The sequence below is a fragment of the Kogia breviceps genome, chromosome 12 (genome assembly GCF_026419965.1).
Source record: "Kogia breviceps isolate mKogBre1 chromosome 12, mKogBre1 haplotype 1, whole genome shotgun sequence".
NCBI lineage: Eukaryota > Metazoa > Chordata > Mammalia > Artiodactyla > Physeteridae > Kogia > Kogia breviceps.
In genome coordinates, this window is record NC_081321.1 from 39,291,229 (window position 1) to 39,410,507 (window position 119,279).

Genomic DNA, 119,279 nt, shown 5'->3' on the forward strand with positions numbered 1-119,279 from the left:
TTGCTGGATCTTAGTTCCCCAACCAGGGATCCAACCTGGGCCCTGGCAGTGAAAGTGCCGAGTCCTAACCACTAGACTGCCAGGGAATTCCCATCCCTGTCAAAGATCTTTAACTGGGGCAGGGCCAGGGCCACGGCCACAAGAGGCAGCTGGAGTTAGTAATCTAGAAAGCTCCTTGAAAGAGCCTTGAGTCTTCAATATTGCCATCTTCAAGCCAAGAGAGGCAGAGTTGAACCTTCTTAACCAGAAAAGTCCCTTGTTGGCCCACTGAGTCCTGCCCGCCTCCCCTCAGCTGCTCTTCCCAGGGGCAGTTCTTAAAGGCAATAAGGAAATGACAGTGCCAAAGGGCCCAGTTTATCCTGAGATTTTTGGTCTCTCTCATCACTCCATACCTGCACCTAGCTCTCCTTGAGAATAACCCCCAGGCCTAGGGCAAGAAAGACCTCTTGAGCAATTCATGTGCAGCCCAGGAAGCAAATGGGAAGGAAAGACTTCTGTCGTGATCTTCTGAGACGCCGTGTGGAGTCCTTTGAGAGAACTAGAATGGTGCTGGCGTGGGGACCCAAGCTCATGGCCAATGAGGCAGGTAAGCATCTCTCTGTCTGATGTGGTACAGTAAATGAGGTCATTATTAATGTTTGGAAAGATAGCTGTTGGGCGGTTGGACACAGGAAGTGTGTACTCTGGCCCCTGCCCTTGGTGGGCAGATCTCCCTGAATCCAGATTAACCGTCCGGGCTTGCATCTTACTGGGCCTCGAGGGACATCAAGATTTTGTGGTAGGAGGAATGCACATCCAATGCCAACAGCCGGGGAGTATCTGAGTACCCCCCTAGCTGGTCCCAGGACAGGCTGGTGGGGGTCTTCTTTTCTACTGGGTGACTGGATGAGGCCACATCAGTCTTCCAGATGGCCTCCAGCTGGTTCCCCTGTCGGCTGGGGTGTGAAGGTTGGAGGTGTAAGAAGAGATGAGGAGGTAGACTTACAGAAAGGGAGAGACTGGGAAGCAACAAGCTCTGCAGGGTTTTCTTCCCTTCTCAAACAGTTGTCACTGCCTTCCTCGCCGCATCTCTTCCCTTCCCAACACTAAATCTCACCTCCTTGGGTCTCCTCTAGCTGAGGAGCTACTGGAAGAGGCTGCCGACACAGCCCCTGTTCCTCCAGGCACATGCCCTGGGCCTGAAGCCCTGAACTGGCCACACTAGGGGGCTGTGGATGTGTCTTTTCTTGGCTGCCCAGAGACTCGTGGTGTCTCTCCTTGAGCCCAGGGGTCACATGGTGGGAAGGATCAGGTTGATTTATATGGATGGACCAGTGGCAGGTGCCAGACCAATGCTCAGGTTAGAAATGGTTGTAAGTTCTCAGCTGTGGGTCCCAGGAGTCTTTCAGTTGCATAGTTTGAAACATACTTGGTCAGGCTGTGCCGTGAAGCCCACACACCACATACACACATACCCCCATCTGGGCCAATGGCCAGAGCTAGGCAGGCAGCTGAGAAGCTAGGTTCCCTGCAACTCATGGGGTGAGCTTTGCCTGTCTGTGCCTTCACTGAGCTGCCAGCCCCCCCGAGTCTGGTCACTCCTGCTCCCTGCCTCCCTCACCCACCTAGCCAGCTGCCCCCAGCTTCCGGGCACCTACTGGGCCATCCGCAGGGGCACACATTGCTGGTGCTTGGTCATAAAGAGCTCCAGGTGTCGCTTGCAGGAGGGGCTGCTGGAATGGATGTGCCACAGTAAGGATGGGGGAGGCTTGCTTTTCCTTGACTTTGGGGAGGTGACCACAGGGGTGTTCAGGTTAATGTTCCACTCCTGCTGGACCTAAGAGGAACCAGCAGAGAGGCATCAGGGAGAAAGGAATTCATCCTCTCTCTAGCGCCAGAGGAGGCATTGCCTGACTTGGGGCAGAGCAGAAAGGGTGAGGCCCAGGGAATGCCTCCAATTAGATATGCCTGGGACCTCAGGGTATTGCATTTCCCAGAAATTCCTTGAATTGTTCTTTGCTGGTTTAGTTCCTGTTTCCTCCTTTGTTGTGGAGAATCTGGACAATGGGCAAAACAGCAAAGAAAAAACTAAAGGAAGCCAGAGCAGCTGGAACTGTGAGAGACTCCTGTTACCGGGCCAGGTTGTGTCAGGAATGCTCTCCGTGTCTGTCATTCAGCCTCTGCCCTGGCCCTGGGGAAGGAGCTGGAGGAACCCTCACAGCCATATAAAGAATTATTATATATATGGTCCCTTTCCTTCTCAACCTCAAAACCAATTTAGCAAGTCAAGACACCTACAGGAGGTGATCAGGACTAATATAAGGTGACAGGAAACTGAATTGGGAGATATCCCCATGGCCAAGGCTCTTCCAACTGCCTTATGCCGGCACTTACACGGAATCCCTCAGGACACTGCTTCCCCCAGACTCTGGCCATGGCTGCTCAGGACTCAGTGGGGTAACCTCCTGGCCCAACCCTAGAGGAGATCTCAGCAGATTCTGAGTCACTGCTGTGGGATTCTCCAGTCCCTCCAAGCCATCAGCTAACCTCCTGTGGACGTCACACACGTCCACAGCACACAAGTGCTGTCCACGTCAGCACTTGCTGCTTTTCTGACCCTGGTAGCAGGGGAAAGAGTAGAGGAAACTGAAGGCAGACCTTAGAGAATAAAAATAGGTCAAACCCAATGGATTAAGATTCTGAATGACTTTGGACTCTCAACAGCAACACCAAAACCTAGAAGGCAATGAATGAGCAGTGCCTTCAAAATTGTGACAGAAAATGAATTCTAACCTAGACTTCTGTATCCAGGCAAACTGTCAATTAAGAGTCAAGGGTAGGGGGACTTCCCTGGTGGTGCAGTGGTTAAGAATCCGCCTGCCAATGCAGGACACACAGGTTCAAGCCCTGGTCTGGGAAGATCCCACATGCCATGGAGCAACTAAGCCCATGCACCACAACTACTGAAGCCCACGTGCCTAGAGCCTACGCTCCACAACAAGAGAAGCCACCACAATAAGAAGCTCACGCACTGCAATGAAGAGTAGCCCTTGCTTGCCACAACTAGAGAAAGCCCGCACATAGCAACGAAGACCCAATGCAGCCAAAAATAAAGAAATAAAATAAAAAATTTTTAAAAAGAGTTAAGGGTAGGGACTTCCCTGGTGGTGCAATGGTTAAGAATCTGGCTGCTGGGGACTTCCCTGGTGATCCAGTGGTTAAGACTTCACCTTCCAATGCAGAGGGTGCAGGTTCAGTCCCTGGTCAGAGAGCTAAGATCCCACATGCCTTGCGGCCAAAACAACCAAAACACAGAACAGAAGCAATATTGTAACAAATTTAATAAAGACTTTAAAAATCGTCCACATCAAAAAATCTGCCTGCCAGTGCAGGGGACACGGGTTCAATCCCTGGTCCAGGAAGATCCCACATGCTGCAGAGCAACTAAGCCTGTGCGCCACAACTACTGAGCCTGTGCTCTGGAGCCCATGAGCCACAACTACTGGACCCATGCCACAACTACTGAAGCCTGTGCGCCCTAGAGCCTGCGCACTGCAACTACTGAGCCCATGTGCCGTAACAACTGAAGCCCGCAGGCTCTAGGGACCGCATGCCACAATTACTGAGATCCCAACATGCCACAGAGCAACTAAGCCCGTGTACCACAACTACTGAGCCTGCACTCTGGAACCCATAAGCCACAACTACTGAAGCCCATGCAACCTAGAGCCCATGCACCGCAACTACTGAGCCCGTGTGCTGCAACTACCGAAAACCGTGCACCTAGAGCCCATGCTCGTCAACGAGAAGCCACCGCAATGAGAAGCCTGCACACCACAACGAAAAGTAGCCCCTGCTCACCGTGACTAGAGAAAGCCCACATGCAGCAATGAAGACCCAACACAGCCAAAAATAAAAAAATTTAAAAAGAAAAGAGTTAAGGGTAGATATTAAGTGAAGACATTTTCAGACAACCAGGGTCTCAATGATTTTACATGCCAGGAACCCTCTGTCAGGAAGTGACTGGAGGAGGTACTCCACTAAAATGAGGGAGACCTGGCATCTAGAAAGCAGGGGAGGGGCTTCCCTGGTGGCGCAGTGGTTAAGAATCTGCCTGCCAATGCAGGGGACACGGGTTTGAGCCCTGGTCCCAGAAGACCCCACATGCCGCAGAGCAGCAAAGCCCGTGCACAACTACTGAGCCTGCGCTCTAGAGCCCATGAGCTACAACTACTGAAGCCCGCGCACCTAGAGCCCGTGCTCCGCAACAAGAGAAGCCACCGCAATGAGAAGCCCACACACTGCAACGAAGAGCAGCCCCTGCTCGCTGCAACTAGAGAAAACCTGAGTGCACAGCAACGAAGACCCAATGCAGCCAAAAAAAAAAAGTTCTACTTCATAACAACAAAAAGAAAGCACATTAAAAAAAAGAGAGAGAGAGAGAGAGAGAGAAAGCAGGGGAGCTGTCCCCAGAGGGAAGCAAAGGGAGTCACCAGCACGAGGGTGAAGAAGATAGCTGCAACCAAGCCTGGAGAGCAACCAGATCAGACAAGAGCAGGACAGGGAGACCCACAGAGGAGGGAGGATCTGAGCACAGAGTCGGGATGGCAGGCTCCAACTACCTCCCCTCCAGAAGAAGCTTTCTTGTCCAGCTCCTTTAGAGGGTCCCTCCCTCTCTTGCTCTCCCCATATATGGAGATTGGAAAACTGGCCTTCCTTACACTCAGGCTGTCTCCTGCCTTCCCCTCTTCCTGGTTCAGAGGCTTTAATCTGCTCTCTTATTTCCCAACTGCTCCCCCGCGCCCAGGTACACCCTGCAGCCCCAAGGCTCTACCCTGGCCCCATCCCTGCTGGTTGTGCTGACTCCTGAGAAGGTCGCCGGGTGGGAGGCCCACCTTGGGGAACATGGTCACCATGCTGCTCAGGCGCTCTCGGCGCTTTTCCTCCAGGTCCTGCTTGTCTGTCCAGGCCTGCAGCTGGAGGTTCTGCAGGCGGTCAACGTTTTCCAGGAAGAGGTAGAGGTTCTGGGCCTTGTAGGCAGCCCCAGCTTCTCGCACAACTTGTACATGGTTGATCACTTCTTGTCTGGGAAGAGAGGGAAGTGATTTAGTGGGTGAAGGAGCCTCCTCCTGCCCCCAACTCTCTGCTAACCAGAGATGACTCTGTGTCTTTGAGAGCTGGGAAAACAGGGAGCAGAGAAGCAGGGCATGGTGTCAGGTGAGGAGGCTCAGGATGGGCTGGAAACAGGAATAGAAAGCAAGGCAAATGGGGGAGCGTGTTAGGCGGGTTATGGACAGGGCAGTAGAAAGACAGGAAGAAAGGCTTACAGGAAAGCTCACTAGAGGGAGAGCAGTGTGTAAGTGCTTGACCTCCCACACCTTCAGGGCTGCCCAAGGCTCCGAGGTCAGGTGTCCTTCGCAGGTACCCTCCCTCAGGGGAACCTTGTCCAGGCCTGGGGTGATTCTCCCCATCCCACTTGCCCCATGCTCCTCCTTTCTCACTGGATTCTGGCTCTGCCCATATATTGCAGTGGTGTGGGTGGGTGCCGGTGGGTGCCAGGGAGGACCTACCGGAGGCTCTGGAAATGTCTGTAGAGGATGTACTTATGGCACAGGCACCACAGCTTAAGCGTGTTCAGCTCCATGGCGGTGGTGGTGAGCTCCCGCACCTTGTTGCACAGGTAGTGGGGCAGCCCCAGCTGATCCTCCTCAGTCAGGAGCTGCAGGTTCTTCCTCTGGGCCTCCACGTCCACGTGGTATACCTTCCCCTTCAGAGTTACTGGGGATATATGCAAAGGGGGCTGGGTCACCTTTCGGAGGGATGTCCCCGTGACAGGAAGGGAGGCCGTCTTCTTGGGCTTCGTGGGAACACAGCGGGCCTGTGGGAACACAGCAGGCCCGTGGTTTCTGAGTAAACGTGGCTGAACTCATGGTCCTCTGGTTTCTGGGGGCAGGCTGCTGGGTCTTAGGGGACCTGGGCAAGAGTGGCCTCCTGCCTTGATGAGCAGATTGGGCCCGGCTTGGGGGAGGTGCCAGTGATGCCTCCTCCCAAGTCCCTCCATCGACTGGTGGGCATGAAGCCCGTTCTCTCCACGTCCTCTCCTGTCTGCTCTGGCCCCCTCATGGGCCCCCTTGCTCCTGGTCCAATCTCTGCTGCCTCCCCCTGCTCCCACCGCTGCCGCTTCTCCCGGTGCTCCCGCTCCAGCAGGGCCCACTTCTCTTGCCACTGCAGCCACATCTCCTCCCCCTCCAGCCACTGCTGCCTTCGCCTCTCCCAGCTGAGGTCCTCTTCCCAGTGCTCTGCCTTGCTCTCCAAGGCCACCTTCCTAGAGCTCTCTGGGGACAGCTGCTTCTGAAAATGGGACTTCATCTGGAGTCCTTCCTTCTCCTGGGTCACTTCCTGGAAGAAGTCCTTCTGGTCTTTGACTTTGTGGCCTGGGCTTTCTGCTGACTGTCTTTCCCATTTCTTAGGAAACTTGTGATCCATGGAGGATGGCAACACAGGCTGAAGATTTTCAGTGTCCTTGCTGCTGTACACATCTGCAATCCTTGAACGCATGGTCATGGTGGAAAGTGGTTGACGTGTGAAAGGCCTAGCACTACTATCCCAGGCCATGGCCAGGGGACTTGGGGAGAGTGGTGAAAACTGCTCCTCCTTCTTAGGTTCCTGTTGGGTTTCCTCTATGACTGTTTCTTTCTTTGGGAGGAACTCTTTCTTGGCCGGGGCTGGGGAGTCAACCAAGATCTTGGCTGAGTATTCTGCTTGACCTCTAGCAGACTGAGCCTTCTTCAGCTGGAACTCTAAGGCATGCTTCATCAGGAGGAGGTCATGGTACTTTCCCCCTAGAATTTCTACCTGCTTTAGTAGGGCATCTCTCTTACTCTTGAGGACTTGGAAGGACTTCTGGAAGTACAGCCTCTGGCTGCTGAGTTCTTTGGTCATCTCTATTTTCAGGTGCCTGTATTTGGCCTCCAGGCTTCTGCTCTCCTTGTGCTGGAGCATCAAGGCCTTTTTGAGGTTCTCGACCACAGCAGACATGTACCTGATGGCCCGAACCTCCCCCTGGTTGAACATCGTGGAGTCCAGGAGTTCCTGCAGCATGGACTTCACCTCGGAGACCCTTATGCAGGTAGCGTGCTTGTCCTGGAGCATCTGCTCTGGGCTCAGTGGCTGAGGGAAGGCAATCACTTTTTGTGTGCTTTGTTCCCGCCAGCCCTTCCAGAAGGTGCATTTGGACACTAGGAGAGGTGGAGAGAACAAAGGCAATAAACTCACATGGATCCAAGGATTATACTGATTCTCCATACCCTGCTTGGCCAAATTCCCATCCAGCCTTCTTAGGGCTTTGGCAATAAGGAGCTGGGGCATTATATGAGGCCAGGAGAGATATTGTCGGGAGAGATCTCTGCTGGGCTCAGAGCTTGCTCAGAGCTTACCTGTCAGGGTCAGTCAGCTCCACAGCACTGGCAGGACCCAGAGGGGTCTGGACTTATTCGAGCCAGTTCAACCCAATTCAACACACTCCTGATCCTCCATATTTCCCTGGAGTAGAGTGATTTTTCTAATCACACTACTTCCCAGTCTCAATATCTGTTTGGCTACCTATTGCCAACTATCTAAATTCTGGAAGCCCACCTGGCACTTAGACTCTAGATCACCTGGGAAGTTGTATTTCCCTTTCCTGTTACCACTGGACTGTGTCTGTAGAGAATTTATCACATGGTCCTGCAATGGTTTACATTCTTCTATAATGACTAATGTCTTTTTCCATTTTGGGGGTCATGAACTCTTTTGATACTTTGATGAAAGCAGGAAAATGTACAAAAACACTGATTGTGCACTTTGTGTTCAAACCCATTCATATGCAGACTTCAGCTCCTCAGGGATGGCCCATGGTCATAGTTGTATCCCCTTGGATCTACCATGTGTAGGGCTGCTGGAGTGATTATCTTGGAGCATCCATTCATTTCTCATTCAGTGAACATCACTGGCAGACAAAACACTGGCTAACTTTGGATGAGGAGCTAAAGGAAATATGGAAATTAAATGACACTGAAATCAAGCTAGCATTTAGCTAATACTGTCAGAGAGGCCATATGCTCTAACAGTTCAGAGCATGGATTCTAGAGTCAAATAACTCAGGCTTGAATCCCATCCTTACCACTTGCTTTAGGCAAGTTTCCTAACTTCTCAGCACCTCTATTTCTTTCTTTCTTTCTTTCTTTCTTTTTTTTTTTTTTTTTTTTTTTGCGGTACACAGGCCTCCCACTGCTGTGGCTTCTCCCGCTGCAGAGCACAGGCTCCGGATGCGCAGGCTCAGTGGCCATGGCTCATGGGCCCAGCCCCTCCGCGGCATGTGGGATCTTCCCGGACTGGGGCACAAACCTGTGTTCCCTGCATCGGCAGGCGGACTCTCAACCACTGCCCACCAGGGAAGCCCAGCACCTCTATTTCTGAAAAATGGGGATAATCATAGCATTTACTTCATGGGACATAAGTAGATTATGCATGTTTAGTATCAAGCACTGTACCAGGTACCTAGAAAGTGCTCAATAATTAATCCCTAAAAAAATGAAAAAGACACAGCCTTTGCCCTCCAGAAATTTATAACCTAGCAAGGAAATAAATCAAGTAAACAAATAACTATATTTCAAGACATAATATGACAAGGATAGTAGAAGAGATTGTCTCCTTCTCCTCCACCTTTCCTTGCTTCCTCCCTCCCCCAGCTATCAACCTTGCTTGACTGGTAAGGAACCTGACCATGAAAATCAATGGTAAAATGATAATGTTAGCTCTTGTTTATTAAGCTCTGAGTGTGTGTTCTAAGCATGGTGCCAGATGCCTCACACCACGTGGAACCCTGTAAGGTAGGCAATGCTCTCCTCACTTTGCATAGGAGGAAAGTGAGGTTCAGAGAGAAGTAACTTGCCCAAAGTCACACAGCTAGAAATTGGGATTCAAACTCAGGTTTGTCTGACTCCAAAGTCCATGCTCTTGAGTAAGATTAAGAAGCCAGAAAACCTATGCATGGGGCCTAGGTTTGCCACAGGCTTTCCTTGTGGATCCTTCTCTTCTCTGAGCTTCAATGTTCTCATCTACAAAATGTGGCAGTTAGATAATCTCGGGCCCCTTCTAGTGCTGAGAGGAGTAATATTTCAAGGTTGAGCCATGTTGTTGACTGGCTACTTCTGGAGTAGCCACAATCGAGAAGGTTCTAGAAGGGCCTCCAGCTGAGTCTCACCAGACTGCTTGGCTCTGCATCTGGGTTTGGTTTAAGGAAAGGATGTTCCTCTAGCTCTAGCTATAAACTCCACCCTTTCTGACCTTCCAGCCTAGTTCCCCAGAACCTGCACGAGGCTGCAGCTCCAGGGAGCACCAACGAGGACCTGTCTCCACATCACACCTTCCTTCAGCCCTGAGGGACAGCCCAGAACTGCTCACTTCTCAGCTTGGGTCCACCACCCCAACCTCTTACCACTGACTATCCATCTCAGCTAAAGCTTTTGTTATGGAGGAGAACCAGAAAGACTCTCATAGACCCTGGTGTGTGACTTCTTTCCTTGAGATGGCATCCACCCCACCCAGCTCCCCTGCCACGTGCTCCTGGAACCTACTTTGTGCCCCTTTCCTTTGTCCTTCAATGAGAGTGGAGCAGAGGGAAATAAGAGACTCGATGCCTCCTTTGGTGGTGATGAGGGAGAGAGGTAACGCCTTCTCCATCACCTCGATCCATTCATCCAGAGCTTCCTCTTCCTCCTCACTCTTCCTGTTCATGATCTCATAGGTCAGACTGTCACCTGGAGAGAGAGTGGGAGATGCAGGCTGAGAATAGTCTGTCCTCTAGGGAGCCCCAAATAGCCCTATAGCACAGGGGTTACACCAGAAGGCTTTGAGATTGGATGGGTTTAACCTCTTATTAGCTGTATGATGTTGAGCAAGTCACTTAATTCCCCTGAGCCTTAGTATTCTTGCCAAAAAAGGGTTGGGTATGGATTAAATGAGATAATACAAGTGAAATGATTAACATGAGACCTGCCATGTAGAAAATATGCATAGACATAAAACAGCACTGCTGTACTACAAGGCCAGGAATGTGCCTATCTCGTTATTGCTCCATCCTCATTGCCTAGTCCAATATCTGGACAATTAAATGAATTAACTGCAGTCAACAGCCCTGCTTAGTTCTTGGGGGCAGCTGAAGGACCACTGAACTGCGAGCTCCTCAGGGGCAGGGCAATGTGAGTAGGGGTAGGGCATATCCCTATACCATCTTCCTCCAACACTGCAGCATCCACCATACCTCACACCAGACTGAGGTCTCCTGATCTGATAACTCTGATCTTAACGGGGGTAGCATCTGGCTCCAGGGCTGCATACAGCTGGTCCACATCCAAATGGCTATACCAGTTGCTTACAGCTGGCATCAGTGCTGTTTGGCTCAGTATCCATTTAGTACTTTGAATATCACCCTTGAGTCCCTCTAAAAAATAGCTAGTGTGCTCCACAAAAAACAATTAGAACTAATAAACAAATTCAATAATGTTACAGGATCCAAAGTCAACATCACTAATCATCAGGGAAATGCAAATCAAAGCCACAACGAGATAGTACCTCAGACCTGTTAGGATGGCTATTATGTATAAAAGACGAGATAACAAGCAATGGTGAGGACCTGAAGAAAAGGGGACCCTTGTGCACTGTTGGTGGGAATGTAAATTGGTATAGCCATTTTGGAAACCAGTATGGAGGTTCCTAAAAATTTAAAATAGAATTACCATATAGTCCAGCAATACCACTTCTGGGTATATATCCATAGGAAACAAAATCACTGTCTCCAAGAGATTTCTGCATGACCATGTTCACTGAAGCATAATTTACAACAGTCAAGACATGAAAAAAACCTAAGTGTCAGTCAGTGGATGAATGGATAGAGAAAAAGTAGTATATATAATAAAATACAGATAGTCCCCAACTTACGATGGTTCAACTTATGATTTATTGACTTTACAATGATGCGAAAGTGATACACATTCAGTAGAAGTCATACTTCGAATTTTGAATTTTGATCTTTTCCCACGCTAGTGATATATGGTACAATACTCTCTCGTGATGCTAGGCAGTAACAGCAAGCTACAGCTCTAAGTGGCCACAAAATCACAGGGGTAAACAACGGATACACTTACAACCATCTGTATGCAAACAGCCATTCTGTTTTTCACTTTCAGTATAGTCTTTAATAAATTACATGAGATATTAAACACTTTATTATAAAATAGGCTTTGTGTTACATGATCTTGCCCAACTGTAGGCTAATGCAAATGTTCTGAACACATTTAAGGTAGGCTAGGCTAAGCTGTGATGTTTGGTAGGTTAGGTGTATTAAACACATTTTCAATTTATGGTATTTTCAACTTATGATAGGGTTATTGGGACATAACCCCATCATAAGCTAAGGAAGATCTATATTATTAAGTCATAACACAGAAGGAAATCCTGCCATTTGCAACAACATGAATCGACCTTGAGGGTATTACACTAAGTGAAATAAGTCAGACAGAGAAAGACAGACAAATACCGTACGATCTCACTTATATATGGAATCTAAAAAAAGTTGAACTCACAGAAACAGAGAGTAAATTGGTGGTTATCAGAGGCTGGGAGGTGAGACAAATGGGGAGATGTTGGTCAAAGGGTACAAACTTTCAATTATAAGATGAATAAGTTCTGGAGATCTAATGTACAGCATGGTGACTACAGTTAATAATACTGTATTGTATACAGGCATACCTCATTTTATTGCGCTTTGCTTTATTGTTGTTTGCAAATACTGCATTTTTTAAAAATTCGAAGTTTGTGCAAACCCTGCATTGTCAGATGATGGTTAGCACTTTTTAGCAATAAAGTATATTCAATGTACATTGTTGTCTTAGAGATAATGCTATTCCACACTTAATAGACTACAGTAGAGCATAAACATAATTTTTACATGTACTGGGAAGCCAAAAAATTCATATGATTCACTTTACTATGATATCCACTTTATTGTGGTGGTCTAGAACTGAACCTGCAATATCCAAGGTGTGCCTATATTTGACATTTGCTAAGAGAGTAGATCTTAAATATTTTTACCACATACACAACAAAGGGTGACTATATGAGGTGATAAGTTATTGTGATAATCATTTCACTATATACATATATGTTTATATATAAAATAATCACATGTACACTTTAAATTTACACAATGTTTGTCAATTATATCTGAATAAAGCTGGAAAAATAAAAAATAAAACAGCTAGTGTGAGTTTGCATTTAGGTTCTATCTTACTAAAAAATGAGATGTAATAATGAACCTGTGACTTAGGCTTCATCACATATGCACCTAATATCACAATCTATTATGTTTTGGACAATGACATGTTTGCCTCTCTAGGGAGTAGAGGTGATATGCTACGACATGAGTGGGACAATGTTTCACTGGAGAGGCGCTGCGATGTGTCTTTTGCGCCTTCTGCACCCACCACCCTGCACTCCCCTCCCAGCGAATGCTGACCTAGGGTAGGGGAAAGCAGGAGGCTGAGTGAGCTGGGACCAGCATCTTGCGGGGGAAGGCACCTGCGCTCAGGACTGCACCCAGCCTGCAAACTCACCCCAGTCACCTAGCCAGTGGAGAATTTCATACAAGTGCTTCTTTTTAGTCTTAGCATCATTGGAGAATGAGGTAATTTTCTCCAGCAAGATGAATCTGTTCTTGCCCTTTTTCTCTGTCTGGTGAGATTTTGCCTTTTTTTGGAAATCATATCTTAATTCTTCCTGGAAGCGGTTGATGACACAGTTGACATTGTCCAAGATGTCTGAGAGCTGGGAAGAAATATCCTGTATGGGAGGCAGCAGACTGTAGTGTCTTGGGGTGTGAACTCTGGTGCCAGATGCCATGTGCTAGTAGTGTGATCTTAGACAAGTCAGTTAATTTCTTGGGGCCTCAGTTTTCTTATTTGTAAAGTGGAGATAATTATAGTACCTATGTCACAGGGTTTTTGTAAAGATTAAATGAACCAGTATTTGTAAAGCACTTAGGACAGCGCCTGGCACATAAAATAAGTGTTAGCTCTGATTACTGTCATTTTGATTATTAAGACCAGCTCAGGGAGAGAATACTAAAAATCCACAGCGAACATTTCTTCAGAATTTCAGAATTTGCTGGGGACTTCTGGACATCTCTCCTCACAAGGACCCAGAGGCAACAGACTAGAAAAATGAGGCCCCAAGAAACCCTCAGGATCAGAGGCTCCCGTTAAAAAAATGCACCAGAGACTCACGTGCAGGGTGATTTGAATCTTTGGCCATTTCCCTGTGAGTTTCTAGGGCTCAGCCTGGGGCACTCTGACAGGTTGCCAAGAACAGACCCCAATCATGAACTCTGGGCCCCTCCTCCTGCCCTGGTAGGACCCACCACGATGTGTCTCAGGGCCAACCTAGGGCTTCCCTGTGGGCTGGCTGCTTCCTGGGCCCATCCCTGCCTCGGGGGGCAGTTTGATTCCAGCTCACCCTCCACTAATCTGTCCACAAACCCAGCTTGCTGAGGATTCCAGGACCCCTGAGGGCCCAGAGCTGGAATCTTACCCAAATCTGGGCTCAGTCCCCAGCCTCCACATCAGACCCCAACAGAAGGGTGACACCCTCATCTCAAGGGGTTACCTCCTGAGCCCGAGTTAGTTGGGCAGCGTCAATTCTTGAGATGATGGCTTTCACCGACACAGGGGTCACCAACAGAGGGGGTTCGTCTTTCTCCATTTGGGATCACTCTGTCAGTCACAAAGATGTCCTGTGTCTCTGGTACAAGGGCCTGGACACACAATCTTGGCTGCTTGGGGGTTAAGGATTCCAGGGCAGCTCCTGAGTACCCTCTTCCTAGCCACAGCTCCCTGTAACTGCCAGACATCATGTTCCAACTGACCTTTTCTCCAGTGACATCATCAGGTTGGTTGGAAGAATGACTCCCTGTCATCTTATCTGCTTGATTATCTAGCTTTTTAATCCATCACCTAATATATATTAACTTGACCTGTTGCTTTTTAAAAATCATTAAGTGTTATGCTCCCAAACTAAATATTAACAGCTAAAAGTAGGAAACAGCAATTAGAAAAAGTATTTTCCAAAGAACTTTTAATTTTAAAAAAATTACAGTCAATCAATAACTAATGGGAATATATTTCAATTTGCACCAGGGGTCAGGGCTTAACCAACACTGTCACTGAAGGTAATCATCAGTACCAGAGGCCTTTTTAAAACAAATGATTAAAATGGACATCATTGTATGCCCAGGACTAGAACTTTGCCTGGTATATAGTAGGCACTTAATAAACATTTGTTGAATTAATGAATATGTAAGTAAAAATATATATATGTGCAAATTATTCTTCCATGTTACTGAAACATTTAACAGATAAGGAATTAAACATTGTAAGTTCAGTTCTTAGCAGTGCCATAGCCACTTAACAACTTGTCACCTGACACCCACCTGTCTTTTACATAATATCATTCATTCACTTATTCAAAGTTAATTCTTTCATTGCCTCATTTACTCAGCAAACACTTATTGCTAACGTTCTATGTTCCAGGCATGGGACTAGATGCTAGAAATACAAAAAACAGTGAGACCTAGTTCTGTCTTTGAGGCAGTCACACCCTGGTTTATGGATACCTGTCTATCTATACATCTGGCACTGGATGGTCCTTTAATTCCTTATGATTTCAGAGCATGTTGTAGGTTACAAATAACTTATTTATCCTTACAAACATGTAGAGCCAGCTGAGGCTCAGAGTTATGAGACTCATCTAACGTTACAGAGCTGAGAAGTAGAGAGTCAGGACTTCAACCTGCTTTTCTGATTCCCAATCTGGGGTCCTTTCCCTTTTCTCCCTTTCTCTCCCTCCCCACTTCTTTCTTTTACACATAATCATACTGATAATTAGATCACAAATAGGTACTTCCCTGGTGGTCCAGTGGTTAAATCTGCCTTCCAATGCAGGGAATGTGGGTTCAATCCCTGGGCAGGGAACTAAGATGCCACATGCTACGGGACATCTAAGCTGGCGAGCTCTAGAGCCCACGTACCACAACTAGAGAGCCCGTGTACTGCAATTACTGAGACCGCGCACTCTGGAGCCTGTGTGCCACCACTAGAGAGAAGCCCGTGCACCACAACGAAGAGCCCGTGTGCCGCAACAAAAAGATCTCACATGCCGCAACTAAGACCCGATGCAGCCAAATAAATAAATTAATTTTTAAAAACCCATATTTATTTTAAAAATTAGATCACAAATAAATGATCTAAACAAGCCAATTAAAAGATAGATAAGATTCAATTAAGAAAAACCCAATACTCAACTATGTTCTGTCTACAAGAAACACACTTTAAATAAAAAGATACATATATGTTAAAAGATGGAAAGAAATAAACCATGCTAATACTAATCAAAAGAAAGCTACAGTGGCTATATTAATTTCAGATTTTAGAACAAGAAAGATTAGCAAAGATAAAAAGGGAGGGATATTCCATAATGATAAAGGTGTTAACTAATAAAGGTGACATAATCTTACATATATATATATATATATATATATATATATATAAACCTAATAACATAGCTTCAAAATACATGAAGTGAAAAACTTATAGAAGTGAAAGGAGAAATGGATAAATCCACAATTAGAGTTAGAGATTTCAACACTTTTCTTTCAGGAATTGGAAAAAGAAGAAATTTTAAAAAGTAAGGATATAGAGGTTTTGAAAAACACTATCAACCAGCTTGACTCAATTGACATTTATAGAACATCTCACCCAACAACAGCAGGATGCATTATTTCCAAATGCATATGGAATAATAATCTGGACCATAAAACAAATATCAATAAACTTAAGAAGATTAGAATCATATATGTTCTCCGATCACAATGGAATTAAACTATAAGTCAGTAATTGAGAGATATCTGGGAAAATTTCCACATATTTGTAAGTTAAACAACACACTTCTATATAATCCATGAATCAAAGCAGAAATGACAAGGAAAATTAAGAAATTTTGAACTGAGTGAAAATGAAAACATGACATATCAAGATTTGTAGGATGCTGCCAAAGCAGTGCTTAGAGGAAGAAACTAGATAAGGAAGAACAGAGAAACTCAAGCAGAAGGAAATAATATGGTTAAGAATAAAATAAATAAAACAGAAAATAAACAAAAATGGAGAAAATCAGTACAATTATCAAAACCTGGTTTTTTGAAAAGATTAGTAAATTGATAAAGCTCTAGCCAGCTTTTACCGGGGAAAAAAAGGAGAAGACACAATTTACAAACATCAGGAATAACAAGGGGACACCATTACAGACTCTACAGTGGGAATAATAAGAGAGTATTATGAAAAAACGTTATGCCAATAAACTTGTGAATTAGACAAATTCCTTTAATAGATACAATCTATTAAAGCTCAATAAAAAAGAAAACCTGAAAAGCCCTCAATCAACTAAAGATATTAAATTAATAATTAAAAACCTTTCCTTCAAGGAAAAGTCCAGCCCCAGACAGCTTTATTGGTAAATATTTTGCCAAACATTTAAGGAAAACACAATACAATTCTATATAAGCTCTTTGAGAAAACTGAACAGTATGGAACACTTCTCAAATCATTTTATTTGGTTAGCATTACCTTGCTACAAAAACCAGACAAAATATTACAAGAAAAACACAGACATAACATAGACATAAAAGAAAATAAAATGGAAGCTGCTGACAGGACAAAAAAATTATCTGCAAAACATGTATTTGATAAAGGACTTGTATCCAGAATATTTAAAGAACCACTATAACTCCATTACAAGAAGGAAAACAATCCAGTTTTTAAATGGGTAGAAGATTTGAACAGACACATCACTAAAGAAGATATTCAAATGGTAAATAAGCACATGAAAAGATTCTCAACATCATTAGGGAAACAAAACTACGACTTGTTAACCGCAGTAAAAAGTGTGAGGATACTAAGTGTTGAGGATGTTGGGAAAGTGAAACCCTTGTATATTACTGGTGAGAATGTAAAATGGTACAGCCACTTTAGAAAACTGTTTGGCAGTGTTTTAAAAGTTAAATATACATTATCACACAGTTCCCATTCCTAAGTATTTACCCAAGAGAAATGAAATTTACCCAAGAGAAATGAAAACATATGTCCACACACAGATCTATATGCACAAATATTTATGAACAGCTCTATTTGTTATAGGTCAAACCTACAAACCACCTAAATGTCCATCAACTGGTGAATGTATAAACAAATTGCAGTATGTCCATGCAATGAAATATACTACTTCACATTAAAAAACAATGAACTACTGATACATGCAACAACATGGATAATCTCAAAAGCTTTATACCAAGTGAGAGAAGGCAGACACAAACTACCACACACTGTATGACTCCATTCATATGAAATTCTAGAGATGCAAAACTATAGTGACAGAAAGCAGATCAGAAGATGACAGGAGCCAGATGAGGGAGAAGCGACTGACTGCAAAAGGGAACAAAGAACGTTTCTGAGGGAAGGCAATGTTTTATGTCATGATTATGGTGGTGTTTACATGACTGTACCATTTGTGAAAATTCACTGTACCCTACGCTTAAAACTGGTGAATTTTATTATGTGTAAACTATACCTCAATAAAGCTGATTTTTAAAAATGCAATGTTTTGTAATGCCCAAGACTGTGGAGGGATTGTGGGCAGACAGTGCAAGGGGCTGGAAGTTAGGAGGGTATAAGGAAATAACTCTTTCTCTTTTCTCAGGTGGCAAGTCTTCTCTTTTTTCCTTCCCTTTACCCTTGGGGTTGGGATGCTCCCTCCTCCAAGCCCCTCTCCCATGCAGTTCAGGCCAGTAGCAGCACCTTCACCACAGTTCAAGGGTCACACTAGTTGATCACTAGCCCAGAAGAGATGTTTCTAAACCTTTTTAATAAAAGCAGCTAATCCCCTTTTGCAAGCAAAGCCTTCTGTAGAACCTCACTATATAAGACAGATAAAAGCAACGTCTTATTAGAATACATTTGTAAGTTCAACTTCATGATATCTCTGTATTATAAAATCATTCAATGTCAACAAGCTTGTTTTGACAAACCCCAAAATTTGATACGTAGGACATTTGAGTGTATATATTTTTAAACTACTGTTTTAAAAATATTTAAAATATATTTAAAGTTTCTGGGCAAAAATGGTAGATTAAACACACGTATCTAATTTTGTTCTACTAAAAATATACTAAAACTATAGCAAAGGGATTTTTTTGAGGCATAATTGCACAAAGACAGGGAAACAGGAGAGGAGACGAGCAAAATACTTTAGTAAGCTGTTAAGCATATGGATGAGTGGTTGCTGACAGACTAGAGAAGGATGAATCCTAAGGCAGAAGTGGGGCAACCATACGGCAAATGGAATTAGTTGTGCCAGATTGCTGACCACACCAAGGAAGGCCTAAAGATGTGACATCAGAGGTTCCCTGCAGTGAAGCTCTTGGAGACAAGCCCCACCCATGTACCTCAGCCCACAGAGCACAAAGGCTTCTCACTGGGATTTTGGTAACCCATCCTTAAATGTGAGCAGACAACCAGGGGTTATAAGACCTTCAAGCAAAGAATCTAACATGAAAGAGATCAAAACCACAGAAAAAGAAATTTAGAGAAAACAGTGATTATGCAAGAGAAGAAAACTTAAAACATCATTAATAGTGTCAGAGATAAGCTATTGCAACTTTGAAACAAAATAAGATGCTATAAAAAGGAATAGCTGGAGAACAGAAATAAAGTGAGAGTAATAAAAGTCTTTAAAATATTGAAAAACTCAGAAGCATAGGAAGATAAAAGTTGAGGAAATCTCCCAAAGACAAAGTAAAAAAGATGAAAAGTAGGAGAGAAAAACAAGAAATGAGAAGCACCAGTCCAGCAGATCCATCATCTGAATTATGGAGTTCCAAAAAAGAAATAAGAAAGAAAATGGAAGTGAAGAAATCACTAATGGGATGATTCAAGATTATTTCCCAGCAGTTAGGGGCACTGAGTGCCCAGCACTACAAATAGATTCTCTAAGACATATCACTGCCATTTTAGAACACTGGAGACAAGGAGAGGTTCAGGGGGGAAAAGTCACTTACAAAGGATAAGAAGTTAAAAGACTTCAGACATCTCAAGAGCAATGACCAAAGCTAGAAGGTCACGTTGCAATGCCATCATAATTCCAAAGAAATTCAAGATCCAGCGAAACAATGGATCGTGTCAGAACAGAATAATGGTAATGTCAAACATGCAAAGTTTGAAAACAATTTACCTCCTCCTTTTTGAGGAAGCTTCTGGAAGATGGTCTCCTCCAAAAAGAGGGAATAAGTCAAGAAAGAAAAAGATACGGAAACTGGCAAATAAAAGATCCAGCAAAGGAGAAAGGCAAAGAAAATGCCTGGCGATGAGAAAGGAGAGAGTAAGTTGTCAGATGTGTGTGTGTGTGGGGGGGGTATAAACTCAGATTGGTGCTGGTCAGAAGTCTCCAGCAGAGATGTCCTCAAGAAGATGAAGTTGATAGAATATCTCCTGTGTCTGGATATTCTGAAAAGGGATTTAGGCAACTGGGGGAAGATTTTGAGATAAATACATAGAAAACTAAACAAATGAAAAAAAACAAGGTAATTATTAATTCCAGGAAAAATAAGTGCAGGAAAGGAAAAATAATCAAAGTTTTCTACATGGCTCAACTCTGAATAGCATATGCAGTCACAGTGTTGTGAGAACTGAAAATTGAACTAACAAAAAGGAGCAAATTAAATTTGGCAGATAGGAGATGAGAATAAGGTATAAGCACTGGGAAGAGAGGCAGGGAAAAGAGTTCAACCCACAAATATGCCCCTATTACTTGTGAGGGCTGGGGTAGACTACAGATGGAGACTCTCATACACTACTTATCTTAATGTTACAAATTAAGGTAACACACTGTTAAATAAAATACCGCTAAACTAACTTCACAAATATACTTTCATAAGCACCTACCTAAAAGGCCAGGTTCTAAATTAGAATTTTTGGACTCCTCAGAGTTCTACAGTAGAAAATAGCAGCCCCTAGCCCCTGGCTCTTGCCTGACCCCCTTCCTTTCTGCCCTTGCTTCTGTCCTGCAATGAGCGAGACTTACGCAGGGTCCTGTGGACACCCCAGCTTGTGCTCACTCCTCTTGCTGTGCATAGCTGCCCCTTGGCTACCCCTCAGGCCTAGGGATGCCCACACTATCATCAAGGTCTCCCTGGGAAGGAAAGATGCAAGGAAGAAGCTGGTGCAGGCCCAGGAAGCAAGCTGGGCAGGGAATTCCAGGGTCCCAGGTATTCAGAATATCATCTATAATGTGGTAAGTGGGCTTTGGATGGACATACCCCCTTGGACTCCTCACCCCGAGGGGAGAGACACAGCTGGATGAGGGCCAGAGATATGAAGGTAAATGCCAAAAGAAACAGTTGAAAAGAGCTGAATATGGCTGCCTCCCAGGAGGGAGAGAATGGAGGCAGGGCTCTTCTGTTTTTCTTAACATCTTATATAATTATTTGATTATTTAAAATAATTATATAAGATTTATATATAGACACACAGGTGTCTATGTGTTCTAAAAAATACCTCATTAAAAAAAAGAAAAAAGAAAAACTGGGCTTCCCTGGTGGCATGGTGGTTAAGAATCTGCCTGCCAATGCAGGGGATGTGGGTTTGAGCCCTGGTCCAGGATCCCACATGCTGTGAAGCAACTAAGCCTGTGAGCCACAACTACTGAGCCCACGTGCTGCAACTACTGAAGCCCGCGCGGCTAGAGCCCCTGCTCCACAAGAGAAGCCACCGCAATGAGAAGCCCGCGCGCTGCAACGAAGAGTAGCCCCTGCTCGCCACAACTAGAGAAGGCCCACGCACAGCAACAAAGACTCAACACAGGCAAAAATAAAAAGAATTTTTTTAAAAAACTGTAAAAATAAAATGTGACTGATAAAAGTTTATGGAACCTCTGAACCACTTCTGCTGTGCCTAGAGGTCTCAATAATAATGTTTGAAAACAACAGGACTAGGCCCTCATTTGAGGCCATTTAGGTATTACAAAGAAAACCAGATTAAGTTTGGGAATTCCCTGGTGGTCCAGCGGTTAGGACTCCAACCTTCCACTACAGGGGGCATGGTTTCCATCCCTGGTTGGGGAGCTAAGATTCCCCCCAAGTCACACGGCGCTGCCAAAAACAAAAACAAAACACCCACATGAAGTTTCTCTCTACGGTGGCCCCAAGAATGACTCTCTCTTCCTTTCCTTCCATTTGTCACCTTTAATTTAGGACTTCTACTTCATGTTGGTTGTTTTCCTACCTCTCCCCTGCTAGACTCTAAGCGCCTTGGAATTGGACCCAGGTGAGACTTTGCATCTTCAGGACCTAGCACAGTACCAAGCACGGAGCACAGGCTCAATTAAGTGTTGATAAATAAAGGAAAAAAGAAACAGTTTTACCCGGGCCTTGGACAGAAGGTGCTCGACCTTTCTGCACCCGTATGCCTGGAGCTCTGTAAGTTACTAGCCCTGAGACGTTAAGCAGTCATTAAACAGCTTTAGGTTATAATTCCCTTACCTGTACAACATAACATTTATCTCACATCTTTATTCCTAAAATAAATTGGGCCCCTCGCCTCACGATTTCACCACTTGGTGGGAACCAAGCCAAATCTCAAAAGAAGTAACTTTGGGGTCACGTAAGAAGCCCGTGTACGCCGCTCAAAGGCAGGAGTTTCCCGGGATCTGTCTGCTTTTTTTCCCCACTGCTATTTGCCCAGTGCCTGGAACACTTCCTGGCACATAACAGGTGCTCAGTAGTTGTTGAATGAGTGAATTAATTAAAGTGCTAAAAATACGCATCGAACCAAAAAAACGTTCTGTGAAATGCAAAGATATCCCTACATTCGGAATGAATACTTGGGTCCAGCCTCTGGTCCTGGGAGCGAGCGCGTGGGATCCAGCCGCTCCGCGCGCCCTTGCAGTCGAGCCGCGAAGGCGGAGAAGCGGCGGGCCGAGGTCTGGAGGCGGTCGGCGGGAAGAGTGTGAAGGGCGTGAAGGAAGGAGAGTTGCGGGCGCGCGAGGAGGGGTCGGGTTCCAAGCTCACGCCGCGAAACGCAGCCTGGCGTCGGCCCTCCGGCCGTCACTCAGAGCGCGGAGCTGGCGTGCCCCGCGCCCCGCCCCCCGGTAGGCGGACCCCGGACCAGGAGGCGCAGGGGCGGGGCCTTGTTCTCCGCGCCGGGGGCGGGGCCGGGCCGGGGCTCTCTGGGCCGGTGGAGGACCCGGCTGGTCGGCGGGAGCGACCGGAGCCCCGGCCACCAGGGCGTGCGACCCCCCACCGGCCCCGCCTTCCCGGCTGCGGCCGGCCAATCAGAGCGGCTTTTACTGGTGGGTGGGCCGAGCCGGCCCAGCTGCTCGGAGGCTCTGGCATGGTAACGTCCCCGCGCGGGTGTGGAGGGGCCCGGGTCGGTCCCACAGCGCCCCCGGCGGCCCGGGCCTGGCTTGGGGGGGCGGGGAGGCCGCCGGGGGTACCCGGGACCCCGGGGCAGAGCTACGGGAATGAGGGGTTAGGGAGAGAAGCCAGGGAGGGGGGAGGGGGCGGGGATTTGGGGGAGAAGGGGCGGGGGAGGCCATGATGGAGGATGGCGGAGGGTGGGGGTGTTGAGGGGAACTAGGGTTGCGGGACTGGGTGCGGAGGAGGAAGGGATGAAGCGAAGAGTGCGTTTGTGGAGAAAGGTCGAGAAAGAAGAGGGGGCGAGAGATGTGGGAACCGGTGGACTAGGAAAGCTGGGGGCCACAGTTTCCCCTCCTGGGATATTTGGCGTGCGACATGCCCCTTACCCAGACTCAGTGCTTGAACCTTTTGGAAGCCCTGGGTGCCCCATAAGACCTCTTGGAGACCCCCTCCTTCATTTCCCCGCATTGTCTCCTGAGGTGAGGAGGGGGCATTGTTTCCTGAGGAAAGAGAGGCTTCCAGCCCCCACGCAGTGCTGGACAGCCCAAGAAATGGGAGAGCAGAGGCCCCTTGGTCCCAATCCTGTCTCTGCCGTCAACAAACTCTGTAACAACTCTGTGTGACCTTGGGCAAGTCACTACCTTTCTTTGGGCCTCAGATTTCCTATCGATTAAAAAAAAAAAAAAAAAAAAGGAAGATGCATGGGAATGATATCCCAGATCTTTTTCTGCTCCAAAATGGGGTGGTTCTTGAGGAGAGAGTTTAGGAGAATGGGTTCTAGGACGTCGGGAAGCAAAGGAAAGAAGGACGAAGATGGAGGCTAGGCCTTCAGCTGGGGCTGCAGAAAATCCCCAGGGATGTGGGGGGATGGTAGGCACAAAGCAAGGCTGGGGCAGGCTAGCCAGCGCCTCTGGAATCCTGTTGGAGGGATGGGAGAACTCTAAGTAGAGGAGGGGTTGAGACCTAACCCAAGAAAGATAAAGATGAGAAGTAACATTCTGTTCATCAGGAGAGTGATGAGATGGCAGGATCAGAGAGAAGCAACGGAAGATATTTTCTAGTATCTTTGGGGAGCAGGAGGAATAATGAGGCTGGTACAGGGGAGTGGGGACTAGAATGGTTTCGAAAACAGGGAGGGAGAGGCTGGTGCTGTTTGGGGCAGCTGAAGAAGGGCAGCAGGTAGATATTAGAGCACAGGGTAATCAGCTGGTCTCTCAGTCTCCATGATACTTTTCTTTTTGATGACGGCTACCTCCTGAGAGGTGTGCCTCCCAGCCTTCATTTTCCAGCACAAATCCCTTCAGGGAGTGAGTCAGACCTGGCCAACCTTGGGATTCCCTGGCTGTCTGAGGATTTCATGATTGTGTGAGGATTGGGGTAAAAAAGAAAGGAGGGGAGTGAATTTGAATGTGGGAAATACCTGTGGCATTATCGTCCTTGTTGGGAGGCCGCTTTGTGGAGTAGTCGAAAGCACAGGCTTTGGGGTCAGACTGCTTGGATTCCAAACTTGCCTCTGCCATTTAATCTCTTGGAACCTTGGTCAAGTTACTTGATCTCTCTGAACCTCAGTTTCTTTATCTGTAAAATGGGGATAATAACCTCTAATATAGTTGCAAGGATTAAATGAGTGTTTGGCATGGTATCTGGCTCATAATAAGCACTCAGTAAATGTTATTTTTCCCTTTTTCCATTCTCTTCCTCCTGTCTCTCCAGTCTTCTCCTTTTCTCCTTTTGTTCTTTCTTCTGAATCTTCAGTTCTGAGATGCCCCTCAGATGTGGAGGCTGAGAAAAACTGATTGTATCTGTCGGGGCTGGGGGTGGGGGGTGGGGGCAAATCCTTCAACTGGCCCAGGTGAACACATGATGATCAGATGATCAGTTATCTCTTCACTGTCTGTCCCCAGCCTACAAATGTGTTTTTGTTCCAGGGAAGACACATGATCTGCTTCTTTTTCAGCCCCCTTTCCTATATCCCTGTCTCACACAAGTTACGTCTTCATATTCTCACACAGAAGTATAATAAGACCTGAAGTTGTATAGGCACTGCAGCAAGTGAGATAGGGGCCGGGGTGTTTCAGGAAAGAAAGCCTACATGTCGCACACGGGAGGCTCAGGGAAGGGAGGGCTTTGGAAGTTCCGTAGTAATTTATGTTCATTCCATTGCTGTGTCCTCTCTGGGGAACTGTCCAAAACAGGCTAGTGTCTGGATCCTGGCCAGGGGTCTCCATTCCAAGTTAAAGATGGTCATATACAGTTAGTTTTTAAAATTGTTTAGGTTTTCCCATGCCAGTATTTGGTTCTAGTTCACTTCCCCAGCCACACAGACCTCTGCCAAACTGCCTCTCTCTCACATCACAGTCAGCTTTTACCCAGAGAATTTATACAAATGTACCTGGGTACATGAGCACACACATACACATTTGTCTGTTTTAGGATATTCCAGTATGCAAAAATAAGTTTAGGGGTGAGTCTGCATCTTGTCACAGCACTTTGTGTGCAGGGCCCTGACTAGACACTTCAGAGGAGGCTTAAAAGGAGAAAATGCAATCCCTGAATGTAGGGAAATCCCCACCTGAGTAGTGAGACAGGCAGTCCCATGTGAAACACTCAGCAAGCATCCACAGAGTAGCATGTCACTCTGCAAAGTAGTGCAGCATTTATCCTGAGGGGACACAGGTAGGAGTGTGTGTATGTGTGGAGGATAGTCATAAAGGTAACCTGAAGGAGGTGACTATTGGATCATCTTGAACAAAATAAGAGACAAAGAATAAAAGAAACACATGGAGTAATCTAACAGTTTGTGCAAAGAGGAGGAGGGGAGCCATTGAGTCAGGGTGAGCCAAGAAGAGTGTGGGATGGGTCTTATTTAAAGGCTTTGAATGAGATGAGATGAGAGATTCTGTAGGGTGGGCAATAGGGACCCACCACTGGTTTTCAAGCAAGAAAATGTTGGAACCTTCCCCGTTTAACCACATGGGTCTCAGGGGATATGCTAGAGTGAAGAAAACAGACCTGCTTCCTGTGGTAAGGACTGTGCTTTTAAGGGAGTAGGGCTAGAGGGCAGATTGGATCCAGCCCTGGGACCAATTAGTCCCCCTTAGTTTTTAATCTGAAAAAAGAGGACTGCCTAGGGTGGTTGCCAGCGTCCTCTCCAGCTCTGACATTCTGTGTTCCCTTAATAACTGCTAGACCTTAAGATGGCTTTGTTTTGTGGGATTTGCCAAGACCATTCAGTCAGTAAGTCAAGAAATAATAGTACATACTGTGTGCCAATAGGGGGTAGTAAGGAAAATACAATGGGCATAGCATATTGGAGTCAGCAAAAACAGAGTCTCTGCCCCTTAGAGTTTTCAGCCTAGTGGAGGTGTCAGATATTTCATTGATTCTAAGACTCACATTTTAACATTTCTGAAGTCAAGATGCATCTTAAAATCAGTGGAGTATCATAATTTAATTGGCAGCATTTGTTTTTTATTAGTGCCACATAAAATAAGAATACAATCAGAATTGTACAAATAACTGTAAAATTCCAGTGGATAATTGCTGAAGGGGGAGGTAACATGGTGTCTGAGTGTGTAAAAGAGGGCTCTGACTAGTTTGCTGGGTTGGAGAAAGGCATTCCTGAAGAAATGATGACTGCCAGATGTGAAGGATATGTAGGCGAGTTGTGTGGCCTTGGAAGGAAGATTGCCCCAGGCGGAGGTGGATGTCTGAGGTGGGAGGATTGAGAGAAGGAGCTCAGCATGGGTGAAGTAGGCAAGGCAGTTGGGGAGCAAACATGCCACAGCCTCCCAGACCCATTAAAGAGTTTTAAACGGGGGAGTAACTTGCGTGGCCTGAGGTTGGAGTGGGTGTTGGGAGACCAGTCAAGAGGCCACTGAAGTAGGTCAGATGAAAAAAGGGGTGGTAGGGGTGGAGGAGGAAACGGAGAGAAATAGATGGATTCAAGAAATCTTTAGGAGGTAAAATTAACAGGACTCATTGATGTATTGACAAGAAAGAAGGAGGTGTGCTGAGTGACTCACAGATTTCTATCTTGGACAACTGTATGAATGGTGGCACCAGTCTGAGATGGGCAACCCTGGAGCCTGGGAGGACCCAAAGATGGTTACGTAGCGTCTGGGAGGTTAGAGAGGATCCTGAGGCAGCTTGGGTGGGAATGTGTGGCACAGAGAATTGGATTTCCTCCCATGTTGATTGGTTTCTGACTTCCACGCAGAAGAAAGTTTCAGGGGGCAGGAGCAGGTCTGAATACAGGGCTTAGAGTATGTGAACCCTGAGAAAAGGTGATCCATGTTGGAGTAGTTTGACTTACCCTTCCTTCTCTTCTTAGGACAAGATGGGTGGGAAGAGAGGAAGGACAGATATTGCTTAAAGTAGAGATTAGAAGCATTTTTTTGGTTTGTTTTTGTTTTGCGGTACCCGGGCCTCTCACTGTTGTGGCCTCTCCCGTTGCGGAGCACAGGCTCTGGTCGTGCAGGCTCAGTGGCCATGGCTCACAGGCCCAGCCGCTCTGTGGCATGTGGGATCTTCCCGGACCGGGGAACAAACCCGTGTCCCCTGCATCGGCAGGCGGACTCTCAACCACTGTGCCCCCAGGGAAGCCCTAGAAGCCTTTTTAAATGCTGAGCCTTCATACCATAGGGATAATTGGGAAAGTAGGGAAATTGGGCAGCAGTGAGCCAGCTTCCACCTTTCTATGGGACTCCTCCCTACCACCCCCCACCTTCCAAGCAAAGAGGAGGAAGGGCAGAGCCTTTAAGCTGCATCTCTGTGCCCTAGTTTACTTTAAAAGATTTTTCAAAAGGGTAAATATAGTCATATTCAAAGTTACAAAAGGGCAAACAATTCTCCTTTTCACCTATGTCCCCATTCTCATTTCTTGTGTCATCTTTTGTCTCCAATTTTTATACAAGTAATTAAACTTTGCTGCACTTTGCTTCCCCCCCCCTTGTTTATGTATCTTAGAGATTATTCCCTATCAAGACAATGAACGTCTTCATTCTTTTTTATGACTGCATAGTATTCCATTTTATGTTTGTGTAAAATTCCATAGTTCCTTGCTGATATTTAGGCTATTATAGTCTTCTGGTTTTACAAATAACGCTGATCTGAAAACCTTGTACACACATGTAGGGCTATATCTATAGGTTGAATTTTTTTTTTTTTTTTTTTTTTGCGGTACGCGGGCCTCTCACTGTTGTGGCCTCTCCCGTTGCGGAGCACAGGCTCCGGACGCGCAGGCCTAGCGGCCATGGCTCACAGGCTTAGTTGCTCCGCAGCATGTGGGATCTTCCCGGACCAGGGCACGAACCCGTGTCTCCTGCATCGGCAGGCGGACTCTCAACCACTGCGCCACCAGGGAAGCCCTATAGGTTGAATTTTTAGAATCGGAAGGTTCTATATAAAGAGGATTTGTTCCTTCATTTGTACTTTCATTCACTTAATATTTGTTGAGTACCCATTATGTGCCAGACACTGTGGCAGATACCAGGAATCCAGCTTTCAACAAGTCAGGTACAATCTCTGCCCTCATGGAATGTTATTATTCTCTGGTAAGGGGAAACATAACCAAGCAAACATAATAATTACGAAATTGTATACGTAAGGAAACTAAAAAGGGGATCAGAATAAATTGGAAGTGCTTTAAATAGAGTCAGGAAGGCTTTTTAGAGCAAGTGATATTTAGGCTGAGAACTAAATGGGGTGATGTGGCTAGCCATTAGGTGTAGGATAGGAAGACCTAGGCTGTTCAAAGCCTCATGCACTGGGACATGAGTTCAGAATCTGTAGGGGAGGTGATGGCCACTGAGTGTCGGGGCTGGGGAGTAAAGCTAAAGAGAAGAGGGAGGGAATGGGAATGGAAGATGTCAGAGTGGGTGAGTGACTAAAGATGAGGCCAGATAGGGGAGGGGGCTGGTAGTAAAGAGAGAAGAGTTAGGGTAACTAGTACTTAGGAAGGACTAGTGACTATGTTTAGAGACCTTTGGGTTGAGTCTCCGTACTGGGTGAATTCAGGTAGGCGAACAGGAAAAGAGGCCACTTCCTCCCTGAGTACTTTGGGGATGAGAGACCTCTGTTTGCCTGGTTTAAGGGAAGCACAGCCTTGCCCACAGGCAGGAGGGTGAAAAGCCTTGGGAAGAGCCCATCTGTGCCTGTAGTAGAGCCTCCTCCATCTTTTCTTGGCTTTGGCAAAGTGGAAACTTCCAAAATAAAGATGACATTGAAGGAGCTCAGCCAGCTGGCTCTGAGCTAGCAGAAGAGAGAGCAGAGCTACCCAGGGCTCAGAGCTGGGGGCGGGCAGGAAAATGGGCTTGGAGACCCTTCCTCTGAACTTTTGCTCCTTTTTCATCCTCACCCCTCTGCTTCCCTTCTGCAAAAGCCCATCTCTTTGCCCATCCTGGGTCCTATGACTTTTCTCTCCCTCAACAGTCGGTTCCCGATTCTGGTCCCCGGCCCCCAGCAGCGCCTGCCCCCTTCCCACCGGGGCCCCCCATGATGCCACCACCCTTCGTAAGTTTTATGTCTTTCCCTGGGCTTGGCTTTTCCAGCCTGCACCCCCAACTCCCTAGTCCCTAGCACTGCTGCATCGCCAGTATGGTTTTTGTGTAATGCCCCCTTCTGTTGCCCTTGGATGAGGGATGGTTTTGCCTGGGCATGGGGTGGGAGGAGCTGCTTTTAAGCTCTCAGTCCATAAAGTTGACAGTTCTCCCTTTGTCTTTTTGTCCTTGGGACACACAGGGGCTGGGCAAAGGAGAAGTGGATGGGAAAAGACCCCCTTAGTGTGAGGGCAGGGTGGGGCTGTCTTTCTCTTTCACTGCTCCTTGTCTATATTCTTTTTTTTTTTTTTTTTCCCGGCTGTGCCTCATGGCTTGCGGGATCTCAGTTCCCCGACCAGGGATTGAACCCGCACCCTCAGCAGTGAAAGTGCTGAGTCCTGACCACTGGATTGTCAGGGAATTCCCCTTGTCTGTATTCTTTATACAAAAACATCAGGCTGGAATAGCAACTGGTGGTCATCAAACTGGGGAAAAAGAGGTAGGAGGCAGGGGACTGGGGGATTTGGGACTGGACGCCTGCCTCTGGCCCTGCATCTGAAAGGCCTCTTTGGGGACAGTCATTGAAGCAGTGGAGCCTTCCAGTTGCAGTATGGTGGCAGTTCCACCTCCCTTTTCCCTCTCCCTTCCCTGCCTCAAGAAGCTGCGTGCTTGCCCGTTATACCCAGAGGGACCCCCTGTTATCAGTCTCAGTGGTGAGGAGGGAGGTGGTTTTATGCCTCTTAAACCGAAACCTTGGAATTGTCTCAGAGCCAGGGTGGAGGGTTGGGGTGGGAGCCGAGTGGCTCTTTCCTGACAGGTAAAAAGCAGTGTCTTCTCTGCTCAGGATCTCTTCCTTTCCTCATTTCCAGATGCCTCCTCCAGGAATCCCCCCACCTTTTCCTCCAATGGGGCTCCCCCCGATGAGTCAGAGACCACCAGCCATCCCCCCCATGCCACCTGGCATCATGCCCCCAATGCTTCCACCAATAGGGGCGCCACCACCACTCACACAGGTAATCCTCTCCCCTGTACCAGGGCCTCAGAAAACCCTTGTCATTTTAGCTGCGGGTAGAGGTGAGAGTGGATATCTGGACTTGAGAAGCTGGGGTGGGGAGGGAGGGAACGTGGGGCCAGGCCCAGGTGGATTTGTCTGCTGAATGGCTGGAGGACACTCTGAGGTTCAGCTAAGAGCCCAGAGCCTGGGGATTTCCTGCAGAGGTGCCCATGTGAGGGTCACATCCCTGACAGGATCTCTCAGGACCCTTCGCAGCCTGTGCTTACCTTCACCTCGATAGCTGGTTTTTGTCTTCTTTGTATCCCTAGATACCAGGAATGGTACCACCCATGATGCCAGGAATGCTGATGCCAGCGGTGCCCGTCACCGCAGCGGTAAGCACTGGAGGGACAGGAAGTAGGTTCTGCCCTGCAGCCCAGTGGGCCTAACTTGGAGAACAGGGACATGGCTTCCATTCTTTCCCTCTTCTCATCGCATCCACCCTCGGCCCAGCTGCACTCCCCACAATGAGTCCTCCTCTCCAGTCCAGCCATGTACTCAGCTCTTCTAGTATCTCACTCTTCCCCAAAGGCACATACATTCTCTCTTTTTACTCCCCCTGCTATGCCCAGCTCCCTTAAGGAAACACACTCATGCCAGACGCGGCTTACCCTCACAGAGTTGGCACCGTGGACACTTGAATACAATTTCCTCTTCATCTTCTGTGTCTCTGGAGGAATCAGCAGTACCTGGGGATCTCTCTGTATCTTCTTGTGCTGTTGTTCAGTGTAGTAGAGTCTGGGTAGGATGTGGCATTTGGTATTCACTGTGGAAAAGATGGACCATGGAGGTTTACTCAACAAAATACTCTCACTTGAAAACGAAGAAAGGAGCTGCTGTGCAATTTCCCTCTGGAGTCTTAGAGCCATGGCCCCAGAGGGCAGGGGAAGCCTGTTAGGGAGCAGAGATCCCTGGGAGCAGGATACTTGGATCCTGGCCTGGCCTGCTTCTTCATCCCCCATGGCCTGGGTCTTGGGGGCCGCTGGGCTTGGCCCCAACCCTTCCCCCTCCTCTTTCTTCGGCAGACGGCTCCAGGTGCGGACACCGCCAGCTGTGAGTCTTCTGGGGGTCTGTTCCCCCCAGGCTCGGAGGTTGGGGGGGAGAGGGGACCATGGACTAGAGCCCACCCCGGATCATGCCTGTTGGGATGCCAGGGATCCTGGGATGTTGATGGGACCAGGGGATATTTATTGGGGATGGAATAAGGGAGGAATAGATGGGGATCAGATGGGGGTTGGAGCAAGGACTTAATATATTTCCTTTGGCTTCTTTTCTAGCTGCTGTGGCTGGGATGGGCCCTCCGGTGAGTTCTTTCAGCTCAGGGGTCTCTGGGTAGAAAGGCTGAAAAGGGGTGCTAATCGTTAACTTTTTGGGGTGAGGAGAAGAAGCTTTGGGAAAGGGGCCTTGACCACCATTCTGTGCACCCTCCCCTCCCCCAGAGGGCCCTGTGGAGTGAGCATGTGGCCCCTGATGGGCGCATCTACTACTACAATGCTGACGACAAGCAGTCCGTGTGGGAGAAGCCCAGCGTGCTCAAGTCCAAGGCAGAGGTCCTGAGTGGGGCTTTCTGTCCCTTCCTTTCAGATGCCCTGACCCCTCCACGTCCTTGGCTTCCCCTGAGTCTCTAACCATACACATGGTTCCTCTGATCCCTGACCATTCCCCGACCTCCCTAGGATCTCAGGAAGTCCACCTTCCCCTATGTTGAGCCAGGCCAGGTGGTCGCTAAACACTCCTGTGTCCCCTACTCACTGGGTCCCCTTAGCTCCCCCAACTGGCTGGAAGGTATGCCCAGCCCACTGATGTTCCCTGGCCCATCCTCTTACAGCTCCTGCTATCCCAGTGTCCCTGGAAAGAGTACAAGTCAGACACAGGCAAACCTTACTACTATAACAACCAGAGTAAGGAGTCCCGCTGGACCCGGCCCAAGGACCTGGATGACCTGGAGGGTGAGGCGGGGGTGGGCCCAGGCAGGGGCTCTGGGTATGGCCCTTGCTACCCTATAACCATGTTATCCTTTCCTGTTGCAGCTCTAGTCAAACAAGAGGCTGCAGGGTGAGTGACTTGCCCACCTTGCCTACCTATCCACCTGTACCTGGGGCCACCTAAGGGGTGGGAGTGGCCTCTCCCCATGATCCCTACTCTGTGGGAGGAAGAGCCAGCTCTCAGTCTCCTTGTGGAGTGGTCTGCTCTGGCCCCAGTCCTTCACAGGATAGAAAGACCAGCCAGCCCCTGACCACCTCTATCCCTGCTCTACTGGACACTGCCCTTCCGGCTCACCTGCAGGAAACGGCAGCAGCCACGGACACTACAGCCTCAGCCTCAGCCACAGCCTGACCCCCCACCTGTGCCACCTGGCCCCACCTTGGTGCCCACAGGCCTCCTAGAACCTGAGCCAGGTGGGAGTGAAGACTGCGATGTGTCAGAGGCTGCCCAGCCCCTGGAGCAGGGGTTCCTGCAGCAGCTGGAGGAGGGCCCCAGCAGGTGAGGGCTGCTCCCCATGGCATTCCAGACACTGGCTTCAAGCTCCCAGCTGGGTTCAACCCTTGACCTCTGCCAGGTTTCTCGGGAAGGGTGTGAAGATGTGGGCATGACCTCTGAGGAGCAGAAAATGGCTTCCCTGGGGAGCAAGGGGGAGTGTCCTGATCACACAGGGCACTGAAAGCTATAGGGACTGGGGGACACTGTGGCTGAGTCCCCTTTGGCCCCCAGTTCTGCTGGACAGCATCAGCCACCACAGCAGGAGGAAGAGGAATCAAAGCCAGAACCGGAGAGGTCTGGCCTCAGTTGGAGCAATCGGGAGAAGGCAAAGCAGGCCTTCAAGGAGCTGCTGAGGGATAAGGTGCTGAGAGTGGGGCTCCCAGGGTAGGCCTGGAGGGGGCAAGAGATGGGCAGGCCCCATGACCCCCGCCTGCTCCATTCCAGGCTGTCCCCTCCAATGCTTCGTGGGAACAGGCCATGAAGATGGTGGTCACCGACCCCCGTTACAGGTAGGTCTGGGCAGGCTCTCCAGACCTTGTTCATGGGGGCAGCTGAGCCAGGGATTCCCCAGGAAACCCCAAGGGGGCCAGAGTGAGGAGAGTGATAGATGAGTGAGTGTGCTGGGAAAGAGAAGCTGGAGAGCCTCCTGGAGAAGGAGGGGAAAGGGATCTGACATGAGACATTCAATAAATGCTTGTTGAATTGAATTGATTTGAATTGAATTAATTGGGGAAACAGGGGGCTGGATAGGGCAGGGGCCTGACTGCAACTTGAGAACCCCAAAGCAAAAGGGCCCAGTGTTAGCAGTGTCTTAGAGCCCCGTCTTGTCCCCTCACTGCTTCTTGCCCCTCCCCACATCCCGGAGACCTACCTGTCTTGCCTCCCTGTGCCCTTCGAACCCCTGCAGCCTGCTGTGCCCATGCATGGACACCTGTTAGTTCTATGAGACCTGTCCCCAGTGTGCCATGACCCTGCTTTGTGGGCTGTGCAGCGTGGTTCAGGCTGACTCCTCTGTCCCCATCCCACTCCCACCCTGTCCACCCCAGTGCCTTGCCCAAACTGAGTGAGAAAAAGCAGGCATTCAATGCCTACAAGGCGCAGCGGGAGAAGGAGGAGAAGGAAGAGGCCCGGCTAAAAGCCAAGGAGGCCAAGCAGACCTTGCAGCATTTCTTGGAGCAGCATGAGCGCATGACCTCCACCACCCGCTACCGGTCAGGGGGCCGGGCTGGGGTGGGGCCTGGGAACCCTGAGAACCTGTGGGCTCAGTCTCTGTTCTCTGCCTGCCTACTCACAGCCCATATGCTCCACAGGCGGGCAGAACAGACCTTTGGGGAGCTGGAGGTCTGGGCTATGGTCCCCGAGAGGGATCGAAAAGAGGTTTATGATGATGTCCTTTTCTTCCTGGCCAAGAAGGAGAAGGTAACAGTCACTGGGCTGGATCCATCAGTCACAGTCTCATCTAAGACCTTCCATGTCTGCTTTCTTGTGGACCCAGCCATTCACTTCTTGCTGCCCCAGGGTCCCAGCTCCTTACTCAGAAGCTGGTGTGGCACCTACATATCCCCCATTTATGCTTTGTCCTACAGCTCTGGGTGTGGGAGAACAGGAAGGTCTCTGAGGGCTTGGTCTGTAACCTGTTTCCTTCCCCTTTCTGGGGACATGAAGGCCTCGAGTCTGGCCATCCCAGAGTCCCCAAGCTGCCTGCCTTTCCCCAGGTGTTCCTCTGCCTAAGCCCACTTGAGTAGCTCCGGACTGCCCTGCCTCACCCTGACCCTGTGGCTCCCTAGGAACAGGCCAAGCAGCTCCGGCGCCGCAACATCCAGGCCCTGAAGAGCATCCTGGATGGGATGAGTAGCGTCAACTTCCAAACCACATGGTCCCAGGCCCAGCAGTACCTCATGGATAACCCCAGCTTTGCTCAGGACCATCAGCTGCAGAGTAAGCCTGGGTCTCCACTTCTTCCTGTCCCTTCCCTTTTCCTCATTGACCCCTAGCACCAGCCTCAAACCGCTCCCCTGCACCTCCTGCCCTCCTGGATGTCTAGGAGTCCCCAGCACTTACTCAGTCCAGAAGCTCTCTGGACTCTGGAGATCCCAGAATGCTTCAGGACACCTCCTTTCTCCCTCCAGGGTCCACTGTTGACCTAGACAATGTGTGTCCTTGGGGGAAGAGCACTGGGGTAGGGATCAGAAGACTTGGAGATGATTTTTATAGCTCATGTGAATATGGTCTTAAATTGCTTGGTAGGGTGGGCCTTAAGTGGTCACACATGTTGCAATAAGCTGCTGTTGGCCTATCATCACAGGCAGTATCTTCAGATATTCACCTTCTGAAGTTATATCAAAGCCTGATTGATTCCCAGTCCCATAAAAAATGAAATCTCAGACCCTGAGATAACTGATTTTGTATGATGACTTCTAGTAACCAAATTCATAAGAGCTGAATACTTCTAATTTTTTCCCATATAATCAAGGAATCCTCCTCAAGAACCATCATTCCAATAGCCTCTCCTGCAGAGTCCTTTGCTCCCCTAACCCCACCACCCTGGGTGTCCCCAACACCTACAGGGGCAGCATCTTTGAAGCACTGGGGGTTCTGGGTCTGAGAGGGTGTCCTGCTGGTGCGGTGCCCACTGACCCTCCTTCCTGCGGTTAGACATGGACAAGGAAGATGCGCTGATCTGCTTTGAGGAGCACATCCGTGCTTTGGAGAGGGAGGAGGAGGAGGAGCGGGAGAGGGCCCGGCTTCGGGAGCGGCGCCAGCAGCGCAAGAACCGGGAGGCCTTTCAGGTATCTTTGCTGCCCTCTGGATCAGAGCTCAGCTCCGCCCCAGACCGTCACTTCTTCACCCATGCCCTGCCTCCTGTCGGCCAGTCCCACTGCTTTCTCTATGCCCAGCCCTGTCCCAGCTCCACAAGGCCTCTCTGTGCCTGCACTTTTGCTCCTGCTGTGTCCCTTCAACCTTGGGCTGTGCTTCTCTAGGGAGACTAGCCATATGCACCACCCAGAAACTGCCAGCAGAGAGCGCCAGCATGGCTCGCCAGCTAGGCCAAGTTTATTTCCCTTCACTGGGGAGCCAGACAGGCATAGCTAGCTTGTCCCCCAGCTTGGAGGTGGCATTGGTGTTGGTAGTGGTGGGGGTTACTTGGCTGTAACACATTTGGGAAGTTGAAACCAAGTCATGGGAAGAGAATGCTGCAGGCAAGTTTCTGCTTCTTTGTCTCCTGGTCCGGCTCATTTTCCTTTTAAGTCTGTCCCCTTCTGTTTTATCCTCTGTTTTCACATTGCTCTCTGCCTCCCCATCTGTATCTCTTCATCTCTGCCTCTTGCCTGCATTTCCTCAGTCTGGGTTGTCCCTGCCTCTCTCTGCCAGCTCTGTCTTCTTCCCCAGTCTTTGGCTCTGCCTCCCTCCCTTTCTCACTCTCCCTGTAACTGGCCTCTCCCTGCTTAGACCTTCCTGGATGAGCTGCACGAGACAGGGCAGCTGCACTCTATGTCCACCTGGATGGAGCTATACCCAGCAGTCAGCACTGATGTCCGCTTTGCCAACATGCTGGGCCAGCCGGGTAAGGCAGCTGGGCTCCCCCTCCTCTAGCCTAGCTTTCTGCCCTGCCAGCCTCTCTGCACTCCCACTCCCTGGTCCTGTCCTCAACCCCACCCTCAAGCCTTGGGAAGCTGCCGCCCGCCAGGCCCCCTTCCCTCCCTTCCCCGCAGGCTCCACCCCTCTGGACTTATTCAAGTTCTATGTGGAGGAGTTGAAGGCACGATTCCATGATGAGAAGAAGATCATTAAGGACATCCTTAAGGTGAGGGAAGCCTGGGCCTGTGGATGGAGGCAGGCTGGGTGCAGGGCAAGCTCCCAGGACAGAACTCCCCAGTAAGGCCTGTTTTGTGGGAGCATTGCAGCTCGGTTCAGGAGATGGCTACTGTGATCCTTTACTGTGCGCTGGGGACACACAAATGAATAAGATACAATTTCTGCCCATAAGGAGCTCATGGTCTAGTAGGAAGATAGACATGACAATGGCTACACAGAGGGGCAAGTGTTACTACAGAGAATCGAAAGAATTGCCATTTGAACTGCACCTCTAAGAACGAGTAGGTGGAGGAGGGTGGAGGTCCTGGGCATAGGGTACCACAGGAGCAAAGAGGAGCAAGAAGCACAGCTAATCATAAACTGGTAGCCCACAGATATGTTCCTTCTGCCTGTACAGCGTTTTAGAAAAATTTGAAATTTGATGCTAACATTTTAAAATCAAGAGATTACAATTAAAATCTGGATCTTCAGCATCTCTTGGAAATTTGGATTATCTAGCAGCACTAGGCTGGTTTTGTGAGGCATTCAGTGGACTTGAGCTGAGATGCCACTGCCTTTTAGAAGGGGCCTGTCCTCCTTATCTATCCTCATTCCTCCCTATCACCTCCGTGATGTGGGAGCGAATTCACCTGCCATTTCCTATCGCACATGCACGTTGGAGAATTCTCAATATCCATGTCTATCAAAGGGGGAAAAGTGAGTGATGGACTAAGAGAGCCCCATGTTTCAGAAAAAGGTAACAAAGAGAAGCATTTTTCTTTGTGGAAGTGAAGACCATTCTCATGAGTTTGAGAGGGCAGTGTGGGTAGTGGTTAGCAGCAGGACTGTGAAGGCAGACTGCAGGGGTAAAAGTCCAGCTTAACCACTTACAAATTGTGTGACCGTCAGCAGATTACTTAATCTTTCTGAGCATGTTTCCTCATCTGAAAAGTGGGGAGTCTTCCTTCAGACTTCACTTGATCACCAAGGGGAGTAACTTGGTACCTGAGGTGGAGAGGGTCTGAGAATAAAGCGAGGAATGTCCTACTGTACACACATTTCTTTAAAGTCCTGTGTTTTGCCTTAAGAATTCACGCAGGGGTTGCATTTTAATACAATAATACTTCTCTGTTAATATAAACTTAATATTTTAAAATTACTTACCATTAGGTAAGATGTATCATAATGTCCTGTGGCTTCCTCTGTTTCTCTGGAACCACATGCCCCAGTTGGGAAGGAGAGCCCTGCCTGTAAAATTCCTTGAATGCTAAAATAAGGAATTTGGATTTTTATCTTGTAAGTAATGGGGAGCTGGGAATGATGTGATTAGCTGATGTCTTGGAAAAGCCCAGGTGGTTGTGTAGAGCAGCACTTGCAGCCAGAGTGCTTATATGCTTAGGGATAGGCGTGGTAGGAGGACAGGACTTGAAACCTCAGGATACCAGAAGTGGTAGTGGCCAGTGATTAAGATAAATTCTGAGCTTGAGTCATCCTCTTCTGACCCACCCCCAGACCCTTTTCTGCTATTGGGGCCATTTGCTAGAAAAATCCGGGCAGCATGGACTCAAGGCAGGGTTCAAAGCATGGGGGGTGAGTAGGGAGACCAGGCAGGAGCTGCTGCAGTGATCTAGGTGGGAGTGAGCTTGGCGGGGGCAGTGGGGATGGCCAGTGAGCAGAGCTGTGATGTTCTAGTAGTTTCTGAAACTCCCTAGGTCTCCTCAGAGGAGCCTTGGGACAAGCCGGAGGGGGTGGGGGAGTGGGGGGGACTTTATGCTCCTTCCTCTTATTTTCAAGTATAACAGCTTGTTTCTCTTATACATCAAGGTTCTGCATAAGATTTTTATGGAAAAAAATACTTCTGCTGTTAAAAAAGAAAGAAAGAAAGTTTAAAACCAGTAGGCTAGAGTTACACAGAAGTAGAATTGACCAATTTTTTTGTGAAACTGAGGGAAGGAAGGAGTGAGTCGGAGATGTTAGGAGTGGATCGATGGCACCATTGGTAAGGATTAAGCAGGAAGAACAGGGCTGGAGAAAATAGGAATTCCACTTCTGGAATTATTCTCAAAAGCAACCTGGGGCAGGGAGGAATAAAGCATATACCAAATTTTAAATAGGATAATTATATAAAGTAGAAATATCTAATCCAAGGAGAGCTAAATTTTATTGGACTTTTTAACTTTTAGCCACAGAGCGGCCGGTACTGCTGACAGGCCTGTGGGAGTCCTATCCTTGCTGAGTCCTGTGTCTCCACACCTCCTGAGAAAGAATCTTCTTCAGATAGTTCCTCCTTCCTCTTCTCCCTTTTGGGCTCCTGCCTATGGAAGGCAGATGAACCCAGGGCTCCCTGAGACCATCTACCAGCCAGGCAGACTGTGATGGTACCTCGCATCCCATAGGGTAGTGCAGAGTCCTGGACTTGGAATAGCTGAAAGACAGAAGATCTGGGCCTGAGAGATCCATGGGAGTGGGGTGGGAGGCTCCCAGGAAATGAATTCTCTTGGGATCTGCTGAATTTGAAGTGTCTGCGAAATATCCAGTCTCGTATCGGTCTGAAAATCAGGAGAGAGATGGGGAATGAGATTGCGAGGGACAGTGTAGATTGAAAAGACTAACTGCATGTCTCAGGGGAACAAGCACAGGCAAGAGAGGTGGTAAAAGAGGTCAGAGACAGGAGGGGACCCTGGAGAGGGGAGCACTGAAGAAGTCAACAGAGGATGAGAAGAGTGGGGACCAAGGCATCCTTGGAGTTGACTCTTGGGACATGAGCAACCTCTAGGAGAGCAGTGTCTGTGAAGAGGGCAGAGTGAGTGCAGCACAGGCTTTAGAGTTGGGTAATTCCTGGCTGTTTATTGGTTGAGACCTCTGCAAGTTATATAATGTCTCTGAGCTTCAGTTTCCTAATCTGTAGAATGGGGATGATACATGTGCAAGGTCATGAAATTAAATAACGTTTGTAGTATCTTGCTTATAGTAGGCTTAATAAATGTTTTCCTTTGCACTGCATTTAAATTTTGAAACAAAGGGAAAGAAGCAGAGGTTGTTAGCTTGAGGAAGGTGAGAGCAGGGTGGAAAGGGTATTCCAGGTTAAGTGAGCTGTGTACTTGACGGAAGGAGCCAGTGAAGAGGTGAGACTGAAGCTTGCAGTTCCCTAAGCGAGAGAGATTGGTATGTTTGAGGAGAAGGGCTGGAGAGCATGGGTTGAGGAAGTCCTCTTGGAAGAAGCAAGAAGAGTGTGCCTCTGCCATCAGCAGGAACGCCGGGGCAAGTTCGAGCTTAGTGGAGGGAGAGGGAGGGAACCTGGGCCCGCGCCCCAGACCTCGCACACCAGTGGCTCCACTTTCCACTGAGTCATCTTGGGCCAAGTGAGAGAACTCTCCTAAGCCTCTGCTTCACTGGGGTGTTTTGAGGCTTAGGTGAGAAGCACAGCGCCAGGTCTGTGTGTGGTGTTTTTAATAGTGTTTTGGGAGGTGTACACCTGATGGCCTCTATTTCTCTCGTGGATGAAGTGATCTGTGTGTGTGTAGTGCTTAAAAGTAGTTGTTAGAAAGACCTGGGGTAGAATGCTCGTTCAGCCGTATATTAGCCCTGGAGACCTTGGGCAATTGCGCTAGTTCCTCCAAACCTTGGTTTCTTCTTCTGCATAAAATTAGGATACTAGGACTTGTGCTTAATTTCAGATATGTGAGGATTAAATGAGATAATGTGTGTGAAACACTCAGCATGGTACCTGGTACGTAGTAAGCACTCAATAAATATAGCCAGGGGGTGGGACCTGCAGATGCTGGAATGCAAGGAACTTACTGAGCAGCAGGAGGACCCAGCAGGGGCTCAAGCTTTAAGCCAAAGGGACAAAGAATTAATTGTGAGAAACATACACACACCCTGCACACCCGCCCCTGTGATCCAACCCCCGCCCCCAGTTCCCTGTGACAACCAAGCCAAGGGTGGGCATGGGAGTCTTAATCATCAGAGGGTGAGGACCTGGACGACTTGGTCTCCAAGTGCATCCCAGTCCTGTGGATCCCTTCCGGGGGAGGGGGCTACTTGAGCATCCTGTAGTCTGACCCTTGCCTGCCCTGGAGGCCAGCCAGCTTCAGGTTCGGGCCTGTGGTGCCCCCTGCTTCATGCGCTGCTGTGCCCACAGGACCGGGGCTTCTGCGTGGAGGTGAACACAGCCTTTGAGGACTTCGCCCACGTCATAAGCTTTGACAAGAGGGCTGCTGCGCTGGATGCAGGCAACATCAAGCTGACTTTCAATAGTGTGAGGGGCCACGTGGGGTGGGGCTGTAGCCAGGGCTCCGTTCTCGAACTCGTCCGTCGCTCCTGTTCCGTGCCTTCTCATTCACTGCCCCAGTGTGACTCTTCCCCCAGTTCACGGAATGATAGTAGGAGCCCAGGCTCCAACTTCCCACCTTTTAAGGTATGTCTGGGTGAGTCGGGGCGCCCACCCTCCTGGGTGACGCTCTTCTGTGTCCTGTCTGCCCTCAGCTGCTGGAGAAAGCAGAGGCGCGGGAGAGAGAGCGGGAGAAGGAGGAGGCACGAAGACTGCGGCGCAGAGAAGCTGCCTTTCGAAGCATGCTGAGGCAGGCTGTGCCTGCTGTGGAGCTGGGCACTGCCTGGGAAGAGGTCAGGACTGCAGACTGGCACCAAACACCACCCCCTCAGTCCTGAGGGCAGCGGTGCTTCTCCACCACCGGGGGCCCACCCCAGTCATAGCACAACTCGGGGCCAGCTTCGGCTCCCTTCCTTCCTCTGCCCCAGCCCTGCCCTGTGCTCATGGCGGCATCCATGCTGTGCTGGGGCTGGTCTGATCAGCAGTGCTCTCCTGTTCAAGGTCCGTGAGCGCTTTGTGTGCGACTCAGCCTTTGAGCAGATCACCCTGGAGTCGGAGCGGATCCGGCTCTTCCGGGAGTTCCTGCAGGTACTGGAGGTGAGGCAGAGCTTCTCGTCCTCTGCATCTGCCCCAGGCTCTTGAACACCTGAGGCTAGCTTAACAGAAGCTTCGGTAACCTCTTATCACCAGGGCTCTCCTTTCACGGACAACTAAGGAAGGGGAGGTCTTAGCATACCCTGGATAGATCTAAGGCCCTAGCCTCAGAAGAGGAGGCAAAACCGGATTGTAGAATGCAAGGTCCTTCCTGGGGCTAACCTTCCTCACCCCTCCCTCTGCCTCCACCAGACTGAATGCCAGCACCTCCACAGCAAAGGCCGGAAACACGGCAGAAAGGGCAAGAAGCACCATCGCAAGCGTTCCCACTCGCCCTCAGTGAGTTGGGTAGAAAGGATGTGGGGTGAGGCTGGATTGTCTAGGGGAAATAAGAGCCACTTTTCTTGCTTTTTCCCTACATCACCTCCCCTGGAGGAAGATATGAGGACTCCTTTGGTCCTGGATTCCCCTGTCCCCAGTTCCCATACTTGAGGGCCTCTGGAGCCCAGGTAACCTCTGTGCTGACACGTGTCTGCCGATCTCCCCAGGGCTCTGAGTCAGAAGATGAGGAGCTGCCTCCACCATCTCTCCGGCCCCCCAGGCGGAGGCGGCGGAACCCCTCAGAGTCAGGCTCTGAGCCCTCTTCCTCACTTGATTCTGTTGAAAGTGGGGGTGCTGCCCTTGGAGGACGGGGTTCCCCATCCTCCCGCCTTCTCCTTGGATCAGGTAAGCAGTTAGGAGCTGGAGAGGAGGCCTTCAGGGAGCCCCACCCTCTGAGGGTAGAGTGGATTGGGAGGGCTGCACCTGTCGGAGAGTAAGGAGAACTTCCCGTCCCTGCCCAGGCAGGAAACGGAGAGAAGGAAGGAAAACTGGACTGAGACTTCCTCAGACAGGTCCCTGTCTGAAGAATGAGCAAAGGATGAGGCCTCCCTTCTCCCATGGGACTTAGTGGGGATTTTTCTGTCTCCAGATCATGGCCTTCGGAAAGTCAAGAAACCAAAAAAGAGAACTAAGAAGAGAAGACACAAGTCGGTGCGTAGAGAAGGAACTTCCATCCAAGGCCCTGCTATTTTATGAGATGTCTTCACCCGCCTCCTGGGCTGTTCTCCACAAGAACTGAGGAGGCGGGCTCTGGGCTCTTACAGAACAGTCCTGAGAGCGAGACAGACCCTGAGGAGAAAGCTGGCAAGGAGAGTGATGAGAAAGAACCAGAGCAGGACAAGGACAGGGACCTCCGGCGGGCAGAGCTCCCTAACCGCTCCGCAGGCTTTGGAATCAAGAAGGAGAAGGTGAGAGGCAGGCACCTGGCCCCAGCCCAGTCAGCGCTGTGCCCAGGCCTCGGCAGCCCTCGGGGGGAAGCTGTGGGTGAGCTGTGCCTTTGCTCCACCAGACGGGCTGGGACACGTCGGAAAGTGAGCTGAGCGAGGGTGAGCTGGAAAGACGGCGGCGGACGCTCCTGCAGCAGCTGGATGACCACCAGTGACCTGATGAGGCACCGTGCCTCTGGTCGGTGTGAGGCTGTGGCCTAGTTTACCCTCGCTGTCTGCCCCAGACTTCTTCCTTAGTTGGGTCTGTGTCAGCTTTTCCTCAAGTAGCCCCAACCCCAACGCATCATCGCCAGCATCTCCCAGGGTTGCTCGTGGTGTTCAAGGGTCCTCCCAGCTTCCCGGACAGCTAGTGCGGTCCCTGCCCTCAGCCCCAGACCAGCGATTGGTGGTGAATGCCATGTGGGTGGGTGGTGCCAGTAGATAAAATGTGAGAAGGGGCCCCCAGGAAGAGTGACAGGCTGGTGGACACAGCTTGGGTGGCAGAGGGCGGGGTCCTTACCCTCTAGCATCAGTACCTGCTCCTGCCTGCCCGGGCCCTTGGGGCACCACCACTCCTTCCTGCAGCCCTGGGGCCCAGTGTATGTGTGTTTCGTTTTGGTTTTGTTTTTGTTTTTTAAATAACAATATTTATAACATGGCCAGTGGCTCTTTTGTCTTCTCCGTGTGCTTGCACTGGGGCCGGCTGGGGCTGGACAGGTGCCTGCATGGCCAGCAGGGGGCACTGGTACCTCAAGGCAGGCCTGCCTCCCTTTGTGTGGCCGGAGCCCATCTAGCCAGGTTCTCCTCCAGGCTTCCGCACTCACCTCCCCCAAGCGTGGCAGCTCTGACCAGCCTCCTTTCTATCCCCATGGCTCCGGTCAGCCTAAAGGGCCAGCTTAGCCCCGCACCCCGCTGCCACCAGTCAGAAAGAGGAGACAGAGTCAGGCTTGATATTTCAAGCCTTTGTTGAAAGGAAAGTCTGGAGTTTATGTACAAGAGAGAAGGAAGTGGTACATGTACAAAAAGGAGTGGGCCCCTGTATTCCCTCCCAGGGGCCAAGAAGAAACTGGCAGGGGATGGAGAAAATAGCTAAGACCGACATGACCCCGCCCCTGCCAACAAAACCTAGCTGGGGGAAGGTTAGGACGTTCTTGGCACACCCTTTCTCTAGGCAGAGAAAACTAGTCCTCTGCCCACCGCGGCAAGGATAGTCAGCCTAGAACGCAAAGGCCCAAGGGCAGGGAGCGTGGCGTCTCTCCTCTCCCCTTATCACTAGGGCACAGGGCCCAGGCTTAGAAGAGCCTTGCTCCTGGTAAAAGACGATCTGAGACTGACGGGGCCCCTCCCCAGGGCTCCCTAAAAGCTTGGACACTTCTAGATCGCAGCTGACCATCAGGTTGCAAAAAGTAAGGGGGGAAAAAAGAAGGAAAAATTGCTTTCTCCTCTCGTCCCTCTGGCTCTAGTGATGGTGGGCCTAGGTGCCCGTACATAGCCTAAAGCTGGAAATGGTTTTCTCCAGCCCTGAGCTGACCCTTGAGGAAATGCTGTTGAAGACCTTGGGAGCAAAGTGCAGTACTGGAGGCACCAGGGAAGTGCTAGGCCCTGAAAGACCTAGTGCCCACAGTGGCGGCAGGCAAGATGCAGCTTTGAGAGCTAGGGTGGACACAGGGTTGAGAGCAGCATAGCCCTCTGCTGGGCCCTTGGCCAATTCCAGGGCTTCAGGTCCACTGGTTGGACTTGAAGGACTCAGGGTTGAAGTGCTTCTGCCTCCAAGAAGGTCTCAGTGGGGGCCTGGAGCCCGAGGGGGACCAGCGGGTGGTGTGGCACTCCTGGCTTGGTGGCGAACGACAAGGGGCTGGTGGTAGAGGCCTGTAGGGGAAACAGAGGCCTGTGAACAGGCAGGGATGCTGGGCCAGACCCACCTTCTGAGGGCCCAGCTGCACAGGCAGGGCCAGCAAAGAGCCAGCCGTGAGGTCGATGAGGGAGAAGGTTAAAGAGAGACTGGAGGAGATGGTCAGGGAGATTTCTGGGGCGGGCTCTGCACATTCAGAACAGGTCGGGGTACTAGAGGCCACTGGGGAGTGACAGAAACAAGGTGGACTCAGCAAGATCTAGAAGCTGGGAAGAGACCCCAGGCAGATTGGATATCAGGAAACAGAGGTCAAGGGTCATCTGATGCCCCTGGGCAGAAGCCACTGCCAGAGCTCTTACGAGGAGGCAAGGACAAATGATACCTGGGCCCAGGACGAGAGACTCGAGAGACTTGGCCTCAGTCGTCAGCGGCGAGTGCCTGGTCCTGCCTGTTTTGGCAACTCCCTACCCCTTGGGTCTTAGTAGAAGCCACACAGCATTAGTGGGAGAGATAACCACTTCCCTGAGGGCACATGCAGGGGATAAGCCATGCTTCTCAGGGCATGGGGCATGCAAGGGAAGGAGTATTTGTCTCCATCACCACGGGGCTGCCAGAGGATGGTTCCAAGTCATGCAGGAGAGGAGGCGCCTGTGGGACCCAGCAGGAGTCCTGGGAGGTGGGCATGCAGAGAGGGCAGCTGTGGTGCCCAGTACCTGTCAAGGGCCCCAGCCTTGGGGGTTAACAGTTTGACTCATCATGATGGGCTGCATCGCAGAAGAAGCGTGAGCCCCGCTTGGCAGTACGGGCCGTGAAAGGGACACTCTTCAGCACTGTGGCCCAGGAGAGAGACACAGTGGTCAGGCCCCATGGGGGTGGGGTGGGAGGAGGAGGGCCCAAAGGGCTATGGTTGGGGTTTGGGAGCTGGGCCCAGTGGCCAGGCACCAGGGACGGAAAAGGGCCCCACCTGTGATGATGTCCTCAATGGTACCATCCTTCCCCTCGTAAACAGGCCGGTGCTCCTTGGCCTGGCGCCGCCTCAACTCTGCAATTAGCTCCTGCTGTTGCCACTTGTTCCGCTGGGATGGGGTCTAGAGCCGAGCATTTGAAGGGAAAGGGAGTCACCGCTAACGTACCACGGGGCTGGTTCCTGCCCCAAGATGCAGTCTGAGGACGCCCTTGGTTGTGCTCGCCAGCCCAGCCCCCATCATTGCCTAGGAATCCCCTCCCATAGCCCCCCTCTCCATCCCTCTGGACTCCATCATCAGGCCCTCTGGGTGGTCTGTGGGCTCCAATTCATCTCCTCTCCAGCTCTCTGCTCCACCCCCTCCTAATCCTTTGCCGTGTTTTCCAGGCCCCAGTTCTTGGTCCCACCCACCTTGGCATCCAGTTTCTTGGCTTCCTGAGCCAGCTGCTTCTCCCGCATTACCTCCTCCTGCTTCTTGCGGGCTTCGTTCTCTTGTTCTGCTTCCTAAGAACCATGGAAGATGGGGGCGGTGTGTGTGTGTGTGGTGTGTGGGTGTGTGTGTGTGTGTGTGTGTGGTGTGTGTGTGTGTGAGAAAGACACAGGCTGTGAGCTGTGAGGGGAGGGGCTGACACTGAGGGTGGAGAGTGGGTGTCAGTGGGACCAGCAACCCCAGGTGGCCACTCTCTGGAGGGGCACTTCCTGCCCCAAACAATGACAGGAAGGGCCTGGGCCCCCACCCTGCCCACCAGTTCACAGCTAAGAGGCCTGTGGCCAGCTTCCATCGCTCCCTTACAGGACTCAGAGGAGGAGACGGAAAAGGCCCAAGCTTGAAGCCCAGCCCTCTCTCCCCCTACCAGTTTTCTCTCAGCCAAACTCCTCTTTAAAAGCCTCTCTTCTGCTCACCTTGTAAGAACGAATGAATCGGACAAATACTGGGAAGAATACAGAAGGAGGCGTGGTCTTGGGACTCTCACCGAAGTAGCGCACAACAGCATTGTAGGCCTCCTGGTGGGGGGGGGGGGGGCGGGCAGAAGGGGTCAGCCCTGCGGGGAAGGAGAAGCCTGGCTCCCGGCAGGGGCAGGAGACCCACAGGAAGCCGCAGGCCCCCACAGCCCCCGTGGGAGGGCAAAGAACTAGGGGCTCGCCAAGCCCCCTGGAGTGCGTCTCCAGAGGCAGCTGCCTGCCACCCCCAGCGTCCCCTCTCCCCCACGATCAGCCAGCCAGCTGCTTGACAAAAGTTCTTTGACCCAAGAACCAGAACCAAGCCCGCCAGAGGCACATGGCACCTTGGCCCCAGCCTCTCCCACCCGCCTCCACCCTGTGCTCACCTCGGCTGTCTTGGCATCGCGCTGGAGCTTGTCCAGTTTGCCTTCGTTGGTGCTAAGGAAGTTGCGCAGGACACTGTTGTCATGTATGCTGCACTCCCGCCGAATCAGCTCCATGCCCCGACCCAGCTCCTTCACGTCTAGCAGCACGTTCTCCAGGGACACTGTTGTCACCAGAGCCCAGGCTGAGGACTACAGCAAGCTCCAGCCCTCCCGCTCAGCATGGGCTCACCCGGTTTCTCACGCCCCACTTCCAGAGCTACCAGCGTGGACAGAAAGGGGCAAACCAAGCTAGCCAAGCTCTCGCAGGGGCAAGGAAAAGGAAAAGGAAAAGAGGCCGTGGGCTCATGACCCCGAAGGTAGCAAGGGAAAGTAAGCCGCAGACTGCGGGGCTCCAAAACAGAGGTGCCCCAGGCCTGCCCCAGTTTCACAAGGGGGGCAAAAATAACAACAGCCACCCTATGTCTGTGGGGGGCTTTATGGGTTTTCTAAGCACTTCACATACATCACAGAGACACAGGCTCTGGGGCCAGCTTGGGGGAGTTGGCAGTGAAGAGCCACCACTGCCTTCCCCTTCCAGCTCCCACAGCACCCAAGTGGAAAGGGCTGGGTGGGGCCTGGTGCCTGTAGGAAGGCTCCCTGTGGGGTGGCCCCTGCCCATGGCCCCAGCGGAAAACTTTGAAGTGGTCAGAAAAAAGAAAACAAAAGCTAGCAAGAAAGGCACCCAAGTGCTCCTCCTCCTCATAGCTTCCAGGGATTGTCCTGAGCTGGACACGAGGCAGGCTTGCTGGGCCAGGCTCCCCTCACCTGCTGCAGCTTTCTCCACAAAGTGCAGCTCATGCCAGAAGTTAGCCAGGTCTGGGTATTTCTCCTTTACTGTCAGGGCGATGAAATGCAGCAGTGTCATCTTTCTGTCAGTGGACTTGGTGTCCAGCAGCTGGTAGAGGGGGACAGGGGTCAGTGCAAGAGGGCTGAACACCCTGGCGCCACGGCTGCTGCCCCCTCCAGCTTCCTGGCCACTTGCTGTCCCCACCATCTTACCAGATCCAGGCTCTGGAGCTTGAAGCCATACACAGCTCCCCGCTTGCTGCTGTTCATGTAGTTCCCCAGGGCAAGTATGATCTGTCCAAAAGAGGCACGGGAGGAACTCAGGGCAAGACCCGAGGGCTCCTTCCTCCTCTCTGTATAGCGCCAGGCCCCCACCCAGGACCTGGGAACCCCCGGCACCTCCATCCCCAACCTCTCCCCACCTCCAACATCTGCTTCAGCTTCTGTGAGGACTTGACGGAGGCAGAGGCTGCAATGATGGCGTTGAGTTGCTGGAAGGCAAGATGAATAGCTGAGTGACCCCATGCCGGGATGCGGCAAAGTCAGGGAGGAGTTGGCAGGGGAGGGGACCGGCAGGTAAAGGGCGGAGAGGCAGCCGCAGACAACCATGATACAGGTGGGGGCCGTACCGGCGTGAGCATCTGCAGGTTGTCCTGGAAGTTGCCCAGGAAGGCCATGCCAGCCATTCGCTGGGTCAGCCGCTCCACCTTGCTGAAGAGCAGCATGAAACGGTCCTCGGCCGCCAGCTCCTCCAGGGGCTGCCGCTCCCGCTCGTATTGCCGCAGCAGCTTCACCTCAGCCTCTGTGGGCAGGAAGCGCATCAGGCACTCCACGAAGTCCACGGGTAGTGTCTGGAGGTCAAACCTGTGTAGGAGGGAGGGACCACCTCAGGTCTTGCCTTTGCCCACATTACGTCATCCCTTCATTTTCCAGCTCCTACAAGGACGGAGGGTGGGGTCTTGAGCAGCACACAGCCAGAGGCAGAGGACTCACTGTCTCACCTCCAGTAACTCCAGGACTGGTGTTACTCAGCACCAGTAGCAATTCTAGGGTCACATTCCATGCCCTGTTTAAGAACCCTTCAATGTCTTCCCTCTGCAACTAGGGAGAAGTCTTAACACCTGGACGTGGCTTAGGAGGCCCAGCCTGCAAGACTTCTGCTCGCCTCTCTACTCTGTCTCTCCTACTCCCCTCCTTACACTAAAGCCAGAGTCAATTTTCAGTAGTCAGGGCACCATGCCTCTCCCTCCAGGCCCTGACCTGGAGTTCATATACATCCTTCAGGTCGCAAGTGAGACATCACCTCCTCCAGGAAGCCCTCCCTGATCACCAAGCTCAGCTACCTGGCCCTCCCTGTTCTCCCAAAGCTGCCTGTACCTCCACTACCTTGGTGTTGTCACCCAGTGTTACTGGACTATTCCTCTGTGCTTTAGACTGGGAGCTCCTTGAATGAAGGTCTGGGCTGACTCCCCAGCACCTCAAACTGTGCCTGGCACACAGCACAGATGCAGTAAGTTCTGGCTAAGCCACTGGATGACTGAGGGAGTTCTGTCAATGCCCTGGAATCCAAGGAAGGCTAGGATCCTAGGTGGAGATCCTAGGTGGGTTACCAACTAGCTGGGACCAGGGCAAGGTCAGCGGGAGCCTCACGTGTGGATGGCCCTGCAGATCTCCTCAGCTGAGCGGCCAGCCTTGCGGAGGGTGATGGCCAGGTTCTTGGCACGATTGGCTTCCAGCAGGGTCACCTTGCTGGCAGCCTTTTGTGCTGTCTTGTTCTTGGAGCAGATGAGGTCAAGGGCAGGGCCCTGGGCTTTTGTCTTGAACAGTTCTTCAAACTTGTCCAGATCCAGGTCCTGGCAGGAGTTGATGAGAAGGGGAAATGCTGTGGCCTCATCCTACAAGAGGACCCGCTGGCAGCATACCAGCATCAGCTCAGCTCTGGTACATGGAGGGCTGAGTCTGAGGGCTCTTCCAAAGCCAAGAGATCTACCTTAAAGGGCAACCTGGTCCCCAGCTCCCAACCCCAGCCTTGAGGGCCCCAGGCCCTGCTACCTCCAAGATCTTCTCATCATCAAGTTCGCTAAAGACAGTGCCGCTGATCTGGTTGGGTTTCAGTGCTGTCCAGTTGAAGACAGGCAGCCGGAACTTGGTCTTGATAGGTTTCTTAATGCGAATGGCTAATTTGGAAGGAGGATCAGTGAATGAGGCAGGAGCCAAGGACACACTCCCTCCGTCCCACTAGCCCTGCCCAGAGCCCTCGGGACACTCACCTGACAGGCCTACTGTCAACACCACAGAGGGAGCAGCGCCGGGGAGAGGTGGGGCTGGGGGACACTTGTCTGGGAAAAGAAGAAATAGCACTGTGACTCAGGGGCCAAGAGACTCCCCTCTGTCCGCCCTACCTGTCCTTAAAGACTATCAGGGAAGGAGGCTGCATGAACTCCCTGCCCAAGTGGCTCCCAGGGGTCCTAACTGACGGGGCAGGTCGTGCTGTCTCTGACCCACTCTCTCCTGCTTTGGTCTAAGCCCTCTCCTTGGATGTCTTCAGAGGACTCAGGAGCGGCATCTTTATGCTCCTTAAAACAGACCCACATCTGCTCCTAGACATCCCTTCCTTTGTAATCTGAGCCTCCCTCGGATTCTAACCCTCCCTCAGCCTCACCCACCTGACTTTATATCGGTCCAGCCACATCCCCAGTTTCTCCCTGTGGAGATGCTGCTGACTTGGCTTTTGGTCTGGCCCCACAATAAGGCTGCACCTCTTGCCTTTTACCAGGTAAGGGTCCTGCTTACCTGGTAATGGGGGAGGGGGAGGGGGCAAGGGAGGAGCTGGCGGCGGAGGCAGAGGTAGGGCCTCCTCGGGGGGCGGGGCCGGAGCCAGGAGGTCCAGGTCGGAGGGGGGCATGCCCTCATTCAGTTCCTCAGGGCCTACCCGGGCCAGGGCCTCGCTGCCCACTGACTCTAGGTCCCGGGCGGTGGGCTCCAAGTGGCATCGGCGCTGGAAGGCCTCCTCCTTCTCTTTAATGAGCCGCCGCAGGGTGTGTACCTGGTGGCTCGTGTTCTCGTAAGTCTCCTATTGGGCAGATAGCACCATTAAGAAAAGAGCACCTGAAGGTGCAGCAGGCGATGCTCCTGGGAGTGAGACTTCCTACCCAAGGGTCTCTGGGAGGGTACTCAGAGGCAGAGAGCAGCAGAAACCCAGGGAAAACTGGAATGCAGCAGGACAAAAGAGGGGGGGCGGAAGAGCTAGCCTGTTTGGCTGGCACCCTGCAGTGTCCTTCCTTACTGCTCCAGCCCAGTCTCACTGGTAGGCCCAGGTAGAAGGCTGCCCTTGTGAAACTCTCCTTGACCCACCAGCAGCCTGCTATGGCAGCTCTCAGCCCTCTGTGCCTCAGTCCTGCTCTCATTTCATTTGGTTTGTACAGTCGCTCAATTGGAAGCCCCCTACAGACAAGACCCCGCCTTAGCCACCTCTGTATCCTCCATACTCCCAATTCAGCGCTTCAGACTCTTAGCAAGGGCTTGGCAGATATGTACTGAGCTCAACAGAGCCAGCATAATTGTATTCCTGTGGAAGAAGAGATGGGTTGGGGCATTATTTTATAACTAACAAAAAGTTAGGTGAGGGACAGAGAAGACACTGACATGTGAGGAGGCCCTGCTCTCCAATTTGGGATACCTGGTGGATATCCTAATAAACAGCCCCAAGTACCTGGGCTATTCTGAGCCTGTTCATTACGCTGGGCTGGGGAAGCACGTGGAGGTGCGGGTGAGGGAGAAGCAAGGGGGTGGGCTGGCAGGAGGAGACAGGGGCTCCAGTGGTGCCCCACCTGCTCCCACCCTCCTGTGTGTGTGTGTCTGGCCCACTGGCTCCAGCTTCCCTCTCCAGCTAAAACATGAGGTGAAATCATCAGCCCACCCTCATTTGAGTGCCTCAGGGGTGAATTAACATCTGGATTCTCAAGGACTTGACAGGACTGACATGGAATGATAAGCAAGATCCCCAGGCCCCAGCACCCAGTACCAGTCAGGGGCTCCCTTCCCCACATAACCTGGTACCTTGATGCTCTCGAGTTCCTTCTCCCGCTGTAGCAGCTGCTTCTCTAGCTCTGCCACACGCATCATGTTCTCATTCTCTAGGTCCAGAAGCTTCTCTGTGAGCTGCAGGATGAGAAGGGCAGGTTTGGGGATGGCCCTAAAGTCTGGGCACTCAGCACAGTCTGAACCCCAGTCAGGACCCAGGCCCAACCCCTCCACCCAGGGCCCCAAAGGCAGCTTGGCCCAGTGGCTTCCTTATGTCACTCCTGTGAGCCCAGGGTCTGAGACCACATGAAATAGTACAAGGCAAATGGCCACATCTGCCTCTCTCAAGCCTGAGGCCACCTCACACCCAGTCCTGAGGTCAATGTGTGTTCCACCGCGGATGAACTAGTGCCTCAGCCAGAGCATGCGCTAGAGAGCCCCAGCGGATTCTGAGGCTTCCCTGAGGCTCAATCGGGAGGTAAGTAGGTTACCTCAGGATTCCAGGGACTCAGATGTCCCCACTCTCTCCCCCCCCTTCAACAGTGGTTCTGGCAGCAAAGGAGGACCACCTACATGGGACACATGCTCCTCCAGCTCTTCCACCTTCTCCAGGGCCACATTCTTGGTCTCGGCATCCTCCAGCAAACCCCCTACATCAAACACATTGTCCAGGTATGCCTGGATCTGCACCTGCAGCTTCTCACTCTCTGTGTGCCTTGACTTCTAGGGGAAAGCAGAGAGAGTAGTAGTTGGGGGAGCCTCCTCATCAGCCTCCATGACCCCTTCCCAGAGCCTAGGACCCAGGGAGCTCCTACTGTAGCCGTGTCAGATTCTCGCCCTGTGGAGCTGACTGACTGAGGAGCCCTCTGCGCAAAGGCCAGAGTCTCAGGTCACAGAAGACAGGCAGGGTGCCAGGAGCATCCATGACTAGGCTCTTTCTTGTAAAAGAAAACCTTGTGATACAGCTAAGCTTGTCCTCTTCCCGAAGCGCCTCATCCCGTGAGGACTCCAGCCCAGCTCACCTGCAGGAACTCCTCCAGCCCCAGCTTTGTAAACTCATACTGCAGGTGGACCCGGAAGTTCATATCCTCCACTGAGTGCACCACGATGTTGATAAACTGCATGCAGGCCACCTGGGGAAGGAACAGCCCAGAGGGGCAGAGAGAGCCGAGACATGGAGGGGAGGCGGCTGTTAGAGCCAACATCATCAGGTGGATAATCAAAAGGAGTAAAAAAGGTAAGTCTTTCAGGGAGCAATAAGAGAATTTTAACTTAAAAAACGTCAAACTTAATATTCATTTTATGAAAATAAGTAAATTACATGAGAAATAGGTGTAAATGAAGATTTGCCTGATTTCCTTTGCACACCAGCAGGCATTCCTTGAGACAACTCTACTAGCTGTATACCCTAGACTGAAGGGAAGTGAAGCTAGAGGAAAAGCTGGGGAAGAGGAAAGCAGCTCAGAAAGGATCCAAATCAGGGACAGTACGGCCACACAAAGGGGGAAAGGAGGTAGACCCAAGACAGAAATTGTCCTGGAGTTTCTAAAAGCTTTCTGGGGTGAGTGAATGAGTGGACAAGGAGCATTTAACTGAGTAGAGAACCACTCTAAGTCTTACACAGAACATCAAAGTACGCTGTCGGCCCAGCCCCCGTTCTCAAGGAGTAGGCGGCCCTGCTAGGCATGCACCTGACCCAGGACCAGCTCCTCACCATGAAGTCGATGTTGCTGTCCTCATTCCGGAAATACTCCATCAGCTTCTCAAAGCGGTGCAGCTCCTTGCATACCTGAACAAGCAAACTTTCTCAGTAACAGGATCTGTCCCATGCAGAACCCAAGCCCCTGAGTCCTGGTTCCCAGGAACATCCAGCAAAGGGACTGGTTCAGACCAAGTGTAACCACAATTCTTTCTATGTAACGGGTCACTTGGGACATGATAGAAGAAAGCCTGGGACCTGGCATCTGCTCTGGGTCCCTGAGGGAGCTCAGTAAAGCATGTGCCCTTGGTCTGGGCTCTGGGTGCCTCTGAGGGTAGGCCAAGAAGAAACACAGGGGTCTGGTGTTGCCGAGCTATTGAAGGAAAGAGGGAGGGTGGAGGAAGGTTGGAGGCCATGGCCGAGGCAGGAGGCTGAAGTCCTAGTGGGGATGCAGGAGAGAGGCCTGGGTGCAGGAAAGCCTCTGTGCTGAGAGGGGTCCAGAGACTCCTCTGAGCCTCTGGCTTCAAGGAGGAAAAGCCATTTCCTGGCTTGAACAATGGATGCTACTAGGGAAGAGTTCCAAAAAGGAGGAAGAGGTGGGACCAGCAGCTGCAGCTGTATGTCGAGGAATCCTATGTTCAAGCAGATGGGGGTTTCAAAGCCAGGCCCAGAGTCTGGGGAATTCTAAGTAGGAGCTCCCTCTCCCCTCACCAAGGACAGCCAACACCCCAGGAGGATCCCTGCTTGCCTTCTCCTCCCACTACAAATATAACTGCCTCAGGTTCTACCAATGGGTTCACTGCCTCAGAACGACCTGGGGAGCCTGCTAAAGCACAGAGATGGCCAGGCCTCCCAGGGGTCTGTGCATTTAACACAGGCTCTTCAGGTATTCTGCTGCACAGCAGGTTAGAACTGCTGGACTATAGCCCTCAAGTGAGGGCATCCTTCTCTTGCCAATCAGGAGCTTTCCCGACACAAGATCTAGTAAGACTGAAGTTTTGGTTTTGGTTTAAAAAAGCAGGGGGCAGACTACCTAGCTAAAAGCAATAGGCTGTTAAAATCCCTAGGATGTGTGAGATCACAGGAAACGGCGCTTACCTACCTGGCTCACACCTCCTCCCCGCCAAACACACACACACACACGCACGCACGCATGCACGCACGCACGCACATGGGTATAGGAAACTGACCTCTTTGAAATTGTCAAAGGCAGCAAGAATGATTTCGTGACCTCCCCGTACCAAACACACGGCGGCCAGGAGCTCTAAGACAAGTGCTTTGGTCCTAAGGGGTGGAGAATGAAAATTAACACCCTAGCCCCCGACCCTGGCCGCCACACAGCCCATTTCCACAACTGGGTGAGTCCTTTCAAGAGAGTAGAGACAGCCTCGGTGGTGAGGGAGAGGGTGGGTTTGGGAAAGAAGGCAGGGGAAGGCAGGCTTTCTCCCTCCCTAAGCTGTGCAGACCAGAGGAGAGCAGAACATTCCTCCTCCAGCAGAGGTGAGGGGCCAAACCAAGGCGCTGACCTAGGCCACAGGACCCGAGGCCAGGCAGGACTTCTTGGCAGGGACAAGTGCAGCCCAGTTCTCCAGAGTCCTGGGCAGAGTGGGGAGGAAAGGGGAGGGAAGGAACTCACCTTGGATTCTTGTTGTTGAGGCTGAGCGCAATCTCATTGACAGCGTGAGGGTGGGACATGACCAGGTTGAATCCATACTGTAGCAAGGGGAAAGGACAGAAGGAGGGGAGACCATGACGGTGGGGAAGACAGATCCCAGCTGGAGCTCCCTGACTGCAGACCCACCAGCAAACTTGTCTTTTACAAGCTGGTGCCTTCCTAGCTCTCCTGGTGTGGGAGATGAGGCAGAAGAGGCAGAGCACCCATGGCTAGTGCTGTCGCCTTACCTGATAGTTCATGATGGCTCTGAGACAAAGGATACAGACGTGGACGTCATCCTTCTGGCTCACCAGGCGGGAGTTCTTCAGCGCCCTGCGCCCAGGGAGAGTACTATACCTGGGGGAGAGGGGCTGCTGGTGAAGGGTCTAGAAGCACTTGCCATCACCCAGACAGCAGGCTGCCCCTCAGCAGCAGAAGAAAAGGGGGATGGAGGACCTTGCACCAGCAGCCCAGAGAAGATGCAGGGGGTGCAGGTGCAGGGGGCAGGGCGCTCCACTGTTTTCACCTCCCTGGAAAAGGTCTTTGTCAGTTAACTATCCAGGATCCCAGCATTACAACCAGTGCCCAAACCATCCTAAGCCCAGACATCCTCCAAAATACAACACAAGGTGTGTAGGTCTTCCTAGACCTCAAGATGGGTCCAGAAGACATTCATTTGAGCCATCCTTCCTCTTCCTTCTAGTCACTGCATCTTCAACACATTCCCTGGGGCAGGGGCATCTTAGCTCCCATCCCACATCTATGTCCTAGAAAAGACAGAGCAGACCCCAAAGGCTATAGAAGGGCTAGGGACTACATGTGACTTTGCCCCTAGTGATGTTTCATGGAAAAAAAAGGAAACACAAGTGGTATCTGCTCGTGCATGACTAGAATGGGCAAAACCCAAAGAAGACTAGGAGAAAAGCATGGCTGAGAGACAGAGGCCATGGAAAGGGCCATAGGACCCAAAGGAAAGCCTCCCTCTGTAGGAGGGGCTCTCAGAAATCATCCTGTCCGTCCACTTGCCTCCGGGCAGGATGGCTCTTCAGATACTACAGACAAATGAACACGCTGCAGCCTTGGAGGGAAAAAAAAGGCCTAAAGGAAGAAGTGAAGGGAAGGTGAGCAGCAGCAGGTTGGGTGGGAGCTGGTCTCCGGGCAGCGGATGGGGCTGCGTGCAGAGCAGAGGGAAACAGACATGAGGGCAGGTGCTGGACCAGCTGGTGAAGACTAAGGAGCTGGGTGAGGACAAGCCCTGCCCAGAGGCCTGGAGGAACGGCAGAGTGAGAATGATGAACAGAGGGGCCCCCAGAGACGGGGAGAGGAGAGGGGAGGGCTGGAACCCCAGATGGGGTGGGCACAGCCGAGGGTGATGTACTTACCCAGGACAGATCGCTGGGCAGAGTCAAGGAGACAGAGAGGACAGACCAGAGACAGACTGGCAGGCAGAGGGCAAGAGAGCTGAGCCTGAAAGCAAGAGTGAAGGGAGGAGCGTGAGCACTCACCGCTGTCACCCAAGACCGGGACGGGGACGAGGGTGGGAGGCAGGCGGGCAGAGCGAGAGCACACATACCGGAGCACAGACTGGCGCGCAGAGCGAGCGAGGCTGTTGGTGAAGGGGGCTGACAGGGCGCTGGGTGGCTGCAGGTCCTCAATGGACCTGCTCCAGGACCGGAGCTTGTCAAATGCACCATCGTCACCACTCTCCAGAGCCTCAAAGTCAAACCTGGAGCAGGAAAGGACACAAGCGCACACACAGGAGAAATTCAGTGCCAAGCCGCCTGGCGAGCCCACCCCGGCCCTTTAGACGTCTAGGGCAACAAGAAGCAAGGGAAGCAGAAGAGAAAGCGGAATTGGGCAGCAGAGACCCAACCCTGGTCAGGGCCGAGTAGGGCAGAGTAGTCACCGGCAGCAACCAGGAGGGGGATCCGAGGAGATGCGGGTGCTGACCAAGGCCAGCCGCTGCCCCCCACTGGCCTCCAGGAGTCACCTCCCCATGGGCCCGAAGGGATGCGGGGAGCTGGCAGCCCTTCTGCACTCCCAGCCACAGAGGGGACATCTCAGAGAAGCTGCCGCTCCCCTTGGAGAATCTGCCCTGCAGAGCAGTGGTGGGGAACAGGCCAACTGAAGGGATTACTAGGGGGCAAATGGCAGCAGCCAAAGGGGCCTCTCAGTGCCCTGAGGGTGGGGCCCAGGTAGTTCTGGACTAGGTGCACGAGGCCAGGTCTGAGTGGAAGGGAATGGGGGTCCCGAGAAACCCAGAGTGGGACAGGCCTCTGTGTTCAGGAAAAGCACCATGGTCTCATCCTAGCACTGGGTTTTAATGACCGGGTTTTCTTTCCATGGTTCTACTTGAGGCTTCTAGGTTTTTCTGGTTTAGAGGCTCCTTGGGCTTCAGCTTCCCTCGGGGAAGAAATCACAGGTCAAGGGTGTGAACCGGAGTCCACAGGAGTTGAGATGGTTTCTACATCACTTCCTGCTTCTGGGACCAGACATCTCCCACCATTAGCAGTTTGGGAGCATAGCCAGGGCAAGGAGGACAGCTCAAGATCACAAACCCACAAGGCCTTCTCCTTTACATATCCCCACATCGGGATCTACCCCCTCTGAGAAACAAGCCCCACTCCTCTTTCCTGTCCTCTTCCCCCAGTAGGTCACCCAGGACTGAGCAAGCATTTCCTACAGGCTCTTCCCCCAAGGCGCCTTCTGCTCAGACACACACAGCCCCAGGGTCAAAGGCACAGAGGCCGAGGCTTTCTGAAATAGGAAGCGGTATCTGCAAATGCCTGAGTGTTCCCAAGGAAGCAGGAGCAGACTTCAGGATCCTGACGATCAGATGCTTAACGGGGCTCTCAAGCAGACATCAGAGGAGTCTCCTGGACAGGGAAACCACTTGCCAGTGGTTTCCCTCTGTGAATAATAGTATTCCCCAGAGCTGGGATGTGCAGTTTACAAATAAGTGCCTTCACTCAAACTCTATCTGGCTTCGCTCTTTTCCCCTCAACCCTTCCCAAAACACACTCTCTTACTTCACCTGCTCCGAGTCTTTCTTTTCAAAACACAGTCAAAGGTACTGCTGTGGACACTACAATACTGAGGTTCCAGTGTATTTTGGTTTCAAGCAGCTGGAATTTGTTTGCTTTTGAAACAAGATATGCTTATTTGGAAAAATAATCTACATCTTTTGCTATAAAAGCTCTGAATTTAAAAAAAATCGCTTCAGCAAATGTTTTTCATTTCTTTCTATAAAAAGAGTGAGTTTCTTTTAAGGGATAGGAGGATCATGAGGCTTGACTTCTGTAGGGACGGGAATGGGAGTGGGCCACTCTTGGTTTTAACAGGGGATGACCTGCAAAAAATGACAAAGGCCAAATCTAGGAGAGGCATTAGTTCGAAACCCTAAGGAGATGAGGGTGAAAACCTGCTGAGGAAGGAGAACAGCCCAGGGGCAAGGACAGTAGCAAGAAAAGTGGAAGTCGAGGCTGGGGCTGAGTCCCAGAACTGAGGGAGTTCCCCAGGACGCGGGACTTTCAGCGCTAACACTCGGGAAAGTCACCGGCAAACCGGGGTGGTCAGTCACCCGAGGGCTGACGTAAGTCTTGGGTCTAAGTCTGAATGTGTTGGCCATGCCATGAATGATCAATATATATAATCTCTCTTTCCATATATTTAGGTAATTATGGTAGGGAACAACACCCTAAATAATAACAATTAACAAATAAAAGGCGGCTACCACAGTATAGACTATGTTCCAAATACTACAACTGCTTTACACACATTATCATCTAATCCTTATGGCAACCCTGGAATATGGATCTCCTCTTACGTAAGAGGCCCTCAGCAAACTTGCCTGAGGTCACACAGACAGTAAAGGACAGAAGAGACCCACACCCAGCTTTGGGCTTTGTCTTAACTCAAAAGTTCCTTCCACTACCCCACACTGCCTTCTCCTCTGCGCTAATTCACTTCCAGCTGCCTCCAAACCCCCCACCTGCTTGAAAAAGCCTCCTGAATGCTTCACTTTCAGTCTGCGTCAAAGGTCATGCTCACTGCTCCTGGGGTGACCTGGAGTAACCCTCTCACAACTGGAGACCCAAAGTTGCTTCTTGAAGACTTAGCTCTCCCAAAGCAAACAAATCCCCACAGGGCATCTCTCCCAGAAGCCAGGACATTTCCTTGGACGGCTCCCAGCATGGAGCCTGGATCCTCTGGGCTCAGATTCTGAGCTCCCTTTCCACATCTCTCCTCCTGCTCCCCAAAATGCACCTTCTACTCCAGCCACCTGGAGTAGATCTTCACTGATCTCAGACAGCCCCTTGGCCGCCTGTCCACTCCCACGCTGCTGCCTGGGCCCTCCCCTCCTGCCTGAGGTTCCCATTCCCATCTTCACTACTGCAAGCTCACCCTTTCTCGTCAAAGCAGAATGGGACCATGTCCTTCCTCACCGTTCCCCAACCCTAGTCCCAGGTAGTACTCACATGACGGAACATTGGGCAAATGACAGGTAATCCACCAGCACGTCCAGGCCTTTGTTTTCATCATTCAGAAACTCCCGCACCCACCTGCAGATAAAGGAAACACCGTGGAGGGGTCTGCTAAAGTGGATTGAGGGGGAGGAGGAAAAGGTGTCTCTGATAAAATGACACCCCCTCCTGGATCCTCTGGAACTCAGCACCAGGCTGGGAGAATTCTGAAGATCAAAGCCTGTGGCAGACCCAGCCATGGTCACGTCACCGGCCTGGACCGCCTCTAGACGGGAGAGCCAGGGATGAGGAAAGGTACAGGCCTTCCAACACCATGTTAGTCAAACCAGCTTTCAGGAGCCCCCTCCTCAAGGGCCAGGGCTCCACTCAATCATTTCCTAGGTCTCTGGTGTCCAGCACGTGGCTGGGCGCACCATCCTGATGCCACATTCCTGGGAGGAATTGAGGGTTAGACAGAGCATTTACTGTAGCCCTTGTGCAGAGCTGTTCCTGACAGAAGCCAGCAGGTCCCCGACTTGACCGAAGTCTCAGTTAAAAGACAGGCAGGGAGGGTCAAAGAGAGCCTGGAACAGAGGCATATTGGGCCAAAAGGCCCTCCACCAAGTTCAAGGAAAGGTATTTTGGGAGGTAGTGAGCAGAGGGGTACGTGGACTTCAGTGTTTTGTCAGGGTGAGTCTGGCAGAATAGGAAAAGGATGCGGGGACAGTCAGGAACTCAAGTAACCCCAGAATGGCTCTGGCCACTAAGAGGGTGAACCAGGGAGGCAGGAGGGAAGACAACTAGGCACCCTAAAGACAGTGGACCGGAGCATGTTCACCCTTCTGCCTTCAGGCCTTTTGAACTCAGACATCCCTGGGAGGAAAGTCAGGAGCTAGTCCCAGGACTGTTACAGGACAGGCTCATTCCTGTCCTATAGACATACAGGACCCAGAGAGACATAAAACTCTCAGGATGAACCCTGACTCTCCTGTGCTCTGTTCCCTCCGAGCGTCCAGGTGTCCTTCTAGGCCAGCTGCGCCAAACAGCCCTGGAAGGCCGCTTCTCCCCCACAGCTGGAACACCAGCGCCATGTTTGATGGCCACACCCCGGGCTACAGAGAGAGGCCGGGCCAGAGCACCAGGCCCGGCTAAGATCTGGCAGCAGGCTCTGGCTGAGGCTGACTGACACCGGAGCTGCCTGAAGTTAGCTTCCTCTCTGGGGGCCGACAGGCCTCCCGTTTCCTGTCTGTCTGCGCTCCAGCTCCCCACCCCCTTCTCATTTCCTGTCTGAGTCTACACTGCTATTTTCGGGATCTTGACACTTTGAGGAGAGGTTAAAGGGCACTTAGGCAAGGCCGCAAACCAATACAAACCAGGGAGAGGAGGAGCAGGAGAGGCTCTGGAATCCTACTTCCCAGCCCGCCCACTCCAGGCCCAAGTTCCCATCTTTGCAGGCCTGGGGCTGATCGGGCTGCTGCCGAAGCAAGATCCTCCTCTCCCTACCTTGCCCTGAGCTCCTGCTGCCCTGAAGCACCCACACCCCAGCCTGACAGCCTGACAAACTCTTCCTGCCCCAAAATCCGGGATGGATCCGGGCCCTCCCACATAACTCTCCCAGGGAAGTCATAGTCCGGATGACAGGAGCTCCTAAAATGCCAGACACTAAGCTGCTCCTGGGAACCAAGGACCAGGTCCAGACCTCTAGCTTGTATGCCAACTGCCAAGAGGCCTGGGCCTGGGAACCATGCTGCTCTGGCCCCAGCTCCTGGCCAATGGCCAGGGGCGATGGCACCAGGTAGAAGGGGCAGGCAGAGGGGACTGCCCTGCACTGCTCTGTGGCCTCTCCTGAGAAAAGCAGACCCCCATCCTCACGTAGCAGGACTTAATAAGGAAGAGAGGAGGGCCTCAGAGAGAAGGGAGTGGGGAGGGGTAAAGGCCCTGTGGAGCAATGCAGGGTGGTAGATGGCGTCTGGAGCTGCCATCTGTGTCACTCTTGCTCTCTCACGTGGGGTAGCTGATGAGGCTCTGCAGTTTTTCCTTCTGTGAGCTTCACCAAATAAAGGTGAAGGCTTAGTTACACATTTCCAAGCAGGTCAGTTCTCAATGTCTGCTTCACAGATGAGGTGTGAAAGCCAACTCTGGCCATCAAGCACAGCTACTGAGGCCAGGAACTGTCCCTTTCCTGTTCTTTCCTGTGCCATTTCCCCTACAACTGCTGCTGAGGCAGCTGGCTGCATACAGGTAGCCTCATAAGAACCCCAGGCAGCCTCAGCCTGGGGAGGGGACAGGAGGGGAAGGCACATGATGTCGTCTGCCTCTTTCTACCCCCTGCTCTCAGGAAGCCCAGGACCCTGGGGCTGGAACCTGCCCAGAAACCTCCATCCCGAACCCAGGCTCAACTCCTCACTTGTGTCAACTCTCAATGTTCGTGCCAGGCCCCTCAGTCAGACCTGTAGCCCTGCCTGCACTTCTCCATCAGGTGTCCCTCACTGTCCGTTGTGTATACACACACACACACACACACTCTCTCTCTCTCTCTCTCTCTCTCTCTCTCTCTCTCTCTCTCTCTCTCTCTCTCTCTCTCTCTCTCTCACTTTCACTATATTTACTCTGGCTGGTTACGGTTTTATAAAACTGAGACCATAGCCGTCTTTCACTGTATCTCACACATTAGCCCTCTGTCTGTTCAGCAGGTCCTGGTTCCTCACTTCTCTGGCAAAAAAGACTCATGTAGTTTCTAGGGGCCCCGTCAGTGGGTTGGCAGTACCCTGGTCAGTGAATACAGAAGATGTTCAGCTCCTGCCCCACTGCCTTAGATCTTTCCCGGTACTTCAGGAAACTGCTTCTGCTCATGAACTAAAATTGTCTTATAATCAAGCAACTAATCTTCTGGGCACCAAACAGTCCATGAACTAGGTAGGTCTCAGCTACCCAATGTAACACACTCCTCCATCCCCAGCCTTCTCTGGGCCTCCCTTGGCCCAGCCCCAGGCCACAGGCAGACTCCAGTCTCAGCTGCTATGGGAATGTCTTCCACTCAAAGCCACAGGCTGAGGACCCCAGGAGAGGCCCCAAGCTTGCCAGCAGCATCCAGTCAGCAGCTGGCAGAGCTGAGGGGGAGAAAAGCCAGAAAAGGAACAGTCTGAAGCTCTCTGGGGAAATAAAAGCCATTCAAGAGGCAGATCTGCCCCATGGCAGGGAGATGAAACAGGAAAACTATCCTCAGTGGACACCACCAGGTCCTAAGAGGCCAGGTGAAAAGGCTCTGATGGTCAAATCTGACTCACCCAATGTGGTTGGTACGAAGTGAGATCTCCAGCTCTCTCAGTACTTTGGTTGACTCCTGCACTCTTCTCCTGAACTTCTGTAAACATGGAATTTTCTGTCACTGATGGAGGTCCCCAAGCCAACTTTACAATACAAGCAAAAGGGGTAGTAAAGGAAAGGGAAGGCATACCAGAGGGCAGTTATAGTCCTTCCCTCTGTTACTAGCCAGCCACTCCAGGGCCATGGCCTCAGAACACAGAAACCCAACCCCCATTGCTCAGAAGCAGTCCCAACCCAAGTCAAACGGTTTGCCCCTAAACCCCACAGGACTGTAAAGGGCAGCAAAACGGGGCCTCCCTGCCTCGCACTTCACCTTCCGAGTTACGCTGGGGTCCAAGAAGCTCTGGAGTTTCTGGATGTAAGTGTGGGGAGGATTCTTCACCTGGAATCGTTCCTGTAAGGGAAACACGTGTGTGTACACAGACACCCAAGGTTCTGAGGGGAGTGTTGAGGAAGTAGGGCACTCACAATGTTTGATGTGAGGGGACTCCTAAAGTTATCACCTGGCCCTTAACATCACCCAAACCATAGGTTCCCCTTCTTGACTTATCCTCAGCTACTTCTCATCTGTTGCCATCTTCTCCTCCTTCAATTAGTACTCCCTAAGCCTAAAATATTTTTCTACATTAAAAATTATTTTAAGAGCCTGCTGCTTGCTAAGAAGATGCGGTGATTACATAGCTCTAAACAGCACCCAAAATAAAGACATGATTGGGAAATGTTGCTCACTTCCTAGCCAGCTAATGGACAGGGGTTAGGAAGGTGAAGGGGAGGGGAGCTAGGCCTTGTAGAAGCCAACTTTCTTAGCCCTGAGCCAGACTTGGGACTGGACTGGTTTTGCTGTGTTAACACAGCTCAGGAGTGCAAACACACTTTCTGCTCCTTGCCCAGGTCCCAGGCCCCAACAATCCAAGCAACCCCAAATGCTGCAGGCTGCTTTCAGCAAGATCACTGCTCCGTCCCCTTCCACACAGGGCACAGGCTCCCCATTGTGGCCCAACCCCCTCATCTGACCCAAGGGAAAACTCTTAAGCATTTTGGTCCTGTAAGGGCCTCCACAACTGAGATATCTGAAGAGTTAGGGGCTGGAGAGGGTCCAGGAGAATGATATAATGTTAGGAAACAGAACCTAAAAACAAATGAAAGAAAAAAAAGGAAAGGTTTGAGAAAGAGCTGACATTATGTGACCTAGAAAAGACTGAGAGATTATCAATTAAAGAAACTCAATACCAAAGGGCTACTGTTCTCCAAACCCCAAGTAGGATCTCACCATGCTCACCAACTCCTCTTAATGCAGAATTCAAGGAAATGGGCCTTCCCTGGATAAGAAGCAACCTGGACTAGGTTCTCTGAAGCATGATTCTACCTTAGGTCAAGCAGCATGACTTGGGAAGCAGAGAAGCACAGATGGAGTTGGCGGCCTGAGCCCTGGCTCCATCACCTACCAGTGAAAGGCAAGTTACTGAGCCTCAGGTTCTGCTTCCATAAAATGTAACAGTGCCTTCCTCAGAGTTTTTGTGAGGATTAAATATATATATATATACATATATAAAGTACATATATAATAAGTACTCAATAAATGTTAGCTATTGTGATTTTGTTCAGGGCTTGAAAAAAATTATGTTTATGACAAAACTCCATCAGAAAGTGCTGGGTAAACAGACTGCCTACACCCTGTGCCAGGTGCTTCCATACCTCCCAAGAGGTAAGGAACTAAAAGCCAACTCTCCCAGCAATGCAGACAGGCCTGTCTGAGTTCAGAAACTCATGACTTGTGATCTTCAAATGTGTGCAGGGGAAAGAGCAAGGCCACAGGCATTAGTTCTTGATTCTGAGCTAAGTGATAATCTCTATTTTCTCTTCTGGCTCTAAACACTTTCATGTAGGGACAGCTTCCAATCCTCACGTTCTGAGATTTGGGAACAGAAGACTAGAGGACTGGGGCTTCTCATTTCTAGAGGCCTGTAAATAATGGGGAGAATCCTACTATTTGCCAGGTCTGGAGCAGAGCGAGAGAAAAATGGTGCTTTGGATTTCCCAGCCAGGGACAGCCCTCACCCTGGGGAAAGGCAGAAACAAGCTCTGCTGGGAAAAACACCAAACTCCTCCATAGCACACCCTATACCTCAGACCTACACAAACCTCCTTGAGGTTGCTGCTCACTGGGAAGAAATCAAGACAGTGCTTTGTGGCGGCTAGAGGGGAACTTGGCCTCCCAGCCCTGTCTCTGTTAGGAGAGGCGTTTTGGAACAGGAAGTAAGCATGGACTGAGGCCACGCCCAGGCCAGGGTTCCTTAAGGAACCCCAGAGCTGCAGCCAATGCCCACGGTCCTGCTGCCTCGTCCAGCTCAAGACACACCCCCACTTCTGGGCCCACCGCAAACCCCGTACCTGGTCACAGATCAGATCCCACTTCTTCTCGTTGTCATACTGCCGCAGGAGCCGGGCTTTGTCAGGAGGCAGGTTCATGGAGCTCTGAGGAGAGAACCTGAGTCAACAGGGCTGACAGGCTCCCCTTAGGCCTCGTCCCTCAGGCTTCATCCTGACACTCTGTGGCTGATAAGGAAGGCTCAGAGAGGCATGACCATCCTCCTGCCTCCCCTTCATATTTGCTTCAGCTTGGTTGAGCAATGTTTTCCAAACCACAGGTTTTGGAATCCATTTAGTCAGTCAAGAGTAACTTTATTTTAAATGAAAATGAACAGACTGGTTATCAGGGGGTCGGGGGGGAGGGATAAACTGGGAGATTGGGACTGACATATACACACTACTATACATAAAATAGATAACTAGTAAGAACTGGCTGTATAGCACAGGGAACTCTACTCAATACTCTGTAATGGCCTATATGAGAAAATAATTTTTTTAAAAAAAAAAGTGGATATATGTGTATTTATAACTGATTCACTTTGCTGTACACCTGAAACTAACACGACATTGTAAATCAACTATACGCCATAAAAATTTTTTCTAAATAAAATTCAATTTTAAAAAAGAAAATGAACAGATTAAAATAGAATAGGATTGAAGATACCAGAATTCATTGCAAGTGATAAGTATAAATAATGTTTCACGGACTTCCCTGGTGGCACAGTGGTTAAGAATCCACCTGCCATTGGAGGGGACGCAGGTTCGATCCCTGGTCCAGGAAGATCCCACATGCCACGGAGCAACTAAGCCCATGCACCACAACTACTGAGCCTGTGCTCTAGAGCCTGTTAGGCACAACTACTGAGCCTGTGATCCACAACGACTGAGCCTGCGAGCCACAACTACTGAAGCCTGCGCGCTCTAGGGCCTGCGTACTGCAACTACTGAGCCCGAGTGCTGCAACTATTGAAGCTCACGCGCCTAGAAGCCCACGCTCCAAGAGAAGCCACCATAATGAGAGGCCCGCGCACTGCAACAAAGAGTAGCCCCCACTCACTGCAACTAGAGAAAAGTCCCACGTGCAGCAACGAAGACCCAACACAGCCAAAAATAGATAAATAAATAAAATAAAATTTAAAAAGGTTCAAGAAGTTTTGTTTCTTCTTATAAGTTGTGTACACACACGCACACACACACACACACACACGCACACACACACACACACACACACAGATCACGCTGTAAAATGTGTTTCTTAACATGGGACCGGGCAAAAAGGTTTGAAAGCTACCAGTCTAAAGTGGCAACCTTCAATCGATTTCCCACCACGGTCTGAGAGCTGAGCGGGCTTCCTGCACCACGTATGCCCACAGGTGAATCCTGAGCCACCCACAGCCTGTGCAGATGCCACAAATCTACCCCTTTCCCTCATATCAGGATACAAGTGAATGACTAGAACATTAACATAAAGGTAACTGCTCAAATTTTTAAGGAAATAATTTATAAAATTTCAGGACTTTAATTATTAGTATCAATTACTTATGACACAGCTCCCAATTATTTAAGACACAGTAAAGTGTCCCAACCCCTCATTGAGACACTCTAACCTAGAGTACAGGAAAGACCAGGAGTCATTTTATTTTGTTCACTACTGTTTGCTGAGTGAATAAATGAATACAAGTGTAAGTGAGTAAAAGCCAAGGCATCCATGGGTGAGCTCCACCCAGACCAGCAGCCCTACCTTCCCCTCCCTTTTTACCCCCATCCAGCCAAGGCCCTCCTTTAACCACTCCGGCGGCTGCCTTGGTGGCAGGTCACAGCCTTCGCCTCCAAAGGCAGATCACTCACCTGCACCCCACCCCCAACTCCTGAATCAGATATGATCTCCTACCTGAAGTATCAGAGCTGTCTGATGACCCACGTGACTACCCACAAATCTGGCCTCTTCCCCCAGCACATTCAGGCCACCTGGAAGGCCTTCCTCTCATCTTTCTCTCCTTTACCTACTGCTCCAAGTTCAGCTCTTAACTCCCGGGTAAACGAAGCATGACCACTTGGTTTACCTCTGCCCACTCCTTGACATCCTCATCCCTGGGAACATGAATCATGTGTGCCCGGGATCCCAAGGAGTCACACAGGCCCTGCATTATTCCAAAAGCAGCAGGAGTATCCTGGGAGTGAGGCCTCCATTTTCTAAGAAACTAAAAGAAAATCCTTAAACATCATTTATTTCTGTTACATGTATCTACTTATTATGCATTTATTTACATACATACTATTAAGCCAGTTGTATGCTCATCTAGCTCCTAAAGGAGTGTTATCTATTCATACGATCTCCAATCTCCAATAATGTCTAACCCCGTGACAGGCACTGAGTGGAGAGTAAGTTGATGGTAAATCTATGGTTAAGACGTCCCGATTCTGAGCTCTGGGCCCAGCTCCTTGCTGGAAACAGAGTCACTATGATGCAAAAAAGGAAGTAGCACTGGGATCTCTGCTCAGTGTTTAGAAGTAGAAGAATTTAGGAATACAGAAGAGGTTAAAAAGAAGAAAAGAAGGGGAAGAGACCACCACTTCACATGTCTCCCCATGGTTTCTGCTGCCCTGTTAATCTGCCTGAGCTTCCGCAGGCAAGAGGGGCTAACCGAATCCTCCCCACTGCCGATGTAGCAGGGATGGCTGGACGGGCAAATACAACCCCAGATGTTGTCTCTGGAATTATTTTGCTAACGGCCAATCTCAGCATGTCTCTGTGGATAACAGGACAGGAGCAGGAGGCCACAACAGAACAGGGACCCAAAGATCAAAGGTGGCCCAGAGCAAGTTCTCCCACCTAACTAGGGCCAGGCTGCTGCCAGCTGAGCCCAAGTGAGACCAGGCCTGGTTCTGGCTCTGTGTGCATCCTGAGATGACTTCACTGTCACCTGCTCCTTTCTCCCAAGCCTGTGCCATGAAGATAGAAAACGGTTGTCTCCCTTGGAAGAACGCGACCGGGTGGGGGCGGGAGCTTGTCGCTACTGTGGCAGACATCACATCCCATCTACACCAACTTCCTCCCTCAGCCAACCACTGACAGCTGCTGTGGCCTCACACTTCCCCACCAGGTGAAGTGGTGAGAAAACGTCCCCCCAGGGCTTCAAAGACCAAGCAGAGTCACCACCTTTGGGAACCCTAGCCTAAGAGCATGGAGGAGGAACCTCAGGGACCTGGCCAAACTTCAGATGCCCAGGAGAGAGGGACACCAGTGTATGGAAATGGGTGGCAGAAGCATGAATCAGCTCCGACCACAGGCCCACATCCTCCAGTCCAGAGTTCTGGGTGGCACTTTCTGGACAGTGATGGTGGTCTTCTCTGCTCCTTTGGGGCTGAAGTGTGATGGGGAAGGAGGTGGGTGGGGGAATTCCCCAGCCTCCAACACTCACAAGAAGTCCATCACTGACTGGGGGGTGGGAGCCACTGGCTAAGGGGCAGGACCAGGGCCTGGCAGTTCTCCCCCTGCCAGACTAGGGCATCGGGGCTTCTGCCTCCACCAGAAAACGTGTGTGAGGCCAGCAGGGCTCAACGTCCTGAGGAAGGGCAGCTTCCTGAGTTCCAGGGACAGCCAAGGAGCAAATCTGACATGGTTCCTTCTGGTCTCGGTCAGAGGTTTGCTTCCTTGACATTTTCCTGCCGTGGTTCCGCAGAGACCTCAGGCTCTCTTGAGGCAGAAGCTGGGCTGCGTTCTTGCCAACTCCTCACTGAGATCCTTGCTGAACAGAAAGGAGGTTCAGCTGTCTCGGAGCAGGGGGCACTGAAGGTGGAATCAGAGAGCCCAAGATCAACTTGGGGCTCTTCAGTCACAGAACCTCAGTGAGCTCATCCATAAAATGGAGATAATCTCATGACTTCACAGGGTTTTATGAGGATTAAATGATAAATACTTCGGGTCCGTATGTGTCTGGAACACACAGTTCCCTCCCCGCTCTTCCTAGAAACCCTGAGTAATGCTCTGACATCCCAAGGACCTGCCCTCTTGCTCCTGGATTGTCCCTCTATCTCTGCCTCTGTCCCTCCTCCGTCAGGACTGCTTCTCCACACTCTGGGGACAGAGCAATCCCTTACCCCTCCTTTGATCCCTCTCTGGTTTCCTCTAAGCCTAGGAGGCAATGAACTACCACCATCCTTGGGGAGGGAAGGGGAGACCCCAGGGAGATGGGAAGAGAAGGGGAAGAGGAATTCAGACTGAAATCAACTCCGGGACTGATTCCTAAATCAGAGGGAACCAGCCAGAAGTCTAATAATAAAAACCTACAACAGGAAGAAGCAGAAAGGGGTGGATCTGATGCTTCTCCAGCAAGGCCGCTCCGGTTTACTGCCAGTTTGCGGCCAGGCAGAGTGCCCTGCTCAGGGGCCAACCCCTTCCTGGGCTCTGAGGGAGCAAAAGGGCCCAGTCCCCCAGCGAGGCTTCCTTATTCCCCACTGGACCCCTGTTGGCCCCAGAGAAGCAGAGGAGGAGGGAGGTGGCTCTAGTCACAGAGGTTCCTTTCCCTTTCCTGCTCTGCACCCCCGGTCAGTTAGCCCCTCCTTGTTTCCTTCCCACTGCAGGGGAAGGGAAATGCCGGTAGGGTTGGAGTTTCCTTCAAAGCTGTGGCTCCTGTGCTGGGACTCACCCCTGCCTCTGTCAGTCTCCTTGGGCCAGGCCTGGGGAAAACCCAACAAACAGAAATAGGAACCACCCCAAATTCCCAGCTGCTTCTATTGGTTCCAGTCAATCATAATAAATCTCAGGAATAGAGACAAAAATGGCATAGCTCCTCTGAGGAGAGGGAGAGAGATGTCTGAAACTTTCCTGTGAAGGGGATTCTGGAGGCTTGAGGGAAGGCAGGCAACGGCTGTCTATTTTGAGCAAATACAGAATGTGAGCTGGTGGTTTTCTTGATGTCTTGCCTCTCAGAACCACCTCCCCACCAAGTCCCCTACAGCTGGCCACTTCTCCCCGGTGTGGCAGCCCCAGCCACCACGCTCAGCTGACAGGGGTGGGGAGCCCTGGGAAGCTGAGTCTAGAACTTCCCCAGAGATGAAATGAGGCACTGTCCCAGGCACTACATGCTGCTGAGCCCCAGCTCCGGGTCACAGCGGCCAGCAAAGCCTCTCAGGCATCCACAGATCAGCCCATTATACAGATGGCAGAGGAGAATGCGGTGAGGTCCCAGGTTTGGGAGTCCAGGAGACTGCTGTAGGAGCAGCTGGAGCCCTGCGTTCCCGCCCTGTGTTCCTGCCAGGATAGGATCCCCTCACATCTCATGCCCCCAAGTCAATGGCCAAACAGGCAACACTGGGCACAAAGGGCTATGCCCAGCCACCAAAAGGACAGAGTGTTAGGAGTGGCCCAACCTACTCTCCACGTGTCTCTCCTTGTGGGCAGTAGACGCAGCTGTGGCCAGCTGGGCACTGCTCCCAAAGGGCAAGAGCCCAAGGAGGTGGGAGGTACCGGCCCCTGCTGCCTCGGCCCCCTTGGCGGCCACAGCCAGACCTGCCAGCCCTGCGCAGTAGCAGCTCCCAGACAATGAGAGTTATTTTCAGCCAGCGCTTTAACACAAGCCAGCTGGCCAGTGTGCAGGGCGGGAGTCCTTCTCCACCCAGCCGGCCCAGACGGCAGGCCCAGCCCGTTGCTTACGCTGCTGCCGCCTCTGCGTCACTGTTTGTTTATCTCGTTGTTTCAGCACAGCTCCTCCTAACTGCCCCCCAGAAGTACAATCCTGGCAAAAGGAAACCAAAAAAATCAGAGAGTTTGGTCAAAGGTCCAAGAGCTAAAAGTAAGAAGGTCCAGACATGGGAAGCACAGCAGTCCCTGCAAACACCCACACCTTCCCCCAGCCCCATGACTGGCGGGAGTAGTGCAGGGGAGGAAGCAGACCAGGTCGGTGGCCAGGTCTCACTGCAGCTCCCACAGACCGAGCCCAAGCCTGGCTTTGCTGCCAACCTGGAAGACGAAGCTCAGGACGGCTCTCCTCGCCTTCCTCCCTCCCATCCTTCTTTTCAGAGCTCAGGTTTGGAGAAGATAACTTGAGACAGAGTCTGGAATAAGCCTGAGCCAACTGGGAAAGGCTCTGGGAGAACTGTATCCTGCAGCAGAAAGGAAATCACAAGAACAGTTCATGACACTTGGCTGGAGGAAGAGGTAGCCCTGCCCGTGATGGAGTGGGATGAACACTTCAAGAATAGGAAGCGGTGGACAGCAGCAGTCACCTCCCTGGACTCGAGGCTTCCTGCCCTGGTGCTACCAAACCCCACAGCCTCAGTGGTGCAGCTTCCCCTCCCTCCTCACCTCCCTCCATCTGCAGCCCATGCACAGGGGCTCATGGGTGTGACACAGCTCTAGCCACACACACGGTTTCCTCGAGGCCTAAGCTACCCTACTAGACTTATGGGAAGGTTGCTAGGGTACCTATGACAAAAGATATCAGAAAAGTGGGTTCTCCTTGACTTAAGTGTCTGTAATGGCTTAGGTCTGGCTTTCTGGTTTTGTTTACTCGAAGCTATCACTCTGGGGACAAGCTGCCAGGGAAAAGCCAGATTTCAGAGCCCTGTCTGGAGAACGTGCTTCTGTGGTCACTGATGACTCTATAACGAGAAATGACTTGTTGAGCAGTTACGGGCCAAGTCCCTGAGCAGCCTGGAGGAAAAAGAGATGGATTCGCCAGATGTCTCAGGCTGAGCTCTGCAACTCACACCAGGGAAGTCAGGTAAAGGAGAGGTCCTAGAAGGCCAGCATCAATCAAACAAAGAGGTGGCTTTATCCAAATACAACTATACCTCCCGAGGCCTCTCCTTCACCCTGGAACACTCCTGCGTCGGATCCTGAGCCGGCACAGGAAGTTGGCCATGTCCCCAGTGCCAGCAAAGGCCCCCAGCTCTACCCTCTGCCACACTGTCGGCCTCACACCTGACATCAGGTAACTCTGGCAGGTAACCTGGCCCTGGCTAAGGACACCTTTCTGGCCTACTCAGTCAAGAAGCACACAGCCTCGGATAGAAGGACTTTTGTTAGCTAGGGGCCCCAAGCCCCAGCTTAAAAAGTCACTGCCACAGCAACTTGATCTATCTGCTGGCTCCTCGGCCCCTCCTCGCGGTTAGCCAGACCCACACAGTCCCCAGTTACGCAGAATGGAAACTATTCTGCTGGGGGCAGCTGGCTTTCCAAAGCTAAGGAGTCTTGGGGCAGAGCCTCACATTATCCCGGTAGCCAACCAAGGTCGACCCTTCTCTTCATGACATTCTGCCCACCCGCCAGGGGAGACCTAATAGGCAGCGCTACCTCACAGAGGACACAACATTTCTAGGGTAACATCCTACGAAAGGCATCTTCTTCTCTCTCCTCAGACCACAACCCATTACCACTAGGACCCAGGGCGTGTCCTTCCCAGGGTCTCTCATCCATACCTTCCCTTCCCTTCCATTCCCACTGCCACCATCAGATAGGCCCTTGTTGTTCAATCCTTCTGGGATAACCTTCTAGCTGGCATCCCTACTTCCAACCTGCATGTGGATGAAATTTCTAAACTTCCTAGCACATAAGATAAATCATGTTTATTTTCAGTTCAGAAGTTTCTCTGACTCCTTACCATTTACACAAGAAAACCTAAACTCCTTGGCCTACTGTTCTTAGCATCTTAAATAAGAAAGAGCTTCACAGGTAAGATTCTCCCTGGGTTGGCCCCAGTATCTTTGACCAGCTCATTCTCTCCTGGACTCTCTCTTGGAACAGCCACTCTTGCCATAGTATTTGCTTGTAACTGACGTTTCCCCAATCTTCTGAATCCCTACCTATTACTACCTGACTCAAAATCCAACTCTGTGACTACCCAACATAGCTCAGTCCCTCTTCTGAGCTCCAAAGCATAATCATATGTGAAGAATGATATGGCAGAGACCTGCTTGTTATCCCCAACCTCTTCTCACCTTCCTTATTAATGAACCGCCAATGTTCAGCTGAGCAATTAGCAACCCAGAATTAATATATTTCTATAAGCAACAAGGTCCTACTGTATAGCACAGGGAACTATATTCAATATCCTGGGATAAACCATAATGGAAAATAATATAAAAAAGAATGTATATATGTGTATAAGTGAGTCACTTTGCTGTACAGCAGAAATTAACACAACATTGTAAATCAACTATACTTGAACTTAAAAAGTAAATTTAAAAAATTAAAAGAATTAATGTTTCTCATCTTCCCTAGCATTCAGGTGTGGCTATGTGACCATGTGGGATGCACGTAGAAGTAGTGTGTACAACTTCTGAGAAGTATCATTAAAGGGAGGGAGTATACCCTTCTTTTCTCCTTCCTCCTTCCAGCTGGTTGGAATGCAGAGGTAATGGCTGGAACTTCAGCAGCTATTCTGGACCATGAGGTGACCTTGGAAATGAAGTCCAGATGAGTGAAGCAAAGAGGAAAAAAATAGCTGGTCACTGATACCATGGATCTTAACACAAATTGAATGAAGTCATATAGTGTCTTTTCATGTGTGTATTTCCTTTATTACAACTAGAACATGAACTCCTGGAGGGTAGGGGTCATGCCTTATCCTTCTTTGAATCATGTGCAGGTGCTTAATAAATAACTGATTGATCCTGCTACTACCTCTCCCATCACCAACTCTCTGGTTCAGTCCCTGGTTATTTCTGGAGGAGATTATCCAAATTCTTACAATTGTCCTTGCTATTTCTGGTCCCTCTCCTATAATCTGCCTTATGTGCTACAGCCCAAATCATTTTCCTTAATGCTGCTTCTCCCTCAGCAAACTCCCACTTCTCATTCTGAGTTTCAACTCTGTCCTTCAGTTCACACCATAAATCTAAGACACTCCCCTGACTCATCTTCTAACCAGACTCATCTTCTTAAAGCCCACTAGCCCACAAGCTCCTGAGCACAGGGACCATCATCACCAGCTTGTTTATCACTGTAGTAGGTGCTCAATAAAGTTTGGGCAAATTGAATTTCCCCATACATATACTCTTCTTTTTCCTGCCCCTAAGATTTCTACCCTACATTATCCTCAGAGATCATCTCCTTCCCAATTGCCATCCATGCCCCTCATCCAATTCACAATGGGTGAAATCCCACCTTCTCTAGCAAATCTTTCATAAATGAGACTGGTAAGGTCTACATTTGCCCCCTAACAGCGTCTCCACACATTTACTAATGCCTTTAAAATATGTTCACGAAGTTGTAATTTATAGCTAATGTCTCTTCACCTTTTCTTGGGTGTTCAATAAATATCCTATCACAAATCTCACAGAATGGTTAAAGCACAGAATGAGGAGCCACACTGCCCTGGTATGAATCTTGGTTCCACCACTTACTAGTGTGGTCTTGGGAGACTTATTTAATCTCTATGAGCCTCAGTTTCCTCATCTATAAAATGGAGGTAGAAATAATACTTACTTCATAGGGTTGCTATGATGATTAAAGTTAATATATGTAAAGCATTTAAGTCAGAAGTAGGTAGTAAACATTACACATAAAGCTAGCTATGGTTTTTTTTGGCGGGGGTTGGATTTCTTACTCAACAATTAGCTGGAAAATAACAATATGCCAATCACTAAGCTAGGAGCTGGGGATATAAAAATAAATAGGACAGGATCCTTACATTCAGGAAGTTTATATCCAGAGGGCAAGGTAGACAAGCAAACCAGGGATGAGTGCATACAGCACAGCTGTGAAACAGGTGCACATGGCACTGCAGGATCCTGAGGACACAAAATCTAATAGAGGAGTCGAGTAAGACTTCCTGGAAGAAATGCTATAGGATTTAGTCTTAAAACATCAAGCAGGAGGAAGGCAGGAAAAGCAATGAAGCAGGGGAAGATGGTGATATGCTAGGCAAGGACATAGCAATTGCAAGTACACAGACACACAAAACACCATAAAAAGTCTGGGAGTCCCTGATTTACAATAATGGAATAAAAGTATGTATGAGGAAATTACAGCAGGCAGGGAACAGCCAGATGACACAAGGTCTAGGGAACTAAGGTAAGTAGGTGGGCATGAGTAGGATAATAATGATACTACAATTAAAATGATAAATTAATGACAAAAGCTAACATTTATTGACAAAACTTTGATAAGAACTCTATATGAGGGACATCCCTGGTGGTCCAGTGGTTAAGAATCCGTCTTGCAATGCAGGGGACGCTGGTTCGATCCCTGGTCAGGGAACTAAGATTCCACATGCTGCGGGGCTACTGAGCCCTCGTGCCACAACTAGAGAGCCCTCACACCACAACTAATGAGGCTGCGTGCCACAACCAGAGAGAAGCCCTTGCACTGCCATCAAGAGCCCACGCGCCATAACAAAATATCTGACATGCCACAACTAAGACCTGATGCAGCCCCAAAATAAATAAATATTTTTTAAAAAGAACTTTATATGATTATCTCATTTAATTCTCACAAGAACCCTATGAAGTTGGGACTAACATCATTCCTATTTTACAGGTGAAGAAACAAAAGGCTTCAAAAGGCAGGCCGTGGAACTTGCCCAGGGTCACACAGCCAGTACACAATAGAGCTGAGATTTGAATCCAGGTCTGACCCTGAGTTTGTATTCCCATACAATGCCTCTTCTGAGACAACCAATTGTTTTAGCCCTTCTCTGAACCTTTTCAAATTGCATGTATCCTTCAGGATCAATACGATCAACGTTCCTCATGAAGCCCCCTCCAAACAACCCAGACCTCTGCACACTCCTTCCCCTGAACTACTGTGGGGCTTCCTGCCCTTGCTTCCCATCCACAATTATATTCAATCATTCCTTCAATACTAAATACTAGTGTCTTCTAGGCATCATACACTGTGCCAACTGGAAGTCCTATTTTGCCTTGTGATAACTCTTGTATATTAACCAAAAAAGAGAAAACTATGGCTTATAAACATCTACTCTGGGCCAAGCACTATGCTAGATCTTTTAATTATAAGATTTCACAAAAAAAAATTCCTGCACTCTCATATTACTACTCACATTCTGTATTATTTCATGAACTAGACTGTAAGCTTTGAGAGGGCATGGACTTTCCTTGACCACACCTGTTCCTAGACAAGGATGTCTGACACACAGAAAAACCTTAATAGGTGCTGTGAGCTGCCTGTGTGGATGGCAGAGGCCGGCTGGGGGCAGCACTCCATCTCACCCAGTGTACCAGCTGGGGGCCCGGCTCGGGCTTTCTAGGAGTCTCATAAATCCAGGAGCTTATAATCAAAACATAAAACTTAATGAATCCCTTCCTACATCCAGACTACATGTGGGAGGGGTATGACTCCTGCTTTATGCCCCAGCAGGGGCTCGCATCTGTCACCAGTCATATCAGCTGCAGAGAGGCACTACAAGTCCTTCGTCTCTCCTTGCTTTTTCAGTTGCTCTCAAATGGAGGTCCATCTCAGTGCCTCAGTGCTCCTCTCCTCTTTGGGGAGGAATCATAAAGACCCCAGTCTGCTCTTGATCCACAAGCCACCCTCCCAACATTGTCCCTCCCCATGACTTTAAGGCCAGAGCTTGACACAGAGGTTAGGACTGCCCACACCCTACTCCATCTTTGAATGCCCCAGCTTTTTCACATCTCATTTGATTGTCCAGCTAGAAAAACACCTCTTTGGAAGTAGCCTTCTGAGAGTTCCCACCCCAGAGAGACCCTGAATCTTGTCTGCTTTTCTCAATGTCTGGTGTCCTAGGTGCCATATTCACTTGGGGCCACAGATGGGGAGGAAAACATTACTGATCGCCTCTTATATGCCAGGCACTTTTCTCACAAAATCTCACTTACTGTTCTTAATAACCAGTGGAGGTAAGTGGTATTATGCCTGTTTAACTGGTGAGAGAATTAAGAATCTGAGACCAACTGGCTCAAAGTCATACAGAAAGTAGCAGAACCCAGATTCAAACCCAGATATGTGGCCTCCAATAGCACTTTTGCCAGGACATGGCTTTTTCCACCATACCCTGCCATCTCCTTACAAAGAAATCAAATCTCCATTTCTAACTTGGGAAGGTCCACCTGTATTTGTCTGACTGGCTTTGGTTGATCATTAAAGGGTGCCTCCCTGTCCAGCAAGACTGGGTGAAACTAGCTGAACGAGGTTATGTGTGCCAAACACCTGAAGTTCAAGGCTTCTGTCTCAGAGTAAGGACACCATGCAGAGCAAAAAGACAAGGGAACTCCCCTCTTGGACACCGCAATGTGACAATTCCCTCATACCTGAATGGTATTTTAAACATTCAGAGAGCTATAAATAACAGCATGGGCTTTGGAACAGAGAGGACCTAGATTTGAATCCTGGTACTTTTCATGAGACAGTGGGAAAGTTACTAGCCTTCTCTGAATCTCAGTTTCTTCATCTATAAAATGTGAATCATAATCTCTACCTCCTATAAGAATTAAGTGAAGGGAGGAAAGAATGAAAAGGAGTTTGCATGGTGCCTGGCCCAGGAGAAGGGCTCTATAAATGGTAACTGGGATGAGCTACTCCAAGGAGTTGCAGGTGACTCAAAGATAGCTTCTAAGCACATATGTAAAATATAATTTCACAGTACTTTAAAATGCATAAAAGAGAGAGTATATACATGTAGCTGAAGAGTACAGGTTAAATATATTTATTTATACGCTTATTAATTCTCTAGGTTAGAGCAGTTGCACACACACCCCTCCAAAAGGTAAGACTGAAAACACCGACAGACACCCAGAGGATTCACAGGAAAGCTGGGACCAGAATTTGGGGGGACAGAATTGAGGCACTGACTAACTAAGGTGCTCTGCTGAGTGATCTGGGACAATTCCTCTAACCTTTGGGATGAGATTTTGCAAAGAAAGTTGTTTTTAGTGTTCCGCCTTATCTCAAGTCCCTCACCTCCCCGTTTCCCAACTTCTGCAGATTAAACCTGCCGTCTGCAAACCTGAGGTTTGATCTACCACAAATCTCTGTTTTCGGCCCCCTCAGCTAACTACTCTTCTCAACAACTGTTTCTCTCCTTGTGACCTTGCATAAGTCTCAGGAGTTGTCTCTCCCAGTCCCTGAAGGGCTGTGCTGTCTGTGGGAATATAGAGAGAGGCATGAGAATGTTTTGGCTCCAAATTTTATTTGACCAGTAGACACCAATGACTTTCAAATATGCATTTCTATCTCAACCTAAAAATCTGGGTATCATCCTGAATTCCTCCCTTTTCCCTTATCTCCACCTTTCCAATGTCAAATCTAATCCATCACTGAGTCTCCAAATTTAATCCTTTAAATGATTTATTGAGTCTGTCCTATCATCTCCGCCATGCAAACCAGCTCTGGTTCAGGCTCCCATCATCATCACCACCACACTATAAGGCCTCCCACTGGGCTGCCCACCTCCAATTCTGATTCCCCTCCCATGGCTGCCACACTGACCCACTCAAACCTCAAAATCTGACCATGACACTCTCCAACAAAAAGCATGAAGTATGGTCCATCCACATGGCATTCAAAGCCCTCCTTACTACTCTAGCCACCCCCTCCCTGCCACCACTGTCTGCCTTACACCTTACACTCCAAAAGCCCCAAGCAGCTGCGGGAGGATTCTCTGAATACATCACTCTGTCTCACCCTGTCGCCGCCACTCTACCTGCTTTCTCTTCCACACTTCTCTCCAACTCCTAATTACCCCTTTTAGCCAGCAGAGATTTCCTCCTACAGGTAGTATTCCCCAAGCCCCTCCCTGTGCTCCCCAGATGCTCCTGCATGTCTACACCATTGTGCTTCCCAAGCTGAAGACTGCAATTAGATGTTTAATGTGTTTGTCTTCCCCTCCAGACTGAACTCCTAGGGGCAGACACTGTCTCAGTCATCTTTATTTCTCTGGTACTTAACACAACCCTAAGTGCTCAATAAGTGCTTGCTGAGCGAATGACCACCGTGCTGCACTCGGGAGTCTCTGAGGGCTGGTACTGCATCCCTCTCCCTTCCTTGTCTCCAGGCGAGGAAGATGACACCTGCGCCATTCTCAGTTCGCAGCCTCCAGAGGCCCTCCAGAGTCCCGAGTAAATTTTCACCTCGCCATAGGATAAGGCTGGAATAACCTCTCTGCCCTCTCACCTCCAGGACAGTCAGAAGCAGCTAGTAGTGCTTTTACAACATTATGACACCATTTGACATTTCCCTACAGGCATCTGCAGGCAACAAGTACTAGATGGTTTCTTTACAATTCTTAGAGGGAATCAACTGAGAAGCCAAATACCACCCAATACTGTCTGGCTGGCTACCCTTCAATTCCTGAGGTTTTGTTCACAACTTTTTTTTTTTTTTTTTTTTTTTTTTTTTTGCGGTATGCGGGCCTCTCACTGTTGTGGCCTCTCCCGTTGCGGAGCACAGGCTCCGGACGCACAGGCTCAGCGGCCATGGCTCATGGGCTTAGTTGCTCCGCGGCATGTGGGATCTTCCCGGACTGGGGCACGAACCCGTGACCCCTGCATCAGCAGGCGGATTCTCAACCACTGCGCCACCAGGGAAGCCCTGCTCACAACTTTTAACAAGGGTATTTTGGGGAAATGACAGATAAACGCTTTGGGAGCTCACCAGGACCTGCTGCCCCGTAAAAGCATAAGAGATTCTTAATTCCTTACATACGATGCCAGAAGTAATTAGCCAAGCCTAAAGGGAGCAATTGATAGTTGCTATTGCACTATCAATCTGGAACTCATGCCAGATGCATCAGAAAATTATCTGTAGACGTGAGCACTTTACAAGGGATTCACCAAGTGTCCTGACTGCCAAGGGCCTGAGGATAATGAGTGTTTGTGTGATGCTGATTCTGCTGAGTGGCAAGTAAAAATAAAATAACCACAACCATTAGCAAGAAGTCTGTCCAAAGTAAGGGGCCCAAGCATACTGTGGACACAAAAGGTTCAAACTAAGATGCTCCTTGCCACTGAGCTATCTTTCGTCCATCAATTCTAGGACATTGTCTGGGCCTCACTCTGAGGCTGGTTTTGAGGGGAAGGGAGTCTGTGATCCCTTCAATCTGCAAATGAACCCCCACAACAGTGGCCACCACCACCCCAGAGTTCAATACAGTCCCAGGAGCAGAGGTCTGGACCTCGGTAGCCCTATGCTGGCTATTCTGGCCTTGGTAAGTTCCTCAGTCCAGAAGACTCTTAAAGGCCAATCCTTCCATGGCTGTACTAGAGATGAAATGTGCTAAAGGATAGGCCAAGGGCTACGTTAGTTCCTGGAGATCCTAAGGCCCGTGCAGAGGTCATGACAAGGCCAACATTGAGTAGGAAAGCAAGGTGACTAATATGTGGTGTGCAATTCAGTGATTTTACAACTTTGAGGTACACAGAACCAGTCTCTTACCCATCAATAATAATCCATATTTCTTAAATATTTTCGCTGGACTCCTTAATACCAGACCTCTGACTTTAAGAGGTTAGTGGTCTTAGAATATTTCAACTTAAAATTTATTGAGCACCCACTATGCCAGACTCTGCCCTGGATCCTTTATATATGTTATTTAATCCTCACCAAATCCCTAGAAGTATTCTTATCCTGATTATACAGATAAAGAAAAGGCTTGAGGAAGTTACAACACTGGCCCAAGGTCACAGAGCTAATAAATGGCAGAGCCAGGATTCAAATCCAAATCCACTGAGCCCCAAAGCCCCTGAAAAAGGCATGGTGAGCAGCAGTCACAGGCAGAAGGAACCCCTGCACTCCTTGCAGCTTCCCAGGCCAGAGTCTTAATCCTCCTCCAGCCAAGAACACACGGTGACTTCAGGAAATCTTGAGAGGATCAGGTTTGAGGAGCCCTGGAAAGGACAAGTATCTATTTACAGTTAATCAGCACCCTGCCCAGCCCTGCAGACAGTTCTGACAAGTGGAGCCAGGCTAGGAAGCAGCCAGGCCCCCCATGAGCATGGACCTAACCCTGCCCTTCTCAGGGAGCCCCTGTCCTGGGGCACTCTCGGGAGGTGGGGTCCAGAGTCCACAGAAAGTTGTCTTCACTATTTCACTTTTCTCCTGTACTTAAACCCCTCAAACTGCCACTTCATTAAAATAGTGCCCCTCTTACTCTCCACCCCTTTACCTTCTTTTTCTTCATGGCACTTATCCCTACTCAACATTCTGTGACAGACCTGTATATGTGTTTATTGTTGTCCCCAACAAAAATGTGAACTCTGTGGGGCAAGTCCCTTTGTCTCTTTTGTTTCACTATGGGATCCCTAATGTCTAAAATACAGAGTAAACACTCAATACATTTGTGTTGAATGAATAAATGAGTGATCACTCAAACATTTAAAAACTCTACTTCCCTCCAAGTGGGTTATATGAGAGGCAAGACTGAATAATGCCAACCTCCCAGGAAGCGCCATCAAACCTGTTGTTGGACCCTAACTTCCCTTCGAAAAATCTCCCTAAAGCTCACCCCCAGGCCCCCAAACCCTAACTCACTGCAGAGCAGGTACTCAAGGGAGAAAATGGAGCAGCGCTTAGGGAGGAGACACATTTCTCCTCCAGTTAAATATAGCCCAGGACCCCTGCAAATTAAAAGCTCCCTCTTTACTGAATCCACTCATCTTTAGTTATAGGTCACACTTTTTATTTTTGTAACCAGCCAACCCACCAAATTATAGGCTCAGACCATGGACAGGCACGCCAAACACTGGGGCCAGCCTAGCAGAGGCACTGCCCTTTCTGGCCTGAGGAGGGTGTAGGAAGGAGGGTTGAACACAAGTCAAACCTGAAAGAGCAGCGGGTACGATCACTCAGCTGGGCACAGTTGACTGAGGAGCCCGATCTCACTCAGGCCAACATGGTGCCCAGAGGGAAGCCAGATTCCAGGGCTCTCCACACGGCAGACACAGTGAACTCTTAACACTATAAAGCAGACCGGGTCACTCCCCAAACTCCTTATCAAGGCTGATAAGTTTCCATGACCTGAGCCCTGCTCACCTTTCTTCTGCCTTCCCCTACGTCTCTTTAGCATCCTTGTTGGCCAATCTAGCATTCCTTCAGTTCCTCGAATGTGCCAAGTTCTTTCCCATCCCAAGGTTTACTCTCTCTTCCTAGAAAACCTCTCACCCAGATCTTTACTCATGGCTATGAGGACGAACGGGGGGTGGGGGGCAGGAAGGTGGAGCTGGGTCTGCAAGACTGGAGTAGAGAGACAACTAAGGAGTGTACTACAATGGACCAGGCAAGAGATGAGGATCCTCTACCCCCGCAGGTGGGGCTCCTGGCTGCCCTTCATATATCTGGCTAATTCTTCCTCTTTAATCCCCTCCCACCCTGCTCTGGCCTTCAGTCTCCTCTCTCCTGATCCACACCTCTCCCCTATAAGACCTGACAAAGTCCATGTCTTCCTGAGAGCACGGCCTGATTAGCAATCCCATGCCACGTTAATCCTTCCCTAACCCTCTAAGTCCTTCTGTGCTTGGAGCTGCGTGGCACCTCATCACTTCATGATCTCACTTGATCTTCACAAAAACATGTGATTGGGCAAGACAAATATCCCCATGTTATGGATAAAATAACTGAGGCACAGAGAGAGCCTCACAGATAATCTGAGGACACGCACTTGTTTCAATTCTCTAGTTGTTCAAAGTACAGTTCTATTTCGTCTCTCCAACTTGCATTATCTTCTATTTCTTTGGTATTCTCCAAAGCACTCGAGAAAGTGCTGTATATATAGTAGGCACCTAAGACCTGTTTCCTTAATAAATCAAGAAAGGAAGGAAAATGAAATGAAAGTAGAAAGTCTCAGAGATTCCAAGGCTGCCTCTGGCCTTCATTTAGAGCGGAGTCTTGGTTATACTCTCTCGTAACAACCTGTTCTTTGTCTCCCGAGGACATATAACTTGTAGTTAAGTATTTATTTGTTTAATATCTGCATTCCCATAAACTCCATGAAGGCAGAGGTGATATTTGTTTTTCACCACTGTATACCCAGTGCTATCACTGGCCCACAGTAAATAAAAAGGGAGATACTTGTTGAATAGTGAAAGTCCTAGTGGGATAGCTGGGATTCAAACCCAAGTCTGGCTGACTCCAAAACCCAAATCTTCCCACCACACCTCTTAGCAAAGGAAGACTTGTTCTACTTTCCCTGTATTCTGCCGTAATGTACACAATCCCCACCAAAGCAGTACTGAAGGCAGGGGGGCGGGGGGGTGGCGGGTGGTGACCCTGGAAAGAGAAGGAGATCATGGTTAAGGATGTGGGTTTTGGAGTCAAACTGCTTGGATTCAAATTCTGACGTCACCACCTACTAGCTGTGATGCCAGGTGAGCTATTTAACCATCCTGGACCTCCATTTCCTCATCTACAAAATGGAGATAATTATAACTACTTCATAGTTATGGTGATTAAATGAGATAATGTGTATAAAGAGCTTTGCCAGATGCTTGGCATACCATTAGCATGCAATGAACATTAGCTGTGAAAATGATTAGCTATCCATATTTCTGAGAGACAAGAATCTAGAGAACATAGTTTCCTGGGGGGTTGGGGTTGCTGAACTGACTTGAGAAGCTTAGCTGCAGTGAGGCCCAGAGCTTGTTTATTCTCTTTGTTGACTTCACCTGCTAAACTGAGGCTGGAGCTGCAGCTTTCACTAGCCTAGAAATGAAACTGGCTAAAAATATACAACTTGGCTGTGTCTGGGAGACCAAGGTTGGGCCTACATTTAAGAATTTAAAATATAGCCTCAGGGCATAAGGGCATCTCTTCGGATTCTTTCTACTATGAAAACTAGTGCCAAGCTCAGTACAGGGCAGGGAATGACCTCACTGGTGTCCTTTCTCCCTGTTGCTCTCTTCTTTTGGGTCAGCACAGAGAGTAAGAGAGAGGAGCTTTCTTTTTTACAATAAAAGTTGAGTCCTTCTCCTCTATTTTTATTCCTCCTTTTCCCTTAAAGGAGGAACAAATACATGGGTAAAGATTGTTAAAAAAATTAATCAACTGAAAAGCTTATAGAATAAAAAAGGAGTCACTGTTCGGCCCCCAACCCTATCCATCCCCCTCCGTAGGTCACCACAGGGACTTACAGTTTGGTGTTGACTGTTCCAGGCCTTTTTTCTAAACATTTACATACAAACATGTGGCTTTATAAAGCATTATATATACTCTTCTTTTAATTCCCTTTTCAGACGATTATATTTATACACACACACACACACACACACACATCTTTGAGATTCCCATTAGCCGCAACCATTTACTGAGTGCCTAGCTGGTGCCAGGTATTTGGCTGGACAGTGATAAGCATACAGAAAGTCTCCACCCTCAGGGAGTCAATAGTCTGGGGAGATAGATAATAAGCAAGTAATTAAACAAATAATTTTAAAATGGAAAATAATACAAAAGAAGTTAATAGGATGCCAAGAGAATAATAAAGAAGAGAGGCCTCTCTGAGAGGTGGCATTATTAAAACTGAGCCCTGAAGCATAAACTAGATTGAGCCATTTGAAGATCCAGGGACAAGGCATTCCAGGAGAGGAAACAGCTTGTGCAAAGGCCCTGAGACAAGAAAGGAACTGTCCTGAACTAAAGGAAGGCTAATGTGGAGGTTGGCAATCAGGAGGGTGAGTAAGGTTAAAGAAGTCAGCAGGAGCCAAATAATGCAGTCTTAAGGGCCAAGGCCAGGAGTTTGCTTTTTTTTTTTTTAGTGCAAAAGGAAGCCATTAAAGGTTTCTAGGTAGGAAAATGATGCTACTTGACTTATATTTTAAATTTGGCTGTTTTGTGGAAAATGGCTGTGAGGATGGAGAAAGGAGCTGTAGAGGATATTGGGAGGCCAACTGTTTGGATGTAATACAAGCCAGAGTTGACACTGGCTTGGACTGAGGCAGTGGCAGTAGAGATAGAGAGAATGGGTAGATCTGAGACATATTTTGGAGATGGAATTGGCAGAGTAATAGACTGAGTATGGAGAAGGAAGAAGAAAAAATTAAGGATAACTCCCAGTATTTGCCTGGAGTAACCAGATGAATGGAAAAGAAACAGATATGGACAGGAAATGGACAATCAGGTTTTTCCCAGGTGTTTACTGTTAAACAATGCAGCCCTGAGGATCCTTTCCATGCACCTTCATGCCCATGTATAAACAGCTCTGTAGGACAGTTTCCTGGAAGTGAGATGACCAAGTTAAAGGGTATGCACATTTGAAACTGGTAGACCCTATAAAATGTCTTCTAAAATGTCTGTACCAAATTACACTACCACTAATGGTGTATTAATGTACCACTAATGACAACCATAGACATTGTCAATCTTTTAAAATTTGCCCAGATGATTAATATAAAAGTGCATCATTGAAATGTTCATTTCCTTGATTTCTAATGAGGTTAAGAATTTTTAATTTAACTTTAAATTATATAACTGACATATAAATACATTCTCCTTGTAAGAAATGCTAACATTATAGATAAAGCTAAATTCCCTTTGACTTTCCTGTTCCCTCTTATTATGATTCCCTCCCTACATTTCAAAGGTAATCATTGTTATTAGATTTACTTGTATTTTTCCAGAAATTTTTCTAGGCAGTTTAAAAAAAATATATATATATATATATATATATATATATATATATATATATATAAAATCAAGGATTAAGCATCTTTCAGAAGTTGTGGACTTCCCTGGTGGCACAGTGGTTAAGAATCCACCTGCCAATGCAGGGGACACGGGTTCGATCCCTGGTCCAGGAAGATCCCACGTGCCGTGGAGCAACTAAGCCTGCGAGCCACAACTACTGAGCCCACATGCCACAACTACTGAAGCCTGCGAGCTGCAACTACTGAAGCCCGCATGCCTAGAGCCCGTGCTCCGCAGTGAGAAGCCCACGCACTGCAACGAAGAGTAGCTCCCACTCGCCACAACTAGAGAAAGCCTGTACGTAGCAACGAAGACCCAACACAGCCAAAAAAAAAAAGTTGTACTTCTAGCAGTCTTTTTAGCATTAACAAAAAATCTAACCAAAAATTTTTACTTAAGGCCTCTCTAAGTGACATCTAAGCTGAGACCTTCTCAAGGTTACTTAACCCCTCTGAGCCCTGTTTTCATCACCTGTAAAACAGAAATTAAAAACATATTCAAAAAGATACATGCACCCCAATGTTCATTGCAGCACTATTTACAATAGCCAAGGCATGGAAACACCCTAAATGTCCATCAACGGAGGAATGGATAAAGAAGATGTGGTACTCAGCCATAGAAAAGAACAAAACAGTGCCATTTGCAGAGATGTGAATGGACCTAGAGACTGTCACACAGAGTAAGTCAGAAAGAGAAAAACAAATATTGTATATTAACGCATATATGTGGAATATAGAAAAATGGTACAGATGAACCAGTTTGCAATGCAGAAATAGAGACACAGATGTAGAGAACAAACGTATGGACACCAAGGGGGGAAGCTGGGTGGGGGGGGTGAACTGGGAGATTAGGATTAACATATATACACTAATATGTATAAAATAGATAACTAATAAGAACCTGCTGTATAAAAAATAAATTAAATTAATTTTTTTTAAGTTAAATTAAGATGTCCAAGGGCCAGAGTATCTCCCGCTGAATGGCAGTCAACCAAGTTTCAACAAACTCTCTTTTTTGGAACCACCAACAGAGGCATTATTTTATCTGAACTGATAGCCCTTTTGTAAGGGCTCCATTCCCCTTACAAAAATATTGAGTACTGTTTGTGTCAAGGAGCTCCTGCAGTGGTTTCTCCTCGCCCAGCTCTCCCTTCCCATTCCTCTAGGCTCAAAGCCAGGGATTCCCTAGCAGATCCAAGAACGGGTTTTAAACCCCCAAAGGACTGTATGTGTGCACAGAATTAGGGGTCACAAGTTTAATCAGATTTTCAAAAGAGTCTTTTACTCAAAAGATCCAGAAGCACTGTTCAAAAAGCACTCAAACATATTCCCAACATAAAAGAACGTTCACCCTGGCTTGAGGAGCTAATGGGGTTAGTAAAGGTCAGCAGTGAAGTGTGTACACCCCAAACTGCTCCTTGACAAGTTTTAGGGTAGAGCCCACAGTACAGAAGGAACCAGGGAATCAGTCCTTAAACCTACAGACAGAGGTAATAAAAAGATGGAGGTCCACCTCTTGCTTGAAGGTGTAATAGGAAATGGTAAAACCAAGAAAGCACCCAAAACTGTTGCTCTGCCTTTACTTTTACTGCTCTTAAAGCTTCATCCCCAACTGGGACACAAGACAACAGAGGTACAGAAGAAAATCCAGCCCGTGCGCCACAACTACTGAGCCTGCACTCTAGAGCCCGTGAGCCACAACTACTGAGCCTGCGTGCCACAACTACTGAAGCCCGCACACCTAGAGCCTGTGCTCCGCAACGAGAAGCCACTGCAATGAGAAGCCCGCGCACTGCAACGAAGAATAGCCCCCGCTCGCCCCAACTAGAGAAAGCCCGCACACAGCAACGAAGACCCAATGCAGCCAAAAATAAATAAATTTTTTAAAAAAACAGTTATCAAAAAAAAAAAAAAAGACAACAGAGGTACAGATTAGTAGAAGATAATTCTCAGCAGAAGCGCTATCAGCATTTTGAGTAAGATCATTCTTTACTGTGTGGGACTGACCCAAATGCTGTAGGATGGTTAACATCCTCAGCCCTCGGGCACTAAATGTCAGAAGCAACTCCTCCCTCCCCACTCCAAGTCAGTGTGATAACCAAAACATCCTCACTTGCCAAAAAGCTCCCTTCTGGGACAGTACCTCCCCCAGCTGAAAACCACTTTAACTGATCGGAATAGGGGTGGTATACAGTGGGTAATGTATATGCCACAAACATTTAATTGTAGAACCTTTATAGATTATAAACTATTTTCATTACGTTGTCTACTTTAAACATCTTCAAAACTCTGTAAAGTAGGTATTATCATTACCAATTTCATAAGGAGGAAATTGGCTCAGAAAAGTTATAGACTTTGCCTAAGGTCATCACCTGGGGGAAAAGAAAAAAAAAAAAAACGCTATCCAGCTGGACCAGAACCCAAGTCTTCTGATTCCAAAACTGATGTTTTTTCTTTCAAAACATCCTAAGCCTGCAAGAGTCTCAAACCAGCTATTTCCTTCCAGGACAGATTTTTTTTTTAAGGTTTCACGGGAAATACTGGGAAGATCTAGGGATTGGCTCTCCAGCTCCCTGCAAGGAAGCTGGTAAAAACTGAGCAGAAACTAACTCTGCTCTAAACCATAGCTAGTCCTTAAAACAAGATAACCATCTCCAAAAGTACCCAAACACAAGGCTCATGCCCAGCTCTTACTTAGAGATGGGATGAGCAATTGGAGGAGGGCTATGACACTCTCTAGTCCAGATCTGAGTAGAAATGAGCAAGCAGGGGAAGAAGAGAGTATATTCCTTCCCCGTTAATGTTTTTAGGGACCCAGAGGCAGGACCACTAGCCCATCCAGCTTTGTCAATAACCCGGATGAGGATGAGAAGGTGGTAAAAGAGATGGGGAGGGAACGAGGAAAGAGATGAGGACAAGAATTGAACCGTCGTGAGCATACAACAGCCTAAACCCTTCCTCTACTTGCAAAATTTGTCACATAAATAATTCTGATATCCCCTCGTGGTTCTGAACATTGTTTAGAACACCCTTCAAGTACCTCAAAGTACTTTATAAACTGAGAAGAGTATGCATATTAGTAAAGGGGGGGGGGAACTGCTCTGCCAAAACCCTATCCAGGTCCTCCCCTACCCACCACACAAACTTCCAACCCACAACTTCGTAGTAAAGTGATGGAAGACAGAAAGCATAAGAGAATTTGGAAAGAGGATTCTGAAAGGTGAAAACAGAAGATGTAGAGAGGAGTGTGGGAGGCACAGACAACCAGAGTATTTCAAGGACAGAGAGGCAGCCTAATACCTTTATATCTTTCTTGGGGGACTCATTCTCCCATGGAAGGAAAACAAGATAGAAAAATGTGGCTCTAATGAGGGAGGCAGAGAGACTGGAAATGGGAACTCAGGGATTCTAGCTGCCTAGTTGATCTCTATTCTGGAAGCCTCTTCTTCATGGATGACAATCTCAAAACCCGTCAGTTCCCATGTGGTGCTATTCAAAAAGAGGGGGCCCTAGAGTACCCAGCAAGGAGCAGGGGGTGGGGGCTGTGTAGAGACAGCACCCTCTCTTATCTTCAAAGAAAAAGGTCCTTCCTCTTCTCTGAAGTGCATTTCCGAACTGGAATGAACCCCCGGCCTTTCCCTGGCGCTGCTTCAGCTCAGCGCAGACTTAGGAGAAATATTCCCCAGAATGGTGGTGACCAGCCTGGCTGAGCAGATAACATGCTGACTTCAGGCCGCCAGCGCTGCTGTCCCCTGGGCCGACTACAGTCAGCTCTGGGGCAGATTCTTTGGTCTCAACCACGGAACTGGGGCCCTGGCTCCGACCAGCCTTCCCAGGCAACCCCAGGGGCAGGGGAGGATCTGTGGTCTCATTTCCTCTCCACCTTGGCTTCTTTTTTCACTTCATTGAAGATTAGCTATTTCCACCACCACCAGTTCCTGTTCTCACCAGCTGCAGCGGTTGTTTCCCCACAGACAGAGCTATGAAGCACTGGTGTGGCTGCCACCTGGACTGTCCCAGCTGCAGAAACAGACCCAATAAGTCCTGAGCTAAAGGGCTTTTTCATCCCAGATAAAATAGCAGGGAGAAGAAATTAAGGGGCAGGAAGCAATTCCAAGAACTCTCCAGTGGATACACTGTTATCCATTTCATTATTATTTTAATCTTACATAATAGTTACATATGCTCTTGCATATATGAAAAATATTTTATAATGAACAAGTGTGGAAACATATACATTTATTACATAGAAATATGTATGTATAATAAGTCCCCAGCAGAGAGCTAAGAACACATAAAAAAGATGGCCAAGTGCTCGCTTTGGCAGCACATATACTAAAATTGGAATGATACAGAGAAGATTAGCATGGCCCCTGCACAAGGATGATACGCAAATTCGTGATGTGTTCCATATTTTTAAAGATGTTAAAAAAAAAAGATTGCCAAAACACTTATGATGAAATGTTAAAAGAAATACAAATTAAAACAAAATACCATTGCTCACTAATTAAACTGGCAAAGGTGTTTAAAGTTAAACCATTCAGTAATTGTTAGCTTATGGAGAAAGGGAGACACACTATCAGTGGAAAAGACAACTGGTACAACTTTTTTAGAAGGCATACTTCTCAAAGGCCTTTAAAAGCAATTTATCCCAAGGAAATAATCAGAGATGCACACAAATATTTATGCACAGACAATTCATCACAGTGTTAATTACAGTAGCAAAAAGTGGAGACAGAGAAATATAAGGCAGTAATAAAATACTGTATTATGGAATACTTTACTAGCCATGAAATCATAAGACTGAAGAATATTTAGATAAATGAGAAAATGCTTCAAATAGTAAAATTAAAAATCAGTTTACAAAACAATATGCACAGTATGACTCTAATTGTTAAAATATGTATAAGTACATCAAAATGTTAATAGTAAATGGAGAGATTACAGGTGATTTTAATGCTCTTCTTTATACTTTTCCATATGTTTTATAGTTTTCACACTTTTAACTTCTAAATTTGCTTAATAAATATGTCTTATTTTCATAATCAGGAGAAAAGAAGCTATCGTCAATCCTGCAACCTCCCTTTAAGGACACTCATATGAATTATTCTCTTTTTTAAAAAACATGTGGAAATATGTATCTAGGACCTTAAAAACATTATATCCTACAATCTAGGAAGTTCAATTTGGGGTTTCTATCCCAAGGAAAACTCTAACTATTGAAAAGGTACCCCAAGATGTTCATCACAGCATTGTTTATGATGGCAAACAGAGGCAAACAACCTAAATGTCCAACAATAGGAGGAGAGTTAAGTAAACAATGGTACATTCACTTGATGGACCGTTGTACAAGAATTTTAAAGTGTTTACAGTGACTATCCTGGGAAAACTAATGAAATAACAAAACCAAAAAAAAAAAAAAAGCTATGTTGGATAAATATATGTGTGTGTGTATACACACACACACACACACACACACACACACACACACACTACTATCACAACATTGTACAAAACACTGTGCAGAGGGCTTCCCTGATGGCACAGTGGTTAAGAATCTGCCTGCGGGGCTTCCCTGGTGGCGCAGTGGTTAAGAATCCGCCTGCCAATGCAGGGGACATGGGTTCGAGCCCTGGCCCGGTAAGATCCCACATGCCGCAGAGCAACTAAGCCCGTGCACCACAACTACTGAAGCCCACGCGCCTAGATCCAGTGCTCTGCAACAACAGAAGCCACAGCAGTGAGAAGCCCGCGGACCGCAACAAAGAGTAGCCCCCGCTAACCGCAAACAGAGAAAGCCTCCGTGCAGCAACAAATACCAATGCAGCCAAAAATAAACATTAAAAAAATAATAATCTGCCTGCCAATGTAGGGGACGCAGCTTCGAGCCCTGGTCTGGGAAGATCCCATGTGCCGTGGAGCTACTAAGCCTGCACTCTAGAGCCCACAAGCCACAACTACTGAAGCCCGTGCGCCTACAGCTTGTGCTCTGCAACGCGAGAAGCCACCGCAATGAGAAGCCCACGCACTGCAACAAAGAGTAGCCCCTGCTCTCCGCAACTAGAGAAAGCCCGCCCAACGCAGCCAAAAATAAATAAATAAAATTAATTAATTTTTTTAAAAACCCTATGCAGAGACAAAAACATGAAAAGTTTTAAAACACACTGTCGGGCTTCCCTGGTGGCTCAGCGGTTAAGAGTCCGCCTGCCAATGCATGGAACACGGGTTCGAGCCCTGGTCCGGGAAGATCCCACGTGCCGCAGAGCAACTAAGCCTGTGTGCCACAACTACTGAGCCTGTGCTCTAGGGCCCACGAGCCACAACTACTGAGCCCGCGTGCCACAACTACTGAAGCCTGCACGCCTAGAGCCTGTGCTCTGTGACAAGAAAAGCCACCACAATGAGAAGCCCACACAGAGCAATGAAGAGTAGCCCCTACTTGCCACAACCAGAGAAAAGCCTTCACGCAGCAACGAAGACCCAATGCCACCAAAAATAAAACAATAAATTAAAAAAATAAAATAAAAATAAAATATTAAAAAAACAAAACACATTGTCTCCATTTGCTAAAGGAATGTAGAAAATATGGACTTTTTCCTTCAACCTAAATTTTCAATCTTTTCTTCTTTCTAAATTGCCCAAACTTGTTTTAGAGAATGAGTATTACTTTAAGAGAAAAAAGGAAAAAAGCTGAGTTTCCCTTTGAGCCATGAAAACATTCCCCAATCACAAGGAGTCCACTGCATCAGTTCCTTCTCCCTCCCACCTACCTCTACACCTCCCCAATCTAAAGCAGGGTCATATGGGAAAGTCAAGGAATGAGGTTTCTCTCTGTGCCCTAGGGTCTTCTCAGTGGGGTCTCTAAACGAGGGGGTTGCTCTGACAGCTGTCAAGGGCCCTTACCCTCCCCCAAGTCCTATCCCAGCCTGAACTAATTCACCACAATCCCCAGGGCTGGGAAAAACATTTCCACCATGGCGATTTGGAACTTGATATTTAGTCCAAGTTTTTCCCAGCCCCTTTCTATGTCAAAGGAGGCCTCGCAAAGCCTCTTGACAACTAGCACCCAGGCCAGCTTAGCTCCCACATCAATGCTACACTTATAGCAAAACCCCAAGTCATCAGTGTTCACCAGGGAAATGTGAAAGGAGGGGCCACGGCAGGGACAACCCATCACAGGGACAACCCGTCACACAGCCCCACCCTCATGCCCTGAGAGCCTCCTCTTGAGGGATATCCAGGGCTTTTTCTGGCATTAGAACCTTTAGACTTCGTTTCAAATCTGTAGTAAGCCAGTAAACAGAAAAATCAGGGTGCAAACACAGCAAAAGCAGACAGCTATCCTTTTAAAGCCATTAAAGCCCTCTGCCTCCCCTCTCTATCTAAGGAAAGGCCAGTACTGGCCAGCATACTAGCTTCTGAGCAACTAAGGTAGTAGACTAGCCGGGAGCAAAACACAGAGGTGGCTTTACTGGACCAGAGATCGGCTCTCATCCTGGTATTAATAAAGAGGAGCTCCAATAACTGACCATCCTAAACTTCTCAGTCCTTAACAGAATAGGGGCTGCTGCCAAGACAGGGGGTAACGAAGGATCCCAAGGAAACACTGTAACACAGCAGCTTCACAACCTTTTTAATATCAGGGCACACCTAGAAAATACTATTTGCACAGTACACAGGGTAAATGGTGGAAGCTGATCCAGCCAGACGGAACCAATCTGGGACCTGAGCTGCTGCCAGGGCTGAGGGGATCAGTATCCCAGCATACCAGTAGGAAAGCCCTGGATTAGGGCACTGGGCTGGGGTAGGACTATGTCCTGCACAAACCACCTCATGGCTTCAGACCTCGAGTTCTCCAACCTCGGCTGACAGGCTGTGGGTCAGATCATGTGTCTGCACCAGAAAGCTGGGAGCCTGTGGTCTTGACTCAGCAATGATACAACTTCCCCAGCCAGGGTGCTTTTCAGGGGGGGGTTTCCATAGATACATTGGGACTGGGGAAGCCCTGCATGTGACAGCAGCAGCATATCCTGAGTCTGGCTATACAGAATGGTTTCATCAGATTTCTGAGCTTAAAATACCGTTTTGGGAATACAAGTGATCTCAGATCTGAGTCACTGCTGAGTTACACATTTAAAAACTACCATTTACAAGCATATAGTAGATGCCAGACTCTGCTAACTAAGTACTTAACTTCTAGTTTCGTTAAATTCACACAATAACCTCATGTGGCAAATACTATTATTATCCTCATTTATAAGAGGAAACTGGGACTCAAAGAGATTAAGTAACTTGATTGAGGTCAAACAGTTTTATAACTGGAGACTGTGAGGAGCCAGTATTTGAGCCCACTTTGACTTGAAAATCCATATGCTTAACCAGGACACCAGTACATCACTTTAGCAAAACCAACAAATAGCTTGTCCATAAAACAAATCAATCTGGGGAAGAAAATGGTGTAAAAGGATCAACCTGTTTGACTCTTTTACACAATCAAGAAAAGAAACTAATCTATATTGAGTACCTACTGGGTGCCAAGTGCCTTAATATACACACCTCACTTAATTCTCAAAATCCCACCAGGATGGGAATCATTAGCCCCATTGTACAGATGAGCAAATCTAGGCTCAGAGAGGTTAAGATGATTGCTAAGACACAGCTCCTTCTTTTTCTACTGTACTATGCTTCTCCTGACTGTCAGGAAAAATACCTGAGCCTGTTCCAGGGTCAAACATCCAATAGCCAGTACTGTTCCCAAAGGATAGTGGAAAGGGCATGTTTTAGGAACAGAGGAAAGAGGGATCTTTAAGAGTCCCTAGCAAAGAACTCAAATCCCCAAGAAAGCATGATTTCCCTGTGTTATAAAACTGAGGTAAAATCTCCTCTCTTCCTAAGACAGCTAACTAGCCCTGGCCTGCCCTGTTCCAACTCCCCATTAGCAGCGGCTCAGGCACACAGTAACAAGACCAAAACAAAAGCCACGAGGAAACAGATCAAAACTTTATGCTGAAAGTTAGGCTTACAAGTGGGTGGTATGTTCCCCGGTTTGACCTAGGCTCTCTGGCTAGTAATCAGGATACCATAAGTATTTTGTAAATATTAAGCCATTAATCTGCCAACTAAACAAATGTGTCAACCAAACTCTAGTGAGGACATGACCAACTCTGGTTCTGAGCTCTCATAACAAACAGCCTGGTAGAGCCTACCTAAGGCAGCCCCCTACCCAGTCCACCTCTGAACATCCCTTTACATCCCTTTTTCTCCAATTTCTGTAGCTACCTTATGCCACTCCATGGGGGTTTTCACACCCCCACTGGAGGGCAGATTCCCTCCCACTCTTTTCCCCCAACAGTTGAGCTCTTGTTTGCAAGGGCACCAAGTCCCAGGCTCTCTTCAGCCTCTGAGATGACCACAGCACATTAGTAATCACTGACTCACCCCATCCCCCTGAGGATGCTGGGGGAAATGCAGAGGGCCACAATACATGTGGCCCAGATCCCTCTGGCCCTTCACAGAGCTGATGGGCAGATAGGTGCCAGCTTCCCCGTGGAACCCCGTGAACCCTCTCTGATCTGGCTATGGTGCCAGTGGGCTGATGTCAGGCTCTGCACCATCGGAGAGGCCAGGATCTCTAGACAGCTTCACTGGTGCCAAGAGATCTAATCTTCCTATTCCAAAGCAGATGAAATCCAATAAGGCTGCTAAGTCACAACTTAACCCTCCTCACAGGCAAAGGCAAAGTCAGCCCTTCAGGCCATAGTAACAATAACGGCAGCATTAACACTGACTTTTAGAGAGTTCTTTGAGGAACTGGGAACTATTTCCCCAAGTTTCTCTGAGATTTACCTCTGTTAGCAAATGTTCCTTCACCTAGCTCACTTTCTTTCTCCAAAACTTCATTCTTAGCTCCGACATATTCTCTGCCTCCATCTCAGGGATACCAGCTCAGATGCTCTCTGTCCACAGAGCCACCGACATCAATGTCCAGTTCCCACATCAAAGAAGAATCCCAAAGTCAGCTCTAAAAACTCATCCATACAGATCATTTAGGAACCTAAAGAAAGACTAAAAAGAACCACAGGGAAAAAACACAAACCAGCCACTAGGGCTTAACATAAAAGGGGTGGTGGGGGGGAGGCAGGATGGCTTGTGTATTGTTTCAATTGGAAAAATACACTAGTGAAACGGCTTATCCACATGTTCAGCTCTTTTAGGCAAACCCACTGTAACTTTGCAGGATGCCTGCAGGCCGTTCTGAAAATAAGTAGAATGGCATCACTCTTTATTCCACCCCCTGCACGAGCTGCCAGTCCCCCTCCATTCCCCCTCCTCTCCCCCAAACATCTGGTCTGAGCTAGGAGTAGGACCCACTCCCTGGAAAGCCTCCATGTTAACACGAGAGGCGGTCTCCCCAGTCAGAGAACCCGGACTGAAGCTGGGGAGTGGGTCGGCCCTGAGCTTCTGAATTCCCCCGCACCAGCCAGAGGTTTAGGAATGAGAATCCTAGGGACCTGCGGAGACTGTCAGGGAAGTGAGAAGTGCGAAGGGCGGCAGAAGGGGAAGGGAAGAGGAAGAAGTCTGGATCCTGGGGCGGTCCCGGGCTGGGGACCCCTCCTCCTAAGTGTCCACCGGTTGAGGCGTCGGTCGGGAGGTCCCCGACGGCGCTGCTCAGAGGTTCCTGGGAAGGCGCTGGGGGCCGAGACCCATCGGGGGCCCTGACTGAAGGGGTGGGCCGGACCAAGGAACCCACCCGGGGCGCTGGGAGCTGCGGGGCGGTAGGAGGGGGAAGGGACTAGGCTCAGCTCTCACCAGCACCAAGGCGAACCTCTCTTCCAGCTCACAGGGCTCAGGCATCGGCATTTTGCCGGGCGGCGGCAGCAGCGAGACAGAGGGAGGCTCGCCCTGGCCGCCCTCGGCGCTCTCCAGGTTGCCCATAGCGGCGGGGCCCCCTCGGGGGCCTCAGCCCCCCACCTCCACGCCCGGGGGTCTTTGGCGCGACCGTTCGGACCCGACTCCTTCCTCAGCGCCGGCTAGCCCAGTCCCGACTCCTCTGCCGGGTTGGGGGCTCCTCGGGGTCAGGCAGGAAGGGGCGCAGCGGACAGCGGCACTGAAGCGACAGGAACCACGGCCACGGCTCTAGCTCACAACCGCCGCCTCGCCGCTCTCTGCGCGCCGCCCCGGCGCTGCCCCTCCCCGCCCCCCGCGTTCTTTCCCTCCCCTCCCCACCTCGCTTCCTCCCACCCACTCCCGGCCGGGACTCCCGCTTCCCCCCCGAGCGCCTACTGCAACCGCGCACCTCGCGCCCCATTCATGCACGCCCCGCCTCTCGCCCACGGGCCTCTCAGGCGGCCCGCCCCGCCCTGCCCCCGCCTGCGCCCGATTGACTGCCGCCAACTGCCAATCACAGCGCTTCCAGCCCCCGGCTGCCTCGCGCCTGGCGCTTGGCGCGCCCTGGCGGCCCTGGTGTGTATCTAATCACCGCAGTTGCTGAGGGCGTGAGGGGTCCGCTTGGACGCGGGAAACGGCCCTTTCCCACAACAGCTCATAATGTGTACAGATAAGTAAGATATAGGGTACAGTGTGAAAAGATAACGACAAGAGAAGTAGAAACAACTAGGATGCTCAGAAGTGGGAGAGAGACCACATCTGTTAAAGAGTCATGGTAAGGGAGATCATATTTGAACCGGGCATTTAGGGACGGGGAATAACTTAACTGACAGAGACAGGTGAAAAGGCATTTAGGAGGAGAGGACCTTACCAACGTTAAGGGCTTGATCTAGTTGGAAGTGAAAATGGAGGGGCAGGAGAAGAATGCTGTTCTGGACTAGGTCTTCTGGGTGGGTCATCATTTATGATGTGATGGACATCTGTTGTTTCTGAAAGCCAAATCTACATCCCTCTTCTTCAAGTGATAGTACCCCATTTCCTTTTAGGGAACTACATTCCCCTGTTCTCAGTCTACATAGAGCTGAACTTCACCCCCATCCCAGGAAGCCCCATGACCCAGGCCTGGCCAGTCACAGCATTTTCTTGCTCTACCTTTAGAGACTGTTTTAGGGATTGACACTTGAACCAAGGCAGAATATAAAACTCATTTCTAAGGCTTTCACTGGAATAATCAGGAAAGAGGCACTCTCTTCCCATTAAGGCTGTTGAATTGTGAGAATGTAAATCTGGTGCTGCTGGTAGCCGTCATGCCATTACCCGTAACACCTCAAGCCTGTTGGAGAATGAAGTCAATGCAGAGAAAAGCGAAGAAGCTAAGAGATAGAGAGTTCTAATAGCATGCTGAGAACCTGACTCCAACCATTTTCATTCATTTATTCAACAAGTATTTACTGAAAAGTTCATTATAGGCAGATACTGTTTTTAGGCATTGGAGATACATCTGTGAACAAAAAAAGGCATACAGGTAATTCCCTGGAGGCCCAGTGGTTGGGACTCTGTGCTTCCACTGCTGGGGGCCTGGGTTTGATCCCTGGTGGGGGAACTAATATCCTGCAAGCCGAGCTGCACGGCCGAAGGACAAAAAAAATAAAAGGAAAAAAAAAAGGCATACATCTTGCTCTCCTGGAATTTACATTCTGGGTAGGAGAAGAGATAAACAATAAACTAAATAAGTAAAATGTACAGATGTTAGTGATCCATGTTAATAAAAATAAAATTGAAAGGGGATAGAGGTGGAAGGGGGTTACAATTTTAAATAGGACGATCAGGGGCTTCCCTGGTGGCGCAGTGGTTGAGAATCCGCCTGCCGATGCAGGGGACACTGGTTCGTGCCCCGGTCTGGGAAGATCCCACATGCCGCGGAGTGGCGGGGCCCGTAAGCCATGGCCGCTGAGCCTGTGCATCCAGAGCCTGTGCTCTGCCATGGGAGAGGCCACAACAGTGAGAGGCCCGCGTACCACAAAAAAATAAATAAATAAATAAATTTTAAAAATAAATAAATAAATAAATAAAAATAAATAGGATGATCAGAGCAGACCTCACTATTAAGATAACATTTGGATAAAGATCTGAAGAAAGTGAGGAATTAAGTCATGTGACTATCTGGAGGAAGAATGATCCAAACAGAGGGAATGACGGGTACATACTATGCCTGATGTGTTAGAGGAACAGAAAGGATGCCAATGTGGCTGGCGTGCATTGAGCAAGGGAAAGAGTAGTAAAAGATGAGGTCAGAAAGGTAACGAGAAGCCATATTGTGTGGGGCATTGTAGGCTGTGGCAATGACTTTGGTTTTTCTTTAAGTAGGATCAGTAGCCATTGGAAGATTTTGAGCAGAGGAGTAACATGATCTAACTTATGTTTTAAAGGATCTTCTGGCTCTTGCATGGAAAATAAACTGAATAGAGGCATGGGCAGGAAGACCAGTTAGGTTAGGTGAGAGATGATGGTGGTTTGGAGTGAGGTAGTAGCTGTACAGGTAGAGAGAAATGGTCAGATTTGCAATGGATTGAAAGTAGAGCCAATAGAATTATTTGACGGTTTGGAAAGTGGAGGGTGAATGAAAGTTAACTCCAAAGCATTTGAACTGAGCAACTGGGAGAGTGGAGTTTTCATTACCTGAAATGGAGAAGGATTGTGGGAGGAGTAGATTTGGTGAGGGACAGCCAGAAAGGGAAGATCAGGAACAGTGTTTTGGCCATGTTGAGCTTGATTTGCTGATTGGACATCCAAGTAGAGTTAGCCACTAGGCATTTGGGTATGTATGAGACTGGAGATCCAGGCTGGCAATCGCAATTTAAAAGTCATCAGGAGGTACTTCCCTGGTGGTGCAGTGGTTAAGAATCGCCTGCCAATGCAGGGGAACGGGTTCGATCCCTGGTGCAGGAAGATCCCACATGCCGCGGAGCAACTAAGCCTGTGAGCCACAACTACTGAAGCCCGTGAGCCTACAGACCATGCTCCACAACAAGAGAAGCCACTACGATGAGAAGCCCGCGCACTGCAACGAAAAGTAGCCCTCGCTCACCGCAACTAGAGAAAGCCCACACTCAGCAACAAAGACCCAACGCAGCTAAAAAGAAATAAACTTATAAAAATTCTCAGGACACTTCCTTGGTGGCGCAGTGGTTAAGACTCTGAACTCCCAATGCAGTGGAACCGGGTTCGATCCCTAGTCAGGGAACTAGATCCCACATGCCGTGGAGCAACTGAGAGTTTGCATGCCACAACTGAGCCCACCTGCTGCAACTAAGACCCAGCACAACCTCCCCCCCCAAAAAATTGCTTAAAAATAAAAATCATCAGCATATTGATGCAATTTAAAGCTGGTAGATTCTAATTTTTTGTAAGTCAATCTGAGTTAGGTTTCTATTGTTTACAATCAAAAAGTGAAGTCCCTGTCTTTGCAAACCATTGAAACTCCCGAAAAGCTCAGCCTCCTCCAGTCAGTTGGACAAATCAGTTAACTCACATCTTATCCCCTCTCCTCCTCCCCCCACCCCAAACACACTTTCCCAGTTGCTGTAGCAGACTTTTCTAGGACAGATGAGTTATAGCACAACTGAAGACTTCCACTAAACAAAAAATTTAGAATTCAAGAGAGGAAATAACTCATCAGTCATTTATTATGGATTCTCAAGGAACATGTAGCAGAAAGGAGAGACTTGACAGTAAACAGTAATGTATTCACTTTGGTGCAGTTTCTTGGTCCCAAACCTTTTATTTTTGGTTTTATTTGATCACCAAATATACATACTCTAGGGTCTTCTGGAGTCTGCTAGATGATTACTTCTTTTTTTTTTTTTTTTTTTTGCAGTACGCGGGCCTCTCACTGTTGTGGCCTCTCCTGTTGCGGAGCACAGGCTCCGGACGCACAGGCTCAGCAGCTGTGTCTCACAGGCCCAGCCGCTCCATGGCATGTGGGATCTTCCCGGACCGGGGCACGAACCCGTGACCCCTGCATCGGCAGGCGGATTCTCAACCACTGCGCCACCAGGGAAGCCCTAGATTACTTCTTTCATTGTTAACTCTCTGCTCACCCACCTTCAAAGCTTTCTTACTTTATACAGATGAAGCCAAAACTTAATCTGGTATTCAATGATCTGTATCATCTCCAAACCCCAATGCCTCTTCAATCTACTTTTCCTATCTTACATGGCTCTAATATTCAGAAACCCTTTGCTTCAGCTGGAAAGGTCCATCTCCTAACATTAGCTGTGCATTCTTATGTCTTCACCTTTGTTCTAGACAGAATAATGGCTCCCCAAGTTCCACATCCTAATCCCCAGAACCTGTGAATATGTTATTCTATGTGGCAAAAGGGACTTTGCAGATAAGATTAAGTTAAGGATCTTGAGATGAGAAGATTATCCTGGATGACCTGGGTGGGCTCAATGTAGCCACAAGGGTCCTTAAAGGAGGAGGCAGGAGGATCAGAATGAGAGAAGGAGATGTGACAACAGAAGCAGAGGTTAGAGTGATGCAGGGTCACCAGCCAAAGAATGTAGAAGCCTCTAGAAACTGGAAAAGGTAAGGAAGCAGATTCTCCCCTAGAGCTTTTAGAAGGAACACAGCCCTAACGCTTTAATTTTAGCCCTGTGGGACTGTTTTCAGACTTCTAACCTCTAGAACTGTAAGATAATAAATCTGTATTGTTTTAACCCACTAAGTTTGTGGTAATTTGTTAGAACAGCAATAGGAAACACGTACACTCCTGCTGTGTCCCTGATCTGAATTTCTGCTTTCTTCTGTGCGGCCTATTCAAATCCACCCCCACCCCAGGTTCAGCATAATCTTTGGTATTTAACAAAATGCAACAAACTCTATTGGATGCTTATCACATGCAAAGCATCTGGCTAAATACCAGTAGATAAAGAAGGCAAGATACAAAGATGAGTGAGAGACTCCCCGCTCCCCACTTCAAAAGAGCTCAGAGTCTGGAGCAGAGGAGGTAAGGTAGAGAGGAGGAGGAGTATGGACGAACTTTGAAGGCACCAGATAGGATAATTGGTGTTATTTTAGTGGATACCAGCTTTTAAATCCCATCCTGGATTTCTCCCAGATTTAAATGATCATAATTCTTATTTTCTCTACTTTTACTTTGGAACTTAATTCAGTGATATTACTGAGAGTCTACTACATGCAAGACACTGGGCTAGGTGCCATGGAGGATACCTGAGTGGTTCCTCTACTGCCTTTTGTTGTTTAATTTTTTTGTGTATGTCTTGTCTGGGCTGTGGGGTTTTTGGTTTGTTTATGTAAGACATGCATATTCAGTACCTGCTTTGTTTCAAGTACAAAAGAAAATTCAGTGATGGATAAGTGTCTTTCTTTCAGGTTCTCAGAATCTAGTAGGAAAGACTCTGAAAATAGTATTTACAAAACAATGTGACAAGTTTTTTAATAGAAGGTTGTGCAAAGTGCTGCCTAAGGCTTCAGGGAGCAGATGACATTTGATCCAGGGCTGAAGGATAAATAGAGGTGCCAGTGGAAAAAGTGAGACAGTGTGAATGAGAAGGTGATGGAAGGAGGGGTGATCAGGAAGGGGAAAAAGCATTTCAGGAAGGAGGAACCATACAGGTGAAAATGGAGAACTGTGAAAAGAGCACAGAATGTCTGAGCAATGGTAAGAATTTCAGTGAGGCTGGGGCATAGGGTATGTAGTGGGAGGACAGGAGACAAAGCTAGAAAGGCATGGAAATCAAGTTTAGAGGAGTCTCATGCTCAGCTGAGTCTTTTATGCTGTAGATAGTCCTGTGTCCTAGTCAGTTTTTAAGTATACTCTTTGGAAGGATTCCTTTAGCATCATTTGAAAATACAGAGAGGTCTGCAGAGATGATACGGAGAAGACAAGGACCTGAACAGAATCAGGACGGGGAATGAAGAGAAGTAAAACAGGCTGGGTGGGGGGAGGGGGGAGGCAGAGATTACATTAGTCTGCTCAGGCTGCTGTAGTAAAATACCAGAGACTGGGTGTCTTAAACAACAGAGATTTATTTTCTCACAGTCTTAGAGGCTAGAAATCCAAGATCAACGTGCCATCAGGGTTGGTTTCTGGTGAGACCTCTCTTCCTGGCTTGTAGATGTCTGCCTTCTCTCTGTGCCCTCACTTGGGCTTTCCTCTGTACTCACATGGAGAGAGGGCTCTAGTGTCTCTTCCTCTTCTTAATAAGGATACCGTCTGATCGGATTAGCACCCCACCTTTATGACCTCCTTTAACCTTAATTGCCTCCTTAAAGGCCCTGTCACCAAATACAGTCACATTGACCACGTACAAATTTGGGGAGGACACAGTTCAGTCTATAACAGAGATATACCTGCCATAGAATCAACAAGACTTAGGTACCTATTTGGTAATAGTGACTAATATTTTTATAGTGCTTTATAATTTACAACATTATTTTTCACATCCACTATCTGGTTTGACCTTCACAACACTGTGGGAGGGAGATACTATCATTATCCTCATTGCATAGATGAGTAAACAGACTAAAAGAAGTTAAATAATATGTCCAAGACCTTATAGCTAGTAAGCAGAGACCCTGGCACTGAACCTGGCTGTGGACTCGGAATCCCACGCCATTCTGATTCTCTTGTGAGAAGTGAGGGGGTAAAGAAGACTGAAAAGTTGAGGCCAGCTTGAGGTTGCCTTACCCTTAGTCTCTAGGGAAGCCCAGAATCTCTCTTAGGTCAACTGCTTCCACCCCCTTACTCAAAATGCTTTCAAACTCCTTCCTCCGCCTGCTCTCTCCCCATCTAGGAAGCGCCTACATTATTCCCAGCAGCCTCCTCTAAGGTCTTTAGAGACACACATCTGCTCTCTCCTTCTCTCTCCTGGGGAGGTATGTGTGTGTGTGTGGAGGGGATGTGAATACAGAAATTTAAAACTTTTTCCTAATAACTTAAACTGTTATTGATAGAAGGATCTTCCCCTTCCTCTTGGCTGACTAATTCCTATTCATTCATCAAAACTAGGCTTACAGGTCACCTCTTTCATGACTTCTCCAAATTTGATGAGAACATGTCTGTGAGCACATAGTTTCCTAATATACTTTATCATCAGATCATGAATCATCAGATTGTGTAAGCTCCTTCAGGGCAGGCTGATATTCCTAGTATCTAGCAACAGCGCCCACTTTGTGTCTGTTACATGCTCATTGAACAAATGAATGATTTCATACATTGTGACATTCTTCCCATACCACTGAGCCCTTTTACTCTTCATCATTCCTCTCAGATACAGTCTGACTGCTTGTATGACTGAGGGTTCAATGCAGGAAACAAAAAAGCCCTCCAAGTAGTACAAGGATATGAAGACATACGTGCTTACAAAATCAGTTTGGAAGTCTAGAGGGGCCCACTCTGGGCTGAAACTCTAGCAATGTGCTCCAGAACATGATAAAAGTGCTCTGCCAGGGAAGGTGCTACCTCTGCCATAGTCAGGGAGGGTGGGGCACCTAGAGGTCTCCACTGATGATGGGGCTTGAGACCAAGTGGTTGCCAACTGTGATCCAAGGATCTGGAATCTATGATCAGGACACGGCTGCTGCTACACTCTGATGCAGCCACCTCTCAATATTTGCAAAGCTTGAGACATCATTGGATTACTGCAGTAGAAATAGATCACATCTCTATGGGCTTGCTTGCCTGGAGAAATAGCCCAAGCAGCTGCATGATGGCCTTTGTCTCACTTTTGCCTTCTAAATCTCACCCGTGTACATCTCACTGGCTACAGGGTATTCTGAGAAATATAATCCTTATCTTTTCAGCCTCTGCAGTATAGGAAAGCACACTAGAAGGAAAATACATTCTGGGAATGTGGGAATATATGCTGAATGCTAATAAACCATATCCACTACTCTGCTTGTGCAAAAATCCACCCAATGTCTTAATCACCCGCAACTGGGTCTCTTCCTCCTCCCCCACCCCCCTTGTCCAGGGCCCCCCCTGGTGACTGTCTCTGGCCCTGTCTCTTCAGTCTTCTCCTTCAGGCTACAGTTTGCCCTTTTCTGTGACCTGGGTGAGGCAAAATTTCTTAGTTATTCTTAGCACAATCCTTAAAAAGACAAATGGATATACTGGACTTCATCAAAATTAAAAACTAATACTCTTTGAAAGGCATTGTTAAGAGAACTAAAAATAAACCAGGAACTAGGAGAAACTATTGCAAATCACATATCTGACAAAGGACTTGTATCCAGAACATAAAAATAGCTCTCAAAAATCAATAATAAGAATGGGACTTCCCTGATGGTCCAGGGGTTAAGACTCTGCACTCCCAATGCAGGGGGCCTGGGTTTGATCCTTGGTCGGGGAACTAGGATCCCACATACTGCATCTAGAGAAGCCCGTGGGCCGCAGCTAGAGAGCCCATGTGCTGTAATGAAGACCCAGCACAGCCAAAATAAAATAAATTAATTAATTTAATAAAAACAAAAAATATTTTTAAAAAATAAATAATAAGAAAACAAACAGCCCAATAAAAAAATTGGGCAAAAGATTTAGAGGATTGTTCAGCAAAGAAGATCTATGGATGACAAATAAACACATGAAAAGATATTCAACATCATTAGTCATTAGGGAAATGCAAATAAAACCACAGTGAGAAACTATACATACACCTAAAATTCAAAAGTCTGATCTGAGTGTTGATGAGGATGTGGAGAAACTGGATTTCTCACACGCTGCTGGTGGGAGTGTAAAATAAATGGTACAACCACTTTGGAAACAATTTGGCAATTTTAAAAAAATTAAACATATATCTACCACATGATTCAACCATTCTACTCCTAGATACTTACCCCAGGGAAGAAGAAACAGATGAGCACAGAAAGACTTGTACACAAATATTCTTGGCACCTTATTTATAATGACAAAAAAAAAAACCCCACAAAAAAACTGGAAACAATCCCAGAATTCATCACCAAGTAAATGAATAAACAATTTATGGTAATCCATACAATGGGATACTTCTCAAGAATAAAAAGAAATGAACTATGGTACCACATAATGAATGAATCTCGAATTTATGCTGAGAAAAAAGAGGCCAAAGAATAAAAGTATATATTGTATAATTCCACTTACATAAAATTCAAACTAATCTACAGTGATAGAAAGCAGATCAGTGGTTGCCTGGGGATAGGGGAGGGTGAAGGCAAGAGAGATTACAAAGGGGCATGAGGAAGTTTGGGGGGATAATGGATATGTTCATTATCTTGATTATAATGATGGTTTCACGTCAAAAACTCACGAAATTATACACTTTAAATGTGTGCAGTTCATTATATACCGATTATACCTAAATAAAGTTATTTAAGTATTAAAGCAGAGACATTTGGACTAGGGAAAAAAACCCTATACTCCTTGTGTATATTCACTTACGTGATTGGTTGTTGTTTTTTGTCACACCACGTGGCTTGCAGGATCTTAGTTCCCCGACCACGGATCAAACTCACCTGCCCAGTCCACCCCCCTTCCCGCCCCCCCACCCCCTTCCCTCCAGCCCCAGCAGTGAAAGAGAGGAGTCCTAGCCACTGGACCGCCAGGGAATTCCCTCACTTCCCTCACTTATGTGATTGTTTGTTGTCTGTCTTCCCCAGTAGAGTGAAAACTCCATAACAGCTGGGGCCGTGCCTATTTACATCTCTAATGTTTAACATAGAATCTGGTGCATGTTAGGGATTTGACAGATATTTGTTGAAGAAAGAAAAGAGAGAGAACAGTTGAGAATAACTCCAAGTTTTAACCCTGAGTGAAAGAGAGAATGCGTTGTTGTTGATAGATGTGGAGGAATGAGGAGGAAAGTCAGAGATGGTACAGTCTGAGAGGGTGAAGGGGAGCCAGGTAACGCTGTGCCAGCAAAGCCAAAGGAACATGGAGTTTCAGGGAGGAGAAGAATTAGGAAAAGGCCTTTGGATTTTTGGATTCAGCAGTTAGAAGGCATTGGCTTCCCCGAAGAAAGTGATTCCAGACAGAAGCCAGGTTGTTTTTCCTTCCCCCAGTCTTCCCCAAACACAAAACACAAAACTTTGCTATACAGTAAAACATCCATTTGGTTCCCTCCATCTTCACAAGTTGCCATTTTAGTCCAAGCCCTCATTCTCTCTCACTTTTTCTGTTCCAATAGCTTAACTCCTTTCTTGGATGCCACTCTTGTTCTCTTTTGTTAGAATGTTGGTTTTAAAACCCTAATCAGGTCATGTGCCTAGTTCTTCCACAGAATCTCCTTGTCATTTAGTTCCCCTCTTTACCCCAAGGATTGGTACCCAAATGTGTTCAAGCTGTGAAACCCTCAAGCTATGTCACATCATCAGCTGGAATCAAGAATGGAAACTCAGTAAGGGTATTAGTTATATATTTCTGCCTAACAAATAACCCCAAAACTTTGAGGCTTGAAACAAAAACAACCAAAGCAACGTTTATTATCCTACAGTTTCTGAGAGTCAGGAGTCTGGGAGAGGCTTTGCTGGGTGCTTCTGACTCAGGGTCTCTCATGAGGTTGCAATAAAGCTATCAACTGGAGCTTCAGTCATCTGAAGGCTTGACTACCTTTTTTTATTTGGCTGCATTGGGTCTTCGTTTCTGCGCTCGGGCTTTCTGTAGTTGCGGTGAGCGGGGGCTGCTCTTGGTTGTGGTGCACGGGCTTCTCATTGCAGTGGCTTCTCTTGTTGCGGAGCATGGGCTCTAGGTGCACAGGCCCAGTAGTTGTGGCTCATGGGCTCTAGAGCGCAGGCTCAGTAGTTGTGGTGCACGGGCTTAGTTGGTCCGCAGCATGTGGGATCTTCCCGGACCAGGGCTTGAAGCCGTGTCCCCTGCATTGGCAGGCATATTCTTAACCACTGCACCACCAGGGAAGTGGTGTATTTTATTTTTTTCTTTTTTGGCTGCGCCGCATGGCTTGTAGGATCTTAGTTCCCTGACCCTCACCCTCAGCAGTGAAAGCACAATTCTTAGCCGCTGGACCACCAGGGAATTCCCTTGACTCCTTTTAAGATGCCTCACTCACATGGCTGTTGGCAGGATGCCTCAGTTCCTTGCTAGTTGTTGGCAAAAGACCTCAGTTCCTGACCACCTGGGCCTTTCCACAGGGCTGCTTGAGTGTCCTCCTGACATGGAAGCTGGTCATGAGTGATCAGAGAGAGAGCAGAGAGGAAGCTGCAATGCTTTTTCTGACTTAGTCTTCCTAATCTTCATCACTTCCACTTTATAGGTAGTCCCCAACTTACCATTGTTAAACTTACAATTTTTCAACTTTATGATGGTGTGAAAGTGATACATATTCATTAGAAACTGTAGTTAGAATTTTAAATTTTAATCTTTTCCTAGGCTATTGATGTACCTGTGCAGTACCATACTCTTTCCTGATGCTGGGCAGAAGCAGGGAGCTGCAGCTCCCTGTCAGCCATGTGATCATGAGGATAAACAACTGATAAACTTAAAACCATTCTATACCCATACAACTGTTACACTTTCAGTATGGCATTCAATAAATTACATGAGATATTCAACATTTTATTATAAAATAGACCTTGTGTTAGATGATTTTACCCAACTGTAGGCTAATAATATAAGTGTTCTGAGCACATTTAAGGTAAGCCAGGCTATGATGCTGGGTAGGTTAGATATATTAAGTGCATTTTCTACTTAAAATGTTTTCAATTTTTGATGAGTTTATTGGGATATAGCCCCACTGTAAGTTGAGGAAGATCTCTATTTTATTTATTAGAAGCAACTCATTAAGTCCAGCTTGTGCTTGAAGGGAGGAGAATTAAGCTCCACCTCTTGAAGGGAGTAGTGTCAAGGAACTTGTGGACCTATTTTAAAACCATCACAGTAAGGCAAAGAAAAAAAGATATGTTGAAGCCTTAAGGAAGAAAAGATTTGTGTCAATAGTTGTGAATAGTGATTCAAGAAGTCACTGCAGTAAGCAACGGTTATACAAATGTAGTGACTTTCTACTGAAACTGAGTCCCCCTAAAACCGAGTTTCCCTGTGGAGTTTATGATTAACCTCTCTATCCAAAACTTTATTCCCTTTCCGGTCCCCTCTGACCTCAATCCTGTACTAACTGAGTGCTAATCAGTCAGTCAGATGGCTAAAATTGCTGTTGTAGATAATATCGCTACATACAAACTCAGATTGTTTCTCCAGGGCAAGATGAGCTAACAGACCCCCAAGCCATGGACCACCTGGCCAGAGACTCATAAACCAGAGATACCCTAGCTTCCAAAACTATGATTAAGAAGTGTCACAGAACTGTCACAAGATGATGATTAATCCCAGCCTCTTTGCTCTTCCCCTTTAAAAAGCCCGTAACTCAGAGACCGAGTGGGAAAGGATCTGAGGCTTGTCTCCCACTCCCTTACTTGGCACCCTGCAATAAATCCTTACTTTGCTGCAAACTCCCTCTGTCAGAGGTTGGCTTTCTGTGCCTTGGGCACACGAGCCCTTTGCTCTGTTTCACTACCTGCACTACATGATAGAGCCAGGACCAGGGAAAGCAGATGAAGAGGTTGGCCATGTGTTCGGGGCTTGGAAGTGGTGATGGGATAGAAGAGTGTAGACTTTAGAGTGCTGGGATATACTAAAGTAATTGATCTGGAACTCAGACTGAAGCTCCACAGTAAAATGGAGAGAGTTAATTACTTCTAAGAATGAAACATCTCTCATAGCTCTTTACAGAAACTAAATCTATTTGAGTTTCAGATTCCTCATCTGTAAAATGGAACTAATAATATCTGCATTACCTTGTCCACTGAGTTGTTATACAGATAAAGTGAAATGACAGATGGAAAATTACTCTGAAAAGAGTAAATCATTCTTCTAATACTCTTGTTACTGTTAATCACTGCACTCTGAAAAGTTAAAAGGGACTGAGTTGATAGTAAAAAATCTTGCAAACTATATTTTTTAGTTTTTTTCTCCTGCCAGTCTTCAGTAGTAATAGCCCACAACACTGTAATTGGAAAAAAAAAGCTCAATTTTCTTCACTCCTGTCCTTCAGATGTCAGTGGAAATGAGATCTGGGAAGTGAAAAGGCTCCGCCTGAATCTTTTTTTTTTTAAAGAAGATGTTGGGGGTAGGAGTTTATTAATTAATTTATTTATTTTGGCTGTGTTGGGTCTTCGTTTCTGTGCGAGGGCTTTCTCTAGTTGTGGCAAGCGGGAGCCACTCTTTATCGCGGTGCGCGGGCCTCTCACTATCGCAGCCTCCCCTGTGAGGGAGCACAGGCTCCAGACGCACAGGCTCAGTAGTTGTGGCTCACGGGCCTAGTTGCTCCGCGGCATGTGGGATCCTCCCAGACCAGGGCTCGAACCCGTGTCCCCTGAATTAACAGGCAGATTCTCAATGACTGCGCCACCTGGGAAGCCCCACGGAAGCCCCACGGAAGCCCCACGGAAGCCCCACGGAAGCCCCACTCTCCTGAATCTTAAACAGAATGTTAAATACTCACACATTTATAGGTGATGATGTGGATTTTAATGCGTTTTTTTCCTGTTAGCTGCTTGGTCTCATAACCATAGAGCAGAACAAGGTCAGTGAGTTTGAAGGAGGGAGTAGAGTTATAAAAGTAGATAAGAAAATATGTGAGATTCAGAAGACGTGACCTCAGGGAAGCCACGTTTATCGCCATTTGTTGGGGAACCACTCAGCCTCCTTACGGTGAAGCTGAGAGTAGGGCCCCCAGTCATTCCAAGTTGTCCTGCCTCTGCTCCTCTCCATCCTTGCCCTAGGCTGAGGAGTTCAGCCTGCTTTTCACCTCCTCCCTAACTTCTGGGATGAAGAATCTGTTGCTGTCTTCCCACCTCCTCCCCACCCTTTCTTAATCTCCCTTAGCGCTTAAAGTCAAGTACAACTGTTATTCTCTTTCAAAGATTTTATTTTTTTAAAAAAAGACAAAACTTTACAAAATTGCATTAACATGCAAATACATGCCAGTTTTACAGTGAGAGGCAGTATAGCTTAATGATTAAAAGTACGGGCTTCAATGTGGTACATATATACAGTGGAACATTACTCAGCCATAAAAAGGAATGAAACTGGGTCATTTGTAGAGACGTGGATGGATCTAGAGACTGTCATATAGAGTGAAGTAAGTCAGAAAGAGAAAAACAAATATCATATATTAACACATGTATGTGGAATCCAGAAAAATGGTACAGATGAACCGGTTAGCAAGGCAGAAATAGAGACACAGATGTAGAGAACAAATGTATGGACACCAAGGGGGAAAAGAGGGGGGTGAGGGGGTGGGGGAGTGGTGGTGGTGGGATGAATTGGGAGATTGAGATTGACATGTATACACTAATATGTATAAAACAGATAACTAATAAGAACCTGCTGTATAATAAATAAATAAATAAATAAACACATGGAAAAAAAATGATTGAGGGACTTGCCTGGTGGTTCAGTGGTTAAGATTCTATGCTCCCAATGCAGGGGACCCAAGTTCAATCCCTAGTCAGGGAACTAGATCCCGTATAACGTGACTAAGAGCCTGCATACTGCAACTAAAGATCCCGAGTGCCACAACTAAGACCCAGCACAGCCAAAAAAAAAAAGTATGAGCTTCAGAATGAGGTACCCAGAGCTCAAATTTGAGCTCTGTGACCTTGGGTGAACTGAGTCTTAGTTTCCTCACCTTAAATGTAATACTTGCTCCTGCTTTGCAGGGTGATTGCAAGTATTAAATTAGTTTATAATATAAAGCATCTTAAACACTGTCTAGCATACAAAAAGCAGCACACAATACATATTAACTAGTATTGCTACAGAAAGCAAAGTAAGAAGAAGAAAATTAACCTATAATTACACATTTTGCTTCTGCTCACTAATAAAAACAAACAAACAATAACATTACAAATATGAGGAAGTTACAGGGTTTACGAGATCTTCCTGAGGTCTTTTGCTTCTTGGTTATTATTTGCATATATGCTCTTTGAAATAATTGGAAACCTAACAGAATTTTCCTTCAAATTTATTTATGTAGGAGGTGGTCGCTTAGTTTTCTCTTCTCCTTCCATGTTCCCTGCCTAGCCCTCCATCCTACACCCCAATTCTGTCCCAGGTTTAGGGCTGGCAATCATCACAATTTGCCTGTCCTACTTTTAGCACTGAAAGTCCTGCATCCTGTGAAACCTCTCAGACCCAGGTAAATTCTCCCTTAACTTTAGGTTGGACATATACACACTGAGGATCTTCAGGTGAACTGGGTGATGGCCATTTCCCTGGGCCTCTGTCCTATATAGAAACAGTCTCCTTGAGCCATTTCCTAAGAATATTTCTATGCTTTCTAAAAGCCAAGTTCCAAGCTCTCCTGGGAGGTGCCTTTTATGTAACTGAGCTTGGCATTGGTGGGTAGAATGGGAACCAAAGGGTAGATAGTGATGTGGACAAATAAAGAAGCAAGGGGGAGAAAAATAAAGTCTAATTTAGGAATCTTGTCAGTTTAAATTTCACAATGTTGTGGGACTTCCCTGGTGACACAGTGGTTAAGTCTCCATGCTCCCAGTGCTGGGAGCCCAGGTTCGATCCATGATAAGGGAACTAGATTCCACATGCATGCCACAACTAAGAGTTCACATGCCACAACTAAGGAGCCCAACTGCCGCAACTAAGACCCGGTGCAACCAAATAAATATTTAAAATGTTTTTCACAATGTTGTAAAAGGATCTAGAGTACAGTGCCTATCAGGTAGTAAGTACTCCAAACATGGCAGCTATGGCTGAGTGCCTTAAATCACATTTTAAGATGTTCCCCTTTATTTTTCCCCTATTTTCCCCTATCAAGCAGTTAGTTTGCTTTATGCTTATTGCCTTGGGGGAAAATATGGCAAGTAGGACAGGGTCGGTGTACAAATAATGCCTGCCAAGCGTTTCGCTCATTGGCAAGATACTCAAGGGTGTGGGCATAGTGTCTTGGCCAGATAAGAAAGGAGAAGGATCTTCATTTCACCAAACCAAGAAGAATTTCCTTCCCCTGGATTAGAGACAGGATGGAGGGGAGGTCTGTAGGGGCCTGAGAGTAGAGGGTGAAGCAGGCAGGGTTTTTAAAAACTATTTGTTTTATATGCAAACCTTGTCTGCTTCATCCATTCATATTCTATCTTGCTAAATTGGATTTCATTGACACAGACCCACTCAAAACAGATGCACCGTACATACACCTAAAACAAAAAGGATTTTTTAATATTTAAATTTTCATTTTCTTTCAATTTGAAAAGTTTGGGAGAAACAAAAACCCAGAAAAATGCAGAGAATAAAAATAAATGCCCACGTTCCCATTGGTTAGAATTAATGAATGTTAAGATTTCATAACTTTTTCTTCAGATAAGTTCTCATAAAGATAGGATATTATAGGGCTTCCCTGGTTGCGCAGTGGTTAAGAATCTGCCTGCCAATGCAGGGGACATGGGTTCAAGCCCTGGCGCAGGAAGATCGCACATGCCACAGAGCAACTAAGCCTGTGTGCCACAACTACTGAGCCTGCACTCTAGAGCCTGTGAGCCGCAACTACTGAGCCCATATGCCTAGAGCCGGTGCTCTGCAACAATAGAAGCCACCGCAATGAGAAGCCCACGCACTGCAACGAACAGGAGCCCCCAATCGCTGCAACTAGAGAAAGCCCGTGCGCAGCAATGAAGACCCAACTCAGCCAAAAATAAATAAATAAAATAAATTTATTTTTAAAAAAGATAGGATATTATAAATATGTTGAAACTTCCTTTCCCTAATCTCATTCACCAAGCATTCTCCTCTGAGACTCCTACTGTCATGAATCTAATGTTTATACAGTCTGTTTTTTTTTAAACCTTTGCTATGTATATATTTAAGCAATATATATTATTGTTCTGGGTGTTATTTTACATTTAAGTCAATTGCACCATTTTGCGTGTAACATTATGTAATTTGTTTTCATTCACATTGTGTTCAGGAGGAGTCCATGTTGATACATATAAATGTACTACATTTGTTGTAAGCAGCAGCACGGTTTTTCACTGTATTAATCTGTTTTTCAACCTTTCTTTTGTAATTGCCCCAAAGGGAAAATTTCATTAATTATGAGTTATTAAATGAATAACATTAATTTTAATTTCTCTCAACAACAGAAATTAAATACTAAGGAATAAGATTTTTGTTGGATAGGCTTGAACTTTGGAGGGTCACTACCACAAACCACATCTAATTTTTGGCATTCCCTAAGAATCAATTTTCACCCCTTTCAGGGTGATATTGCCCCAGTTGAGAATGCATGGTATAAATATACCATGTTTCTAATTTTTTTCTTTCAAGAAATGTTGCAATAACTAGCCTTAGTTTTGTATCTTTATACATATGCCTCAAAATATATACCTAGAAGTTATGAGGTATGTTCATTTCAGCTTTGTTGGATCTTGTCAAATTGTTCTCCAAAATGTTTATGCTAGTTTTTCATTACACCAATAGCATATGATTTCCTGTTTTTCCACTTCTTCACCAATACTGGAGTTGTCAGACTTTTTGATTTTGTCAATCTTGTGTAAAATGGTATACCATTGTTTCAATTTGCATTTTTCTAGTTACTAGTGAGAATGAACATATACTTTCAGTGTTTATTGGCCATTTGGGTTTTCTCTTGGGTGAACCGCCTGTTTATACCCTTTGCCCATTTTTCTGTTGGTTTGGTCTTTTTCTTACTGATTTGTAGAAAGACCACATTTATCCACGCAACCCCAAACTTGGCATAAACCAACAATCATTTGATTAGGCCTGTGGAGTCTATGAGATAGGAATTTGGATAGGGCACAGCAGGGTATCGGCTGGGAAGATTTGATTTGCTAGAATCATCTGGAGGCTGGAATCATCTGAAGACTCCATTGCTCACATGTGTAACATCTGTGCTAGGATGACTCAGATGTTGGATTCAGTTGCAACTGTTGGTGGGAGAACCTTTACATGGCCTCTTCAAATAGCTCAGACTCACAAGCTAGCAACTGGGTTCTAAGAGAGTCTCCAGAGAGTATTCCAAGTAGAAGTGCTCCAAGAGAAACAGGCAGAAGCTGCACAGCATTTATGAGCTAGTCCTGGCCGTTATACAGTACTACTTCTTCTGTAGTCTATTATGGAAAGCAGTCATAAGCTTGTCCAGATCCAAGGGAGAGGAAATAGACTTAATCTCTTGATAAGTGTCAAGCATTCAAGGCCATTTTAGAAAAACCACCCCAATTATGGCTCCAGATCCAGCAATTCCACTCCTAGGAATAGACCGAAGAGAAATTAAAACATATGTTCACACAAAAGCTTGTACATGAATGTTCACAGCAGCATTATTCATAATAGCCAAAAAGTGGAAACAACCCAAATGTCAATGGATGAATGGACAAACAAAATGTGGTATTGCCATACAATGAAATGTAATTCAGCCATGAAAAGGAATGAATTACTGATACATGCTACAACTTGAATGAACCTTGAATATATTATGCTAAGTTAAAGAAGTTAGACACAAAAGGCCACATATTGTTTGATTCTAATACATGAAGTGTCCAGAATAGGCAAATTCATAGAGAAAGGAAGTTAATGGTTGCCAACACTGTGGAGAAAGGGGAATGGGGAGGACTGCTCACAGGTACAGGATTTCTTTTGGGGGTAACAAAAATGTTTTAGAATTAGGTAGTGGTGATGGTTGTGCAACCTTGTTAATATACTAAAAAAAAAATACTGTACAAGCTCCAAAAGGAGGAATTTTATAGTATGTGAATTATATCTCATTTTTTAAATGGATTACCAAATTTATGAGTCTATACGAGGTATAATGACTTATTGATGAAGATTTAGACTAATGGATAGCAATCAGTTTATTGTACACATCAGAGGATGTGATGATTCTTCAGTGTCCAGGTATCATCTCTTCTTGTTCAGGTTCAGAAATCATGTTCTTCATGTTCTTTGCTGTCAAATGTGTCATTGCTGGCTAATTTCATATCTCCTACAAGGAGAAAAGTAATAGTAACACTTTTTTAAAAATTGAAGTATAGTTGATTTATAATATTATGTTAGTTTCATGTGTACAGCAAAGTGATTCAATTATATATATATATTTTCAGATTATTTTATATTATAGTTTATTACAAGATATTAAATATAGTTCCCTGTGTTATACAGTAAATCCTTATTGCTTATCTATTTTATATATATAGAAGTGTGTTGATCCCATACTCCTAATTTATCCACCCCCCCTTTCCCCTTTGGTAACTATAAGTTTGTTTTCGAAGTCTGTGAGTCTGTTTCTGTTTTGTAAATAAGTTCATTTGTATCATTTTTCTACATATATAGATCTACATATATAGATTCTACATATATAAGTGATATCATATGATATTTGTCTTTATCTGACTTACTTCACTTGGTATGATAATCTCTAGGTCCAACCATGTTGCTACAAATGGCATTATTTCATTCTTTTTTATGGCTGAGTAATATTCCATTGTATATATGTACCATATCTTCTTTATCCATTCCTCTGTAAATGGACATTTAGGTTGCTTCCATGACCTGGTGATTGTAAATAGTGCTGCAATGAACATTGGGGTGCATGTGTCTTTTTGAATTACGGTTTTCTCTGGGTATATGCTCCGTAGTGGGATTGCTGGGTCATATGGTAATTCTATTTTTAGTTTTTTAAGGAATCTCCATACTGTTCATGGTGGCTGTACCAATTTACATTCCCACCAACAGTAAAGGAGGGTTCCCTTTTCTCCACATCCTCTCCAGCATGTATTGTTTGTAGACATTTTTTTAAATGATTTTTTTTTATTTTTTAATTTTTGGCTTTATTGGGTCTTTGCTGCTGCACACGGGCTTTCTCTAGTTGCGGTGAACAGGGGCTACTCTTCGTTGTGGTGCGCTGGCTTCTCATTACGGTGGCTTCTCTTGTTGTGGAGCACAGGCTGAGTTGCTCCACGGCCTGTGGAATCTTCCCCGACCAGTGATCGAACCCGTATCCTCTGCGTTGGCAGGCAGATTCTTAACCACTGCACCACCAAGGAAGCTCTGTTTGTAGACTTTTTGATGATGGCCATTTTGACCAGCGTGAGGTGATACCTCATCATAGTCTTGATTTGCATTTCTCTAATAATTAACAATGTTGAGCATCTTTTCATGTGCTTTTTGGCTATCTGTATGTCTTTGGAGAAATGTCTATTTAGATCTTCTGCCCATTTTTTGATTGGGTTGTTTAGTAACACTGTTAATACAATGCCAAGGGTCTTTGTACTCTGTTTATAGTGAAACAATATAGATATTCTTGTTCCTGTAGTCCCCTTATACTATTTGTTTTCTCCAGGTTATATCATTACCCATGACACCACGTTATCCACATGTCACCCATGACTCTCTCAAAAATTATTACTGTGCTTTGTTTATGGTGACCACAAATGCAAGTCTTACCCAGAATATGCAAGAAAATTTGAACAATAATTTTTTTTATGGTCATGTTAAATTTTCATTCAGAATTTTATACCATAAGCATAGAACAACACCTTTTCTAACCATATCTTCTCTTATACTCTTTAAACCATAATCACAGAATTCCCAGACTGTGATCTCTTTCAATGTTAACTACATCCTTACCTTCCACACATCATGGATAGAGCAAGAGGAATGATATCATTTGTTCGTGTCTCCTTTGGCATGACTTAAGACTGACATGGGTGAGAACTTTGTATCACCACAGCATTCAGAAGCAAAAGAGGACATTCGTTGGGAAGGGCCTGTTGGCACTGTGGAGCAACAGTCTCAAAAGCACACAGAAGTGATCTTGGAGGAGGAAGGGGGGGCTACTCCCAGAGGACTGCCTGACATACGTCCCAGAGTCTTTGCAGGAGATGGAGTGACTACCCTGGGTGCCAGTGGTGGGGTGGGCAGGGGGTGGGGGTGGGAGTGGCTTGAGTGTAGTGATGTACAGGATAAAAGATGCCTGCTGTCATTCTGTTGTCCTCTGGTGCTATGGACCACACACAGCTCCACAGTCAGAACACTGACAGGAGAGGATCAATACAGGGACCCATACATACAACTCAAGCCCAAAGGTTAGTAGAAGACTGTTGGTAGCCCAGAAGCCTGAGCTCATCTTCTGTCTGACCCCCAAATAGGCATGTCAGCATGGTCCTGGCGACCCAATCTCATGCGATTCCACAAAAGAAATACTGTGCTGGCTAGCACAAGTGATCAGCTCACCAGGATGCCCTCTTGGAATTGAGACCTGATCACAGGGCCTTGGGATAATGCCACAGGCATGAGTCTCAGAGTTCCTCGGGCATCCTGGAATTGGAGAACTCCATGAAGGGGAGAAATTGGGACAAGGGCTCAGCAGGACCTGGTCTGGGCTGAGCCTTGATGGCACTACTGGCCCAGGTTGGTCCCAGGCACATGAGGGAGACTTAGAATCCAGAAAGGCCTTCCAAAGCATGAGGCCCTCTGAGGCACAAGACCCAGGACAGGGGTCTGGGAATAAGGGTATAATTATAAGTGATTGCTCTGCAACTTGTGAAGATAAGTTGTAAAAAGAGCTTCCGCCTAGTTCTCTCTGTCTCGGGGATTGCTCACTCTGGGAGAAGCCAGCCCTCATGCTGTGAGGACATTCAAACAGCCCTATGGAGGAGCCCATTTGGAGAGGATCTAAGGCCTCCTACCAATAGCCAGCACCAAGTTGTCAGCCATACCTTGGAAGTAATTCCTCTAGCTCCAGTCAAGCCTTTGGATAACTGCATCCTTGGCTGACATCTGATTGCAACCTCATGAGAGACCCTGAGTCAGAAATGGAGGGAATAATCTATGTCATCAATGAATGAATAAACTATGTCGGTCAACACTGTACAGGCCAAACTCTTAGCAACCTCTTGTTCTAGTTGAAGAATTCAATATTAGCTTGACAAAAGATTTCTTGTGGCTTAAGTATGGCAAGGAAATAGCTACTGCTGTACCTGAAAGGGCCACACCAGTACAAAGGTAAAAACTTCTGCAGCAACCTGTGTGAATTGATGACCAGGAACCAGATATGCCCTGTTCCCAAGCACTTTAGCCCTAGAAATGTGGCAGAAATTAGGGTGGGGTAGGGAGAGAAACCTCAAGGAAGACTGATAATGTATTTTCTGCCACTCCAGTGGAATAAGGTTCAGAGTAAACAGTAGGTTGCACTATAGAAAATAAAATGTTTATTTCATATCTGCATTTGTGTACTGAGAATCATACCCGGTCCATTTGTATTCTTTACTGAAAAGATAGTTATTCTAGCCTTCTAGGGAATTCCCTGGAGATCCAGTGGTTCGAACTGTGCGCTTTCACTTCTGACGGCCCAGGTTCTGGGTTCCATCCCTGGTCGGGGAGTTGCCGCCAAAAAAAAAAAAAAAGCTATTCTATCCTTCTAGAAAGCAGTTTCCTAAATCTTGCATTCTGCTTTGATCTTCACTGATCAAATGCTTAATCTAAATTTCTTCTCTTATTTTGCCAGAACATTTTCTGTCCATGGGCCTGTTTCCTTATTTGTAAAATGAGGGGCAGGGGTGGATTTGTGTTTTGTGCAGCCCCAAACATCTACAATTATAAGGCTGTATTTAAG

The 119,279-nt window shown here is 48.1% G+C and overlaps 3 protein-coding genes and 1 non-coding gene across 18 annotated transcripts; 2 read left to right on the top strand and 2 right to left on the bottom strand.

The window, feature by feature from the left end:
- Positions 1-745: 745 nt before the first annotated feature.
- On the bottom strand, positions 746-13,848 carry FAM186B (family with sequence similarity 186 member B). The gene is given in 9 exon segments (XM_059082445.2): positions 746-935; positions 1,638-1,816; positions 4,875-5,064; positions 5,550-5,857; positions 5,859-6,027; positions 6,029-7,217; positions 9,597-9,779; positions 12,633-12,858; positions 13,681-13,848. Coding segments are annotated over 9 exon segments (2,730 nt in total). The 5' UTR covers positions 13,777-13,848.
- An 8,173-nt stretch (positions 13,849-22,021) lies between these two features.
- PRPF40B (pre-mRNA processing factor 40 homolog B) lies at positions 22,022-43,292 on the top strand. Of its 11 annotated transcripts, none has more exons than XM_067009240.1 (26): positions 22,040-22,095; positions 28,964-29,044; positions 29,940-30,083; positions 30,394-30,459; positions 31,150-31,177; positions 31,402-31,427; positions 31,564-31,674; positions 31,953-32,073; positions 32,155-32,179; positions 32,411-32,608; positions 32,837-32,966; positions 33,050-33,114; positions 33,652-33,816; positions 33,916-34,024; positions 34,393-34,543; positions 35,261-35,394; positions 36,056-36,170; positions 36,319-36,410; positions 40,545-40,661; positions 40,889-41,026; positions 41,235-41,330; positions 41,580-41,666; positions 41,876-42,053; positions 42,298-42,359; positions 42,473-42,616; positions 42,718-43,292. In XM_067009240.1, exons 2-26 carry the CDS (start codon positions 29,027-29,029, stop codon positions 42,808-42,810), a joined length of 2,613 nt encoding a protein of 870 aa, XP_066865341.1. In that variant the 5' UTR covers positions 22,040-22,095; positions 28,964-29,026; the 3' UTR covers positions 42,811-43,292. The 11 variants fall into 11 exon arrangements, with proteins under 11 accessions (XP_066865346.1, XP_066865341.1, XP_058936578.1 ...); XM_059080595.2 differs by lacking the exon at positions 22,040-22,095 and adding an exon at positions 22,335-22,508; XM_059080597.2 differs by lacking the exon at positions 22,040-22,095 and adding an exon at positions 22,335-22,508 and having other exon boundaries at positions 31,953-32,025.
- Positions 30,640-96,934, bottom strand: FMNL3 (formin like 3). Of its 5 annotated transcripts, none has more exons than XM_059080588.2 (27): positions 96,544-96,934; positions 65,161-65,244; positions 63,083-63,163; positions 62,730-62,806; positions 59,458-59,541; positions 56,553-56,705; positions 55,228-55,336; positions 54,962-55,038; positions 54,516-54,609; positions 53,341-53,415; positions 52,649-52,759; positions 52,200-52,346; positions 51,663-51,764; positions 50,397-50,676; positions 49,874-49,942; positions 49,656-49,780; positions 49,254-49,456; positions 48,233-48,467; positions 48,026-48,094; positions 47,817-47,897; positions 47,583-47,712; positions 46,779-46,939; positions 46,354-46,455; positions 45,862-45,954; positions 45,451-45,574; positions 45,200-45,316; positions 43,597-44,503 (listed from the first exon to the last, which is right to left on the bottom strand). In XM_059080588.2, the coding sequence occupies exons 1-26, from the start codon at positions 96,667-96,669 to the stop codon at positions 45,225-45,227; spliced, it is 3,084 nt and encodes a 1,027-aa protein (XP_058936571.1). In that variant the 5' UTR covers positions 96,670-96,934; the 3' UTR covers positions 43,597-44,503; positions 45,200-45,224. The 5 variants fall into 5 exon arrangements, with proteins under 5 accessions (XP_058936575.1, XP_058936571.1, XP_058936570.1 ...); XM_059080587.2 differs by having other exon boundaries at positions 52,200-52,349; positions 96,544-96,932; XM_059080592.2 differs by lacking the exons at positions 43,597-44,503; positions 45,200-45,316 and adding an exon at positions 30,640-30,890 and having other exon boundaries at positions 52,200-52,349; positions 96,544-96,931.
- Positions 90,046-90,152, top strand: LOC131767532 (U6 spliceosomal RNA). The gene has a single exon (XR_009338739.1). It is a non-coding gene; the product is annotated as a U6 spliceosomal RNA (small nuclear RNA).
- Positions 96,935-119,279: the final 22,345 nt, after the last annotated feature.

Excerpts from the sequence above, each read along its gene's own strand:
- PRPF40B (XM_059080594.2), top strand. Across the intron at positions 30,084-30,393 it reads CGCCACCACCACTCACACAG|ATACCAGGAATGGTACCACC; the intron begins GTAATCCTCTCC and ends TTGTATCCCTAG. Across the intron at positions 33,817-33,915 it reads ACCTCCACCACCCGCTACCG|GCGGGCAGAACAGACCTTTG; the intron begins GTCAGGGGGCCG and ends TATGCTCCACAG.
- FMNL3 (XM_059080592.2), bottom strand. The coding sequence starts at position 96,669 with ATGGGCAACCTGGAGAGCGCCGAGGGCGGCCAGGGCGAGCCTCCCTCT. Across the intron at positions 55,039-55,227 it reads GAGCCATCATGAACTATCAG|TATGGATTCAACCTGGTCAT; the intron begins GTAAGGCGACAG and ends CCCTTGCTACAG. Across the intron at positions 47,898-48,025 it reads AGCTGAAGCAGATGTTGGAG|ATCATACTTGCCCTGGGGAA; the intron begins GTGGGGAGAGGT and ends TCTTTTGGACAG.